The 130,811-nt window shown below is 40.4% G+C and overlaps 4 protein-coding genes and 3 long non-coding RNA genes across 9 annotated transcripts in view; 5 read left to right on the forward strand and 2 right to left on the reverse strand.

The window, feature by feature from the left end:
* vps52 (VPS52 subunit of GARP complex) overlaps positions 1–1,605 on the forward strand; it is a 20,849-nt gene extending 19,244 nt beyond the window's left edge. For both annotated transcript variants that reach the window (XM_055017668.1, XM_055017669.1), the window contains exon 20: positions 457–1,605. In XM_055017668.1, the coding sequence (XP_054873643.1) occupies positions 457–603 (147 nt within the window). In that variant the 3' untranslated portion in view covers positions 604–1,605. The remainder of the gene's footprint in view (positions 1–456) is intronic.
* Positions 1,606–4,620: 3,015 nt separating this feature from the next.
* Positions 4,621–13,805, reverse strand: lgals17 (galectin 17). The gene is made up of 7 exons (XM_023270238.3): positions 13,687–13,805; positions 12,296–12,339; positions 10,928–11,287; positions 10,049–10,139; positions 7,931–8,109; positions 7,226–7,276; positions 4,621–6,863 (listed from the first exon to the last, which is right to left on the reverse strand). Exons 1-7 carry the CDS (start codon positions 13,773–13,775, stop codon positions 6,781–6,783), a joined length of 897 nt encoding a protein of 298 aa, XP_023126006.2. The 5' UTR covers positions 13,776–13,805; the 3' UTR covers positions 4,621–6,780.
* Positions 13,806–22,614: 8,809 nt separating this feature from the next.
* LOC111568547 (uncharacterized) lies at positions 22,615–25,664 on the reverse strand. The gene is made up of 2 exons (XM_023270240.3): positions 25,176–25,664; positions 22,615–24,512 (listed from the first exon to the last, which is right to left on the reverse strand). The coding sequence occupies exons 1-2, from the start codon at positions 25,503–25,505 to the stop codon at positions 24,003–24,005; spliced, it is 840 nt and encodes a 279-aa protein (XP_023126008.2). The 5' UTR covers positions 25,506–25,664; the 3' UTR covers positions 22,615–24,002.
* A 990-nt stretch (positions 25,665–26,654) lies between these two features.
* On the forward strand, positions 26,655–30,255 carry LOC118470299 (uncharacterized). Its single transcript, XR_008604078.1, has 3 exons — positions 26,655–26,739; positions 27,866–27,927; positions 28,795–30,255. It is a non-coding gene; the product is annotated as an uncharacterized LOC118470299 (long non-coding RNA).
* A 16,719-nt stretch (positions 30,256–46,974) lies between these two features.
* On the forward strand, positions 46,975–78,268 carry atf6b (activating transcription factor 6 beta). Of its 2 annotated transcripts, XM_023270247.3 has the most exons (17): positions 46,975–47,268; positions 56,333–56,406; positions 56,881–56,962; positions 57,448–57,507; positions 57,593–57,672; positions 57,874–58,087; positions 59,718–59,882; positions 60,295–60,458; positions 60,911–61,090; positions 62,366–62,448; positions 63,300–63,506; positions 65,061–65,168; positions 67,057–67,156; positions 67,441–67,508; positions 67,938–68,037; positions 68,504–68,588; positions 76,369–78,268. In XM_023270247.3, the coding sequence occupies exons 1-17, from the start codon at positions 47,190–47,192 to the stop codon at positions 76,656–76,658; spliced, it is 2,139 nt and encodes a 712-aa protein (XP_023126015.2). In that variant the 5' UTR covers positions 46,975–47,189; the 3' UTR covers positions 76,659–78,268. The 2 variants fall into 2 exon arrangements, with proteins under 2 accessions (XP_023126015.2, XP_054873922.1); XM_055017947.1 differs by lacking the exon at positions 76,369–78,268 and having other exon boundaries at positions 56,881–56,968; positions 68,504–68,672.
* LOC129350681 (uncharacterized) lies at positions 47,411–54,655 on the forward strand. The gene is made up of 2 exons (XR_008604162.1): positions 47,411–53,309; positions 54,002–54,655. It is a non-coding gene; the product is annotated as an uncharacterized LOC129350681 (long non-coding RNA).
* Positions 78,269–85,984: 7,716 nt separating the features above from the next.
* Positions 85,985–91,534, forward strand: LOC129350710 (uncharacterized). The gene is made up of 4 exons (XR_008604193.1): positions 85,985–86,250; positions 86,323–86,400; positions 88,463–90,502; positions 90,557–91,534. It is a non-coding gene; the product is annotated as an uncharacterized LOC129350710 (long non-coding RNA).
* The last annotated feature ends 39,277 nt before the right edge of the window (positions 91,535–130,811 follow it).

Genomic DNA, 130,811 nt, shown 5'->3' on the forward strand with positions numbered 1-130,811 from the left:
CCTGAGAAAGGATTTTATTAAACGGATCATCTGAATAAATAAATAAACCCTCAGGTCTGAGAAACTGAAAAGGTGAATAAACAAGTTTTAGAATTTTAAAAAGTCTAATTTTGTTTTTTTGAGCTGCAGTTTTCTATAAATGTGATAATCTGAGCATCAGTCATAAAACATGGAATAATTTATAGATTTATGAACTCAGTCTCTGCAGGCAGAGTTTATGTCCAGCAGGTTGAACTTTTGTAAAACAAATAATGAGATATATGAAATGTATTAAATTCTTTCTGATATATGATTTTGTACCTGCTCCCTTCTGTCCAGCAGGTATTTCTGATCTCTCTCCTTCTAGTCGTGGTTGTTCTGTTTCCATAGAGGTTTAGGAGTTCTTGCTGCAGTAAAAATGAACCAGCAGTGAGTAGAAATGAGTCATATAAAGCCATAAACTTGTTCCTCCTGCAGGGCGCCCTCACCCAGCTCATCCAGTACTACCACGGCTTCCACAAAGTCCTCAACCAGCCCACCTTCCGCAGCCTGGCCGTCCGCTCAGAGCTCATCAACCTGCACCACCTCATGGTGGAGGTCAAGAAACACAAACCCAACTTCTAGCAGGAGATGGTGACTCCTGGATCCTCCTCATCTCCTCCTGGATCCTCCTCATCTCCTCCTGGATCCTCCTCATCTCCTGCTTTAGTCCTTCTGGCTCAGCTGGAGAACATTAACTCAGATGTTAAGAAGAAGACATGGTTGTTGAAGATCAGAGGTAAAGCTGAGGATTCCACACATCTCCATCTGTCTAAATGACGGTTAGAAACAGGTTCCAGAGATGTTCAGGGTGTGTGGGATTCTTTAGTTTCCTTACAGCGACCAACAGAACTGAACCGAGGCCATGAAGAAAGACGTCCAACGTCCTGCTGATTCAGCCTGGTCCTGTTAGTGAAATAATCAGAAATAAGAATTAAACAGATTCAACCTGTCAGTTAAATAATCAGAAATAATAAACAGAAGAAGGATTTAAATGATTACTGTCCATAAAGTTATTAAAGCTGAACATGTTTCTCTTTTCTGTTTGTATTAAAGCTCGACCGCAGCTTTTGTTCAGCAGCGTTTAGTGTTTGTGGCTCAAGAAAAGGAAAGGAAAGGTTCAGTCGTGTTTTTACTTCCAGATTTATTCCAACCTGTTTTTACTTGCAGATTTATTCCAACCTGTTTTTACTTCCAGATTTATTCCAACCTGTTTTTACTTCCAGATTTATTTCAACCTGTTTTTACTTCCAGATTTATTTAGACCTGTTGGGTTTTAACCCTCAGAGAGCAGCTTTGAACACTCAGTTGAACTGAACAGATGGTTCTTCTTCAGGTCATCAAATCCCAGCAGAGTTGGACTTTTCTGAGCTCATTAATTCTATCTGGAGACATAAATCTTTAAAAACATCTCATGTATGTAGTGTAACATTTAGAGCCCATGTTCTGCTCAGTTACTGGCTTTCATTGTTTTATTTTGGGCTTTAATGTTCATAAAACTGGTTCCATTTGTGTCTGAGCTGGAAGTGATTCATGTCTTTAAACAGTGTGGTGGAAAAATGTGATTATTAAAGAATAATCAGCAGATCTATGAGCAGAGAGCTGTTCATCTGTTAACTCCTCCAACATCCAGAGTTCTTCAGTTCCTTCTGCTGGATTCAGGCGCTGGTCTGAGGTCGACTCTGGATCTAAACCAGGATGAACTCTGAGGCATTGTTCGGGTTTTCTGAGGTTAGTTTAATGACATGTTCAGATCTGAGCAGCTCAGAGTTTATTATTCTGGTCTGAGATCAGTTTTTATTCCCAGAATGCTGAATCCTGCTGTCCTGTTAAACTGCTGCTGTCTTTTTATTCTCCATGTTGGACCAGAATCTCCACGTACTTTTGTTCTGTTCTGACTTAGAGCTCATATTCTGCTCATTTCCAGGTCTGTAGTTTTATTCAGGGGTTCTACTGGAACAGGTTTACATGCTTTAATGTTCAGACTGGTTATTTCCTCATGCTCTAAATCCTCTCATTAACCTCCGTGTGAAACTCCATTTTAGCTTCTGTCTGTTTAAAGCTGTCCTCTGATTGGTCAGAACCAGCTAAAGTCAGGAAATGTTTATTATAAAGCATCTTATCAGACGATCTAACAGCACCATGAAGAAGAATGACCATGATTCTGAGGTAGAGATGAACTCCCTCCAGTGTTTACTTTGTAAGTTCAGAGAGCTTTTACTGAAAGAAAGGAAGGAACGTAAAGCAGAACTCTGGTTCTTTAAATGAGACCAACAGACGTCTGATCAGAAGCTCAGAGGATTCTTCTTCTTCATTAGTGTTTCATAGAACATGGATGTGTTTCTGGGAGGATGTTAAAGTAAAAATATCAGAGGCTCTTTAAACGTTAACATCTCATAAATGTGTGGTTTCATTCTCTGAACAGCTGCGAAAACGAGTTTCAGTAGTAGTAATTATAATAGTAGTAGTAATTATAATAGTAGTAGTAATTATAGTAGTAGTAGTAGTAGCAGTAATTATAATAGTAGTAGTAATTATAATAGTAGTAGTAATTATAATAGTAGTAGTAATTATAGTAGTAGTAGTAGTAGCAGTAATTATAATAGTAGTAGTAATTATAATAGTAGTAGTAATTATAGTAGTAGTTTCAGCTGCAGGTATCAGTGAAGTTCTGTTAGAAGCAAACCTTAGCGTTGGTGTCTGACCGGGTTTGTTGTCAAGAAGAAATCTGATCCTGTTCAGGAGTCTGAGGTTCCAGAGGGTTAGTTGGGTTAGTTGTTGTTTCTTGATGTCTGTCCAGAATCCATGGCTGCATTTCTTTGTGTGAATCTGAAATCTTTCTTCTGTAATCCGACGGTCAGATGAAGGTTCCACAGGGTTAGTTGTTGTGATGAAGGTTCCAGAGGGAGTGTTTCTCCAGGTTTTTGTTGGTTGATCTCTATACAGAATTTCTTTGTGTGAATCTAAAGTCTTTCCTCTGTGAACCAATGGTCTGAATAACAGAAACATAGCACCCTCTGCTGCCGGTTCTTCACCTCTTTATTCCATTTAGAAATGATGAGTACTACAGAGTAATACACTTCATAATAATACTTTTATTTTTAGTTAAATAGTTGGTAAAGACCAGGTGAGTTTAATAATGATTTTATTAACAGAACATTTTCACACTAAACAAATCACAGCAATAAAACAGAACTACATTCCAGTTAGTGATAATAAAGATAAAATCTTTACAGTTACATTCAGGATTAGTTACTGATTATTATTATTTTATGTTGAGGAGTTTTCATTAATTCTGTAAATTATCAAAAACTTTAATAACATAAATATACCTGGTAATTATTTATTATAAATGTGGTTTAATCAGTTCAGACCCAAAGATAATAGACATATTGAGGTTATAGTAAAAATGAGAACTCAGTTACATTTTCAGCTCTGGTTCATTGTTTCACTTCATTTCTAGATTCATTTTTGTTTTTTGTCCTGTTAGCTGCTTCATGCTGATTCTAAAACTCTTTAATAGATTTGCTCTTATTTAGTGATTTAGCTTCTGGAACTTCTTTCCTTCCGGTTTAAAGACAAACGTTTTCTAAATTATCCATTAAATGGTTTTAAAATGTCGTGTGACGGCACACGGTGAATCTTAGAGCGTCTGAAACCTGAACTCACATCAAAACTGACTGAAAACTCACTGAAGACTTTATACACACGATTTACAATTCTGTAAAACACCATTTTAATAGGTAAACATGATCTCAGATTAAACATAGAACTGCTTTTATCTGCAGCTGCTGACAACCAGCTGACTGAGATACCCACGCTGAAATAATAAAATAAACCTCTAAACTAATAAACCTCTAAACTATTAACCATAAACTGGTTCATAACCACCAACCAGACTCTTGAACTCCATTCTTCAAACCTGTGTTTACATAAGTTTAATGGTGATTATTAGCTCTTTTCTTCTCAAATGTTGGATTTAACAAACATAAAAATTAGTTTTAAATCTTTCAGACTCTAAACTCTCCCAATCTAAGACATCTCAGAATTTATCTCCGGTTTCTGTGGAGTTTTCCAAGAAAAAGTTAAGAACCTAGCATTAATTCAATCATTTTCTAACGTTTCACAGATCATTTTAAAACCATATCTCGGTTGCCAGTTTGTGGAAAATCCTCCTTTATTCATCCAGGTTTTTGTTTCAGGTTCTTTAGGATTTTCCCTCTGATGAACTTCTGATCTTAAAATGAGATCCGACACGACTCCAAGGATTTTATTATTAACACCTTTAGGACCCAGATTACATTAGATGTCACTATGAGTCTTTTCTAGTCTTTTCTGCCCCGTTTTAAGTCGTTTATCATCTTTTTTAATGGCTGTCTTTTTCTTCAACTTTATTGTTGCTGTTTTGAGTAAAGCACCTTCTAGTTCTAAATATTCAGAGGTGTTCTGGAAATTAAGTTTATTATAATTTAAACCCAGTTATCAATGTCTACAGTTTATTATAATTTAAACCCAGTTATTATCGTCTACAGCTGCAGATCATTTCTAACCTGTTAGCTGGTAAATGTTGGTAAACCATGAATAAATAAACCCGGCATCATGTTGGTGGATAAAACTTTTATCACTCATCTTTATTAAGAATCTAAATCAACAAATCATTCCTGATTTTCATTCATCAGTTATTTTTTCATAGAAATCCAGCTGATTTTTTTAAAATCCTTGAATCTGAGATAAACTAAATTTATTCCATATGCAGAAGGATGAGCAGAAAATTCATCCCAGAACTGTTTAAATGTTCAACACATTTCACTTATTGTCACTGAAATAATCGACTAATCTCATAAAAACTCCTAAATGACTGAGAGAAGGTTCAGATTTCCATCAGACATGCAGCTGCAGATGTTCATCAGCAGCTTCTACAGACATCCTGCAGCTCTTTTCCAGAAGGTCAAACTGTCCATCTGATGGACTTCATGATGAATTAAAGACAGAAAGGAGGATTTTTCACAGTCTGATAAACTAATCTGACATTGGCTCATTACTGACCTGTAAAGCAGAATATTTCGTAAACATTCATAGATTTGTGTCCCATCAGGAAGATGAAGGAGGTCATCTGTGATCTTTGGAGATGTTTGTGGATTCATCAAAGCTTCGCTGTTTCTCCATCTCAGATCACCACCAAAGATCTGATACATAAAATCTGGATATTTATAAAAACATCTGTCAGATTTTACCCTCATAGATCGAATGCTTTAAAAGAAAAAGAGTTTTTGTTAAACTGGCTGTCGACTCACTTTCAGGATGTTTTTTTGAAATTAAATCTAATAAAACATCTCAGGAAGTGATAAAAATGAAAACATTAAGTTTTCACTGTAATTTCTCATCATGACATCGATTCAGAATAAATAGAAACAGATCAAAAGATGAAAAGTCTCTAAATTTAAGCTGATAATACAGAAACTAACTGTAGTTTCATGTTAAATAACACAGAACTAAATACACAGAATACTTCTTAATATGAAGTATTTGTTCAGGAAAAACCAGAATAAAGTTATTCCTGCTGAACTTTTATAACTGAGCAGGAATGAAGAGTTTTACCACAGAAACAGATATTACTGCTGGATAGAGCAGATTTCTGGTTCTCCAAATAGAACTAAGTTGTTTTATTTATGAGCAAATTCATTATTCATTTATTTTCAGATTCCACTTAGAGGACATAAAGCTTTGGTTTGAAGTAGATTTATGTGGTTTAATGTCATTTCTCTGAATTATCTCCACATCCAGTCATCAGGATCATTACAATGAGACTAAATGAATCCGTCTGTTGGAACAAAAGGATGTTTAATTACATATATTTCATGTTAATATGATGAACTGGTGTCAGCAGACTTTATGGTAAATGTATTAAATTCTTTACTTATTGAGTATAAATTTACTACTGAGGTTTTGCTGACACAAGTTCATCAGATTACCAATAAATATATATTCATCTACCCCAACAGGTGATTGTGTTTGGTTTTATTATGTCATTCTAATGATCTAATTAGAGATAACTAATAAGTTATTAATGATATTTGGAGAACCACCATGAAATCCAGAACGGTTAGACTTGGATTACTTTATCCAGTAAGATCTGGGTTATTATTATTATTATTATTATTATTATTATTATTATTATGCCCAATAGGTCCTAAAAGCTGAATGAAAAATAACTTTATTCTCATTTTAGTGATTAATATTTAATGATAAAAAGAATTCTGTTTTGTTCTATTGTGACATGAAATACATATTTATCAGAAGGTTCCACTCTGTGACGTCTGCATTTTATTCAAGACTTCTAACATTTTTCAGTCCAAACTGTCTGATCTATTTGTCCATTACTGCATTTTCTGAATGACAGGATGAAGGAACAGCTTTTATCTTCAATAGTTCCTGAGATATTTTTGTTCAAACATAGACTGAATATGAGCTAAAATCTCACAAATATCTTATAAATATCTTATAAATATCCAGATTTCAACAATATTTGGCCAATCAGAGACAGTTGAGCAGAAATTATTTGAAAAATGATTTGAGATGTTTTTCAGCGTTTATGCTAAGCTAAGCTAACCTGAGATTCATATTTAACGGAGAGATTTGTAATTGGTATTAAACTTAAGATCCATCAGTATTCTGCTGTTTAGACTCAAATCCATCAGTATTCTTCTACTATCTGTCGTGTCGAGCTTCACGTTCCTGCAGCTGCTTTTCAGACAGATGTTCTTAGAAAACATGAAGGATGTGGAAACTCCAGACGAGGAGAGAGACGAGGAGAAGATGTGAGCAGCTGCTGTGGACAGCAGCATCTGGAAGACATCAGAGGGCAGACGGGTTATTCCAGGTCGGGTTTAATCACATTTCTTTTCATCCTTTAGCTCTTTAGCTGCCAGAAAGTTTAGCTTCAGAAGTCTGTTAGCAGCAGACTGAAGAGGTTTTTGCTGCTTTATGTTTCAGTTTGACTCAAAACAAAACAATTAGACAGAGGTAGATCATTTCACACTATTTACATCCAAGTATCACATAAATAGAAATGTTTTTAACGGTTATACCCAGAAGTATGTTAGCATTAGTTTGAAATGTCACTGTAGTCTTAACATGCTTTAGAAGTAAACAGAATAAATGTATGGATCTAAAAACCCTCCATCCTCTGGAGATGTTTGATTCTCACCTGTTGGTCTGTTTTCCAGCATCAGATTGACTCTGGCAGCCGTGGAGTTTTCTGGAGACAGAAGAGATGCAAATTCTAATCAGATAAAAACAGCTTCCAGACAAACCATATTTAAAACTACTCATCTTAATAGAGAAAACTGCTGATATCACAGGACGATACGTCGTCATTTAAAGCTTTCAAACCTCCAACAGTCAAAATTTAATATGTTCTAAATGAAAAATGGAAAATTGGTTCCAGGTGTCAGAATCCAGAAATGAAACCCATCAAACATTCATCCTTCTTCAGTGAAACCATTTTTCATAAAAAGCAAAAAAAAAAGAAGAAATATTTGGTTTGCATGACTGTTTTTGATTTTTTTTTCATTTTTGATTCTGACACCTGAAACTTTTTGATCTAAGAAAGTTTTTTAAAGATTTGCCAGATTTCAGAGGTAGACCTTCATCAGGCTAAACAGCAGAGAGTTCTTTGTCTTCAGAGTTTTAGGGTTTGATTTAAACTGAGTTCCAGATCAGAGCTCCTTCCTACTGATTTGAATCTAAATTAAATCTCTGAACTAAAGTGTTTAGTTCCTGTTGAACTCAGCAGCATCTCAGTAGTGAGGTGGTGTTTCTAAATCCTCCATGTCTGAGCCACACTTCCATCAAAAACATGCTTCTGTTTGTTAACCATGATATGATTTAATGAACAACCAGCAGATCTCACCTTCCACTGAGAGCTGCACGGTGCTGACGGCCAGGCCTTGTCCGTCCAGAACTTTGTACGTTCCTTCATCGGACCTCTTTAGATTTCTGATGGTCAGCTGCTCCAGGAGAGGATGTTTCTCCAGGCGCCAAGTGTTTTTATCCCCCCTCATCCACATGTCCGACCACACCGAGCTGTTCCTGTGGAGCACAGAGAAGAACTGATCAGAGATAACCATGTTGATCCTGAAGGAAACACTGAACATGAAAATGAGATGCTGCCTGATCCTGGAACTGACAGACTGTGGAGAGAAGGAATACTGCACACGATGCTGATGTTACTGCTCAGATTTAGGTGTTTTAGCTGTCGTTCGTGTAGAAGAGGAAACAGTTCAACAGTTAGATGGTGGAGATGTTCTCCTTTGGTGTTAGAGCCCTGATCCTTAGATGGTCCAGAGAGTCCTGATCCTTAGATGGTCCAGAGTCCTAACCCTTAGATGGTCCCAGTGAGTCCTAACCCTTAGATGGTCCCAGTCTGAAGCTGCTCTGATGTGACACCAGTTTGGTGTTCAGGAGATGAGAAGCTTCATCTTTAATACTGAGCAGTTTCCTCAGCATCCTCCACCAAAGACTCCAGCTCCACCCAGAGGACAACAGCAGCTTTCTTGATAAGCTTGTTGTGTTGATAGCATCAATTGCCTTCACTCTGTAGCTCCAACAGATTGCAGCAGATGCAGAAGATAAATCTGGCCACCACCGAGTGGGAGAACATCTGGAGCATGGCCTGAGAAAAAGCATTCAGCTTTCAACTTTCTTAGACATAGAGCAGGTCTGGTGGTAAAAGCACTGCTGCCTACCTCTGATGATGTCTTCCACTCCAATGTGAGGCTGGTGCTCAAACTGCAGAGTCCAGTAATGGCTGAAGTACTGACCAGCATCTCCAGTGACTCCATGACCTGAAGTCAAACCCAGTGGTCTGTGGTCACTGATGGTGTTTGAGTGTTTTTTGGGCACAGGAAGCAGGAACGATGTCTTTCACAGAGCAAGGACAATAATCAAGCTCCGGCTCTGGTTGAAAATGTGCTGAAAAGCCAGAGAAAGATTACCCTTTATCCTTATCCACATCCTTTCAGCCGTCTGGGACGAGACGAAGTCAACTGAACTCTCTACTCCATCAGGAGTGACAATAAATGGAGAACTAAGACCAACTCATGGTTTTCACATTCTTGTGTGCAACTCTATTCATACTTCAGTAGAGCTGTGACAGTTTTCTATGCAGTCGTCTGCACAAACTGGAAGCCGGCTGAACTCAGGACAGAGTTCAGGATGTCGTTGTGAAGTCATGTCTCTGTCAAGGAGGACAGAACCCTTAAACCACACCGTTGCTCTCCTGACCGATGCTAGTTCGTCCATCCTGTTCTCCAGAGACCTTACGATAGAGGGAAGATGCAGTTGGTTTCTCCTTCTCACCTCTCTGAGGATTTCATGTCTCATGATGGCAGCATTCTGTCGGAGGCTCATCAGCTGGTCCATGGAGTCAGCAGTAGGACGCTGGGTTTCCATCGCTAGGACGGGAATCACGGAAACATCAGACATGAGAAAGTACCAAGAACAGCGAGTGAAAGCGAGAAGCTCGTCTGTCCGGCTGTCATCCAGGACGGCCTGAAGTCAGCTTCAATAGACTTCAGACGGGCAGATCCTCAGCAGCTGCAGCTAAAACTGTAAGGGTTGGTGACTTCCATCGTGGGTTTATGTCCTAAAAACATCCACCTACTCTGGAAAGTTCTGCCATATACAAGTATTTTTTCCCTGAAAACTCCACATGCTTTCTCTGTTCCATCTATTTAGCGCCTAGTTCGTAAGAACACTTTATTCTGAGTCATAACATTTCCAGCAGTTTAATGTACTGCAGCTCCATGCAGGCAGTCATTTACAGACGAGGCGTCTTTGTTTAGATGTCTTCTGGAGGGAAAAGCACGAGCGTGGGAGCAGAGACGAGGAAAACAAAGAAATAATGGGTTGGAATGGACACAAAAAAACATCAGAAACCCACCAATCCATCAGCAAACTGTCCATCTGTGAGCAGAATCTGTAGGATATGGTGTTGGTTTGTGTTTTACTTTATGAATCAGCAGCTCACCTGCCCTGGAACACCAATCTAACGGAACGAGGAGTGTGGAGGTCCACCACCAGGTCACCACCAGGACGACCAGACTGATGGGATTTATGGTCTGAAAGGGAAAACAAAACTAAATTAATCAATATTATTCAATAAAAAATATCCAGAGGAAAGAGATCAGGATCCGATTAGATATGAAAGTAAAAAAAGATGAGAAAGAATTAGAAAGTTCAAGATCTGAAAGGATTTGAAAGAGTTCGACGTGATAAGAGGATGAACACGACGATGACTGATGGTGAGAAAACAGGAAGTAAAGACATGAAAAGCAAATGAAAGAAATGTTAAATGCCACAGAGAAGAAATGAAATTAGAAAATACAGGTCATGAGAAACAGATTTAATTTAGTCATGAGTGGTTAGAGGTTTAAAATACTGAGAAAGCATAAATATAGGGGAAATGGGACTAAAAGATAATCTACAAATCAGCAAGATTCAAAAGGAAAAAAAGATCAGAGGAACAAATGAATGAATAGCCAATGTAGAATACACATTAAATGAGATAAAAACATGAGAAACTAAAAATGAATGGTTGATTTAATTGTGGTCATGGTTAATATTCCATTAGTGTTCAGTCTTACAACTGACATTGTGTTTGTTTTTCTTTTTTGTTAATAAACCTTTTCAGTGTTTTAAATAAAGTTTAAAAAATCATCCAATTGTCCAAGAACCAGAGTAAATAATGTTCTATCAGATTTTTCTTATCCATCAGTCACAGAAAATGAGCAGCAAAAACAGCCTGAAGCGTTTGGGTTGATTTGCTTTACTTCTTCTAACAGTATTGGTGTTTAAAGATCTATCATGCAGCCCAAGATGACAACAATACAACCTCCTCCAAACTCACCGAACACGGACAGCTTGACGCTCTGGATGAAGACCCGGGTTCCTCTGGACCTCTGTCCGTCCACCACCATGAAGCTCTCGTATCTCCCGGTGTCTCCGATCTGGACGTCGCTGATGATCAGGGAACAATCCCCGGATCCCAGCTGCTCCTCCGGCACCTTCACCCGACCCCTGAACTCGGCCGCCTGATACCGATCGTCCCCCCGCTGTTCGAACACTGTGTCGGACAGCGTGGCCCACTGGACGTGGCAGAAGGCCGGAGCTTCACCCAGACGGTCCTTCCAGCTGCAGGGAAGAACCGCCTGGCTGCCCACCATGGAGGTGATGGACAGGGACCGGGTGGAGGGCAGAGAGGAGGAGTCTGGGAGGAGAAGGTAATACAGGAACATACGCTGTTAAAATATACTGGACAGGAAAAATGTTTAAAGTAGGTCAGTGTGCTGAAAGAAACCTAAGTTAGTTTGGAAGAAAGACCAGAGAAAGACCTGAGAAAGACCTGAGAAAAACCAGAGAAAGACCTGAGAAAGACCTGAGAAAAACCAGAGAAAGACCTGAGAAAGACCGAAGACCAGAGAAAGATCTGAGAAAGACCGAAGACCAGAGAAAGATCTGAGAAAGACCAAAGACCACCAAGTTCTGCTTTCAGAATCTAACTGATAATAAATATCCTGACAATGTTTAAGGTGAAAGAACTGAAAGCAGAAAGATGTTAATATACAGTATTATAGTATTATAATATACAGTATTATAATACTATAATACTGTATATTATAATATACAGTATTATTGTATTATAATACTGTATATTATAATATACATTATTGTGGTATTATAATATACAGTATTATAATACTATAATACTGTATATTATAATATATAGTATTATACTATACAGTATTATAGTATTATAATATATAGTATTATAATATTGGTAAGGAAGGGGATTCATTCACAAATGGAAAAAATCCCACTAAAACCATTTCTAAACCAAATCTCTCCATTACAAAAAAAGCAGAAATCCAGATGTGCACATTTGTCTGAGAATAATGTTTTTTTGTTTGTTTGTTTGTTTTTATTTTTACATTTTACAAGTAATTAATCTTAATCTTAGTGTGTGAACTTGTTGGTAAATCTGAATTATTAATCTTATTTCTCAGCAGTCCAGATGATGATGAGAATAATCAGGTTTTAACATCTCAAACATAAAAGCAATACATAAATATAACATCATCGGGTGTTTTTATGATTCATTAAGGCAATAAACGTGCCTTTTTAGGAAAATCTGTGTTGTTAATCTTATTTCTCTGTAAGGAAACTTTATAAATCCAGTGACTTTTAGAGGAACAACAGCTGATCTCTAGATACTCACCGACTAAATCTACAATCAGGAGACACTGTAGATGTAAGAAAAACCTGAAAGACACCAGAGAAAACACCACATTAGACAATAATCTGATTATCAGAATATAGAAAATGTCATTTCTGTGTCTTTATTAAACATAAAAGACACAAAACTAGAATATTATAGAATTATAATCCTCAGAATATAAATCACACACATGTAGGAAAAACTTGTGTTTTTATTTGATTAAGACCAATAATCTAATTCTATTCACATAGAAAAAACTGCTGATACCATGAATTTGGTTTTGTATAAAGTCAATAAATATGAAGTTCATGTGTCCCAGTTTGAGTCTAAAGACAGGATTAGGTGAGATTCTGTTCATGTGTAGTTTGAACTGCTTTAACGTCCTATTGGCCTGTTTTAGTTATTATCTGTAATATGAGAGCAGACCAGCAGCACGGAGCGTTTCAGGAGAAATGAAACTAACTGGACCAATACAGAGAGAGAGGCAGCCTTATCATTAACTCTTTATTAGGCCAGATAGGACAGAGACCACTGGTTTAGCTCAACGGGGAGCTTTTTAGCCCACAGACATGAAGGAAAAGGACTCTGTCCAGTTATGGGTGGAATAAACCTTTAAAACTACAATTTGTTTATCAGAAAGTACTATCTGGGTGGAGTAAAGCTATAAATCTATGAATACGTATACAAAAAGTAGTATTTTAGGTGGAAGAAATCTTTAAAACTATAACGTGTTAGAAAACACTATTTGTGTGGAATACAGCTTTAAAACTATATATACATTTATAAAAGAAAAAAGTAGTATGTTTGGTGGAATAAACCTTTTAAACTATAAATACTGAAAACTCCATGTGGGATAAATCTTTAAAACTATAACTTGATTATTAGAAAGTACTGTTTGGGTGGAGTAAAGCTTTAAATCCATAAATTTTTAGATAGAATACTACTAAGGTGGAGTAAAACTTTAAATCCAGCAGTCTGGTTCTCTCTGGCAGTGATCCAATGAGCTGGATGTTGTAATTCCAGAGGTGAAGCTGCTGAGCCTTTTGTCAGAAATGAAACTAGCACACCGATAGAAATGAAACTAACCCTACCACATCGATAGAAATGAAACTCTACCACACCGATAGAAATGAAACTCTAACAGTCTGATTTACGGTGTTTTCTAAGAATGACTTCCGCGGAAATGAAACTGATCCTGCAGCTCTAAAACTAAATTAAAATACTGATTTAAATATTTAATCCTGAATATTTAACTCATTTACTGCCACGTCTCATCATAAAACTCACATACATGACTTTTAAAGGACAATGCACATGGAAATCATAATGACAATTAAATAAATAGTCATAAATCATTGGTGTTTTTCAGAATAAAGTGCAGCGTTTCTCACCACAGTTTTATTTTTCCTGTTTTCATGATGTCCTCTTGGAGATCCAGTCCAGTCTTCTTCTCTGCCCTCCTCCCTGGTTGGTTTCTCATCAGACTGTTTCCCTTCTCAGCTCACCGCAGTTTAATCTCTCACAGCTCTAGGTTTCGATTTCCTGTCGGCACCAAAATAAAAGCACCAAAACTGTAAAAGTCTCAAGATTTAAAAAATAAAATAGAATACTGGAAATACACACTGCCTACTCCAGCTGTTAGGTCTTATTGTGTTTTTTCATTATTATTTAGTGTTACAGTTTTAGTTTTATCCTTTATTTTTATATATTCCAGTGAAGTCATCATTATTTAAATCTCACATTTAAAACAGACAGTAAAGCTTTCCAACAGAGACTAATGTTACAGATTTATATTATATATCATAGAGAACTTCTATCATTTAGACATCATGCTAAAACTGCTGGCCACTGTTGGGCCCTTGAGCAAGGCACTTAACCCTTCCTGCTCCAGGGGGCGCTGTACCGCGGCTGACCTGTCACTCTGATCCCCCTGATCAGAACGACAGGTCACAACAACATTTAACTAACAGCATGAACAGACCTATTAATGCTGCGTTGTGGAATTATTGTCCAGGTACAACGACTTCATCAGTTTCCTGCTATTAAATTAAAACTATTTCAACAATCGATTTCTGACTTTCTCTGAGTCCAGCTTCTTAAATGTGAATATTTTTGGATTTCTTTCCTCCTCTGTGACAATAAACTGAATATATTTGGGTCACAGATGAAACAGGAAACACCGATGAACATTTGTCACCATTTTATAGACCAAATAAATCAATTAATCATTAGTTGTATTCTTGCTGGTTACTTATTTAAGGCTCTGTTCTCCAGCTGCTCATTATTATTATTTCCAGTGAATTCTTTTTTGTTTCATGTAGAGATGCTAAATCCTCCCCAATGTTAAAAAGAACAAAAGGATATTTATTACATAATATTACATTCATATTTCTGTTCAGACCAATCATACCGTAGGATCACAGATAAATAATCACACTAATAAATAAAAAAAACAGGAAAATACCAAACAGGAAGTAGTAGTTTAACTTTGAAGGCAGAATCCTGCTGTCACTGAGTGTTGACAGCTCTGCAGAGAAACGAAACTTAGAGCTCTGAGGTTTCTGAGTTCAGGAGAAGAATTCAGAAGAAAAATCTTCACTGTTCTGTTTTCCTGCTGTTGGTCTGTGAATTAAAAAAAAAACACTTCCTCAAACTAAATCACATCTGTACAGTCAAAGCACTCCTCAGTCCTGCTGCTGCAGCCGGACGGTGGACACACCTGGACAACACCTGCACAACATCTGGACACACCTGGACTACACCTTTAGTCTCATTATGGCCGCTCTCACCTGGTTCCTCACCTTCATTTGTAAGTTCATGCTTTATGTTTAGATGCAGGAATCAACACCTCCCTCCCAGTCACAGTCTGACCTTCATCTAGCTCCAGTTTCTGAACTGATCTGGGGTCTGTTTGTTCTGGTTCTGATTACATCTCCTATGGTACTGGTTCTGATTACGTCTCCTGTGGTTGTGGTTCTGGTTCTGGTTCTGATTACATCTCCTGTGGTTGTGGTTCTGGTTCTGACTACGTCTCCTGTGGTTGAGGTTCTGGTTCTGATTCTGTTTCTAATTACATCTCCTGTGGTTCTGGTTCTGGTTCTGATTCTGGTCCTGGTTCTGATTACATCTCCTGTGGTTCTGGTTCAGGGTTCTGGTTCTGATTCTGATTCTGGTCCTGGTTCTGATACGTCTCCTGTGGTTCTGGTTCTGGTTCTGATTCTGATCCTGGTTCTGATTACGTCTCCTGTGGTTCTGGTTCTGGTCCTGGTTCTGATTTTGTCTCCTGTGGTTCTGGTTCTGGTCTTGGTTCTGATTATGTCTCCTGTGGTTCTGGTCCTGGTTCTGATTATGTCTCCTATGGTTCTGGTTCTGATTCTGGTCCTGGTTCTGATTATGTCTCCTGTGGGTCTGGTTCTGGTTCTGATTATGTCTCCTATTAAGCGTGGTGGTCGTTAGCATGAGCTAACTCAGAGCTAACTCAGGTGAGGTGGCTCATGCTAACGAGCACCATTAGCATACGAGGGCTCGGTGAAACTCACATTTCAACGACCCCCTTTGTCACTCCCTGGCTCCCAACGACCATCATTGAGGAGCCAGGTGGGCCTTGGCAATGGTCGTCAGAATGTGAGTAACACTGACCACACCTCACAGAGGTTATAAGCTGAGGCAACATCAACCACCACCAGAACTGAAGAAGCCTCTTGGATGAGAGGTGAAACGTCTTCAAGGAACCTTCTTAAAGTCCAGTTGGATTGATTTAAACAGTTTTTGGACTAAAACTTTCTAAAAGTTTCACATTTTACTCCAACAGCTGCAGCTCAGTTTATTAGTTCAGTTTAGAGACTTAATGTTAAAGGCTCATTTTAAACAGAACCAGTCTAGTTATCTTAGAGTTCCTGTTCTGTATCTCAGTTCCTTCAGGGATACTGACTCTCTGGTCTAAAGGTAGATCTAATAACCAGCAGGTGAACAGTAGGATGTCCGTCACGCTCGTCTTTCTTTGGTGTAAAACAGTCACTGTTTAACTTCTTTGATGAAATCCAAGCTGCTTCCAGAACTTCAACTTTGGACCAGCTGTGACCATCAGTGCTAAATGTCAGCAGAGAACAACACAAAGAAAATAAACACACAGAGACATCCACGTTCCTGTAAACCATCTCCTGGGATCCATCTACTGAACGCTCTGTATCTGACAGCTGATCTTCAGCCTCACCTGTTGGCTCTCCTCAGGTGCTGCAGGAAGTCACCTGTCTTCAGCCTCACCTGTTCTCCACTCAGCCCCTGATGTCCAGGCTGGACAGAACGTTTCTCTGAGCTGCAACCTGACGTCCACGCTGGAGATCACCTGGTTCCTGCTGCGTTCTGAGCAGCTGCTGCCTCTGCTAACAGTAACCCAGACTAAACTACGGGGGAACGTGGTCAGTTTCCACTCTGGAAACCCTCGTCTGACCTGGGAAAGAGACGACCAGATGGGTCTGAACCTTCAGGAGGTTGAAGAGGAGGATGCCGGGCTGTATTTCTGTACCTCTCGGTCAGACGGAGATGTTCTGGTAAATGGAGGAATTCTCCTGACTGTGAACGGTAAGAGTTTATTTCTGTTTTTACAGGAGCTGAAACAGTTATTAGATTATTAAATTAGATGGAAACTAATAAATCAGTTGCAACTATTTTGCTAATTGATGAATTGGATGAAGTGATTTTTTTTGTAAAAATGATCTGATTGCAGCTCCTTAAATGTTCATATTTTCTGGTTTCTTTAATGACAGTAAATTGAATATATGTGGACTGTGGACAACATAAAACATCTTAAGCTTTAGAAAACTCTGACATTTTCCAGAGCAAGCAACCAACTGAATCCTCCTGAAACTAATGGAGAAGTGATTCAACAGTAATCCTTAGATGCAGCTGCATTCAGACAGTTGGTTTCATCCACAGTCAGTTTTCAGAGCAGAAAATAGAAGCAAAGACATTTCATGATGTGTCCTAAACTCAGAAAGGCCAGTTTTATATTGTTTATGTGCTCGCTTCAGGTAAAAGATCAGCAGAAATCAGCATCAGAAGTCTCTTTATTTATAACTGTCAAGTGAATTCACAGCAAATTTATGAAGAGCCTCTAAAAATAGTGAATAAGCAAAATGTTTAAATTCATAGCTTTGGATCATTTAAATTAAGCTGCAAATTAGACTCAGTAGAAGATACCAGAAACAAAACAGTAGCCTCCAATCCACTAAAACCTCAATGAAGAAGATGAAAAAAACAACAAAACGTTGGTCATCTATGAGTAAAAATGGAGAGAAATGTTCAGGAATGGTTTCCAGTCAGGAAAGCTGTGATTCTTTGATATCAGCTGTTTATGTGATCTGAATGAACTCAGTCTGAAAAACTGTTTCCATTTCCTGTGAAGTTCAGGGACTTTATAGGAAAAGTTGAAGCACCTAAAGAGATCTTAAACAGTTTAACTTTGTCTCATTCAACACAAAGACCAGCATGAATTACTGAAGCCCTTTGAAAGAGGGAAAGCTCAGAATTACTCGATGAGGAGCCTCTACCCTGCAGGAATTAATCAGTGAAAATGTCCTTTATTAGACCTCCACATTCAAAGCATTGATCATAAATAACATAAAGTGATAATGGACACTGAATGCAGCACATGTTAACCAGATGAACCAGGCTGAGTCACTGCAGAGCAGAGAGTTTATAAAATAGATTTTCTATCCACTCTATAGTGTCGTGTCCTCGTTAGTGGTCCATGATTATACTCATGACATTATTAGCTACTGTCATACATGTCACACATCATACCTGTCACACATCATACATGTCACACATCATACATGTCACACATCATACATGTCACACATCATACATGTCACACGTCATACATGTCACACATCATACCTGTCACACATCATACCTGTCACACGTCATACATGTCACACATCATACATGTCACACGTCATACCTGTCACACGTCATACATGTCACACATCATACATGTCACACGTCATACCTGTCACACATCATACATGTCACACGTCATACATGTCACACATCATACCTGTCACACATCATACATGTCACACATCATACATGTCACACATCATACATGTCACACATCATACCTGTCACACGTCATACATGTCACACATCATACATGTCACACGTCATACCTGTCACACGTCATACATGTCACACATCATACATGTCACACGTCATACCTGTCACACATCATACATGTCACACGTCATACCTGTCACACATCATACATGTCACACATCATACATGTCACACATCATACATGTCACACATCATACCTGTCACACATCATACCTGTCACACATCATACATGTCACACATCATACATGTCACACATACATGTCACACGTCATACCTGTCACACATCATACATGTCACACATCATACATGTCACACATCATACCTGTCACACATCATACATGTCACACATCATACATGTCACACATCATACCTGTCACACGTCATACATGTCACACGTCATACATGTCACACATCATACATGTCACACATCATACATGTCACACGTCATACCTATCACACATCATACATGTCACATGTCATACCTGTCACACATCATACATGTCACACATCATACATGTCACACATCATACATGTCACACATCATACATGTCACACATCATACCTGTCACACATCATACATGTCACACATCATACCTGTCACACATCATACATGTCACACGTCATACCTATCACACATCATACATGTCACACGTCATACCTGTCACACATCATACATGTCACACATCATACATGTCACACGTCATACATGTCACACGTCATACATGTCACACATCATACATGTCACACATCATACATGTCACACATCATACCTGTCACACATCATACATGTCACACGTCATACCTATCACACATCATACATGTCACACGTCATACCTGTCACACATCATACATGTCACACATCATACATGTCACACATCATACCTGTCACACATCATACCTGTCACACATCATACCTGTCACACATCATACATGTCACACATCATACATGTCACACATCATACCTGTCACACATCATACCTGTCACACATCATACATGTCACACATCATACATGTCACACATCATACCTGTCACACATCATACCTGTCACACATCATACATGTCACACATCATACATGTCACACATCATACCTGTCATAACTTGTGTCTGTGTGGCAGCTTTTGTTTCTAATGCGCTGTTTTTTTAATAAAATGTTTTAAATTTTCACATATAAATTCATGTAAATTGAATGGCACTGATGCAGAAACTCAGCAGCAAAAATAAAAACTACCTTTTAGTGAGCAGTTCTTCACATATTACATTCAATCTATGATGTTTGTGGAAAATGTAGATGAAATCAGAACTAACTGTTGAGGTGTTTCCCCACTCAGATTTTCCATAAGCATTAAAACTTCTACTCTGAATTTGACATTATCCAGCCGTTACTGAAGCGAAATGCTGTCGATACTGAGATAAAGTCACACCCAGTTAGTCCGGGTTTCTGAACCCCAGCAGCTGAAATTAAATATAAAAATCTGAACATTTCCAGGTGTTTAGTGCAGCATGCTGAACATTTACCCAAAACTCATGAAAACACAAATATCTGGTATCTTTAGAAACGTCAGGATCTGAACAGGACAGAGAAGAATAAGGTCTATGTTGTTTGAATAAAGCAGTAATTTTTACAAAGATATACACAGGGATGTGTGCATTATAGTTTATGAGGTTAAAGTGAACTAGTTTCATGTCTAGCTTTTAAAAAAACAGTCATGGTGACATTTGGTGGAACAATGAGGTTTTAGTCGTGGTTTTATTCTAAACTGAAACCAAACATGTCAGGTTGGGAGGAAATATAGTTCTAGTTGTGTTTTTTTAGTTGGGTCCAGTTTCAATGAGTTTTTACTGAACTGACCACAAACTGAACACCTTTTTGCTCTAATTTTACAAACATGAATTTTAACATCTTCCAACAGGTATCAAAATGCAGACATTAAAATAATGATTTTATCTTGATAAAAACAGCAACCAGATCCTCACATGTTGGCTGCTGTGCAGGACATCAATAGATACTGATTTATCTTTATAATGGATAGAAAGCTAGGAGCTGGTTGTAGTTCTAATAAAAGACAAAAAGAAAACAACTGAAAAGAGACGTTACCTGAAAAACAGGAGGTCTTTTAAAGCTTCTTTATTTGGTTGAATCCTCATGAAGTAATTATTATTTTGTTAGAAAACTCCCATTAGCCAAAATTGTGTTTCTGAAACCTCTGAATCTGTTAAATGAAACTAAACATAAAATCTTACTCTTTTTAATACAGATAGCCGTTGGCTTCAGCATGTAAGTTTATCGGTTCATTGCTAATGCTACATGATGCTAATGATGTCATGTTTTACTGAAACCAAACAGAAGGTAATACAAGTTTATTCTAGGATACTAACAGAAAACAGAACATCTTCATTTATGTTTTTTTATTTAACTTTAATTAATTTTGGTTGTGACTGGGAGATAATTGGGGTTAGCCTGAAAATATTACCAAAGGGAAAATAATTTAATATCTTTACCTGCTATCTGTTCCAAGTCAGTAAATGAGGTTTTGAATCTAATTTTTATTGATAGCATCCAGGGAAGAAAGAGTTATTTTCTTATCTGGGCGTGTTATTTTAGCTGCTGTATTTTATTTCTACGTTTCACAGCTAGTTAAGGTTTCAGGTGCCTGAAAACATCCTGATGCTAAATGTTTAACTTTAGTTTTAGTCGTCTGTAACTCACAGGAAAATCCAAATGAAAGATTTAATAAAGTCTGTTTGTTAGCAGCAGACCACATCTGGGTAGAGATGGGTTCTATACACCTTAAAAACAAACATGGAGACTTCAACAGGAGTGTAAAATGTGAAAATATCAACTGATTAGTAATGAAGTGCTGTTATTTCTGTTTTCAGGAGCCGATGGGTCCAGCAGAGTAAAGCTGCCATGCTGGAGTCCGGGGATCTGCCTTCTTCCAGGTTTATTCACCTTCTGCTTCATCAGCATGGTTGGATTCTACCTGTGCTCAGGTGTGTAGCTGGATTCATCTTTGTTCACTGTGATGTGCTTTAGTCCAGAACAGCAGCTCAGGACTGACATCAGTCAAACTCAATGCTGGTGGAGAAATATTATATTCTGTATTTATTATTAGTTGAACGTCTGTCTGTAAAACTTCAGCTTTTAATCAAGTATTCAGAAGATTTAAGAGTTCCTCTTCTACCACCATAGACTGTAATATCTGTATAATATCTTTGTTCCACAATCGGTTCACCACTGATCAGTATCACATCTATTTCTGTGTCTGTACTGCCCCCTATTGGTGAACTACTGGATCTGTCACATTCACCTCTGAACTAATCAGAACCTCAAGTTCAGCATTAATTAAGCTTGTATTGCAATAAGTTTTTAACGGACATAATTTCATAATCCTATTTTATCATTTTTAAACACTAACTTTGAGTCAACACTCTTATAAGTTACCTGATCTTCCTAAATTTATTTAGTTATTTGTTTTGTCAGGAGTTGCAGTTTTCTAATGCAGATTCTAATTATTAATGCAAATAAAATCAGATTATAACTCATGCTGCCATTTCATAAAGTAAGCGACCAACATTAAGCTCCATCATTGAAGATTTTCTTGTTAACTGGACATTTTGCCTGAAAAAAATTTTAATTTTAGTATTTTGGGTCTATTTAATGCTAATATGTGCATCCTTCTACTAAAGTAAAATAATGAATGCGTGACTTTTACTGTTGTTTTTGCACTATGGTAATTATACTCTACTATAAATCCTACATAAATAACCAAATGAAATTTACAACATTAACAGGAATATTAAGTTTCTGTAGTTGTGGGTTTGTAAACCTGCTCGTATAGTTTAATACTGACTCGTACGAAAACTGTTTTTTCTGGCTCTGGAATTCTGGTCTTTAAAGAAAGTGAAAATAAAATGAAATAATCATCAGTGACCTCCGAAAGGATGTTTGCTTTCAGGATAGTAAATGCATTAAAAGGACGAGTTAACCAACAGAAATAGATTTAAAACTTCCTTGATTTGTAAAGAGTTTAGAATTTATATTGCTAATAATTCCCAGTATGAAACTGTACTAACAGTACAATCTGCCATGTTTTATGTTTTATAGTGTTAACATGCAGCTTGGAATCAAGATGCTTATTTCTGTAACAATTAAGAAGTTATGAGGAATATTTACTATCAGATTATAGATTACCAATAAACCAGGATCTGTTCTCCATTTAATTCCATACAGATGTTGGACACACATTCAAACAGAAAACAGGAGAAACTGATTATCTGTAGTCCTGTTAGCTGGATGGACTGCAGAAGATAAATCATAGAGTATATTAGAGAATGATTTAATATTACGGACAATTAAAATGAATTCTGAGCAGTGAGGCTGAACGGCATCATGACTCAGCAGAATTTTAATCCAGATCACCATTATCTCAAATATGAACTGTTAGAATAATAAAACCACCAGAGTTCAATCAGTGTTCATCAGGACAGTTCAGTTATGAGCAGTAAGGAATAAAAGTTAGGTAGTATCAGTAAATATCAGTAGACATGAATCAACCTGTCCTGTTTAGTTTCATCCTAACTTTGTTTTTCCATCATCACATCCATAAATCACCAACCTCTGAGTCCTTCAGGTACATTAATCTGTGCAGAGCTTCTTAACACTGAACTTAACATATAGCAGCAGAAATTCCCTGAAAATGCTGCTTTTCAAGCAACCTGGAAATCAAAAATTTCTCTTGAATTCAGAGCTCCCACTGGGAAATCTGACAACCTTTTATCCAGTGGTGGAAAGTAACTAAGTACATTTACTCAAGTACTGTACGAAAGTCCAGCTGTTGACGTACTCGTACATTTCCATTTTCTGCCCTTTCTGCTTCGACTGCACCACATTGTAAATTAACTATCAGACTTTCTGCTCCATTTATTTTATTTGTTGTTTTTTTCTCTTTCCTATGAATGTGTTTGGAGCCCTCAGATTTATCTGTTGCTCTTGTCTTTAAAACTGGATTTAAAGTGGTTCAAACCAGGAATTTCCCTCTGGATTAACTATCTATCTATCTATAGTCTATCTATCTATAGTCTATCTATAGTCTATCTATCTCTCTGGAACAAAAGCAATGTGCAGCTGACAGATGGATACTTCACTATTAATGAACTACATTTTGCTGCTCTGTACTTTAACTTGTAACAGAGATGGTTTTTCTTTGCTGTATTTGTACTTTTACTGAAGTAAAGACTCTGAATACTTCATCCACCACTGCTTACATCCATATCTTGTCCTCCACTGTTTCTATAACGTTGAGTGTTTACGTTTACGTTTACGGAGTCGTGGAACTCTTTGGGCTCAGAATTCAAATTCAGATTGAGAAATTTCCAACCTCCGAGTTAAATCAAGGCCATTATACATCAGTAGAGTGTGATGAGGTCACTAGGAAAGCACCATTAAACCATGAAAGCTGTAAATTCACTACATCATTTTTGAAAAGGTCTTTACAGAACCGTGAATTAATTTTCGTGATTTTTTTTTATGTTAATAAGAAGACGTCAGGCTGAATTTGCTGAATCTGTGGGTTCATACGTGTCCTGGTTCACGCCTCCTTCAGCAGCAGGCCGTACGGACGGATGGACTCCTGGACGATGGCCCTCGTCTGGATGTCGTTGTGTCCTTCGGGGACATACACCAACCACACGTCTTCTCTCTGACACTTCACCCTTTTGTCCGGGTTGATGCGGTTCTGAAGAACCACTTTGTATGTCTTCCCGTCCACTTTGGACTTGAACTTCTTGCAGTGCTTCTCTGCCATCTGGATGTCTGGTGTGGAGTAGACGCCCCGGCCCCGGGTGTCCTCGGCGACCACAGAGGCGGCCGCTGCATCCAGAAAATCCGGTTCATCTTTGGGGTTCCCTTCATGAGTCAGGATGATGCCCAGGGAGCCATCCATGCTGTTTCCGTGGTAGGAGACGGGCCAGGCGTCCTTCCCCGTCCTCAGCCAGCTGTCTCCGTCGTCGTACTTCTGGACAACGCGCAGGGCGACCCGGTTCCACCCGCAGGGACGAACGTACTGCTCATTACCTCGCAGGAACTTCCTGTCGCCATCCTGGAGGTCAACAGAGGAGGTTTAAAGTTAGAGATGGAGTCATCTGAAGGAGAGTCTTGCTTTCTGATGGAGACCGAGATGTGTCTGTGATCTAGAAACTAACAAGAACTACATCAAACCCTGATTAGTCCTATTCAACTGTAGGAACTTGGCTAGGTGTGACGTCATAAGAACTTTTATAGAACCGGCTTCCCAATTGGTCTTTTCAGCCTTTGTTTGACAGATAGTTCCTGAACATAACTCCGTTCTGTGTAGGAAATGGAACAATGGAGATTTGTTAATTTAGCCTGTAGAATGAAGTTTACTTTGTTTTTGGGGATGTTTGTGAAGACAAGACTTCTACTGGACAAGGACATTAAGATGGCAGAAAAGTGGTGTTCGTTGTGTCCCCAAATGTAATCAGTCAGCATTTGACTTTGAGTTTAACCAGTTTTTCACCGGAGGAAATCAGTTTTTCTGCACCAAAAAGGACCCTGAAAGAGGTTTTACATGGGTGTAGAAAATGACTTGTTCATATTCATTCTTGGTCTGAAACCTTCTTCTCTGATGAGATAGTTCCTTTTTAAAATCATTAGATCATAATTATACTCATATTTAACAGTTCAGTGTAGAAGCAGAACAAAATACAAGATCCCCCAAAGCATGGATCAGGTAAACCCTCACCTTTATCTTGGTGAAGTCATAGTCGAACTGTGGATGGAAGAAGTCCTGGAGGTTTATCTTCACTGTGGTTTTGAGGCTCTCTTCGGGGGCCGGTGTCAGCGCTAGGGGGGAACTGTACATGTCCATGTCGTCCACGTCCTGCAGGGATAAAGTCCCTAAGCTCTCCACATGGTATTCCAGCTCTCTGAAGCCCTTCTGCCTGTAAAACTCCTTCAGGGCCACGATGTTGACCACGTCCTGAGGGCTGAGCTGGGAGGCTCCGGTAGTCGCCTCGACATTACAGCCAGAGAGAGCTGAGAGAGCTTCCAGACAGCGCTTAGGGTCTGGCATGACGCTGACAGGAAGTTAAAGAAGCCAGGAAACAAGGAACTTTACTTCCTGTAGGCTTTTTATTGCTTCTGAGTTACAGAACAGGGTTTTCCTTGAAGAATATGTGGAAAAGAAAGAACTCCCTTTTTGTCTGCTGCTCGGCACAAACACCTCGCCCTAGTTTCTCTCTCATACTTTCACTTTCATTTATGCTTCCTGTAAATCAGAGCCTGGGCAGGAACCCTAACCCATCTCCTCCTCCTCTGATTGTGAAAGACCTGAATAATGTTTAAAATTATTCCAAGATTCAGGATTAGTAAACAGTTTAAGCAAGTTGTTAAAATTTATTTAGATAGCACATTTTAAAACAGGAAAGGATTTACAGCAGAATAACTGATGACATGTCCTTTTCTAAAGAATGTTAATGGTCTGTTCTGTGATTCTTGGTTGTGATCCATCGTAGTTTTCACACAAACTGCATAAAAGTTGAATTGTTTTGGCTTGCTCTGGGGGTCAGGCATATGGGTTCTGTAAAGCATCTTGAGACAATCTGACTGTAATTGACGCTATATAAATAAAATTGAATTGAATTTTGTCCCCCATAGGAAATGATGGACAAAAGACATGTCCAGGCAAGGTTTTTAGTATTTCTATTTATTATATATTTAGTTGTTTTTTTTTAATATGTCAAAACCAGAGATCAGATTAGGAACAATTCTTCCCAGACTGTAAAACAAATACAACAATAATACTTGAATTTTCCTCAGGATTAATAAAGGGTCTGTCTGTCTGTCTGTCTGTCTGTCTGTCTGTCTGTCTGTCTGTCTGTCTGGGCTAGGGTTACAGTTTCTCCATGTTGGTTCGTAAACAGGAACTATAATTATATTTCTAATTAAAGTCCCTGTTCAGGTGGTTGTATTTTCAGGAACTTTGCAGCTCAAGGTGTGTAGAGAGGTGAAAATAATTGACTTCAGAAATAAAGTAGGAAGTAAAATGAAGTGTTCAAACTGATGAAGTGAAAACAGGCACCCCTATTGTTATTTTTTGTGTGTGTTTGCATCGTTTCTATTGATTTGATCACTCCTGTGGTTTCAGTGCAGTTTCACTTACTTAGAGCGCTATTCCACATCCAGCCGATAGAGGGCGCTTATCGCGCGGGTAAAGAGTAGTGTTTTGGCACACTGAGGAAGAATAAACCTTCCTGATGTGAAGCTAACATCAGCTCAGCTTGTGCCTCCTCTATTCTTTATCACAGGTCAGTAAACATGCTTAAAATGAGTATACATTGCAGACTTTAAGAGTAGAAGATGTCGTTTATTAAAGAGTTTGCACATGGCCGTAAAGGAAACGGTTTATTAAGAGAATTGTGTGTAAGAAGGGATTTATTAGTCCTTCGCTAATCGCGCTAATGCTAACGGACTTGACTAATGCGGAAGTGCGTGTGGGAAAAGCTAATCCATTACAGTAAATTGTGTAGCTAAATGCACATTTATGAGGTTTAATGGCAACACCAGAAATGATATGTTGTAAAGTTACATGCTGAATTATTGCCAGTTGTTTATATGTTTAGCTAGTGTCATTACAAATGTCATTAAAGGAGCATTGCCCTCTTTATTTAGTTGGTTATGAGATAAATATGTTGTTTTATAGAAAAGATGCAATTGTTTTGTAAGGAATGAAACAAGAGTAAGAGAGGGTATATTGCTGCTATGTTAAAAATACATTTCATATGGTTAGAATAACACTATAAAAACTGTTATGTTAAAAAATGGTTAAAACTAATTTATTTACTAGTTTTCATGGACAATGTTAACAATCAGTGGATTTAAGAACAAGAGAGCCCATGGTTGTTTCATATTTCAAGAAAATGAGTTGAATTAAACTACTGTCATTGTATTATTGGTTATTCAAAGAATAAACCTTCCTGTTGTGAAGCTAATGCCAGCTCAACGTGTGGGCCTCCTCTATTCTTTATCACAGCATCACACGTAGAGAGGACAGAAAACCAGCTGCCCCCTGTCTGCGAAGTCAGGGAGGCAACAGGTGGAACAAAAAATCTGAATTATTTTGTCAAATTTACCGGTCAGTTGGTTCTCTTGGTGCTGATTTCATGTTTTTAAAACACAGTCGACTCACTTATTCTGAATCATTGCACTCACGTTTTAGCCCGACTCGGAGGATCCTCCATCCTTAGAGGCCCTCCATCCCCAGAGACCCTGTATGCCTAGAGACCCTGTATGCCTAGAGACCCTGTATACCTAGAGACCCTGTATCCCTAGAGACCCTCCATCCCCAGAGACCCTCTATCCCCAGAGACCCTGTATCCCTAGAGACCCTTTATCCCCAGAGACCCTCTAACCTTCTCCTCCTTCTGTCTTCAGGTAAACCAGCTGGTTACTGCTGTAATCCAGAAGGACGGGACGCCAGCCTGAGGACCACCGAGGTCAGAACATGTTCACCACCTGAACTTCCTCTTGTAAAAGCTCAGATTTGTTTCCATTAAATAGAAAAAGGCCCTCTACTTCTCTATTTATATCACCATCACCAGTTTTTCTTGAATTGTCAACAACCAGAGGATGTTGGGTCTTCAGACCACCCTCATTATATCTCTTTCTGATTGTTTGGTCAGAGACATTCACACCAGTGTTCTGCTGGAGGTCATTTTCTAGAGTTATTGCAGTGCTCATCCTGTTCTTCCTTGCATAAAGGAGCAGATACCTGTCCTGCTGATGGGTTGAGGACCTTCTATGGTCCTGTCCAGCTCTCCTAGAGTAACTGCCTGTCTCCTGGAACCTCCTCCATGCTCTTGAGACTGTGCTGGGAGACACAGCAAACCTTCTGGCAATGGCATGCATTGATGTACTATCCTAGAAGAGTTGGACTGTCTATGCAAACTCTGTAGGGTCCAGGTATCTCCTCATCCTACCAGCAGTGACACTGAACCTAGCCAAATGCAAAACTAGTGAAAAACGGTCAGACATTAGGAGGGACAAGAAGTCAGTGGCCTTCACCTGTAAACTCATTCCTGTTTTGAGGTGTGTCTCATTGTTACCCCTCTAGTGCACCTGTTGTTAATTTCATGAACACCAAAGCAGCTGAAACTGACTAAAAACCACCTCTGTTACTTACTTGACCAGATCAGTATCCCTCATGTTTGACTGACTTGATGCAATACTTAGATTAAAAAGTGTTCCTTTAATTTTTTTGAGCAGTGTATTTATCTTTTAAGAACATGAAGACATACATTAATTTAAATATCTTTGTGTTGGTGTTGCAGGAAGCTGCAGTAATCCTGGTTGTGTTTTTGCAGGAAGAGTCGCTGCATTACTCCAGTCTGAAGCTTCCAGACAAGCCCCGCCCCTCTGGCAGGCGAGAGCCTCGATTGGTTGAAGAGAATGTGACGTACTCAGCAGTGATGAGTCGCAAGAACCCGAACCAATCACACGGCCACAAATAGAAAGCCTTTTATTCACTGTTACTTTATTTTATTTAGTATTTGGATGTGTTGTAAACGATGAAGAGTTTGTTCTCCACCAGTGCTTAAAAATAATAATAATAATGATGAAGATGGTGATGATAAGAATAATGATAATGGCAATAATAATAATAATAACAGTAGTAATAATACTACTACTAATAATAGTAATAATAATGACAATAATAATAATTATTATTGTTATATAAACATTAATGGGTAATTGTGATTAATGGATTCAGTTGAAGTAGACGGTCCTCTCACTGACTGTATGAGCATAAATTATCTACATGTGAATGGACATATGATACAAAATTTATTATAAAAACTATTTACTAACATCTTAGTGGCAAATTCATTTTTGGAGTTGCTATAAAGTAAATGGAAAAAAATCACTTTTGCACAGATACCTTTAAGTGGCTTTTAATCATCAAATGATGCACTCAGGTGTTAAAAAAAGAAGGTATAATTATTATATAATTTTTATTAATTATAAAACAACAGCAGCTCATAAACTTCTAATTTCACGTGTGTTGGTTAGAAGTAGCTGATAACTTCTAGACTGTTATATACGTGGCAATAAATCCATATAGTTTTTGTCAATAAGCAGCTTTAGCTTCCATGTAAACATTGTTGATGTTGGCGTTCAGACACCAGGGGGCGTTGCAGGATGGAGATAGATAATTAAAGACTGGTCACCTTCATGAGAAAAAGATCTCACCTGAAATCACTAATACACTCATATCTATAGTAAATTAGATTTATGTTCATTTTATTTCCTAAATAAATTTATAACATCACCATAATGACTGATTTATTGATGATTTTCAAATATAAAGTCAAATATTTGCTGATTTTAGCTACAAAATAAAGATTTGCTGCTTTCTTTGGATCATACGTCACAGAAAATGCTCCATCTTTGAGTTAAAAACTAGCAGGTAAAGAACTATTTGACTTTTCTAAACAAACTGACAACATTTTAATATCTTCTTATTTAAATAAACTAATTATCATGTTTTATATGACTGAAGCTGCAGATTCGCTGCCGACTTGCTGAAGAGAAAAAACTGACTGTACTTTATGTAAATAAAGTTTTCTGTTCCTGATATTTTGGAGCTTTGCTCTTTTGCACATTGAAACCAATAATCATGTCCATAAACAGAAACTGAATGTTAAATGTCTCTTACCATCTGCACAACAGCAGAAAGTTTATTTTTCTGTCTATAATGTTTATCTGGAGCCTCTACTGTCTTTATATTGCTGCTAAATGTTCCTTTTCCAATAAAATCTTCTCATATCACACGCTGTGTTTCTACTGTCATGGGTTCATGGCTCAAACCTAAACCTGCTTTGACTGAGTTTATGTTTTTTGTCATGTGGACATTTAAATTTGTGTTATTTTTACATTTTTCCAGGTGTTTCCTGTGTGAAGCGACACCATCCGGCTTCCTCAGACAAAGGTATGTTTTCTGACTTTATTATTTCTCTGCACATTTACACAAGTTAACTTATTGGATCTGATCATTTTCAGGGTGTGACCTGGTCAGAATGATCAGCTTTGTCATTTTCTTTCACTTTTACTTCCTCAGATATTAATTTGCTAAAGCTCTTTGGCACATGAGGGAAAAGGAGACTCAACATTACAATCCCTAAAAGTCTGTACAGATAAAGGGAAATAAAGACGTGTAGATAAATAATAGGAAATAAAGACTTTAGTGCAGATAAATAATGGGAAATAAAGACTTTAGTGCAGATAAAGGGAAATAAAGACGTGTAGATAAATAATGGGAAATAAGGACTTTAGTGCAGATAAAGGGAAATAAAGACGTGTAGATAAATAATGGGAAATAAGGACTTTAGTGCAGATAAAGGGAAATAAAGACTAGTGCAGATAAATAAAGGGAAATAAAGACTTAAGTTGATTTCATTCAAATGTCAAAAGTAGCAAAAACCTGAAAGTTCACTCTGCTGTTGACGGACATTTAGAGGAAACTGGATGACATTTTCTAGCTGTGAACGAAACAATCTGCAGAATGAAAGGATAAAAACATGTTCCATGAAATCATTTATACAGAAACCAATAGTCAGAAAATGGAGTTTGGAAATTATGCTTTAGATTTTTTAAATCACTCATCTGTGTATACACCAAATTCATGTTTATTTATATTAATATTGAAATGTGGAGCTTTGAAAACTTTCAAATTCATAAAAAGACAAAAACTAGAGATGAAGCCGTTTTACATGTATAGACTATTACAGTCTGAGTTTCATAGTTTTAGGGCTGAAACTATATTTAACTTTACAACTTTGAAGTGTTTTGTGAAAATATATTGATTTATAATCACTAAAAATGTGTTCATCTCTGGAAACCTGTCGTTTTACATGTGTTTGGGGCTCCTGGCAGGTTTACACGTTCATTAAACTAGAACAATAAAAATTCACACTTTAATAGTAAATCCATCTGAAACCAACACTCTTTTCTTGACCATCTCTGATTTTTCTCATTTTCTTATATCATGAAATATGGATATTAATAAAAACAACAAATTTTAGCTCAAGATATCAAACATGTCAAGGTAAAAGTTTTTTGAAAATGTGTTAAAATTGTTTTAGCACATTTTTTGGGACTATTTTTTTTAATCGTCTTGCAAAGTATTTTATATATTTTATGATTTAAAAAGTTTAATGGATATGAGATGACAAGCAGAAAGCCTGTGATGATTTCAGACATAGTTTTGGAACATTTTTGGGGTCAACGGGCAATTTTTCTAAACATATGTTGATATATAAGATAGACTTGTGGGTAAATCAGAGATGAATCTCCCTCGGGATTAATAAAATATCTATATATGGTCCAGCAGAAGACCCCTGATGATCTAAGATGGTTTGTTCTGAGACAAAGAGACAATGCATATGGGGTAAAAACAGTTTAAAGACATGGATTTTTGAGTTTCTATCTGGCAGCAGGTCTGGTGATGACGGACGAGTAGATCACACTCTGATCTGCTGGAGTCCTGCCGGGTCTTTCCCTCCAGTTCTGTCGGCCCAGAGAGGCGTAATGGATTGTCTCCTCAATGGCCTCACAGTCTGCAGACAGATGGAGTTATATCCTGTGAACAGATCTGAGATTATGGCGGCATTCAGAGGTCAGAGACGTTACCGGTTTGTCCGCTGGACGTCTTCCACGGCTGCAGCTCTGTGTCTTCATGCCTCAGTGCTGCTGCAGAGGAAACAGCATTAAGGTGATGATAGAAATATACACTACAGAATCATCTGCAAACAGGCAGACTTCTACTGAACGTTAGTTCCTGTTCCTGTAGAAATATCTGTGAAAATCCCTTAATTACATGTACTGCTTCAGATCTTTAAAATAAGCACATAACCAATATTTTTAATAAGAATCCTTTGCATTTGTTTATCTAGGAAGAGGAAATAAGATTTATTTCTTTTTGCAAACTGCTTAACAATCATACCGAAACAAGGTATAAGATATAGAAGAAAGTAAGAAAATGCTTCTAAATGTTAAAAAAGAAAAACACTGATTTTGTGCAGTTTTTGTTGAATGCGGTGATATATTTACATTTTTTTATAAAAGGTTTTTCATGGCAACAGAAGTTTTTGTATCTACAAAGTGTAAATATCCATAAATTTCTTCTTAAAAAGCTAAGAAATGCCGATGTGAAAAATAGTTTATGCAACAAAAAACAAAACAACAAAAAAACTACAGAACATCGTGAAAAGTATTTATTAATTATCAATTATTTTAATGTTTGTTGATTTTATATGTAAAGTGTATTTGAGTGTTTCGAAAATTTGTTATTCTTCTTCTTATTATTATTATTATTATTATTAAGGGTTTATTTCATCAATAAATTCTTCATGAACTTTGAAAATGCTTTGTAACTTTTAATCAGTTTTATTTTTCTGGATCAGACGGAGGTTTCACTTTAAGTCCCTCCTCAATTTTTTTTTTTTAATTGTGAGGGGTGCAAGAAAATAAAGAATTTCAAGGAAAAAAAAGATAATTTAACAAATTCTATGTGATGATCTAGTGCAGTGGTTTCCAACCTGTTTGGCTTGGAGCCCCCGATAAGATGCACCCCAGCCCCCCATAAGTACACTACAGTACTAACAGGGAAGTTATTAAATTGTATTACAAATAAAAATTCCCTAAAATTATGAAAAAAAATATTTGTGCTATGACTAACAGGAGCCAGTTTATGGCTGCAGTAAATGTGATGACACTGCAGTGCATCAGAGTTATTGAATTTTTATTTATTTTATGTTTTACTATAAAAACTCCTTAAAATTATGCAAACATATTGAAAATCAAACCAAGAGTTGTAGTATGACCAGCATGAGCCAATTAATGCCTGCATTGAATTTGGTGACACTGCAGTGTATCAGAGTGGAATTATTGAATATGTGTCTCTTTGCTGTTGCAACAGTTTAATTTGCAGACGGTCCCTGTTCACTCTTCATAGACACCAATGTTATTCCTGCAGCTTGAAAGACAGCTACTTTTGATTAAACTGGGCTTGTAGCACATTGTCTACCTCACAACGATGTCAGGCCTGCCCCAAACAGGCATTAGACAGGGCTCTCCATTTTCCCCTCCCTTTCTGTGCTCTACAGGTGTGCTGGGCATGAAGGCTGCGGTGGCAGGTATGAATGATTGTAATCAGCAGCAGCAGCGGAGCGGGAGCAGGTGGAGCCGGGCCAATCAGAAGCCATCTTCTCTACAATAAAGCCTGACTCTACTCATCATTCTGTGCGGGACCGTGAAGGATCGACATCTGGATCCCACCAGTTCGTGCCCACCTGTTCTCGCTGCATTTGGATCAAGAAACTCTGGCTGCAACTATTCCTCCCACTCAAGTTCGGAGCTCACCTGGTCAGTCTCCGCCGCCTTCAGACGCCACATCAACACGTGGCAGCTTCCGGTACACCTGTCTCCCTCCGGGACCCTCCTCCGTGTGCAGCTCCCCCTACCAGCTGGACACCAGCCCTCACCTCCCTTTCCCCGTCCATTCATGCTGTTCCTGGGCACGAGCCTTCCAGACTAGTGAGTTAGTGTTTGGTAAATGATAGTTCTTGTGTCTGAGTATAGTACAACTCTAGTTTGCTTAAAGTAGCCTTTGGATTCTTATTGAGTTTGGAATTATTCTTGTATCCGCTGTTAGTTCCAGCGTAGATAATATGTTGCCAGTTATAGTCTGCTTCTTGTTTCATTAGAATTTTGCTCATTTGATCTTCGCTCTAGAATTCTGTTATTTGCTTTCCTACCTAAGTGATGCCAAACGTGGGTCAGTCCATTATTTTGTAGTTTGAACTCCGCCAGTCCACTAGGGGAACCCTCGTAGCGGTAGTCTTCTTGTCGCGCTCTATTAAGCGTCATTTCCGGTTCTCGTCTACCGGACATATTTGTAGTTTTTTGTGTTTCCGGAATCTGTGAATAAATCCTTGTTTTGAAGACTCATCTGGTCTCTTTCCTCATTCCTGCACCTGAGCCTCACTGAACCTGTAACAAACGATGGGAAACGGGCATCATTTTTGTTTAGACAATGTATATCTAATGAGTTATTGATGCCGGAAGTCCGAATCTGTGAATATCTTTCCGACTGTGTTTTGTTTCCTGATGTCACTGTAATTTGCTTGGCTTCATGCATAGACTGTATATAAAGTCTATGGCTTCATGCTGTCTTTTGCGAGCATTTCACCACAAATAACGCAATTCTGTCTTGTCCTTCAATAAAACCATATTTAGGGTAATTCTGGTTTCCATCAGTAATTTTCTAACTGCACAAAAAAATAATGAATCTGGATGAGCTGGGAGCCAGCCTGAAGAAAGCGTGGACAGGTTTAGAGGTGAAGGAGGTGTGGCATCAAAGCAGCAAATTATTTTTGAGGAAAGAGCAAATAAATGTGTTTTTAAAATGTTTTATAGGTAGACTTGTGATGACACAGTGAGTCTGTTACTCTCATTTTAGCCAGAATGTGAAAATCAAATTTTTACAACCTCACAGCCTCTGAGCAGACAAAGCTTCACGCCCCCTCTGATCTAGAGGGTCACTCTTAACACTGTTTTCTTTCTTTAGAAAATTAAGAGGAACAAAATCTAGACGTAAAAGATCAGAGATTGGTGAAACAGGTAAAAAAAAAAAAAAAAACATTTTATAAGAGAAGAGAAAATCTTGCTGTGGTTGGTTCCACTTTAATAGTTCTCATCCTCAGGTGGGTGACTGATGTGACCAACATCTGTGAGAAAATTTTAGATTTTCTACTTGATTTTTTCTGCTCTGCCTCCAACATCCTCTTTTTACACCAAAAAAAAAAAAGAATAAATGTAGAATTTAACCACATTTTATGAAACAGGTTCAGTTCCTGGTTTCTGTTTAGATCAGAGATTTCCTGTCTGTAGTCTGTTCATTACATCATTATCATCTAACTTCCATTTTTTATAGGAAAACACTGTTAAAATATGGAAAAAATGTTTGTTAGTAATAAATTCTTGTCTCATTTTTTTTAATATCAGATGTTTTATACTCTTTAGGGACCTCAAATCCGTATTTTCTTTTAACATTTTCAAATGTGAAGAACTCAAAATGATGGTTAAGTTAATTTTCTTTTTTTTTAAAGTTATTTTTTTGGCCTTTTATCAGCTGTATTGGATAGGTGCAGTGAGAGAAAGAGACATGAAATGGGAGAAGAATCGGGGGAAGACATGCAGCGAAGGGCCGCGAGTGGGAATCGAACTCGGGCCAGCTGCATCGGGGACTAGCCCTGTACATGGGTCACCCGCTTAACGCATTGAGCTATACGGGCGGCCGGTTAAGTTAATTTTCTTGTCATTTGTTTTCATTAAACCATCTCAGTCTACTGTCTGAATAAAATATATACTATACAGCATCATAAAAATAACAACACCACTGGTTTTCTGTCTCTAATTTACCTGCATATCTGAATTTCTTCATCCTCCTGCACTTCATGCTGGTCAGTAAAACGCAGACGGACGCCATGAAGACGATCATCAACCCCAAACCCACGACTACGACCAGCAGCAGAGCTGAGAGCCAAACAGACACAACATCTGGTCACCAAACATCTGGAAACCAAATATCTGCTCCACCAAACATCTGCTCAACCAAACATCTGGAAACCCAACATCTGGTCCATTAAACATCTGCTCAACCAAACATCTGGAAACCCAACATCTGGTCCACCAAACATCTGGTCCACCAAACATCTGGTCAGCCAAACATCTGGTCACCAAACATCTGGTCCACCAAACATCTGGTCAGCCAAACATCTGGTCACCAAACATCTGGTCCACCAAACATCTGGTCAGCCAAACATCTGGAAACCAAACATCTGGCCCACCCAACATCTGATCAGCCCAACATCTGGTCAACCCAACATCTGGTCATCCATGCATCTGGAAGCCAACTAGAAATGTGAGTTGTGGGGGAAGCAGCTGACCAACCATTCTCTGGCCTCTTCTTCTCTTTCTTCTTTGTTTCAACCACATCTGATGAACAGAAAACACACATTCTATAAATACTGTTTGATTTTTTACTATTTGGGATTTTTGGCATTTCTGATGAAATAAATGTGAAATGACTGCATAAAAATAACAGTTTTATAGAATAAAATTAAATTTTATTTGGTAAAGTTTAAAGCTTACTATTCCCAGTGAAACTTTCTAACTTGCAGGTATTTTGAACATTTCTACGTGTCTCATCGTCTCATGTTTCCATTTGCAGCAATGATTTAAGATGTTGGTTTACTTTAAAATTTCAGCTCATCTCATCCTGACATGTGGTTTTTAATGTCAACAGCTTCTTTAAGCACAAACATAAGTGTTCTAAAAATCTACAAGCTGGCATTAATGAGAAATAAATCCTACCTGTCTTCATCACTGCAGATGTTTGAGCTGTACTGGTGGATGTTGGGATGCTGGTTGGCTCATGGGCCACTGAGAGGTCAAAGAAATTAGTTAGAATTTAAATTAATCGATCAAGAACAACAGAATAATGTTCAAATATACAACACCTGCTCAACACGTCTCAGAAGACTCATTTTAAGATACTAAGTCATTCTAAAACCACAGTTAAATATCAATGTTCACAAGGAAACTGAGTTTTTTTTAAGTGATTAGTTATAAGTTATAAGTAGAAGTGCTCAGTTATATGGTAGTATATATATATATATATATATATATATATATATATATATATATATATATATATATATATATATATATATATATACACACACACACACACACTATATTGCCAAAAGTATTGGCTCACCCATCCAAATAATCAGAATCAGGTGTTCCAATCACTTCCATGTCCACAGGTGTATAAAATCCAGCACCTAGGCTGCAGACTGCTTTTACAAACATTTGTGAAAGAATGTGTCGCTCTCAGGAGCTCAGTGAATTCCAGCGTGGAACTGTGATAGGATGCCACCTGTGCAACAAATCCAGTCGTGACATTTCCTGGCTCCTAAATATTCCACAGTCAACTGTCAGCTGTATTATAAGAAAGTGGAAGTGTGTAGGAACGACAGCAACTTAGCCACCAAGTGGTAGGACACGTAAACTGACGGATGCTGAGGCGCATAGTGCCAAGAGGTGGCCAACTTTCTGCAGTCAATCGCTACAGACCTTCAACCTTCATGTGGCCTTCAGATTAGCTCCAGAACAGTGCTTCAGCAGAGAGCTTCATGGAATGGGTTTCCATGGCCGAGCAGCTGCATCCAAGCCATACATCACCAAGTGCAATGCAAAGCATGGGATGCAGTGGTGTAAAGCAGCCTCCACTGGACTCTAGAGCAGTGGAGACACCTTCTCTGGAGTGACCAATCATGCTTCTCCATCTGGTAATATGATGGACCAGTCTGGGTTTGGAGGTTGCCAGGAGAACGATACTTGTGGGACTGCATTGTGCCAAGTGTAAAGTTTGGTGGAGGGGGGATTATGGTGTGGGCTTGTTTTTCAGGAGCTGGGCTTGGACCCTTAGTTCCAGTGAAAGGAACTCTGAATGCTTCAGCACACCAAGACATTTTGGACAATTCCATGCTCCCAACTTTGTGGGAACAGTTTGGAGCTGGTCCTTCCTCTTCCAACATGACTGTGCACCAGTGCACAAAGCAAGGTCCATAAAGACATGGATGACAGAGTCTGGTGTGGATGAACTTGACTGGCCTGCACTGAGTCCTGACCTCAACCTCATAGAACACCTTTGGGATGAATTAGAGCGGAGACTGAGAACCAGACCTTCTGGTCCAACATCAGTGTGTGACCTCACAAATGTGCTTCTGGAAGAATGGTCAAAAATTCCCATAAACACACTCCTAAACCTTGTGGACAGCCTTGCCAGAAGAGTTGAAGCTGTTCTAGCTGTAAAGGGTGGACCAATGTCATAATGAACCCTATGGATTAGGAATGGGATGTCACTTACCTTCATATATGTATATATATATATATATACACGCACACACACACACACACACACACACACACACACACACACACATGCGTGGACAAAATTGTTGGTACCCCTCGGTTAATGAAAGACAAACCTCAATGGTTACAGAAATAATTTGAATCTGACAAAAACAATAATAAATAACAATTCTATGAAAATGAACCAATGAAAATCAGACATTGCTTTTGAACCGTGGTTCAACAGAATTATTTTAAAAAATAAACTCATGAAACAGGCCTGGACAACAATGATGGTTCCCCTAGAAAAGACTGAAAATAATGTGACCATAGGGACATGTTGAATCAAGGTGTGTCCTCTAATTAGCATCACAGGTGTCTACAAACTTGTAATCAGTCAGTTGGCCTATTTATAGGGTTACAGTAGTCACTGTGCTGTTTGGTGACATGGTGTGTACCACACTAAACATGGACCAGAGGAAGCCAAGGAGAGAGTTGTCTCAGGAGATTAGAAAGAAAATTATAGACCAGCATGTTAAAGGTAAAGGCTAGAAGACCATCTCCAAGCAGCTTGATGTTCCTGTGACTACAGCTGCACATATTATTCAGAAATTAAATTTTTTATTAAAGATTTCATCCGTCGGAAACGATACGTCAACTGAACAGCCTTGGCGGAGTACTGCGCTCTCTGAGTGCTTTTCTGGTTACTTTTGTCAGATTCAAATTGTTTCTGTGAACATTGTGGGTTTTTCTTTCATTAACCGAGGGGTACCAACAATTTTGTCCACGTGTGTGTGTATATATATATACACATGATTAATAACCAGCCTGTCAACACGCCCACTCTGGCCTGCAGGACTCCGTTGCACAGATACTCTCCGGTGTCGTCCAGCTGCAGATCCTGGATCTGCAGGGCGTCGTTGGTGAAGCTCAGCCGGCTGCCATCCGTCTCCGACTTCACCGTCCCGTCTTTGAAGCGGGTGAAGATGACCTCCCGCCTCCCTCCCTCCTTCTGACGGCTCCACCTCAGTCTGGGTCTGGAGGATCTGCAGGGCAGCAGCAGCGTCCGGCCTTCAGACACGCTGAAGTCCTGACCTGAGGACGGACCACGGAGGTTAGTTTCAGAATGTACACCACCCTTCTAAAGTCTGGGGTTTTCTAATCATCAATGAGCCTTTCAACACCATCAGCTAACACAATGTAGCATTAGAACACAGGAGTGATGGTTGCTGGAAATGTTCCTCTGTACCCCAATGGAGATATTCCATTAAAAATCAGCTGTTTCCAGCTACAATAGTCTTTTACCACATTAAGAATGTCTACACTGGATTTATCATTCATTTCATGCTATCTGCATTGGGAAAAAAAAATGCTTTTCTTTCAACAAAGAGGACATTTCAGAGTTGCAGTAACTGAGTCTAGTGGAATTGATATTATTTCCTGCAGTTAAATCTATAGTTTTATGGCTGTTTAAACATTAATTGTGAAGCTAGCTGATTAAATTAAACCACCTAGAAATTTAAAACATGGAGCAAAATTACCTCTACTGCAGCCAGTAAACACATTAAAATACTGTTTACATGTTATTCAATGGTAGGGACATAAAAATATAACACACAACTATGTAATAAAATTACTTTTATGGCACATTTTCTTAAAATTGTGTTCACTCAAGTAACATTTAAGTCCTTTTTTTTAAAGTTGTGACTTTTACTTAAGATAAAGCTCTTAATACTTTCCCATCACTGACATGGAGGTCTCAGGTTTAATCAGTAGACTGCTGACATTCTGTCCTAAATCTGAGTTTCCAGTTTCCCAGAACTCTGCCGTCATTTCCACTTTGAATATTTCATCATCCTTCAGTGGGCGGCTGATCTGACCAACATCATCTGTGAGAATTTTTATATATATATAATACATATATATATATATATATATATATATATATTATTTATTATCTATCCGTCTTTCTGCTCCGCCTTCAACATCCTCTTCCACACCGAAAACAGAAGAATAAATGGAGAATTTAACCACATCTTATGAAACAGGTTCACTTCCTGTTACACAGTCTGTGGTTTCTGCTGGTTTCTGTTCAGATTAATTAACCTGATTATTCAGTCATTTTTATCTGTTTCCCACAGCAGTGTTTTATAATGTTTAACATTCTGACCATTACAACCAGTGTTTTCTGACCCACCACCTCTATGGTTAAGTTCTGCGTAGTTCTAGACAGATGAGGGGAAACAGTCACACATTTTAGGACTTCAGACCTGCTTGTCAAACACTGACCTGACTTGGACTTCATATTTGTGACTTGTGACTAGACTTAGACTATAGTTAGATAATACAGACTTAGACTTAGACAAGTGACTTGAGACTTGATTTTTTTACTACATATTTGAATGTTTTTTTTATTTGGACACCTTTTTCGCAAACCTGGAAACCTACTTGAACACCGCAGACCAGCAGAGGCCAAATCATGGAGTTTTTCTGAGGTGGCTCCCGAAGGTGTTCAGGGATTCTGTTGTGATGGTAGCTCTAAGAAGAAGCTAGAACTCAATGAGACGGCTGCCGCAACATCCAGCTCCCTCTGACAATATGAAATCTACAGGAAAAGCTGTGCAAAAGTTGTGTTTAATCCAAAGAAAGTGAACGTAAATGTCCTTTTATCTTATTTACTGGCTGTTCAAATGTTAGCTAGAAAGCTAAAGTCAAGCTTAACCTGTATTAGACTTGACTTTAAATAATCATTTCACTGCAAAGAGATACCGTGCATGTAGAAGAACATTTGTGGGACAGATCCGGGGACATTTGCCCAGTTAACAAGCTAACAACCATGATAATACCCAACCTCCATAAACTGTAAATCTGTAAAATAATGTCATGTCATGTATTCTACATGTTTAGATGACCAGGCCTTACAGGTGAATTATCACAGCAGGCATCAGACACAAAGAAGAAAGCCAAGGTGCTGATTTTCTAATGGCAGGCAGCCGTATTCCTTCATTTTGATGCTTCTCTTTCTTCTGGAGACTAAACTAGATGATGTGAGAGCTCCACTCTCCAGTCTGGTTCGTTCTGATGGCTTGTTACTGAATGCCTCCATAGGAAGACAACTGCTGTTTTAAAAAGACATCACCTGTTCAGGAGTTCCTGCAGTCTGCATACAACTAGGACTTTAAATTCTGACCATCACAGTCTGTAGTGTGAAATGTAGTCACCTGTTTGTGTGTTTTAGTGGCTTTAGCTTGTTTACACTGTTGTGAGACAACTTGATCTATGTGACGCAACTTCGTAGAGGATTGTGGGTCAGAATCCACTAAAACATTACAACTTGAAAACTGCAAAATCCATTGGGAAGCAGTACTACATGCTGATATTTTTCCCTACTACATTTGACATACTGTGTATTGGGACATACTAAATCTTTTTCTGGCATAGCATATAGTATTATAGCATGGTATTATAGATATTGGCACTGCCCTTACGCTTCCTGTGTTTTTAAATTGGCTGCCATTCCAAGAATCACATTTAAACACAATTAGGACAGGTCTGAAATGTTAAGATAAGACCAACTTCATTAATCCCTCACCGAGGACATTCAGAGTGTTGGCCATGATGCTGCTCTGTGTGAATCTTCTCATTGGATGTTGGTCCAGCTAAACATTTGAACGGTGTTAGAAGTGATGGCACTGCTGTGGCGGATTAAAGACTGTTAGAAAATTCAGTAAAACTGAAGGAACTCGAGAAACCGGGTGTGGACCAGGGGAAACCTTCAAACCTGCTGTTTCAGAGGTGATTGGACCTCATTGTCTTGATATAACCATTCAGTCCAAGAAGATGACCAGAGGGTGTTCATGGACTATCCCAGATCAGCTCTGGATTGTTACAAGATATTCAAAATGACTTGCTTCAGCTGTGAGGGAACATAAAACGAGACTTTCCACCGTAGGAACAAACATTTACAGAAAGTCTGCCATGTCAGCCTTTCTGTTTCCGTTGTGGTGTCGGATCTACAGCTTTGGTCAGGTGTTGAACTCAGAGGGCAATAAAACAGCAGTAGGTGTTGGACTCAACTCCAGCACAATGGAGATAAATTACGATGATGTTAGAGATATGAGGATGCTACTGGACAAAGACAAACATCATTTATCCAAGTTTAACTAATCAGCATTGAAACCCAAACTCTCTTTCCAAAACAGGTTCTACATGTTCAAAGGTTCGGGACACCAAAACCGCCTGACAGTTTGGCTCATGGGTGAAGGTCCATCCTTTCCATAAAGCACTACTCATAGCTCCACCTCCTGCTTACCTGAGAGCACCTGCAGCTCGGCTACCAGCAGCTGGTTACAGCGGTATCCTCCGTCGTCTGAGTCGTCGAGCTGCTGGAGGCAGAGTCCACCGTCAGACTGCAGACGGTAGCGCCGGCTGTCCTCGTTGGTCTCGTAGCTGCCCTGTCGGGTCACCAGAACCTTCCTGTCCTGGAAAGTCCAGACCACATCGGAGCTGTCGGAGAGGTCGCATGGCAGACAGATGTGGTGATCCTCCGGGACCGAAAACCGGATCACTGCTTGAGGAGATGGACTGTCCATGGACCTGACACTTCCTGGCTGAGGAGAAGGACTGTCCATGGACCTGACACTTCCTGTCTGAGGACCTGGGTTAGAAACATGTTTTTTTAATCTCAAACTTTACTTAATTTGATTTAATTTCGTTGTAATCATAAAAAGTTTTACTTGTCTGTTCTTCCATGTAATGTAATATAAAGGTACTGTTACTTTTTTCAACACAGTAGATGCACTTTAAGCACAGTTTAAATGTTCATATATGATTAGAACTACATATATAGACCACTAACTACTGCTTTTGTGTTTGCTGTATGTTTTTTTCATATCAGCCTGATATGTATATTTCTTTATTTTAGTCTGACATTTCCAAGGTAGACACTTCCACATTGACTGAAACTGTGCAGATATATGAACTTCTACTTTAAACATTACACTTTAGTGTTTTTATGGGTGTTCCATTCCATCACGCAGATAAAATCAGATGTGAACTGTGCACAGTTTTACACATATCAGCCCAGGATTCAGCCTCACATATCTGGTGGCACATCTTCTGTATTTACACGATGCTGTATTCGCGGTGCCACTTCATCACTCATATCCTGCTGACAGTCAGCTTTTTGCCGTTTCCTGTTTTAGCCGCCATTCCTCTTTTATCACATGGAAAATAGCCTCACTGTCGCCCAGTTTGCCTCCAATAACAACCGCAGTGGAAAATACTGTCAGGCACAATTACAGTTGATTCTGACGTGTTAAACACAGGATTACCAGCTTTTTAACATTATGACTCAATGTACTTAAAGACTGAAGAGATGCAGATGGATGATAACCATAATAAAGTACCTGTCTCTCTGTCTATCTATCTATCTATCTATCTATCTATCTATCTATCTATCTATCTATCTGTCTATCTGTCTATCTGTCTATCTATCTGTCTATCTGTCTATCTGTCTATCTGTCTATCTGTCTATCTATCTATCTATCTATCTATCTATCTATCTATCTATCTATCTATCTATCTATCTATCTATCTATCTATCTATCTATCTAGCCCACTGGATTGCTGTTGTTACTTCATGACTGGTGTTTAGAATAGAATATCCTTCATTATTATTATTCATTTTACTTTACCTTTAGATATTTGCATTTTTAATTTGTTGGGGTGAAAATTAAAGTTTTAAAAACCTGAATTCAAGAAATAAATGTCTGTATTTATACATATATAAATACATTTGTAAAATATTTTTCATATACATTTTATAGAAATTAGTATCAAGGTTATTTTTTTCATGAATAAATATAACAGTTATAACATATTATCTAAATCATAGTATTTTCTTTTAACTAACAAGTATTTTCATTAAACATAAAACTTAAGACATAAGAATTGTGCATCATGTTTGAAGACATTTAGCCTAATGAAAAACAAACATTTATTTATGGTGCAAAAACAGCACAAATTAAGTCGATCTTACAGATTTTAACAAATAATAACTGAACAATAATAGCTGCTGCAGTCTGTACACAATATACCCTGGACATAAAACTCAGTACTAGTCATTAAAGTACCACCAGAAAGGAATTACATTTAATCTGTACCTGTGGAGTTTTCTGTGCAGTGGATCAGGAACGAAACATGACAGAAGATCACAAAACTGAGCATCTTTAGAGGAAACATGGAACTGCAGCTCTGCCTAAAATATGAAACTACAGTCACATATTTACATCCCAACTGCTCTTCCTCTTCCTGCAGTGACCAAGAGAAGAACTGAGCGTCATCATTACGGAAAATCTAGATTTGTATTCACACTTCACACAACATTAAGACAACCCAACCATGTCCAGAGCTTCAGCAGCTCAGGATCATCATCCACAGCTCTGCAACCAGGAAGCTTCGAGTCGACTCTCAGTCATCTTCAAAATGTTTAAAAACCTTCAAAAAGAACCAATATTCAAATAATGAGTCTCAGGTAAAATCCTCACAGCACAACAACAGAAGAAAAAATACTAATGATCTCTGTTTAGTAATTACAATGCTTCATGTGAAAGTTCTGAAATGTTTATTAATGGAAAATGGGAAACTTTGGGGGAAACAGTAAAAGAACAACAAACGTGTTTATGTCCTGAAGAATTCATTCAGTCAGCAGGAAAACATGAAGAGAATCAGGAAGCTTCTTGCATGATTTTTTTCTGAAAGGTTCCATTTAAACCATTTTACCCCCAACTTCACAAACAGACGTTTATGACATTATACATTACATTTATGTATTATACATTTTCTCTCGGTGATTTCTACAACAGCAACATGCAGGTAAAGCTCTGGGTTTCTCCAGCCATCTGTCAGCTGTCAACAACCTGCCGATAAATAATAATTACAGTTACAAGATTTTTTTGTAGTTTGATCTGAGTGAAAATTAAAACCATCGTTAATAATGTGATAATAGACATTTTTTAATGTAGTATTTTAAAATATATATTTAAAATGACTGTAAAAATGACAGGATTCCAAAGTACAAAACAATGTATGAGAAACATACAAAAAACTCTCAGAACTATACAAGTGAATATATATGTGTGTGTGTGTATATATTTATATATACACACACACACACACACACACACACACACACACACACACACACACACACACACACACACACACACACACACACACACACACACACACACATATATATATATATAGAGAGAGAGAGAGCCACAGTTTAAGGCTGTGGACTGTGGTAGTGCTTCCTGTTCTCTCTCTCCTAGGTGTGTTCTAGGTGAAGCTGGCAGCAGGTGTGCTACATTGTAATCAGCAGACGAGCTGCAGGTGGATCTGAGTGACTGGTCTCTGAGCGTCTCTATAAAAGCAGATGGCACCAGTCATTCAAAGCTGGACTGTCGTCTAATCTCCAGTTAGTGCTGGGAGTAGAACTGTCTTTGCCACCAGCCTAGAATTGCCAGTAATTCTATTTTCTGTGTTCAGAAAGCTGATTCCTGCACAGACATTCTTGCACTGCTACATCTTTGCACTTTTTAAACTTATTTTTTTAAGCCACTTTATATTGTGTTGTTTACAGTGTGCCAATACTGTACTATTTCATTCTCATCCCTGTACATATTGTAAATATTATTACTACTATTCTATTATTATTTTATTACTATTACTATGTTTATTGCTACATAAGCTGCTGTAACAATGTAAATTTCCCCTGGCGTGGGGAGAAATAAAGGACTATCTTATCTATCTTATCTTATCTTAGCACAGGTTCACCTGGACAGGTAACAGTCTATCACAGTGCTACACAGAGACAAACAATCACACTCACATTCACACCTATGGAAAATTTAGAATCACCAGTTAACCTCAGCATGTTTCTGGACTAACCTGCAGCTATCTCACCATCCTGTTAAACATTCACTCTGCAGCACCTGCTCCATCCTCTGGAAGCTTTAATAGATGTAGAAACTATCTCTTTCTAGGTTCAGGCTACTGCAGGTTTCATTTCATCCTCCTCCACCCCTCTGCTGTTATGTAATGACTCCCACTCTCCATCCTACAAAAATGACCTTAAAAATAACAACCCCAGCAGCAGGAGAGGCTATTTACCAACTCATAGCGTTGGTTTGCTTATTTGTATGAAACAGCTTCTTTTAAATTCGCCTACAGATCGAAATAACGCGACGTTAATAAATTCAATGCTTGAATCAACGTGTTTCACATTTTTTTTGCTCAGCTAACGCAGGAGTGGCTTGGGTATCTGTTGATTTTAAAAACTGCTCGCGTTCATTGGCTAATTGTGCCTGCCAATCAAAATACAGGCATTCGATTGGTCCAAATCACCTTTAAAACCTTGTCACCTCGACAATATACTCCCTACTTCCCCAATGGCACTTACTGAGCCATCCTAATGGGCGTGTGTGTCGTCAATCACACCTTTCTTTGCGGTTATTGGCTCCTCTGCCCGGAGTGGGCGGGGACTTTATAGAAAGAGCGTTTCCTCGTCTGTCATGTGAAAGGAAAGGGAAGGACCGACTGGAAACACGAACTGGACCTAAAAACCAACTCCCCGAAGGAAACCCCGTTTAGTCTGAAGATATTTAATCATTTAAATGATTACTGAGCCTGCCAGAGGTCAGCTAGCTGGATGCTGAAGCTGGTTTTCCTGTGTTTGCTAAGCTAAGCTAGCTGATATCAAACACCGCCTTAGGAGATGAGCTCCGATCTTGACCTGGACCTAGACCTGAACAAGAGGTTCTTCGCTGATAACCTGCTGACCAGCGAGGACTGGGGTAGGTCCACATTAAAATACAGAATATAGTTCACATTGAAAGCTTTAAAATATAGAAAACAGTTCACTAAAAGCTTTAAAATACAGAAAATACAGGCGGTTCTTCGCTGATAACCTGCTGACCTGCGAGGACTGGGGTAGGTTCACATTAAAATACAGAAAATAATTCATTAAAGGCTTTAAAATAAAGAAATTAGTTCACATTAAAGGTTTCAAAATAAAGGAATAAAGCGGTTTCTAGGGTGAGTTCACATTTCAGGCGTTTAGGAGCTAAAATAAATCGGTTTCTATCCGGTGGTGATAACCGTCTTTAACGAGTATTTTCCTCCTATAACAGCTCAATATTGAACCTAAAATCGTTTATTTGGTGTTTTATGTGTCAGTCTGTGAGAGGTGTGGTCTGGGTTAATTTAGGGTTAGTTAGTGTTAAAGTGCTTCCTGACATGTCAGGTTTATCTTTAACACGGAGGCAGATTACACATTAATACAACCACATGGATCCTTTATCCTGTTGGAGCTACAGTTCAGGGTTTCTGTTGTTAAATCTATAGTTCAGGGTTTCTGTTGTTAAATCTATAGTTCAGGGTTTCTATTGTTAAATCAATAGTTCAGGGTTTCTGTGGTTAAATCTATAGTTCAGGGTTTCTGTTGTTAAATCTATAGTTCAGGGTTTCTGTGGTTAAATCTATAGTTTAAGGGTTTCTGTTGTTAAATCTATAGTTCAGGGTTTCTATGGTTAAATCTATAGTTTAAGGGTTTCTGTTGTTAAATCTATAGTTCAGGGTTTCTGTGGTTAAATCTATAGTTCAGGGTTTCTGTTGTTAAATCTATAGTTCAGGGTTTCTGTTGTTAAATCTATAGTTCAGGGTTTCTGTGATTAAATCTATAGTTAAAGGGTTTCTGTTGTTAAATCTATAGTTCAGGGTTTCTGTTGTTAAATCTATAGTTCAGGGTTTCTGTTGTTAAATCTATAGTCCAGGGTTTCTGTTGTTAAATCTATAGTTCAGGGTTTCTGTTGTTAAATCTATAGTTCAGGGTTTCTGTTGTTAAATCTATAGTTCAGGGTTTCTGTGGTTAAATCTATAGTTTAAGGGTTTCTGTTGTTAAGGGTCATGAGTTGAGGACTTGGACCACCCTGGGTACAAAGGTAGACCTTCTCCTCTGTATCCTGCATGCAGGGCAGCGAAGCCGTCGACCAGAAGGAAGCCACTCAGATGCAGAGAAGAGATCATATGAGGGTCATGGATGATCCGGTTTGCCAGTCTACATGTTAACTGTTCATACACTGCAGACAGAGTTCTGAGAGGCAGTTCTATGATTTTTGAGCAGACAGTGACGGTCCTCTGCAGGCAGTTTCTTTTCTGGAGGCTGGTGGAGTAGAACCAGCAGGTGATGGAGAAGGTGATGGTGCTCTCTATGAAGGAGTAATAGAATGTCTGGAGAATGTTCTTATTTACTCCAAAAGAGTTGAGCTTCCTTAGGAGATACTGCCTCTGGTGACATTGCCTGATAATCTCTTCTGTGTTAGAGGAGAATTTCAGCTGGCTGTCAAAGATGGTACCCGGATATTTGTACTCCTCCACAAGCTCAACAGGCATTCCATGGATGGTGGGGTGACAGCTGTAGCCAGCACTATCTGCTGGTTGGAAAAGGTCACCACCATCTCCTTGTTTTTTTTTTTTTTTAACATTCAGCTCCAGGCAAGAGTCATCACACCAGTCCACAACCTCCCTGAGGACTGACAGCAGAGACAGGAGAACTGTGTTGTCTGCATATTTGACCAGGTGGGAATTGGGCTGTGTGGATCTGCAGTCATCCGTGTAGAGGATGAAGAGTAGTGGAGAGAGGACATAGCCCTGAGGAGAACCAGTGGAGGTGTGTTGTAGATCAGAGAAGGTGTTATTGACCCACACTTTCTGTGATCTGTGGGTTAAAAAGTGCAATAACCACAGGATGAGCTGATCATCCAGGTGGAAGCAGGAGGAGAGTTTGTGAGCCAGGATGTGAGGCTGGAGGGTGTTAAATGCCGAGGAGAAGTCGGCAAACAGGAGTCTTGCTGAGGTGTTTGGGTGTTCCAGGTGACAGTGTAAAGTGTCCAGAATGAATATTTTGGCATCATCAATACCTCTGCTCGAACGATATGCAAATTGGCGAGGGTCAATCTGTGAGTTAGTTACTCCAATGATGTGATGTTTCACGATTCTCTCCATTGCCTTCATCACGAGGGAGGTGAGAGCCACAGGTCTGAAGTCATTGAGTACTTTGGTTGCACTCTTCTTGGGGATGACTGTGGAGTGTTTTCACAACTGAGGAACTGTACGGCTGTCCAGGGAGTTTTGGAAGAGGGTCTGAAACACACCTCCCAGCTGTTCTGCACAGTGCCTGAGCACACGACCACTGATGATGTCCGGGCCGGGGAACTGGTTGTTGGTGGAGTCAGACTGGAACCAGCTGAATGGGTTAACTGGTGGATGGTTAACTGGTAGAGGATTAGGGGTTAACTGGTAGATGGTTCACTGGTAGAGGGACAGGGGTTAACTTGTTCATCATCAGTCACTAATAATCCTAATAATGATCAGTCCAGTTATCAGGGTCAGTCTTTAGTTCATGTTGAGGCTGAAGCTTGAAATAACTGAAGTGTTTTAATTATTATCATGTGAGAAACGGTTCAATCCTGCTGAGTTCAGCTCTCCTGTAGGATTGTAAGTACGTTTGAGTGTCGGATTAAATAGATTCATCATTTCCACCTCCCTGCTGCTGGTCTCCACAGCCAGGTAATAAACTGGATTAGATAAGATGAAATCTTAATGGTCTGAACCAGAGAATTGGGTCAGTGCTGATACTGGAGTTTACAACACGATGAAGGCATAAAGATGGTTCATCTAAACCGTTAAACCAGTTTTACTTTTCTAGAACTTTTAATTGAAAGGCTGCTGTTCTGTCTTTTCCTTCAGTCATCAAAATCTGAATGTTATCTGGGAGCCAACAGCAGTAGAATGAAATTATTAGAATATAAACATATAAAACAGCTTTTAACCCTGTTTCAGTCATTATTCTATCTCTGGAGGATTAGTTTAATGTTTTATCAGCTGAAAGGTGTGTTTATTAATCCATTCATAGGTTGGATTATGGTTATTATTTGTGCTTATTATTTCATTATTTAATCAAATTATTTGGCTCATAAAATGTTGGAAAACTGAAAACCATTAATAACATTATCTCAGAACATATTTTTGTCCACATAACGCAAAACTAAGGATTTTCAATTGATTGGAACTTGAAACCAAAAATACCCCCAAAACTCTTATTTCAGAACCTCAGACAATCAAATCTTTGCTTGTTTTTGTTTAAAAAGGTAAAAAAAAAATGCTAATTAATATCTTTCTTATCATCTATTCTACTGTTGAAGGTCCAGTTATGCCTTTATTCCATAAAACCTCGCATTTGTTTATGTCAGAATAAAGTGTTCCCTGGTGGTTCGGCTGTAGAACAGATGAAATATGATGGTGTGTAGAGTGAATTTTGTAGGATTAAAAGAACATTAAAAGCTGACTCTCTGACCTCCGGTACAAAGCTGCCGTGTTTGTTTCAGTTTCAAAGTCCGGAGTCATTTTGCATGAAAACACGCCGTGCATCATGGGAGAAATGACATCAGAAACTGCCCTGTTCACTTCCTGGAATGAATAAATAAGGTCAGACCGCTAGCAGGCTGAGTTTAGGGTAATAATAGTAGTCTGGACATCTTCTTCGGGCTTTATAGAATAGATGAGGTTTGAATAGATAACTGTTTTCAGGTTTGTTGTTTGGCTGCAGAAGATAAACAATCAATAGTATTAATTTATCAGTTAAGTTGATCTCTGATGTTTTGTCACCTGAACATGTTGACTGGATGAATATATTAAAAATAACTGCTGCAGATGTTTTATTTAGTTGTTCTTTAACAGACTTCTTCCTTCATACTTGTTAAAAGCAGCGTCACTGAGTTTGTTTCATTGCTGCTTATTGTTCTTCAGTTAGTTCACAGACCACATATTTTCTATTTTATGAAGCTGGAGCTGTCAGAACTCATCACTTCCTCCATATCAGAGGATGTTTTAAAAAGATAGATAGATAGATAGATAGATAGATAGATAGATAGATAGATAGATAGATAGATAGATAGACTGTAGATAGATAGATCTGTAGATAGATAGATCGATCTATAGATGGATAGACTATAGATAGATAGATAGATAGATAGATAGATGGATAGATGCTTTATTTATCCTGAGGGTTTTACTGTCAGAGCAGAACCAATCACTGATCAATCATTTATCTACAGAAAGCTGACAAAAATACCAAACATTGTGGGTCCAGCTTCTCAAAGAACTTTCCCTCATTTTCTGATATTTTCGGTTTTCAGTATTTCACTGATTCTTTGTGAAGCTGAACAGAAACTGAGTTGTATTTAGACAGAATATCGTCTGTTCAGGTCTCTAATCTTTGAGAAACCTGAAAATATCCAAACCTGTTTAATTTCCTGATTACACACAATTATGGTGCTCAGTACCGTTTGTTCATTTATTATTGAATCTCTTTTTCTTTTGTGTTGGTTTGGTTTTCTTTTCTTTTTTCAAATTTTTATTTATTTTTTTTCTATTGATGGACAGTTAGTAGTTGGGCATAACACACCACCTTACAATCTTTAATTGCAATAGCAACGCCTGTTATTTTCTATCCCTGTTCATCCTGTTCGTCCTGTTCGTCCTGTCCAGTCTTTGTTTCCCCCACACATCACTGAGGTGTAGCACTGCCCTCCCTGGCTCATAATAGGGAATTCTAATAAAGAAGGTCTGCTTAGCTTTCAGGGAGGGCCGGTGATGGTCACACACATGCACTAAATATTAAAATATTTGGTTGCAAGACTAAAATATGCATCAATCTCATATAATGTTGACTCCCCTTTTGTGGAGTTAAACAATGAGAACAAATGCAGACAAAAAAAAAGAAAAAAAAAAATTTCCTGATTAATGTTTGATCCCTGAAGCCTTCAATGACTGGAAATCCATCACAGCTGGAGCTGACGTTTATTCATAGTTCTGTCGGACTAAAACTCCAGAATACTAAAAGATGTTCAGTTTATGTCTGTCAGATCAGGAAATGCTGGAACTCTCCTCAGGTAGAACCTGGACCCTTAAAGGTTTGGTTATTTATACTTGATAATTACAAAAATGAATAAGTAGTTATTAAAATGATTAATTATTGAAATAATTAGTCATTAAAATGATTCGTTTTTACAATAATTAGTTATTAAAATAACTGCTGAATAGTTTCATTGTGTTCCCATAAACATTAGTTTCCATCAGTTCTCAGCTTGAACACTGAAGACGTTCTGGTCATAGTTTCATATATCAGGGTTTGCTGGTGTCTGACCTGCAGCTCAACAGGAATGTTAGAAACTCAGTTCAGCTGCAGCCTTGGATTTATTTTATTTATTTTTTATTCGTTTTTTTTTTTTTAACTGATGTTTGATGTGGAGTGTTCATCTGTATTTCAGTTTAAAGTTGGTCTGTAGGGCTAGGGTTGTGTGTCTGTATTCAGGGTTAGGGTTGTGTGTATTCAGGGTTAGGATTGTGTGTATTCAGGGTTAGGATTGTGTGTATTCGGGGTTAGGGTTGTGTGTCTGTATTCAGGGTTAGGGTTGTGTGTATTCAGGGTTAGGGTTGTGTGTCTGTATTCAGGGTTAGGGTTGTGTGTATTCAGGGTTAGGGTTGTGTGTATTCAGGGTTAGGGTTGTGTGTATTCAGGGTTAGGGTTGTGTGTCTGTATTCAGGGTGACATCACCCGTTGGTTTCTGCACTGAGAAAATGAAGCCTCTTCCTGGTTGACATCTTGGATTTTTGGAGCCAGAGATGACAACAAGGGCGGAGCCGGAGAGCAGTGATTGGTCAGACTGACTGAGAGCCGAGGACTCTCTGTCCCGCCCTCATTTACTGGCTGCCGCTGTTTAGCGATGCTGCTGCTGACAACATTAGCCTCCAAAAGTGAAGCTAAACTCTGCAGGTAAGTCATTTTTGTAACTAGTTGTACTCTTCTCCACATCTGGAAAACATCACATATAAAGCAGTGAAGTTACTGTAAGTTAACACCAGACTGTAACCTCTGATATAAACATGTTCTAACATCGTGTTTTAAAGTTGTTCTGTAAATCTGAGATTACGTTTCCTCATTTAGTGTTAACGCTGATGCTAAATCAGGTTAGTCAGTGTCATAAACTAGTTAACTGTAAGCTGGAGCTAAGTTTCCTGCAGATCACAGCTGATCAGTCATAACGGATGGATAACTGCTGTTTTAATGATCAGCAGATATAAATCTATGTTAATGTTCCTCCACAGAACTGTTACTGATGAATGTTAATCTCTCAGTTCAGTTCTGAGTTAATATCTCTGTTCTTTGCTTCAGTTTTTTTTTTTACTCTACAACAGTGTATGGTCAGATAACTGTGGAGCTCATGTTAATGCTAATGATATATTAGAATAAATAGAATAAACTTTATTGTCCATCTAAGGCAGTAAAATGGTCTTTAGCCTCAACCAGGAAAACAAACATTTCCATGATTAAAAAATAGGACAAAATACACTCTGTTGTGTTCCATTCATATCCTGCTGTGTTCACTCTGATATTTAATCTTCCAGCAGTTGGAATGAAAGAACCTTGTAGGTCGTTTCCTCACTGTTAGTGTCTTTTCCTTCCAGCCTTGGTCTGGATCATTGGGAACATCTAGTCTGATGGACTGAGAGTTACAGAGAACATGAACATCCAGCTGTGGTTGTCTGAAGAGTCTTTTCTCCTCCATCACTGTGAGAAAGAGCAGCACTGATGTCCTCATCCTTCCAGTAATAACAATAATGCTGCAGATTCAGCTCCTCTCTTCTCCCATCCCTCCCCCTCTACCCCTCTACCTCCACCTCTATCCCTCTACCTCCACCTCTACCCCTCTACCTCTATCCCTCTATCTCTACCTCTTTACCTCTTCTGTCCCTCTCAACCCGTCCGGCCAGCAGCAGATGGATCCCCCCACATAAAGAGCCGGGTTCTGCTCAAGGTTTTTTTTCCCTGTTAAAAGGGTGTTTTCCTGCCACTGTTGCCTTAGGGCTGCTCTGGGGGTTCAGGCATATGGGTTCTGTAAAGCGTCTTGAGACAGTGTGACTTGTAGTTGGCGCTATATAAATAAAATTGAATTGAATAATACAACTTGTGACTGTTCAGTTTTTACACTTCACTGTTAGCAACACATTATTTATTCCATCCATTTATTTCATGTGTTTACACATCTTTACAGTTCACAATTGTTAAATAGTGCAGTTTTTAAATGTGCAATAAAGTAATAATGAAGCTTCTGCTCTGAATGTGTTGATGTTTTAATGCTGCATATCTTCTATAAATAATGACAACATGTACTCTGTATTATCATTATGCTACAACAGCAGAGATGAAGTTAAAGGTGATAAATGGAACATGTGAATACTAAGAACAGAGAATAATAAACAGCTGAGAGTTGCTCTGTCCTTCTGTAAGTGAAAGCTAAACAGGAAGTGGTTTACTGAGGATGTCGTCCATTCAGTCTCTTTCTTCACATCCAGATGAGGTTTTCCTTCTGTTGGCTTCACTCAGAAGATCCTCACAGTGAATATGCGACACCTGAGATGAAGACAGACGTCTCAGTATCAGTATCAACAGCAGAGGTTCATTTTAAAGTGACCCTGGAAAGATTTCCTCTGTCATATGTAGCTTTCCAAGCACTGAAAAACAGAAAGGCCTGTAGTCACTTTAGCTTTAGGGGAGAGGATTTTATTATCCAGCTTATCTGTGCTGTAATTTAAATGTAATAACTGTAGTGTTCATCATTACTTTGATCATATTCTGGGAGTTTATTTTTCCAGTCTACACTGCAGGAATAAGTACTAAAACATGTGAATCAGTCATTAAACAATGTTAACCATTATGAAGTAGATTTACTGTTTTCTCCAGTTTAACTTCAGAGACTCAGCAGATATTCAGGACTACTGACAACACAGAACCTTAACCTTACTGTTTTAATCACATTTAGGTTTTCTAAACGTTACATTAATGTGAACCAGCGTTTCCACTGACAATTTTATTAACTAAATGTACCACATTACAGTAACACAACATACTTCAGCTGTTTACATGAAACGCAAACATCGTTAGCTTAATGCTACGTTAACTTTAACCAGGCTATGACTGAGCAGTTAGCTCGGTTAGCATCGCTAACATTAAAGCTAATATTTACCGGATGCTAACTCTCTTCTCTGGTCAACACACACAGAAATAAACTCCACCAACATCTGGAGTGCATGGCACACATTATATCTGGCACTAAAGCTGCATATAAAGTGCAATAAAAGCGGCACCGATACGAAAATAAATATTAACTTACCAAACTATCAGAGTCCTTTCAGTGTCTGCTGGTAGAATCAGCTGAAGGTAGAAAACTGGTTAAAACAAGCCAACAGGCAGGAAAACTGTCTGTGGAGAAGGTTCTGCTGCTCCACCGATAAATAAACTAACAGTTATTATATCAGAATTAATCCAAACGAGGAGAGCAGAGTCTCTGCTGTCTCCTCCATAGGACCTGTCAATCATTCCAGACCAGACTGTCAATCAAGTAGCCCCGCCCCCTGACCTCGCAAAACTTTAACGCTCTATAAAAAAATTCAATATTGATTTATTTTAAGATCGGGACCTGATCTCTCATTTTCACCATAAAAACTAAAGAAAAAAAATCCTGAGCCGTAGAAAAGCAGTCTATCAAATTTTAGTTTTTCCCGTGATGAATTGGGGTCTATGGAGCTTTTTGGAGCCAGCCCCTGGTGGACGGTGTGATATTGCAAGTTTTTGACACTTCCGTGTTGGCTTCATATTTGGAGCTACATCCATCTTTATATACAGTCTATGATCAGGCTGTGTTGTGTTGTCAGACCTGTTACAATGTGTCAGACCTGTTGTGTCAGACTGTGTTGTGTTGCCAGACCTGCTATCTTGTGTCTAACCCTCTGCTGCAGATGCCTGCCTGTACCAGTGTGAAAGCATGGAGGATGACGGAGACTTCAGCCGTGGGCTGAAATACGACGCATCGGTATGAACACAAAGACAGAGTCTCTGGTTTCTGAAACCAACACTCAGCGTTCAAACATTTTCACACAGGAAAGTGCACCGATTCAGACCGTTACTGACACTACCAATATTCATTACACTAATTAATCAGTCTTGTTCAGCTGCAGTTTCTCAACAAAAACACAGAATGAACTGAAATCTTAGAAATGTTTTTGCTTCAAGCCTCTGTCAGGTAAAGTCAGGAGATGGTTCCATCTGGTTTCCATTTTATGAAAAGTCTCAACCAGTAATAGAAAAAACTGCAGTGAAATTCAGACAGTTTATTAAAGACTGGTGATCCTCTAATTGTTTTCCTGCTGACACCAGCAGCAGATTAAGGGATACAGTAAACATTCTCTCAGCTCACAGTAAGATGTAAACTGATTTGCTGCTGGTGGTTTCCCTCCTACCTTCTTCTTTCCTCTAATTACATCTGTCTCTCTTCAACCCCTCACAGTTTGACAACGACCTCGTGCTCACACTCGATCCCGACAACCCCACGTCGCCATGGCAACACCTTCACGACAACCTTCTCACAGGTACAGGTAACCGTGGAGCTGACCGGCGGCAGCTCGGAGCCCTTCGGTCAGCGTTTTGTTTTCACTCACCTCTGAAACACGAGGCGCTTCGTCCTCAGCAGCTGGAAAACCTGCTGGTTCCAAATGTTTTATGGAGTTTAATAGTTCTAATACTTATGTTTCATGCATTTTATTTTATATTGTATATGTCCTCAGATTGAGCATGTATGGTAGGAAACTGTAGATAATGAGGAAAGAAAGAGTGTTTCATATTCCCTTAGTTTCACATTTAATCGGAGAAAAACTGCAGAAAAATATCAATAAGCATCACTGTAGTAATGCTGTTCTGGGGTTTGGTGGCCTCTTCTATCCAGAAAGCAGTGAAATTCTTTAAGTTTTTTCAGTTTTGTGGATGTTTATAGTTGAACTAACATTAAATCCTTAGAAAGGAAACATTTTAAGTCGAGATTTAACATCAAATAATTTATAATTCTGTTTCATTGAAGGAGAAGCTCCAGTGATAAAGAATGAAATGACAATAACACAGCCTTTACCGGTGGAAATGCGTGAGTTCACGTTTAGTTTCTTCAGATATGCCTTCTGTTTAGTACCTCTTCAGCAGGTGTTTACTGGTTGTTATTCTGTGTCCAGTGTTCCAGGTGAAAGCAGAGCCTCCCTCTCCAGCGTCCTCACTGGGATCCGACTGTTCTCCATCATCTCCAGACCCACAGGTGAGTTTCAGGTTATATTGATGGGCCTGCTGATACCAGTGTGCATTTTACACCACGTCCTAAAGTTGCTTTACTTTTCCTGCCAGAAGAATGTGTCAATTTAATTCATAATTTATATCACTAAAAGATTTAAGGAGCCTGACGGCAACAACAGAAAACAGAAGAACCCTAACCTCCGCTGTTCTGACTGTCCTTCCTCAGATCACAGTTAAAGGTGAAAACCCTCCGACTCCTCCGTACATGTACGGTGACGTGCTGTCGCCTCCGCTGGGATCCATGGAGGTAACTGTGGCAACGACTGCAGCGCCCCCGCCACAGGTTCCTGCAGCGACGCAGATTCCTGCAACAACGCAGCTCCAGGCAGCGATAACAGCGATCCCAGCGGTCATCAGTGGAATACAGACGCAGGCAGCAGGTACAAAGACCAATCAGGAAGAGTTTATAGTATATACATTCATGATGAAACCTGCTGCAGCTGTTTTCTTTAATGTGTAGGATGTTGATTCCTGTTATCTGTAGCTAGAGGGCGCTGTGTACAGAGTCAGAAAGTCTACCTGAAAACAGTGAATGACTTCTTTAGTCCAGAGAGACCAGGAATCTCTCTGCTCCCTCTTGAGATCAGCAAGAGAGTGAAGCTTCAGCTGTGATATTAGATCTCTCTATTTACCTGTTGATCTGCAGCAGAGACCCTTCAGCAGCCCCTAAACAACACAGGGCTTATTGTCACCGTCCCATGTAGCATGGAAACTCCTCTGGAGGAAACGATGGGAATGATGTACAGCAGGTTTAACTAAATGGACAGAAGTGTTTAGGCAGCAGCTCCTCATCACTGGGCTTTAGGCTTTAGCTTCTCTTCAGCTCTTCATGTTCCTGCTGCAGGACAGCAGCTGATTCACAGCTCAGTGAGAAATGAATGCAGTCATAGGAAGTTTTAGATCAGGGCTCCAGACTAACCTTTACGGTGGTTCCATGTAGGTGCTCCATGCATAATAATACTCATCTTGCTGCTGTCGCTCATCAGGACGAGTTTGTTTTTCAGTTTAGAGGAAAGACCCAGATGGTTTTCAGAAGCTGCATTTTCCAGAAGCTTCTGAAGTCGTTAACATCATGTGTAGATGGTAGTAACACAGAGAAGCTTCAAGTCTCCACTCAAACAGCTGGACCAGAATCTACTGTTAAAGGAGGGAAAGTGTTCTGATGTCAGATTTAACTAAAAAAAAAAAAGGCACACAGACAGAGTGGCAGAGTTCTGGTCCACAGTGGTTCTGAGCTGCTGTCCTGGTTGAGATAATTATCCTGCAGCTGATTCATTTCTCCTAAACACCAGCATCAGAGCATCCCAGTAAAAGGAAAGTTTCATCCTCAGCATTTATAATGTTAGATTAGTTCATCTGTTTGTAAATGCTGGCTGCTGCTAGCAGTTGTTGAAGCTGCTGCTTGTCTAATTCTCAGTGGATTTCAGATGAGTTACATCTGTAGACGTGTTTCTTCAAAGAATGCGTAACGATGGAAAAAATTACTAACAGACAGGAAATAAAACTCTAAATCAGCCTCTGAAAAGTGGATTACTGGTAGGTAGAGGAAACTGATCAGGAGCTTCCCTAGATTTTACATGAAAACATGAGTTCATTTAGTTTTTATTTTGTGAGAAATGCACTGCAGATTTTGTTTTCAGTTATTGGGTTTTAAATGACTTCAGGACCCTCCTTGTTGCAAATAAGATCATCAGTGTTTTTATTGATTAAATCAGCCCAACATCTCCTCCAAAGTCTGGTTTATGCTGATCTCTCCACTGAAATACTTGTTTGTGCAAATTGAAATAACCAGGGTGTGCACGTAATGAGCAGCTCCACCTAGTTTGCATTCCAAATCACTGCCTTAGTTTTCCTCTGACTGTGTTGTTAACAGCTGAGAATTTCTGTGCTGCAAACCAGTTAAAGTGTCTTTGTTTAGTCTAAATTACACAGTAACTGTCCTGAAGATATCTGCTATCTAGAAGGAATGTTCAGCTCAACTCTAAACTAACTCTGCTGTCTCTCCTCCAGTGCTGCCGGGCTCGGCCACATTAAAAGCCAGCTCCATCCTGAGCACCAAACCTCCCATCCAGCCCAGACCGGTGTGTGTCGCCACTCTCCCCGTCCCCCAGACCCCCACACCAGCCAAGACCCTGATCCTGCAGGGGCTCCCCTCCATGGACCAGAGCCGGCCTGGTAGGACGTCCTGCTGCAGAGCTTCAGTTTAGCTCTGGATGGGAGTTAATCTTTTAGTTTAGACCTACTGAGAACAGCAGAGGTGGAAGAAGAACTCTTTACCAAACAGTAAAAATACCCAAGAACAAGAAAACATCCTGCTGTTAAATTTATTTAGACTCTGCTCTGTTGGTGTAATCAGGAGTATTCAGACTAACAGGAATATTTAGTTTAGAGCAGCTACTGGTTGTTTTATAGACTCAGTATAATCACCAGTATTATACCGAACATGAATATTTAGTTTACAGCCGCTAGTGATTGTTTTATAGTTTCAGTATAATCAGGAGTATTATAACTAACACTAATATTTAGCTTAGAGCAGCAGCTACTGGTTGTTTTATGGACTCAGCAGCTTGAATCTTGTCTCCTCCAGTCGTCCTTTCTCCGTCCGTCTGCCTCGGTTCAGCTCCGGCCATCGTAAAGATGGAGCCCGTCTCTCCCAGCATGCCTTGCTCCAGCCCCACGGCCCCGCCCACCAGCAAACCCATCGTTCCGGCAACCACCACGTTACCTGGGAACAACTCCAGCGACATCGATGTGAGCATTCAGTGACTTGGCGCTGTTTATCATGTCAGGTTTATTTTTAAGGTTCTCTGATTTAATAAGGAGGAGGAAGAAATGAAGAGATGTTTGATAGTTAAGAGGATAACAGAAGGAAAAGGTTTGGAGAGTCAGAGAAGAGGAAGAACAGAGGAGGACTGGTGAGGAGGATGATGTTTGAAGAAGAGCACAAGGTTGGCGGACAATAGGAGGAGAGATAATAGAGTGAGAGCTTGGGAGTTAAACCGGTTTCATGATATAATCCAGCAGCCTGAGGCCACTGAGTGTTCAGATATCTGATCTTATATAAGAGGAGTCTGACGTAATAATAACCTGATAAACAGCTTTTCACACCAGAAAAATAGTTAAAGAACTGTGGGTTGAACTCCAAATTCTTTCTTCCCTTCTTTTCGCCTTCCTTTGTCTCGTTTCCCTACATCCCGGTGCAGATGAAGGTCCTGAAGCGGCAGCAGAGGATGATCAAGAACCGGGAGTCGGCCTGCCAGTCCAGGAAGAAGAAGAAGGAGTACCTGCAGAACCTGGAAGCTCAGCTGAGGGAGGCCCAGCAGGAGAACGAACGCCTCCGCAGGGAGAACCAGGCGCTGAGGGAGAGACTGGCTGGGAAGGAGGTGAAGACCTTAGAAGAACTATAAATATAATACTGATCCAGCTCTTTAACACAGGATGTGTCAGAAATGGAAAAACACAAAGAATGTTAGAAATAATTAATAGAAGAAGAAAAACATCAAGCTGGACGCTCCCATTAGTTTGAACCCTTCAGCCTCTAAAGGCATTTTATCTTAGAAATCACCCAAATGACTGCATTCATCAGAGCCAGAAACTGTAAAAACATCAAGACTCTCTGGGTTAGGAGCTTCCTGACTGTCCCTTTTCTAATCCTGTTTGACGACGAGATCCAGATCTGAGCCAGAAACTGATGTTTCATTCACCAGGAGGGATTCTTTAGCACAAACAGATTCCGTTATAAAAATAAATAAAATGATCATTCCACGGTGCAGCCGTCAGGTTATGCTGAGAATTTAAGGACTTTAGGCTGAACTGCAGGCAGTGTTCCATAGAGCAGAGAGGAGACAAGGATGGAAACTCATTTATAATGTAAATAGTATGAGATCCACTAAAGTATCTCCAGTATTAATAACACCTGTGGACATTTAAAAAGCCTCTGATCTACATCTACAACATTTTTCCATTTTTGTAAAAAAAGTTTTTTAAACAGCTCTTTCTACATCTGTTGGTGGTTTGCTGTTTCCACAGAGCTGCAAAACTTTATTTTGCTGAACAAAAATGAGCCCACAGTAAGTAAAATATGACCCAAACCTTTTGAGGTACAGAGGGTTAAAGTTGTGTTTTAGCTGATGTTTGAAATTAAATGCTGATTTAGTTGTAAAATGATGACTTATTCCCAGTATTTGGAGGAAAAGTGGCAAGAGAGTGGAAGTCACAGACATCCTGAAGCAGCACAGAAATCAATGCTTCTATACTTCTAGATACGTGGTGAAATTTAATGTTGTTCTAGAAGAGGGTGGTTTAGTTTTTATATTAGAAACCTGAGAGGAGCTGTGACTAAAGGAGCAGTCCAGCTGATTTCCCTGCAGACAGACGCTGACTGTACTGAAGGATATAATTAACAACCAATGAAACCAGAGGAAATAATTCAGAGGGACGAGGAAGATCAGACTGAGCTGCAGAAACCACAGAAGAGACAAACCTGTCAAACCTTTTGCTAAAATCTGTGTGGAAATGTCCAACAAACGTTACTGCGCTAGAAGATATTCCTGATGCAGACGCAGTGGAAAACGCTCTCATAAACATTATTAATATTATTAAAATTTCCCTGTAGGTACTCTGTTTACAAATAATAATGTTTGTTTGTTTTGTCTCAGGGCAGCGACTCGGCGAGCAACAAGAGAGCCGTGTGTGTGATGGCCGTTCTGCTCTTCATGACCTTCAGCTTTGGACCCGTCAGGTCTCTGTTCATGGAGATGCTTCTGATAAAGCTCAACCTGAAACGCAGATTCATTTTTATCCATGTCCAAACTACATCTGAAAACTCTTCCTCTGATTAAACACAACCTGAAACGCCAAGTCATCTTTACAGATGTCCAAGCTACGTCTGAAAACTGTCACAGAACCCTCTGAACCCAAGCAGTTTCTGTTCTGTTTCTCTTCACTGGGGGATAATATAGTTTTTAAAATAATAATAATAATAATAATAATAATAATAATAATAATAATTATTATTATTATTATTATTATTAATTGTAATTTAATTTTTCCGTAATATCAAACTTTGCTGCTCAATAGGAACAGTACAGCTGTGGTTAGACGTGTCTTGTGTGTGGTAGTTATAATGCCATTTATCTGTGAAAACTAAAAAACAAATTGAATTTCTTCCATACTTTCCAAAACTAAAAGAACTTGGAACATTTCCTAAATGCCCACAGCTGTTTGAATTTTACAAGAACCTGTGGTGATTTTTCATACTGTGGATATTCATTCTACATTTTAAATGTTTATCTTTGATGTGGTTCTTTTTCCCCATTTAACCAAAAGTCACATGATAATATGAAGGAAAGTAGAAAATCTGGCCAATCTTGCTGGGTCTTATAAAATAGACTTTGGTGATTTTAAAAGCCTTTTTAAACCTGGTAGCAGGTTTCATGGGTTCAGAGGGTTAAGTTGTGTTTTTTTTTAAACATTACCTTGTTCTCTTGTTGTGAAGTAATACTAACCCTAACCCTGAACAGTCAGATTTAGGGAACCCAGAGCTCAACATTAACCCATCAGACTGACTCTAACTGCTTTTATTCTCTGCAGCATCACAGACAGGAAGCTGTCCACGGTTCTGCAGGACGACGTGGTGTCATTTTCAGGACGACGGCTGCTGGAGATCCAACAACAACAACAACAACAACAACAGCAGCAGGTGGCAGCTCCACCTCCCAGCAGCGTCGAGGACAAGACGGAGGCAGAGGAGGAAGGAGGAGAAGAAGAAAGATACGCTGCAGAGTCTTATCAGTTCAGGTGAGAGGAGTCTGACCTGAGAGAGAAAACAGAGACTTTATTAATCCTCAGAGGGAGATCTGTTAAACAGAGACTGAAATCTGTTAACAGAGACTGAAATCTGTAAACAGGGACTTAAATCTGTAAAATAGAGACTTAAATCTGTAAAACAGAGACTTAAATCTGTAAAACAAAGACGTAAATCTGTAAAACTGAGACTTAAATCTGTAAAACAGACTTAAATCTGTAAAACAGACTTAAATCTGTAAAACAGAGACTGCGTCGAGCTGAGAGTGTTTTTAAATGCCAGCTGGAAGATTAAAACACCAAAATCATTGCTCGTTTAATTCAGACTTCTTGCTGTTTCTTTGCAGAAGATGAGACTTCTCTGAACTCGAAGCAGTTTCTGGACGGTTTTTATTCCTGTCACATTTTTAATGTCATGTTTTGCTGCAGAATAAAATCTTCCACCTCCATGGAAACCATACAGAGAACTCAAACAAGTCTTCAGTGATATGATAAAGCTGTAATGCCATGAAACATTAAAAATTAAACTGAAATGCTTTGATTTGGTTTACAAAAATGAAATATACTCAAAGCAACATGTCCAACATTTATCCAGATCCCCACAGGTGTTAGCAGCACTGGACAACAAATGGCAGTACAGACCATAAATCTGTACACGTTTTTAGTTTGTTCACATCCTTATCTCCTCTCTGCTCTGTGGAAACACTGCCTGCAGTTCAGCTGAAAGTCTCTGAATGACTGTCGGTTCACTGATGACTTCAAGGCTGCAACCAGACGCTCAGAATATATCAGGATCTGACCAGATCAGACTCTTTATTCTTAATTAATTTTTAAAGTAGAAAAATGTGATTTTGATGAAAAATCTAAACTTTAAACTTAGATTTAATTTAGTTTCCTGATGAACCTGTGGGGACTCTAACCTCCTGTTCAACAGTGAACAGCTTCTCAGATCCACCGGAGGTTTTGGGTTCAGATATCTCAGCGTGTTTCATTCTGGGCTGCTCCGTGTGACATGTATGTAGAAGGAACCTGTAGACATGTTTTAGACCTCTGAGCGTTAACCAGGGCTGCCTGCTCAGACATAAATTTAACTAATTAAAGGTCAGATTAAATGAGCTGTCAAATGTAGTCATCTCTCCTGTCTCATGTTTATCTGCTCTGAGAATCTCAACGTTGGCAGATTCTCTTCCTGCTTTTAATCACCTGAAATGATTCTGACTGAACTGGTTCTTCAGCACAGAACTGGTTCTTCAGCTCACCTCCAACCAGTTTCTGGAAATGCTGACGTGTCACAGAAAGAAACGTGTCACGGTGTTTCTGTCTTCAGTTTAATCAGGGTTCTACTGTTCTAATGTGTTTCTGTCTTCAGTTTAATCAGGGTTCTACTGTTCTAATGTGTTTCTGTCTTCAGTTTAATCAGGGTTCTACTGTTCTAATGTGTTTCTGTCTTCAGTTTAATCAGGGTTCTACCGTTCTAATGTGTTTCTGTCTTTAGTTTAATCAGGGTTCTACCGTCCTAATGTGTGTGTTTGTGTTGTTCTTGTGCAGAAACCTGAGCGACATGTTCAGTGATGTGAAAGACCTGGTTCTGCAGGACATCGACCGTTATTTCAGCTCCTCAGACTGCCGGCAGTTCAACCGCTCCGAGTCCCTCAGGTCAGTCCAACCCCTCTGAGTCTCTCAGGTCTCTCAGGTCATTCCAACCCCTTCAAGTCTCTCAGATCAGTCCAACCCCTCTGAGTCTCTCAGGTCTCTCAGGTTTGTCCAACCCCTCCAAGTCTCTCAGGTCTCTCAGGTCAGTCCAACCTCTCCGAGTCTCTCAGGTCAGTCCAACCTCTCCGAGTCTCTCACGTCTCTCAGGTCAGTCCAACCCCTTCAAGTCAGGTCAGACTCAGACCATCTCAGCCTCCTCCAGCTCCTTTTTCTACACGTTAAGGAAACATACGTGTTTGAAGCCCTTCAAACGTGGAAACCTTTGCAGGGTAGAAGTGCTCAGGAAATGAATGAACTGAAGTTTGTTTTTTGTATTCAAGTCCAGGTCATTTTAATTATTAATACATTAGCAGGAATTATTAACAAGTCATTCTCATTGATATTGATCGTTTATTTTAACACTTGGACAAAGAAAATTGAGACTAAAGATGTTCTTAGTGACTAATTTCTCTGTCAGTTAAACAGAAATGTAAATTTAAACTAGTTGACAAGTCTGTCAGTGTAAATAAACACCTGCTGGGATCATCTGGCACCAATATCTGTTTATTCAATTAACATTTCTCTGAGTGGAAACTATCGACGAGAGACAGAAAAATACAACCAACTGGATCAATTAAATAAATGCAGCATGGCTTAAAAACAGTGAACAGAGGAGCAGGTAGAGATCCATTCAGCATGGTGAAACATCTTTCTAGACTTCGGCTGCATGAAAAACAGTCTGTAGAAGTTGTAAAATAGTAAATGGTTAAATATCTATAGCATGTCAGCAGCGGTTTCTTCCAGTATTTCTAACACAGTTTTATTCAGATTTTGTAAAAGATATTCAATTTTTTTTTTTCCTTTTTTAAACGGTTTACAGCATTTAATTTTTTATTTTATTTTAATGTTTATTTGGCAGGGACAATACATACAACATTGCCACAAAAAAGGGAAAATGCGATGCATATAAGACATCTAGCTTCAGCTAATTTGCAATCTTTGTCCCTGGTCAGGCGTTTAAAATACAATGAAATATACACAATGCAATTAAAAAATGTAATGACACAAATACAGTGAATAATACAATAAATAAATAAACACAGTTGCAGTTGTCAATTACTGATAAAGAAAACTGAGTTGAATTTAACATTGAACATTAGTAAAGTACTGTTATAACTGTGTCACGCTGCACAGACGTTAGATTACAGTAAAAATGAGTTACAGGAAGTAAAATGTGAGCAGAGTAGACAATCTCCAGAACCTGTTGGAGTTCAGAGGGTTAAAGCGGGAAGTTTTTATCAGCTGACGGTTTCTTCTGAACTCAACCTTCACCAGAAAGCTCATCCTTGTTAGTTTTCCTCCACTTTGGTTTGTCTTCGTCTGTGTTTGTAAAACCTAAATCAGAACGATAATGCAGCTGCTACATCTACATTTACAGATTTTCCCTCTGGGATTAATAAAGTTTAAGTCTACAACATACAGTCCTCAGTGCAGCTCCACTGCTCATCCAGTAGGTGGCAGCAGAGGCCATCAACAGGAGATGTACCCACTCTGAGCTTCCTCTGATCAACCACTAGGCTTCTGGATGTTCAAAAATACTGTTAAGCGCCACATTACCCAAATATCATTCAGCCTTTTTTCTGTATGTTTTAGCTAAACGACTAAATATCTGCCACTGATTTAAAGAAGAGCTCAGTCATGTCGCTTTGTTACTGAATCTAACGTGTAACGTACAAAACCAGACCTGACCATCAGCCTAGAAGAAGCTAAAAGTTGTTGACATGTTCAGTTTAATGTTCCCTACTTTCTCTATGTTTCTGTGTGTTCTAAGCTGAAGTGTTTTCTGCTTCAGGCTGGCAGACGAGCTCAGAGGTTGGGTTCATCGACATCAGATCGACCGGAAGAAGTCTGGAGGAAAACCCAAGATCGCCAAGAAGGCCAGGATCGCACAGGTGATGAGTTATCTTCATCTTTAAAGGCCTGATTTAAGTATTTAACACAAATAAACAAAATCCTCACAGCTGGAGCTCTGACTGTTCTCTGTTTTAGCAATGAAACATTTAAACTGTGTTTTAAAGACACTTTTAATGCTTTGGACACAAAATGGACAAAATTAGATTGCTGTTTATTTGATATCCCGCACAACTGTCACATTGTCTTGCCTTACCTGTTTTTTTAAAAGTTTTTTTAAAAGTTTATGTCGACTGTGTTTCCATCTTTGTTTGTTTGGGAGCAGAAAGCTCAGCAGAGGAAGACGAATATCTCCAGATATCTGCCGATCCAGGCTCACCGCTCCATAGAAAGGTACAGCAGACTGAAGGAGCAGAAAGGAAAAGTCCTGATGGCTTTCCTCTCTGTTCCTGAACACTGACCTGCTCTGATGGTGAAGAAAAATGCCAACATTTTAAAAAACGTAACGTCCCGAGGAGGAAATGGGAGGAATCATAAGTTGTCCTGTAAGTTAACATGTCATAGATGAACTGTGCAGGGCTCTACATCTTCTGTGTAGATCAGCTGCATTTATCATGGAGGTTCATCCCACGTTCTCCACCGTACCTGTTGACACCTCTACTCTATTATAACTGATGGCTTTTAGGTCTTACTGAGGAGAACTGAACTCCAGATAAACATACTAATGTCTGAGCCGTCTTCCAGTCAGTGAACATGTTGATCCAGTCTGACCTCAGGAACATCCTGAACTTTCTTTCTCCTGTCTGGTTCTTGTTGTCTCAGTCAGCTACAGGTTCTTCCTGGTCCAGAAGTCACCTACAGCGATTTCCTGGATGCCATCGACCGTAGAGAGGATACCTTCTACGTAGTTTCTTTCAGACGGGTACGACAGCATTAAACCATCTGAATCCATCCATCCATCCATTATCTATACACCGCTTATTCCTCACCAGGGTCGCGGGGGGTGCTGGAGCCTATCCCAGCTGACTCGGGCGAAGGCAGGGGACACCCTAGACAGGTCGCCAGTCTGTCGCAGGGCCACATATATAGACAAACAATCACTCACACATTCACACCTACGGGCAATTTAGAGTAATCAATTAACCTCAGCATATTTTTGGACTGTGGGAGGAAGCCGGAGTACCCGGAGAGAACCCACGCATGCACAGGGAGAACATGCAAACTCCATGCAGAAAGATCCCGGGAAAGCCGGGACGCGAACCAGGGATCTTCTCGCTGCAAGGCGAAAGTGCTAACCACTACGCCACTGTGCAGCCCCCATCTGAATCCTTCACACCTTTTTAAAAATAGATAATAAACACAGAACGCTTCTTCTGGTTCCCCTGCAGGACCACCTGCTGCTTCCTGCCATCAGCCACAACAAAACCAGCCGGCCCAAAATGTCTCTGGTGATGCCGGCCATGTCGGTGAATGGTGAGTCAGTCTAACCCTTAACCATAACCCCTAAATCTTAACCCGTAACCCATAACCTTAACCCCAAACCTTAACCCTAACCCATGTAGGTGAACGGTGAGTCAGTGTAACCTTACCCTTAACCCCGTAGCCCTTAACCCTAACACATGTCTGTTAACGGTGAGTCAGTTACCGATCTCTGTTCATGGAGATGCTTCTGATAAAGCTCAACCTGAAACGCAGATTCATTTTTATCCATGTCCAAACTACATCTGAAAACTCTTCCTCTGATTAAACACAACCTGAAACGTCAAGTCATCTTTACAGATGTCCAAGCTACGTCTGAAAACTGTCACAGAACCCTCTGAACCCAAGCAGTTTCTGTTCTGTTTCTCTTCACTGGGGGATAATATAGTTTTTAAAATAATAATAATAATAATTATTATTATTATTATTAATTGTAATTTAATTTTTCCGTAATATCAAACTTTGCTGCTCAATAGGAACAGTACAGCCGTGGTTAGACGTGTCTTGTGTGTGGTAGTTATAATGCCATTTATCTGTGAAAACTAAAAAACAAATTGAATTTCTTCCATACTTTCCAAAACTAAAAGAACTTGGAACATTTCCTAAATGCCCACAGCTGTTTGAATTTTACAAGAACCTGTGGTGATTTTTCATACTGTGGATATTCATTCTACATTTTAAATGTTTATCTTTGATGTGGTTCTTTTTCCCCATTTAACCAAAAGTCACATGATAATATGAAGGAAAGTAGAAAATCTGGCCAATCTTGCTGGGTCTTATAAAATAGACTTTGGTGATTTTAAAAGCCTTTTTAAACCTGGTAGCAGGTTTCATGGGTTCAGAGGGTTAAGTTGTGTTTTTTTTTAAACATTACCTTGTTCTCTTGTTGTGAAGTAATACTAACCCTAACCCTGAACAGTCAGATTTAGGGAACCCAGAGCTCAACATTAACCCATCAGACTGACTCTAACTGCTTTTATTCTCTGCAGCATCACAGACAGGAAGCTGTCCACGGTTCTGCAGGACGACGTGGTGTCATTTTCAGGACGACGGCTGCTGGAGATCCAACAACAACAACAACAACAACAACAGCAGCAGGTGGCAGCTCCACCTCCCAGCAGCGTCGAGGACAAGACGGAGGCAGAGGAGGAAGGAGGAGAAGAAGAAAGATACGCTGCAGAGTCTTATCAGTTCAGGTGAGAGGAGTCTGACCTGAGAGAGAAAACAGAGACTTTATTAATCCTCAGAGGGAGATCTGTTAAACAGAGACTGAAATCTGTTAACAGAGACTGAAATCTGTAAACAGGGACTTAAATCTGTAAAATAGAGACTTAAATCTGTAAAACAGAGACTTAAATCTGTAAAACAAAGACGTAAATCTGTAAAACTGAGACTTAAATCTGTAAAACAGACTTAAATCTGTAAAACAGACTTAAATCTGTAAAACAGAGACTGCGTCGAGCTGAGAGTGTTTTTAAATGCCAGCTGGAAGATTAAAACACCAAAATCATTGCTCGTTTAATTCAGACTTCTTGCTGTTTCTTTGCAGAAGATGAGACTTCTCTGAACTCGAAGCAGTTTCTGGACGGTTTTTATTCCTGTCACATTTTTAATGTCATGTTTTGCTGCAGAATAAAATCTTCCACCTCCATGGAAACCATACAGAGAACTCAAACAAGTCTTCAGTGATATGATAAAGCTGTAATGCCATGAAACATTAAAAATTAAACTGAAATGCTTTGATTTGGTTTACAAAAATGAAATATACTCAAAGCAACATGTCCAACATTTATCCAGATCCCCACAGGTGTTAGCAGCACTGGACAACAAATGGCAGTACAGACCATAAATCTGTACATGTTTTTAGTTTGTTCACATCCTTATCTCCTCTCTGCTCTGTGGAAACACTGCCTGCAGTTCAGCTGAAAGTCTCTGAATGACTGTCGGTTCACTGATGACTTCAAGGCTGCAACCAGACGCTCAGAATATATCAGGATCTGACCAGATCAGACTCTTTATTCTTAATTAATTTTTAAAGTAGAAAAATGTGATTTTGATGAAAAATCTAAACTTTAAACTTAGATTTAATTTAGTTTCCTGATGAACCTGTGGGGACTCTAACCTCCTGTTCAACAGTGAACAGCTTCTCAGATCCACCGGAGGTTTTGGGTTCAGATATCTCAGCATGTTTCATTCTGGGCTGCTCCGTGTGACATGTATGTAGAAGGAACCTGTAGACATGTTTTAGACCTCTGAGCGTTAACCAGGGCTGCCTGCTCAGACATAAATTTAACTAATTAAAGGTCAGATTAAATGAGCTGTCAAATGTAGTCATCTCTCCTGTCTCATGTTTATCTGCTCTGAGAATCTCAACGTTGGCAGATTCTCTTCCTGCTTTTAATCACCTGAAATGATTCTGACTGAACTGGTTCTTCAGCACAGAACTGGTTCTTCAGCTCACCTCCAACCAGTTTCTGGAAATGCTGACGTGTCACAGAAAGAAACGTGTCACGGTGTTTCTGTCTTCAGTTTAATCAGGGTTCTACTGTTCTAATGTGTTTCTGTCTTCAGTTTAATCAGGGTTCTACTGTTCTAATGTGTTTCTGTCTTCAGTTTAATCAGGGTTCTACTGTTCTAATGTGTTTCTGTCTTCAGTTTAATCAGGGTTCTACTGTTCTAATGTGTTTCTGTCTTCAGTTTAATCAGGGTTCTACCGTTCTAATGTGTTTCTGTCTTTAGTTTAATCAGGGTTCTACCGTCCTAATGTGTGTGTTTGTGTTGTTCTTGTGCAGAAACCTGAGCGACATGTTCAGTGATGTGAAAGACCTGGTTCTGCAGGACATCGACCGTTATTTCAGCTCCTCAGACTGCCGGCAGTTCAACCGCTCCGAGTCCCTCAGGTCAGTCCAACCCCTCTGAGTCTCTCAGGTCTCTCAGGTCATTCCAACCCCTTCAAGTCTCTCAGATCAGTCCAACCCCTCTGAGTCTCTCAGGTCTCTCAGGTTTGTCCAACCCCTCCAAGTCTCTCAGGTCTCTCAGGTCAGTCCAACCTCTCCGAGTCTCTCAGGTCAGTCCAACCTCTCCGAGTCTCTCACGTCTCTCAGGTCAGTCCAACCCCTTCAAGTCAGGTCAGACTCAGACCATCTCAGCCTCCTCCAGCTCCTTTTTCTACACGTTAAGGAAACATACGTGTTTGAAGCCCTTCAAACGTGGAAACCTTTGCAGGGTAGAAGTGCTCAGGAAATGAATGAACTGAAGTTTGTTTTTTGTATTCAAGTCCAGGTCATTTTAATTATTAATACATTAGCAGGAATTATTAACAAGTCATTCTCATTGATATTGATCGTTTATTTTAACACTTGGACAAAGAAAATTGAGACTAAAGATGTTCTTAGTGACTAATTTCTCTGTCAGTTAAACAGAAATGTAAATTTAAACTAGTTGACAAGTCTGTCAGTGTAAATAAACACCTGCTGGGATCATCTGGCACCAATATCTGTTTATTCAATTAACATTTCTCTGAGTGGAAACTATCGACGAGAGACAGAAAAATACAACCAACTGGATCAATTAAATAAATGCAGCATGGCTTAAAAACAGTGAACAGAGGAGCAGGTAGAGATCCATTCAGCATGGTGAAACATCTTTCTAGACTTCGGCTGCATGAAAAACAGTCTGTAGAAGTTGTAAAATAGTAAATGGTTAAATATCTATAGCATGTCAGCAGCGGTTTCTTCCAGTATTTCTAACACAGTTTTATTCAGATTTTGTAAAAGATATTCAATTTTTTTTTTTCCTTTTTTAAACGGTTTACAGCATTTAATTTTTTATTTTATTTTAATGTTTATTTGGCAGGGACAATACATACAACATTGCCACAAAAAAGGGAAAATGCGATGCATATAAGACATCTAGCTTCAGCTAATTTGCAGTCTTTGTCCCTGGTCAGGCGTTTAAAATACAATGAAATATACACAATGCAATTAAAAAATGTAATGACACAAATACAGTGAATAATACAATAAATAAATAAACACAGTTGCAGTTGTCAATTACTGATAAAGAAAACTGAGTTGAATTTAACATTGAACATTAGTAAAGTACTGTTATAACTGTGTCACGCTGCACAGACGTTAGATTACAGTAAAAATGAGTTACAGGAAGTAAAATGTGAGCAGAGTAGACAATCTCCAGAACCTGTTGGAGTTCAGAGGGTTAAAGCGGGAAGTTTTTATCAGCTGACGGTTTCTTCTGAACTCAACCTTCACCAGAAAGCTCATCCTTGTTAGTTTTCCTCCACTTTGGTTTGTCTTCGTCTGTGTTTGTAAAACCTAAATCAGAACGATAATGCAGCTGCTACATCTACATTTACAGATTTTCCCTCTGGGATTAATAAAGTTTAAGTCTACAACATACAGTCCTCAGTGCAGCTCCACTGCTCATCCAGTAGGTGGCAGCAGAGGCCATCAACAGGAGATGTACCCACTCTGAGCTTCCTCTGATCAACCACTAGGCTTCTGGATGTTCAAAAATACTGTTAAGCGCCACATTACCCAAATATCATTCAGCCTTTTTTCTGTATGTTTTAGCTAAACGACTAAATATCTGCCACTGATTTAAAGAAGAGCTCAGTCATGTCGCTTTGTTACTGAATCTAACGTGTAACGTACAAAACCAGACCTGACCATCAGCCTAGAAGAAGCTGAAAGTTGTTGACATGTTCAGTTTAATGTTCCCTACTTTCTCTATGTTTCTGTGTGTTCTAAGCTGAAGTGTTTTCTGCTTCAGGCTGGCAGACGAGCTCAGAGGTTGGGTTCATCGACATCAGATCGACCGGAAGAAGTCTGGAGGAAAACCCAAGATCGCCAAGAAGGCCAGGATCGCACAGGTGATGAGTTATCTTCATCTTTAAAGGCCTGATTTAAGTATTTAACACAAATAAACAAAATCCTCACAGCTGGAGCTCTGACTGTTCTCTGTTTTAGCAATGAAACATTTAAACTGTGTTTTAAAGACACTTTTAATGCTTTGGACACAAAATGGACAAAATTAGATTGCTGTTTATTTGATATCCCGCACAACTGTCACATTGTCTTGCCTTACCTGTTTTTTTAAAAGTTTTTTTAAAAGTTTATGTCGACTGTGTTTCCATCTTTGTTTGTTTGGGAGCAGAAAGCTCAGCAGAGGAAGACGAATATCTCCAGATATCTGCCGATCCAGGCTCACCGCTCCATAGAAAGGTACAGCAGACTGAAGGAGCAGAAAGGAAAAGTCCTGATGGCTTTCCTCTCTGTTCCTGAACACTGACCTGCTCTGATGGTGAAGAAAAATGCCAACATTTTAAAAAACGTAACGTCCCGAGGAGGAAATGGGAGGAATCATAAGTTGTCCTGTAAGTTAACATGTCATAGATGAACTGTGCAGGGCTCTACATCTTCTGTGTAGATCAGCTGCATTTATCATGGAGGTTCATCCCACGTTCTCCACCGTACCTGTTGACACCTCTACTCTATTATAACTGATGGCTTTTAGGTCTTACTGAGGAGAACTGAACTCCAGATAAACATACTAATGTCTGAGCCGTCTTCCAGTCAGTGAACATGTTGATCCAGTCTGACCTCAGGAACATCCTGAACTTTCTTTCTCCTGTCTGGTTCTTGTTGTCTCAGTCAGCTACAGGTTCTTCCTGGTCCAGAAGTCACCTACAGCGATTTCCTGGATGCCATCGACCGTAGAGAGGATACCTTCTACGTAGTTTCTTTCAGACGGGTACGACAGCATTAAACCATCTGAATCCATCCATCCATCCATTATCTATACACCGCTTATTCCTCACCAGGGTCGCGGGGGGTGCTGGAGCCTATCCCAGCTGACTCGGGCGAAGGCAGGGGACACCCTAGACAGGTCGCCAGTCTGTCGCAGGGCCACATATATAGACAAACAATCACTCACACATTCACACCTACGGGCAATTTAGAGTAATCAATTAACCTCAGCATATTTTTGGACTGTGGGAGGAAGCCGGAGTACCCGGAGAAAACCCACGCATGCACAGGGAGAACATGCAAACTCCATGCAGAAAGATCCCGGGAAAGCCGGGACGCGAACCAGGGATCTTCTCGCTGCAAGGCGAAAGTGCTAACCACTACGCCACTGTGCAGCCCCCATCTGAATCCTTCACACCTTTTTAAAAATAGATAATAAACACAGAACGCTTCTTCTGGTTCCCCTGCAGGACCACCTGCTGCTTCCTGCCATCAGCCACAACAAAACCAGCCGGCCCAAAATGTCTCTGGTGATGCCGGCCATGTCGGTGAATGGTGAGTCAGTCTAACCCTTAACCATAACCCCTAAATCTTAACCCGTAACCCATAACCTTAACCCCAAACCTTAACCCTAACCCATGTAGGTGAACGGTGAGTCAGTGTAACCTTACCCTTAACCCTGTAGCCCTTAACCCTAACACATGTCTGTTAACGGTGAGTCAGTTACCGAGATAAAGATCCCTGGATAAAGATCCTTTGATAAAGATCCATAGATATAGATACCTAGATAATAAAGATCCCTGGATAAAGATGCCTAGATAGTAAAGATCACTAGATAGTAAAGATCCCTGGATAAAGATCTCTAGATAGTAAAGATCCCTGGATAAAGATGCCTAGATAGTAAAGATCCCTAGATAGTAAAGATCCCTGGATAAAGATGCCTAGATAGTAAAGATCCCTGGATAAAGATGCCTAGATAGTAAAGATCTCTAGATAGTAAAGATCCCTGGATAAAGATGCCTAGATAGTAAAGATCTCTAGATAGTAAAGATCCCTGGATAAAGATGCCTAGATAGTAAAGATCACTAGATAGTAAAGATCCCTGGATAAAGATCTCTAGATAGTAAAGATCCCTGGATAAAGATGCCTAGATAGTAAAGATCTCTAGATAGTAAAGATCCCTGGATAAAGATGCCTAGATAGTAAAGATCCCTAGATAGTAAAGATCCCTGGATAAAGATCTCTAGATAGTAAAGATCCCTGGATAAAGATGCCTAGATAGTAAAGATCACTAGATAGTAAAGATCCCTGGATAAAGATCTCTAGATGGTAAAGATCACTAGATAGTAAAGATCCCTGGATAAAGATCTCTAGATAAAGATCTCTAGATAACAAAGATCCCTGGTTAAAGATCCCTGGATAAAGATCCCTAGATAGTAAAGATGCCTGGATAAAGATCTCTAGATAATCAAGATCCCTAGATAAAGTTACTCAGATAATAAAGACCTCAGTCACCTCTGAGCTGTTTATTAGAAGGTACAGGCTGGCTGGACCACAACATGTGTTGGAGTTGGAGAGACTTCAGAGTTGGTTGGATGGATTCATGTGGACATTTTTATTTTTTAAACTCTGGAATAGCAAAATATATGAGAGCTTTTTATTTTATCAGCTCCACCCAACCTTTCATGTAAAATATTTCGAAAGGAAAAAGTGACTTAAGCTGCCAGATGTAGTTGAAAATAGCTTTAAATAAGAGAACAGCAGCAGAGAAACTGGACTTTCTATCGTTAACTGAAACACAGCAGTAGTCTGGCCTGTATTATATTATATAATATTATTGTTGTGTTCAAACCATCACATGAATCCACTAAATGTTCTCTTTGCTGTGATTTTAGACCCAGAAGAGCAGAAAGGTTGTTGATGTTTCCTTGTTTAAACCATGGATCCACTAAATGTTCACTAAGGTGGATCATGATGATGATGATGATGATGTTTCTCCTCTTCCTCAGAGAGCCTCTATAACTCCTCCCAGGGCTATGAGATGATGATGCAGGTGGACTGTGAGGTCATGGACACTCGGATTGTCCCCATCAAGTCGTCCGCCGTCCCCCCGTCCCTTCGAGACCCGCCCCCGCCTCCCCCGTCCTCCCACAGCCCCCACCATCACCACGGCAACCACACCTCCCTCCGAGGACGCCACCACTCCTCCTCTTCCTCCCCGTCGTCGTCTCCAAGGCAGCGTTTACCCACCCGCCGACGGACAGGCGAATATTTAATCAGCCAATCAGAAGGAGTCTGAGGAGGAGATGATGTCCTATTAAAACACGACATTATCTCCTCAGCAGGGAACAGTTTGTCCTCCGGCCAATCACATCTCAACACTGCATTTCCTGCCCTGAAAGGATTTCAATCTAAAGTAAAATCCTCTGAAGAAGATCACGCCCTAAAATAAAATATCTGTCAGACTGAGGTGAGACGGCAGCTCCTGCACTTAGTGCTGCGTTTTAATATTTAATTCTGAAACTGTGTGAATGAAATGAAGAGTGGAAGCTGTCTGTGTTCATGTTTTACAAAGGTTAGCTTCTGATTTAGCTCCTGAAGAACCTCCTCTGGTTCATTCAGGAGCTTTAATCAAACCCGTTTATGGTCTGTTCAGCTGTGGAGTCTCCTGATGGGGGCGCTGTGTGGTGGTCTCTGTATATTTTTTGTGTTTTAACCTCCAGAGGCTCATCACATTTACTGAAGAGGAAACGCGTATCAGGACAGTAAATACAAGGACAGTGAATAATGGATAGTAAATAATGGACAGTAAATAAAGGATAGCAGGAGGTCAGAAATGGTTCATAACCACTCTTTTTGTCAGAACTATGAGATCTTTTCTGTCTTTATGGACTAATAATGGGGTACAGAAGGTAAATGGTGTTTCTCTCAGGTAAATGTTTTGTGTCTCAGCAGTAACCGGACTTCATTGCAGTCTGGATGTTTGACGGCATCTCAGTAAAGCAGGATCTTCAAGTTAATGAAAGTTCCACTGTAAATACATCAGCTGGTCATGTGTGATGAGGCATTTATTAGCTGATATATTGATCGATCAGATGCTGTAATGACCCAAACACTTGCTGATCAACATGTTAGCTTCTGTAACAACAATAACTAACCCAGGAACTATTAGATGAACAGTTCTGGTGATTAATGAGGAGTTCTGGTCCCTAATTAATGTCGAAACTGTTTTTTTTCACTGAAATTACTGCAGAAAAGATTGGAAAAATTAATTCTGCACACGGATTCATAGAAAGATGAGACATGGATGTACAGCTGCATTAGTAAAGTACTGGCTCTGGTGTGTTTCATGAGGAAACCAGCTGCAATTCCAGCTGTTTCATGTTTTATTTAGCATCACAGAATCTTTGTGTAAATCTGTTTCTGTAAATCACATGTTGGGTTCTGCGTCGCTGGAATGACTTTTTTTCTGAGGGTTCAAAAGTTTGTAAACTCAACACAAAAGTATAAATCAGAGAAAACAAACAGTTCAAGGTTTTGTAGTTTGGCTCCTTTCTAAACTAAAATTGTCATTTTAGTAGTTTTCAGGCAGATTATTATTGAAATACAAGAAGAAGAAAAACATCCAATGAGCTAAAAGTTCCAGCTGTCAGATGAACCTGCTGGTGGTTTCTAGTCAGAAATGTGACTTTCTGTCGTTTTCATGGACTTCATCATAGATCCTGCTTCACTTATCCATGTTTCTGTTTGTTTGATGGGATTTATTATTTAATAGTTGTAAATATTCATGTAGATATTTTGTTTGTATTTGTCACATTTTTAAAGAAAAAAATTTTTTTTATTCCTTTGTTTTTTCACACAAAGTTTAAAAAGTGTAGAAAAAGAATAAAGTGGTTTCTGTGATAATGATGTCATGTTTCATATTTCAGTAGAATCCTGATCAAATGCATTTATAATTTTTTTTATTATTCTACAGATTTATCTCTTCTGAAGCTCTAACTGAAGTCTATCATTTACTGTTTAGAAACTTGCCTGAAAAAGATGAATTAGACTCCATAACTGAACCTGTTTGTAAAAAAAAAAAAAAAAAAACATTTCTACTCCTGAACTTCTTTATTTCACACAGAAAGCTGTTTATCGTCAGCGTGCAGGGTTTTTTTCCATGTCTGGAGGTGGTGTTTTAGCGTTTTCATCTGTTTTCTAGCTGCTTGTCTTCATTGTTTTCCTTCCATGGGAGGAGAACGACGTAACCGGAGCCCTAATCCTCCTGCAGGCTAAACTGAACGAACTGAACATCATTTCTAGTGTTAATTAATTCATTCAATGTTATTTATATAGTGCCAATTAGAGTCAAATTGTCTCGAGACGCTTTACAGAACCCATATGCCTGAACCCCAGAGCAAGCCAAAAGGCGACAGTGGCAGGAAAACACCCTTTTAACAGGGAAAAAAACCTCGAGCAGAACCCGGCTCTTTATGTGGGGGGACCCATCTGCTGCTGGCCGGGCGGGTTGAGAGGGACAGAAGAGGTAGAAAGGTAGAGATAGAGGGATAGAGGTAGAGATAGAGGGGTAGAGGTAGAGGGAGAGAGATAGAGGGGTAGAGGTGGAGGTAGAGGGTTACAGTTGGTGGGAGAACCACCACAGATCTGAAGCATCCAGCTCTGGGATCAGGGACACTGGGAGAAAGGACACAGGGAGAAACAGAGTGAGTGTAATGCAATAATGGTATATATATATTAAATATAATGGTAGATACAGAAGGGCTCAGTGCATCCAGAGAGGTCCTCCAGCAGCCTAGGCCTGTAGCAGCAGAACTAGGGGCAGAACTAAGGGACGTCCAAGAGGAAGACTCCAGCTGACCCCCTCAGGGTCCCCCAGTCAGTCCTAACTATAAGATTTGTCAAAAAGGAAGGTTTTAAGCCTGGTCTTAAAATTAGAGAGGGTGTCCGCCTCCAGAACCCAAACTGGGAGCTGGTTCCACAGGAGAGGTGCCTGATAACTGAAGGCTCTGCCTCCCATTCTACTTTTAGAGAGAAGTTACAGGTCACTTCTCCAAGTAAGCCTGCAGTTTGAGAGCGAAGAGTTCTGCTAGGATAATATGGTACTATCAGGTCTTTAAGGTATGATGGAGATTGGTTGTTAAGAGCTTTATATGTCAGAAGAAGGATTTTGAATTCTATTCTAGATTTAACAGGAAAGGCTGTGAAAGACTCTCTGGACTGGAAACACATGCTGGCCTCCAGGTTTCTGACAAGCTACTGTTCAGTTTGTGGTTTTACAGTCAGAATGAAATCATTTAACTGATTTCTATATTGTTTGAGCTACATCTGTGTCTTCCTCTTGGGTACCACACCACCTCTTAGAAAGATGAAGATGGTGAAAGAAACACTCGTGCTGCTCAGTTTTATCTCTTCAATCTGAAATCGTGTTAAACTGAACCGGATCCAACAGAACCAACAACCTGTAAAGTGTCACACTGACTGCCTTTTTATGATAAAACACTCTTGCCAACTCTTTTAAAGTGGCAGCAGACACATTGTTAGCCTCAACGTCTCTCAGGAAAGTAATTAAACGTCTACTTTCTGCCTGCTAGCAGCAGCGCTATCAGCTGTCAGAAGAGCAGTTTGAAATAAACTCTGATCTGAATGCCTGTTTGAACCCTCTCTGGTCCAGAAGCTCTTTCCACCTGAGGTTTATTCTTGTTTTACCTCCTTCTTTTCCTCCAACAACAGGATTTTTATTTCCGTAGTGCTCTGGTTATTCTTTAACTTTCCTAGATTTCATCACTGAAACAGAAAAAAGAAAAGTTAAATTTCTTGATTTATTTTGACATGTGATCAACATATATCCATACAGATTATAGATATTTTACTAAAACAATAATTTGCTTCTTTTTTACAGTTTATCCAAACGGGGGATTTTTGACATCTAAAATATCGTGATTTTGATCAAATACGATTTTAAGCTTTGATTTGGTGAATTTTTTCAACCAAATGAGTCGATGAAGCTTTTTGAACCAAAAGACATTTAGAAATGAGAAAACTATCAAATATTCCCATCTGAGAAGCAGAAATAAAAAGAAAAACTTTTCTGATTTTTTTTCTATTAATCGTAAAATATACAGATGTGCTCAGAAGTTTACAGACCCTGGAAAATAGGAGACATATGGTCTATTTTATTAGAAAATATGTTTGTTCATGGAAAAGTTTTCCTTCATTCAGTGTTAGTGGTCAGTTATTTATCAGCTAAATAAGTTATTTATTGTCACCTCGTTCATGTTTTCATTCAACAGCGGTTCATATTTTAATAATTCTGGGTTTGTAAACTCATGAAATGATTTCATGAATCTGAGTTTTCTGCATTTAAATCCTTGTAAATAAACTATTTTAGTTTTAATTGAGACAAAAATCAAATCATTGTTCACTGTTAGTAGAAATGTGGTTCTGAGGTTAAAAACATCAGATCTGAAGGAGTTTCAGAAGCACAACTTCAGCCAGAGACACCAGATTTAAATATTTCTATTTCAGCCACCGTCTGAAAGTAAAGATATAAATATCAAATATAAAGTCTGCTTTTTTGTTTTTTATTGAAATAGAATAAAATCATGAACATGTAAAGATTGTTTTTATGTGTTGAGTTTTTTGTTTGTGGGAGCTGAAGTTTTGGATTTGATCAAAAATAAAATAAACTCTTGTTTGTTTGACAGAAAATCTAAAAAAAAAAAAATCACATCAAACTTACAAACATCTTATTTGAATTAAATCCTGTTTCTACCTGAAAAAGAAAAACTAAACATTTGACATGATTAAATATTAATTTAAATTAATTTGATGATCAAATAATATATATTTGAGGACTTTTATCTCATTATTGTGACTTCAGGATTATAACTTTAAATCTTAATTTTATTTTTAATTTTTGGTTTTTATTTCATTGTCAGTTTTGAATTTTGAGTTTAAAACGAAGTTTTTGCCTTTTTTCAGTCTTTGCAAAAAATCTGAAGATTTTAAAATGAAAATTTTAGACTTTTTGAATTTAGTTTTTGCCATTTTCCTCAGCTTATCCACTAAAAAACATCATAGTTTCTTTCATAATTTTAGTTTTTTTTCATCACAGACTAAAGTGGGCTGTCAGAATTTTAACTATTTTATCTCTTTTAAATGGACTCTTAATGGACAATTTGCATTTTGGAAACAATAGCGATTTTTTTTCTCTTATTTCTGACTAAATATTATAATTATTATTATGTACTATATTTATTATATTTTCTTTATGGAATATTGACTTTTTGCTTTTAAATATTAGGCTTTTTACATTGACTTTAAGTTATTTTCTGCTTTTTGTCTTCACATTTAAGAGTTTTTATCACATCATTTGAACATAACCGACTGAATAATGATGGACTTTTTTCCTTCAGATTTTTCCTAATAATTCTGACTTAGAATTTACTTATTTTTTGTCCCATATTTTGTATTAACTGATATTTTTATCTTCATGTTTTTTAAATGATCTTATAGACCAAAATATGACATAAAACTACCAGAAATATATATAAAATGACCAAAATATGAGATAAAACTACCAGAAATATATATAAAATGACCAAAATATGAGATAAAAGTACCAGACAGAGGTCACAGCATGTTGGCAGTGAATTTATCTGAAACTAGGAAACAAAGCAACAAAGAAAAACTCAACTCAGACTTGGATCATCATTAGAGCACATTTCAGCACTTCAGTGTGTTTTCTGACACATAAATGTTTTCTTTACAGCATGGAGGAAAAAATACGGAACCAGGAGCTACACTGGAAAAAAAACATGGACTGGTCTGGTAGAAAAACCTGAGCTATTAAAACAGAGGACACACAATTAGACACAAAGATCACAGAGACACAAAATGACCACAAAGAGACACAAAATTATCACAAAGAGACACAAAATGACCACAAAGAGACACAAAAACGACCACGAGGGAATGCAAAATGATCACATCACCAAAAATAAAACAGAAAAATGAATAAATTTGAAGGGACTGAAAAGGAAAACAGTGTGACTTTTGACTTCTTTAAAAGCTGTTTCACTGCAATCATGCCTTAATATGACTCATTTTAAATACAGACACGTGAAATGAAAGAAAATACTCATTAAATCAGTACTGAGAGTGTAACGTTGAATGAACTGATCCATCATCTCGTGTTTTATCTGAATAATAATTCCCAATAATATAAAACACAACTGTATTCATGAAATCCAGACATTTAAAATGGAAAAAAAACACTTTTTTAATCAATTAAACCTTTAATTCATTTAACTGAGAAAACCATCCTTTAATGTCTAACCTTAAAATGAGCAACATTTTTTTAAAATATAGCTGCAAAGTAAAAGTTTCACACTAAAGATGAATCACTGATGAACATTTCATGGCATTAACTCAATTATCATGAGGAAACAGAAATCCACTTCTAATATTTCTATCAAATATGTTTATGGCTATAAAATATACTGGACATGAATAAAAATGTCTGCATAGTGAAATTAATGAAGTCCATCTGCATTTATACATCACATTGATGTTTAAATAACAGGAACTGCAGCCCACGTTCAGTCACGTTAGCGGAATTACAGATAAAAATAGTCTCTTTTGACCTTTTAAAAATGAATAAATCAACTGCAGGAAATGCAGGAAACTTTGCAACAGAAAGAAAATGGACAGAATAGACTTTTATTTCTACCTGGCAGGAAGTGCAGGGAGGAAGTGATGTCATGAAGCAGATACACCTGTGAGCTGCTGCTAATGAAAGAAGCCTGGAGAACAAAGGAGATGAGTGAGAGCACTGGGAGGAACCAGGAGATTTCAGGAGGAACTTCCCAGATTGTGGTCAGTTCTCTTCTAAAATGTGATATATTAAAGTAAAGTGAGCAGTCTGGAATAAACGGAGTAGATTTAGAATCCAGAAGCAGCTTTTTCCTGCTCTTGAACCACCTGCTGGATATGAACTGATCCCAGGACAGGAGATTCCACCTCTTCAGCTGTTGGGATGTCTGCACCTTCTGTTGGACCCTGGTGGAGGTAAGTTCAGTGTTTTTTTCTGTCCAAATCTCCAGACTTTAGGCTGCATAATCCTCACATTAGCCTCTCCTGCCCTCCTCAGCTCCTCACCTACACTAATTTACACTCCTTTATACTCCAACTCCTCACATTAACTCACCCAAACCTTCAAACTGAACTGAAATGAACCCATCATTTCTTGAACTGTCATTATTTGGATTTTTTCCTTCTTTAATTAAGAAGCTTTTAGTGTCACCATGAGGACACTGAAATAGAATCTGTCTTTTCTGCTTCTGTTGACTAAATGGACTTGTGTGTTTGAGATGTTTTTGTGTTTGATGTGTTCTGATTTGGTTTGTGTCTAACCAGGTGTAGATAATGACGTTTAACTGATGGCTACAGTTCTTTCCTGTCTAGTGTGGTTCTCTAGAAACAAACATGAAACCATCTAGTCCATTTAGTGGGAGTTTAAAGTAGTTTCTGTCTGGTGATGAACTCAGTTTGAACCTTTTAAATGATCTATAGAATAGCTTTACTTTTAATCCGACAACTCGGTAAGGAAAGGATGGTTTTATCTTGCTGACATGTTTCTGCTGCATCTGCAGTCTTCAGAGCGTAAGACGACGTGTTGATGGCGTGTTGATGGCGTGTTGATGGCGTGTTAATGATGTGTTGATGGTGTGTTGATGATATTGTCTGGTTTTTGTGTATGTTCTGTTTTTGTTTGTTTTAGTTTTTTCTCTTTGTTTTTGGCTTGTTGTTTTCCTTTGTTTATGGCCCAGAAACGCATAAAATCACATTTTTTAACCAAATAATACATGCTTCCTGATTTAGTTTTTAAGCATAATTGCAGCTATATGAATGTCAATAATGAGCAGTGTCAATGATTTTTATGCATCATAATTTTTTTGTGCAGTGACCAAAAAACAAAAAAACTCCCTCTCAGCGTGTTCGTGGCCAAAAATGGCCACCCCCTGTTTGCAGTCTCAAAATGCTTTAAAATTAATATATATGAAAATATTTTTCCACTTTCACCAACTTGATTTTTATAACTTTCATCAGTTCTGTCCATGAACACCAAAAACCAGAATTTTGACCCTTTAAATGCCTGTTAGATAACATAATGCACAAAATCACTTTTTTAACTAAAAATCATACATGCTGCCTGATTAATTTTTCTAAATGTTTGTCAATAACTAGCAGTATCAATGATTTTTATGCATCATTAATTTTTTTGTGCAGTGACAAAAAAAGAAGAAAATTACCACCTACTGTTTTTACAAAATGCTGTAAAAAAACCCAAAACATTATTTTCTACTTTCAACAGTCAAGTTTTTAAAATTAGAATCAGTCCTGACCATGAAATCCAAAATTTCTTTCAGCTTCAGAATTTTAAATCTTTAAATTTGATTTGAGAAAAAAAATGCACAATACTTGTTTACTTTGAAAAACAACAACATTTATTTTTATAGAGGGGTGGTACTGGATTGAAATGCAGGGTCTCTTTATTAGTGGGAAACCAAAGAATTTTCCCATTATGAGATATCCATTCAGCCGCCAGCTCCTCTGTATCTGCCATTACCTGTGGCTGTGTTTTTTTGTTTAACCGCTGTGTCTGTATTGTCCTCACCCCCTGAGGAGGAAGAATCAGGTACTGGCTGGTACTCCTCATCATCAGTAGAGTGGTGCTGTCATCCTCTGAGGAGGATGTGTCCTCATCTTCACGAGAGGATGTGTCCTCATCTTTGGTAGATGTCGTCTCTTCAAGTGCAGTGGATTTCTCCCCATCTTCGCTCTCTGATCGCATCACAAACTCAAGTGCTTGAAGCAGTGAATATGACCTTCTCGCCATCTTGCCAGAGTAAAAATGATCTGGGAGCTGTTGGGCTGCTGATAGCATTAGTACTGACTGCACCTGCATAAAGTCCAGGACACATTTCTAAACAGTGTCGTAGGTTGTTTTTGTTTGCCCTGCAGCTGCATCTTTGCAAGATGTCCTGTGATTTTTTTTGGAGACTAGATATTTGGGTGTCTGAGGTCTATTCTGTAGTTGTGTGTGGCACTTTTTATGAAAACAACAAAGCTACAGTTGCTTTCAACATGTGCATCAAAGTCAAGTTTTCCTGGGACACTCAAAGCTCAACAGCCTGCATCAGCAGAAATTCACTGCAAGCTGGATCTAAGATGCAATAATTTATTTCTCTCTACATTTTTTTGTGCTGCAATTTCATGTACAGACACACTTTTCATTATCTGACATCCTTAAGATCACACCTGTGTCAGAATTGTGTCATTCATTTACTCCATTGGAGGGCAGTAAGTCATCATACGCCCCTATTGGAAACTAAGAATATTACATGAAATTGCTCCTTTGGCCTAAAATAGACAAATGACATAATCTGGTAGAAAACATTAAAAACTACAATTTTGAAGTGTTGAGTTAGGAATGAAAGCAATTTTACCCAACTTGTATGCTTTAGTACTGTGAATAACAAGGAATGAAAAAATGTAGTTTACATGGGTTTCAATTGGCCAAAAATGGCCACAATGGAGCCAAGAGGTACAATTGTATGTATACAGTATATGAGCTGAAGATGAGCTAAGAGCTGAAGTTGAAAATTGAAAGATCTGAAAAGAATCCAGACCCCAAGGAAATTTCATTCCATTTGCATTAACACAGCTGAAATGGTCAAAAAAAGAAAGCAAAATTGATTCACATTATCCTTTTTCAAAACATGCAGCTCATTTTGGGTTTTTTTCTCTTGCAGTTGTATAAAGCAGCCATTTCATCAAGCAGGAGGTTGACCCTTCAAAGTGTTATGCAGTGCCTTGATAAAGAGGTATGTATAGCGTGAATTTGTCAGTGTGAACTGTAGTATTGCATGAGCTCACTTTTGTCTAACTTTATGTAGGACACAAATCAGAACAGGAGGACAGCTGCCCTTCTTGGTGGTCGGAGGATAACAAATGAGGAAGACCAACGTCAGGATGTAAGAAAATTAACATGTTTATATTAATCATTGACTAGATTTACTGATATTCATTTTAAACAAAAGTAAACATTCTTTTTTCCCCACAACATTGCAGAACCTTTTTCATTACCACTTTCAGTTTTCAGTCAAGTCAAGGACCTAAATTAATTACAAATTCCAAAGATCTCAGGCTGTCCAGAACCCTATCCAGATATGGTAGAATCCAATACACTTTGTGGATGGAAGGGTCCAGGCCCCAGGGTTTCACATTTGGCAAAGTTTATCTCCCTTATCTATAGTAATCGTAACCTTGATGCCCTAGAAATTAAGGTCTTGATAAGTTTGTGAAGTTTGCATTCAATCCTCAAGTAATGAAGCCGCTAAAGTGGTGACAAAACCCACACCCACTCCACACACACATCTCTGAATTAAAAACATTGGCTTAATCTATGATGGAGCTGAAAAAATCCGACCCACCAGCATTAGGTGTTTGCTTCTTACATGACTGTAGCAGCATAAATCCTAAAATCACGCACTTTGTTGAATATAAATTGATTTAGTTATGTGGTATACCATTCAAAACGTGCATTCGTATTTTTTTTTCCATAAACAACAAAACTGACTACATCAAAAATTCAGGTGACCGTCAAGTGCCACGGGCCTCTTGTTTTTGTTTTGTTTAAGCTTTGCTCTCCACGCTTGTTGCCGGCTCCTCAGTACCTTCAAGGTAGGTAGTCCAGCGCTGCAACTCAATGACAGGAACTAAAATGGGGTCGTGTGGGGATCTTTCTTGCACTCATCTCATCTGTCGTCGTCTCTGAGCCCAGCCAGCCTCCAGTTGTGGGCCAATATTAATCTTTTACTGTAATATTTTCTCTAATATTCATCTTTTACTGCAAAATTTTAGCTCTAACATTCACATTTTACTGCAGTATTTTTGCTCTAATATTCATCTTTTACTGCAGTATTTTAGCTCTAACATTCACATTTTTCTGTAGTATTTTCACTCTAATCATCTTTTTTGCAGTATTTTAGCTCTAATGTTCACATTTTTCTGCAGTATTTTTGCTCTAATATTTATCATTTACTGCAGTGTTTTAGCTTTAATCACCGTTTACTATAATATTTTAGCTCTAATATTCATTATTTACTACAGTATTTAGCTCTAATATTAATTTTTTACTGAAGTATTTTAGCGCTAATCATCTTTTACTGCAGTATTTTTGCTCTAATATTCATCTTTTTCTGCAGTGTTTTAGCTCTAATATTCATCTTTTACTGCTGTATTTTAGCTCTAATATTCATCTTTTTCTGCAGTGTTTTAGCTCTAATATTCATCTTTTTCTGCAGTGTTTTAGCTCTAATATTCATCTTTTACTGCTGTATTTTCCTCTAATATTCATCATTTACTGCAGTATTCTAGGTGTAATCATCTTTTTCTGCAGTATTTTAGGTCTTATCAACTTTTCTGCACTATTGTAGCTCTAATATTCATATTTTACTGCAGTATATTAGCTCTAATCATCTTTTACTGCAGTATTTTAGCTCTAATATTCATGTTTTACTGCAGTTTTTAGATCTATTATTCATCTTTTACTGCAGTATTTTAGCTCTAATATTCATTTTTTACTGCAGTTTTTTTTGGCTCTAATATTAATCTTTTACTGCAGTATTTTAGCTCTATTATTCATCTTTTATTGTAGTATTGTATCTCTGATATCCATCTTTTACTGCAGTATTTTAAATCTAATATTCGTCTTTTCCTGGAGTATTTCAGCTCTAAAGTTCATCTTTTACTGCAGTATTTTAGCTCTATTAATCTTTTTCTGCATTATTTTAGCCCTAATATTCATCATTTCCTGCAGTATTTTAGCTCTAATCACAGTTTCCTGCAGTATTTAACTATAATATTCATCTTTTATTGCAGTATTTTAGCTCTAATATTCAAGTTTTACTGTAGTTTTCTAGGTGTAATCATCTTTCACTGCAGTATTTTAGCTCTAATCATCTTTTATTGCAGTATTTTAGCTCTAATCATCTTTTATTGCAGTATTTTAGCTCTAATCATTTTTTACTGCAGTATTTCAGCTCTGATATACTCTGTGACGTAACGAGGCCTCGCTAGAGGTAGAGGACCTGGATCCCCCGGCAGAGGACCTGGATCCCCCGGTAGAGGACCTGGATCCCCCCAGTAGAGGACCTGGATCCCCCGGCAGAGGACCTGGATCCCCCGGCAGAGGACCTGGATCCCCCGGCAGAGGACCTGGATCCCCCCAGCAGAGGACTTGGATCCCCCGGCAGAGGACCTGGATCCCCCGGCAGAGGACCTGGATCCCCCGGCAGAGGACCTGGATCCCCCCAGCAGAGGACTTGGATCCCCCGGCAGAGGGCCTGGATCCCCCGGCAGAGGACCTGGATCCCCCGGCAGAGGACCTGGATCCCCCCAGCAAACCTCCGGTTGAGGTTCTTGCTAGCCGTCCTTCAGAAGAGGACAGGACCCACCCCGCCTCGTCCTCGGACCAGCTCCGTTCCCGGCCCTCCCCAGGAGCCGCCGACGCACGCAGCCGCACGGCTCGAGGACGCGCCCTCCGGACCTCCGGACTGCCGGACTTCCAGGAGCCCGACTGCCCCCCTGTTCCGGTCTACCTGCCCCTTGAAGAGGACGCGGTGTCGTTCCTGGCTGCAGCTGCCGTGATCCCCCAGGTGCAGAGTGCCGGCGTGCGCCTCCCCCGTTAGTGAGTTCTGGTCTAAGTTGACATATTCGTTAGTTTGTAGACTCTGACAATAAAGCCTTGCTTGGTTTAAATCTGCCAGCTGTCTGCTCTGTCGATCTCACTTTGGGTTCACGTTTTCCCTGCCACGTAACACTCAGTCAGAAGAAATCTTTTTTTTTATTATTTATTTTTTAAAATGTGATTTAGTGTCAGAAGCACAGCCAGGAGCCAGTAGTGATGAGGGGATTACTGCTGTCGGTATGGAAATAACAGGTGAGCTGCTGTAACAGAATGTGTGAACAAGCAAGCATTAGTTCCAATATAACCATTTTCTATGCTCAAAAGTAGCAGTGACCCATTTTATTTTTCTAATCATTAAAACTAAGTAAATACACAAAGCCCACAATTGAATGCGAATAGAATGAAAGTAATATAAAATAAGCCTGCATATTTAGCTACTGAAAATATCTTAATTTCCTTAAGTCTAAATGTGTGTACAGATTATTATTTTTTATTGCATACAGATGCAGGTGAGTCTAGAGAAACTGGAGGAAGTGTGAAAGGAGAGCAGAGTCTCTCAGGGACTGATTCCAGCAGCAGAACCTGAACCACAAGTTAGGAAGGAGACGGATGAAGATGAGTCGGTTGATATTTTGATTTCTTTGCTCACCCTCAGTCACAGGATGTACATTCATACATTCTGATGTTGTAAAGAATAGTGTTGGAGATTTGCTCTTTAACTCATGTTCTCATCATGTTTATGAAATCTAAGTTGTGACTGAACAGTTTCCTTGCAGAGGAAAAAGAGATGATAGTGTTATTTTTTAAATTGAAAATGAAATATTTTTATTTATTTTTTAATTCATTTTTAAGATATGGATGTCTGTGAACACTTATTTGAACAGAATATAGAGTCTGATATTATTGAAAAGGATGTGTTGTAAAGAATAATGTTGGAGATGTGCACTTATGTTGAAATAAATCCACATTATGAAGCAACACTTACTGGACTGAATTGGAACTTTTTTAGAAAAATGCACTGAATTACAAGGCTTTACAGAACAATGCGCTATTGTAGACTTAATATGTGAGGTTATAATTACATGATTTTAATAATAATAGGTCATGATCTAAAGTGGGCCGGTCTGAGACATGAAACTCCAGGGCTGAAAATGAGTCCCACTCCGTCCCTGCACCATATTATGATGTTTTTACAATGATGGTTCTACTGTGGAACCAGTTTGACATGTTCAGGTGTTCTTTGTGTGAAAACTCAGAGATTTCAGGGATCAGAAGGTGGTTTTCAACTTTCTTTGTTAACTTTCTGCTTCAACTTTAAACTAAATTTCCTTGACTAAGCCAGCCCTCTGGACTTCCAGGAAGCTGTGTTCCTATTGGCTGTCCAGGTGGCTGTGTTCCTATTGGCTGTCCAGGTGGCTGTGTTCCTATTGGCATTCCAGGTGGCTGCTTGGTGTTATCAGGAACACCTGAGCAGCTCAGTGTCTTCCTGCTTTATTTAGCTACATTCAAACATTTCCTCTGTTTCTCCTCACCACTGAACTGGGTTTGGTTCCGTTGCTTTAGTTTGTTCTTTAGGCGTTGGCTTGCAGCTTCCAGCAGTAAAATTGTCTTTAATGTGTTTCTTGGTGTGTTTTAGGGCTTTGTACTGGATAGTTGTCTTGGTAAATGTGGTTCTTTAGCCACAGTTAGCACATGGTGCTAATGTGTGCAGTGATTAGTGGATTTGGTGCAGCTGTGTCTTTATCTTGGCTGTAGTGAGTCTTTAGAGGTTTTTGGTCAGACATATTCTGTATTCTTGTTTGAGAACCAGCGTTGGTTGTCCAGAAGGTAAGAGTTCCTGTCCTGATTCTCTGTTCTCAGAGGTTCTCTGGTAGGCTGCAGGAGACTTTAGCGTTTGGGTTGTGCTAGTTTGGTTTTTGTACGGTTTCATTTGGACGACTATCTTGAGGCCCCTCCATGTGGTTTAGTGAGGTTTTCTGGAACAGTTCTACAAAGCAGCCTGCAGCAGAAGAGACTTTGAGAGTTTTTAGGAAGTTCTGGAGACCAGACTTTAGAGCAGCAGAAACATTTGTCAGCAGTTTGAGCAGGAGAAGGTGAGCTTCAGAGTAGAAATGAGGAGAAGGAAACGTTCTTGACCCGTGTGGTGAGGTCCTGTACCAAGAGTTTGAGCAGGTTGTGAAGAGTCTGTAGTTCTTTGGTCTGAAAGCACAAGAAGAGTCGACTCATTAAAGGAGAAAACAGGAGATATTGTTGGTTCTTCTGTCGCTCTGCAGTTTCCTTAGACTGAATATCAATTTTATATTTTAAATGATTTACCATGTGAGCCCAAGAAGACTTCAATAAACTCCCTCCATCCCCTGAACACAACATATTTTATTACCATGTTAATTTTTTTTAAATGTTTTTGAGTTTTAATCATAGTTTTAGCAGTTTTTTCTCTTTGCTTGTTTAGTTTTGTCATCTGTGTGAAAAGTGCTAAATAAATAAAGTTGAATTGATAAATTGAATAATTGACTAACTCATGATTGTGACAACAGAAGTATTTTCATTGTGATTTAAGGGTTTGTTTAATTGTTAAGGTTGGGGTTAAAGTCTTGACAGAAAAAGATTAAAAAAATAAACTACATTAAAAAAGCAATTAAATGTAATAAAACAAAGACAAAGCATTTAATACAATAAAACTAATTAAACACTAAATAAATAAACATGAAAAGATCCAGTTAATTAAGAATACTAACATTAAAGATAAAATAATTAATTAGATAATTAAACATTAAAAAATACACAGCATTTAATTACAAAAATAAACAAATTAAAAATAACAATTAGAATATTGACCATTAAAGACAAAAGATTTTAGGTAATTGAACCTTTAAAAAATACAATTAAACAGAATATTAAACATTAAAAAGGCAAAACATTTAATTCAAAAATTAAATGTTGAATTTGAAAATTAAATCTTAGAAAAGACATTAAAGCATTAAATAGGAAATTAAACAAAAATACAATGAAGCATTTAATAAGAAAATTAAACATTAAAAGATGATAAAACCTTTAAATAGTAAAATCTTAAATATTCAATCCAAAAAATAAACAGTGGGAAACAACAGGAAAATTTTTAAACATAAAACTTAGAAAAGTCGATGAAACGTTTGAAAATGCAACAATTAAACATTAAAAAGACAAAACATTTAAAAATCAAATCAGAGAGAAAAGAGCAAAACTAAACATTTAAGAAGAATCAAACTAAAGACAAAACATTTGAAAAGACACCAGTTAAACTTTAGAAGGTCAAATTAAACAGAAGAGACAACAAAACAACGAAGAAAAACAAGAACAGATAAAAGTCTTAAAGCGTTTTCTAGTCTGAAATGAAAACATCAAGTTGTTTCTTCAAATATTTCCTCTTTCTATGTTCTTGGTTTGATTGTGGGCAGATTTACTAAGACCTCATTTCAGAAAACTGCTTTCCAGATAAAGTCTACTAGTAGTTGAAGGCATCGATCAAACTAATGTTACCTTCTGATCTCCACAACTTTACTGTTCAGTGAAGAGAATCAAAGTTTGTTGAGGATTTCTAAAAAACCCACAGGTGAAGGTCTGAGAAGAACTCAGATGGATGGTCGAAATGTGAAATCAAGACTCATGGTCACAAGTTTTAAGGCTTCTGTTAACCAGAAAGTTCAAACTAACAGAGAAGTACTGAGAAACTTTTAAAACTTCAGTCCTCAGACTGTCTGAAGGTTCAAACTAACAGAGAAGTACTGAGAAACTTTTCAAACTTCAGCCCTCAGACTGTCTAAAGGTTCAAACTAACAGAGAACTACTCAGGAACTTGGAAGATATCAGTCCTTGGACTGTCTGAAGGTTCAAACTAACAGAGATCTACTGTGGGACTTAGAAAATTTCAGCCCTCAGACTGTGTGAAAGCTCAGGTCCTGAGGACTCGGGAGGTGTGGAGGCTTTGGAAAGTCTTAGAACTGAGGGTTCCACCCTCCAGCACAAAGGCTGAAGTCCAACCTCCTGAGAAAAACGGTCGAGTCAAGACCCGAGTTAAAAAAAAACTCGAACACGACAAAAAATAGATGATAAATGCGCAAAAAAAAGAAGAATTAGTATCTGAGTGAGTAGCTCAGGGGGATAAGAAGAGGACTCCCAAGCGGAGGGTCGCAGGTTCAAGACCCACCACCGGCATTTTCTTTCTTTGTCTTTGTCAGGATTTTGATAAAACTTTAGGAAGTATCTGGTCTTGAACCAGCGACCTGCTGCTCCATAGGCAAATCCTTAACTCACTGAGCTACAGATCAGATACAAAGAAATGATTTCGTCGTCCCTTTGACATCGTAGTTCCTGAAGTGACCACATGGGTGGAGCCAAGGCGGAGTCTGGGTGGAGTCAGGGCGGAGAGTAGGCGGGGAGGTGGGGGGAGTAGAGGGGGGGGAGGTCGCCACCCACCTCTCCGCCTACTCTCCGCCCTGACTCCACCCAGACTCCCCCACCGCCCACCACACTTCCCCCGCCCGACGAGTTTTTCGAGTCTCCACGAGTTCCTCGAGTCTCCACAGGTTTTCCCGAGTTTCTGGAGTTACCAAGTCAGAGGCAGAACAAGTTATCATGAAGAGGTGTTGAAGTCGGCCAGGATGGACTGACTTTTTACGGCGACTAGAAGGAAGACCACTAGAAGAGCAGGTCTTTAACCACCATCCAGAAAATCCATGGAGTCGCTCCAGAGAAATGAAGGAAGGTCAACTTTTATTAACCTCCATCCAGATGTTCAACTTGATATCTTTGACATTTTTAGCACCACAAACCTTTAGTATCACACTTTATTATCATTTATTAGGACTTTCATGGAATCCACCAGCAGATTTAGTTTTTCTTGACAAACTTTATTCTTGTCGTTGTGGGACTGCAGTATTTAAAACTCTTCCTTCTATTTGACCTCATGCTTATTAGTTTTAGTGGAGAAACTTATTTTAATTGTCGATTATTCTCTTAAAACCAAATAATAAATTGGATTAGTCAAGAGCTTTAAATTTCTTACTTTGTCATATTTTAAATATGACAAAAAAATATAAAAAATAAAGCGTCTTGAGACAATTTGACCTGTAATTGGCATTATATAAATAAAGTTGAATTATAATTGTATGTATCTTGTAATGTTGGAGTAATTCAGCCACATATGTTGGAAAATATATTTTCTTTGTCCATTAATCTGTTGACTGTTTTTTCCAGTAATTCATTTCTTGTTTTGGTTTATAAAATGTCAAACCCAAATATATTCAGTTTACTGTCATAAAAACCAGAAAGATTTACATTCATGATGCAGGAATCAGGCAGTTTTTCACTTTTTATCTTAGTTTAGTCAGAAAGATAGTTGATAATGTGTGAATTGTTGCAGATTGTGAGCCGTAGAAGGTTTTAATCTTTGGGGCCGAGTGTCAAAAAACATTTAGAAACCAACATCAACAAAACATTCAACAAAGGTTTGAACATCATTAAAGGGAAATCCAACTTTTGCATGACAATGTCTAATTAAAGGACATTTATTTCCAACGTAAATGTGTGATATTCATCCTCTGGAGCTTTCTCTTCACATCGTCTTCCACCTGGACTGGTTTGGTCGGGAGCATGTGCAACAAACATTTGAAAAACTGCACTTTAACATCAATGAATGACACTGATGTTTACTCTCTACATAAATGAGACTGAGTCTGGATGTGCTGCTGTCATTAACTCCTAAGTTCAGGGAAAGTTCAAACAAAAGAGGACAGTTCAGATCAGACTTGAGAATGAGCTTATTTTGAACAAACATCTCAGACTTTCTGAGCTTCAGCACCTCTAGCAAGATATTTTAACAACAAGCAACTCAAGAGATCCACAAGTTGGAGAGAGTTAGCTTTAGCTGAGCCAAAGAACATGTGGGACGCTAACCTAGCAAACATTTCAGACTTTTCTCTGTGAATTCTGAGAAATAATTTCCTATTTAAAGACAGAGCTACACATCTTAACTCAGTGTCATTAAAACAGACTCTAATTCAGTGTCATCCATCCATATTAAAGTGCAGTTACCCAAAATGTTTGTTGCATGAGCTCCAACAAAACCTGTCCAGGTAGAAGGCCACTTTGACAAACAGGAAGTGGAAGATTCCAAGCAGATTTATAGAAGGGGGAACCGGACTGTACTAAGTGTGCTCGAGTATAGAGGGGTGTTTTGTGGGTTTTTAAGGCTGATAATGATTATTAGTGAGACATTTGGAGTAGATATTCATTTGCAGTAAATGAAAGTATTTAAAATCTTGGAGTTAAACTTAGAAGAACACAAACTCTAACAGAAAACTTTGTTGATACGTTTTTGTTTTGTTTACAGATGTTAAGTTGAAGGAGTTTTATTCGTGACGTATAACCAATCAAATCACTCCAGAAGACAGAGCGACCACAGGTAGATAAAGGTTCAGAGCCAAAGTAGCACCATTTTTAAATGTATTTATTACTGTAAATCAGTAAAAAATAAAATACTGATAATCAGTAAATCAGTCAGCCCACAATTACTACAATTCTACAATGTATGTCTCATTCCTTTGACTTGTTATTTGTACAATCTACGATGTATATGATGGCGTTTTTTCATACCAAAGGCTCTACTATGATGTTTTCTAAGAGACATACGATGCTACTCTGGTTGTTCTGGCCCTGCACTCCTCCTCTGTTGTTTTCTGGATTATACTCAGCTGCATGTCTTCGTCCATCCGGCCTCCATTGACTCGTCCCGCCTGCCGTCTCTGGAGCTGAAGCTGGATTGGAACAGACCAAAGTACAGTCCAATCACGATGCCAGCTGCCTCTCAAAAGGCTCCTTCATCTAGCAGGTGGCAGCACTTCTTCTGAGGGGAAGCTGAGCTGGTCCAGCAGAACTTTGGAGATGTGTTCCAGTGGTTGGTGGATGTGTGGGGAGATAGAATAGAATTGTTCAGAAAGGAAAACAGGGAACACATTGGTAGTTTTAGTTTAGGGTGCTACTGCGGTGTGTTTTGGGGTTTTAAGAGGTGAACAGGAAGAGTTTTTTTCGTATTGATTATCTTTTACTTTGTTCCTGGTTGGAATGCCCATCAATGCCAACATGAAGTTCACTTTTAGTTCTGTTGATTTATTTTTATTTTACTAACACCCATTTGTTTTTAACCCCCTCACATGTTGTGTTGTTGTAAACTTACTCTTTCAAATAAATACTCATCTAACCCTCTGGAAACCAGCGTTTGGACTGTTTTTGTGTTGCTCCTCACCTACTTCAGACAGCCGGGTTTACTGTACAATGACGTTTGTTAGGCGACATGCTATAAAATAATTTCAGGGAAAGAGTGGGAACCCTGACATGTTTTCTCCGTTAATCTGCAGAACGTTAGAACAACGTTTCACCATGCTGAATGCATCTTCTAAAAAGCTGCTCCTCTGTTCACTATTTTCATTATTTTATTGATCCATAATGTTTTATTTTCCTCTGTTCTGAATAAACAGCCTGTAGTTCAATCCAAAATCTGTGAAAGGCCGTGAAAAACACTCCAGAAAGGTTTCCTGTGAAAAAAAAATCATCATGAATTTTGGTGCAAAAAAACGCCTTACTATACTATGTCGAAAAAAAATGCGATTTTTCAAACGTTGTAAAAACGTGTCATATGATGAAATAATGTAAAGCAGGCAGTGAAAAACACTCCAGAAAGGTTTTCCTTGAAAAAAAAATCATCATGAATTTTGGCGCAAAGAAAACGCCTTACTATACTATGTCGAAAAAAAATGCGACTTTTCAAACATGTTGTAAAAACGTGCCATATGATGAAATAATGTAAAAGAGGCCGTGAAAAACACTCCAGAAAGGTTTTCTTTGAAAAAAAAAAAACATCATGAATTTTGGCGCTTTTGTCACATTTTGGACGACATACTAAACTATGACTTTTCTTTCCATATTTTGGACAACAAACTAAACTATGAGGTTTTAACAATATTTTCAATGACAAAGGATATTTTTTTACTCTTTTTGTTCCCAAAACTGGAATCAAACCTGCGTCTCCAATGTAGTTCTGGTTAGGAATCACCCTCTTAACCAGTTGAGCTACCTGGACAGCTTGTTTTCAGCTCTTGGACGACATCCTAAACTATGACGTTTTTTTTCCACATTTTGGACGACATACTAAACGTGATAAACGTGCATTTCCCTTTTTTTCAGTTTTTTTGTCTGAATGTTCTTCCTGATGATATAAAATCTGTTTATTGTGTTAAATGTGTGTTTTAGTTTAAGTATTCTGGAGATTGAGATCTATTCTCTAACATTTAGCGTCAGATGTTCCTGCAGAAACCCTCAGAGCCCAGAGGGATTTTTACCGATGCTCAGGAGATGGACGAGGAGAGGAAACATTGTCCATCCTCCAGACGGATCTGAAGACCCGACCGGCCTCTGGGGCGGTGTTTGGTGAAGTTATCTCTGGAGGCTGCTGGAGGATAAATGTGGAGATCTGCAGATAGAAGCCAAGAAGATGAACGGAGCTGGAGAGGAAGAAGATCTACAGTTGTGTTCAAAACAATAGCAGTCCCACATCACTAGCGAGATAAATCACTGTTTTTGTTAGAATTTCAACTTCTACACTGCAAGTAAGTCTCTACAAGGTTTAGTAAAGGTATGGAAAACCAACAGACCCAACAGGCATGACGTGCATCTGCTGATTCTGTGAAACTGGATCAGCTGAAACTGGAACTAATCAGGGGCGTGTTCAAAAAAATAGCAGTGCTGAGTTCAATTAGTGAGGTCATTGATGATGTGAAAAAAATAGGTGTTAAACAGGTGACCCTTATTTAAGGATCAAGGCAACTGACTGAATTATCTTGACTTTTGTAAGCTTTATCAGTACCGTCAGTGTTGATTTAACTTATTTCTGTAAGTTATACCTTGAAAAAAGAAACGGGGTGCTGGGGGGAGGAGGGGAGCAGGGCCATGCAGAGACCTTTGGAGGGGCAGGTGCTCAAAGTTAAAAGGGGGCACATGGAGCAAGAATTTGAAACATCATACAGAAACATACCTCATAATACAAGGTGCAGCAGTGGCGAAGTCTCAGGACTGCTGATCAGAAGGTCATTGGTTCAAACTCTGACCTGTGATGTAATGTATTTGAGAAAAATTATTATTTTGAAGCTGAATTTACATCACCATTAGACACTGGACTGTTTAAGTGTGGCTACTCTTCCTGGAGTCCTTGCTTTTAAATTTCATACCTTTTCCAGACATGTACTGTAGAGTCACGGATTTGCTCCATGGTGCTGATTCATAATCTGCCCTTTATTATTCGTAGTGCTAATAATAAGTTTTAAAAAACAATTAAATGATATAGAAATCATGTATTTAAATGTATTTGTGCTTTTATTCAGCTTGACTATCCACTTTGCGCAAGACAGCAAGGTTCTAAAAGTTTTATATTTTATATTTATGCATATTATATTTAATTTGTCTATATATACAAATGTTATAAACAAGTACTGATATCTTTAAATGAGAGGTTGAGAAAATCACAATTCAAATTCTTCTAATTATTATTGTTATTGTATTTGTACTGCAATAGTCCAAAATTATGTGAAAATGCATGTACATAGTTTCAGTGAAATAACATAACCTCTGTCTCATTGCCTCTAAAAACAGGAAACACACTGCAACTCACTGACAGTAAAATAATACATCTCTCTGATGCACTTTGCCCATGACAACAGAAACATACAGAAACAAAAAGAAGCCTGGCAGACTTTATCCTCTCAGCAGCTGTGTGGTTAACTAGCGGCTAGAACTGATGACAGGTGTGTGTTAGAGTCAGACACACACACACAGGATGCTCACTTCATCAGTCATCTTGCAAAAATACACCGTACATAAACGAATCCCGCTGCAGAACCTCCTCTCCATCAGGACCATCAGTTGTTGATGTCCTCCCTCGGGTCTCCGGTTTCTAGACTAGCGGCGCTAGCGCAGAGCTACAGGGAACATCTGGACCCCTCAGAGCAGTGGGGGACGTCTACGTAGATCACGTGACCGACCGACGGTAGATCTGAATTATTTTTAGTTTTATTTATTATTTTGGGCCTCAGAGACTTTTACACACACACACACACACACACACACACTTACAAATAAAAACAAAATTAAATAGAATTTAAAAAAGCAACTTTGACAACAGGGCACTTTGGGCATCAAGGAGCAAAGAGGCAGGTGCTTCGGCCCCCTCCGCCTCCCCCCACCCCCCTCCGCCTCCACCTCCCCTGCTGAAGAAATATGATATAATGATTAATCTTGGGATTAATCAAAAATAAAACCCTAACTCTATGATATACAAGAGCTATCGACCTCACCTGTTGTCTAAACTGGACAAACCACAATATTTCAACCCCAACTTAATTATTGACAAAACAATATAGAAAACAGCGGCGGACTACTTCCAGCTGCGGAGGGACACCCTTTTCCAGCTAGCTGCAATCTGACGCAGTGACGCAGCAGAGTGCAACTGACCAGGGCAGAGGGATACGTCATTCTGCTGGGAGAAGAGACACTGAGAGGAGGTAAGTTATCTTCTGAAAGTGCTTTTGAGTTTTTGTTGGTAAAATTTAATAACAATGGCAGTTTCTTCTGTGATAAAATGGAATAAAATCAGCACATTGACAGAGCTTTGCGAATATGACTACATTTCCGTGTTTTTCTCTATGCTAATCCATCGTGTTAATCATAGTTTGAAATGGCGCATTAGTAAACTACACCACTGTTGTCCATGGCGGACATTTTAGTTGAGGGGCGTTCATTTAGGTTAGAAATGCTTCCGACGTGACAGGAGCAATAAAAAAAACTTTGGAATTCAACATTTGCCTGCAAGCAACTTCTGGCTAACGTTACCCTTTTGTTAGCTAGCTAGTTTGCACACAGTTAAAGTTGTGCCGGTATGCCCGCGAAACTGAGCCCCCCCTCCCCTCCCCCCCGGATCAAAGGGGCCGCTACTTGTCCATCTGCGGTAAGTTTTAACTTGTGAAATAACACGTTAATGAAGTCTAAAGACTTGGACGCTTATATTTACTGCATATAGTCAACGTATTTGTCGATGGTCCGAGTGTTTGAGGGGAGGCATTTGTGTTTGTACAGCGTATAGTAATGAAACGAGCTGAAATACTGTGAATTTCTTGCATTCACGCGCTGCTGTTTATCTACCGCCGCGCGCTCTCTATTCATCCTCTTGCTCGCTCTATCACAACAGAGCTCCTCTACCGCAGCTGCTCTGGGGATGAAGATCTCTGTCAGGGTGCAGCACTGTCTGAACTGTGTGGCTTGTCTAGTTTATCTTTTTCTACTTTTACTAATTACCCTACAGTCTACAGTTAATCTGGTGGTTATTACATTGATTATTCCATAAAAGGTCAGAAAAATCCGGTTTGATGTAATTCTTATTCCTAATGACAGCTTCATTAAGCTCATGGTGACATCCTCAAATTTGTCCCAAATAGATTATTTTCACTGTCACATTAAACAAAACAATGGAGCAATTTTTTTTTTCAATTTGGGAGCTTGTAAAAGGCAAATTTGGGGAAATTAATTTATTTTTATTGATTGAAATCCTGGAATTTATTTTCTATACAACTTTATTTTCTATACAACTAATTTATTTTCTATACAACTTACAATATCAAATATTTGTTAGATCCAATCCCTGTGTCTTTTTTTAAATGTTGTATTAGATTTTTTGGTTCTTTGTAGAAATACTTGATAACGTAAATGCAGTTTCATGTAGAAGGACCCAGAATATCTCTTTCTCTCACTCTTACTCACTCATGCGATATAAGATGATGCAGATAGGTTAAAAATTGATTCACATTATCTTTTTCAAAACATGCAGCTCATTTTGTTTTTTTTTTCTCTTGCAGTTGTATAAAGCAGCCATTTCTTCAAGCAGGAGGTTGACCCTTCAAAGTGTTGTGCAGTACCTTGATAAAGAGGTATGTTTAGTGTGAATTTGTCAATGTGAACTTCCATAAGAACTGTAGTATTGCATGAGCTCACTTTTGTCTAACTTTGTGTAGGACACAAATCAGAACAGGAGGACAGCTGCCCTTCTTGGTTTTCCACGTTTCTTCTCGGAGGATAAGAAACGTGGAAGACCAATGTCAGGATGTGTGATGTAAGAAAATTAACGTGTTTATATTAATCATTGACTAGATTTACTGGTATTCATTTAAACAAAAGTAGACATTTCTTTTTTCCACAACATTGCAGTTGTACGTTTAGTACACCATTCAAAACTAACTGGCAATTCAAACATTGTCTGATTGTATGAACATTTAAAACTGGTAGGCAGTTTTAAAAAGAGACTGTGTGATATGATGATGATATAGACTGCTGAACTGACAAGTTAATCCCAATAAATGCATAGCCGAGTCTGGGGTGTATTTTAATGCAACCACAATTTTTTACCACTTTCAGTTCTTATTAGGTCACCTGAAACAAAGTCAAGGACCTAAATTAATTACAAATTCCAAAGATCTCAGGCTGTCCAGAACCCTATCCAGATATGGTAGAATCCAATACACTTTGTGGATGGAAGGGTCCAGGCCCCAGGGTTTCACATTTGGCAAAGTTTATCTCCCTTATCTATAGTAATCGTAACCTTGATGACCTAGAAATTAAGATCTGGATTAAAAAAATTATAAACACTATTTTTATTGAAATTTTAACATTATACAAACATTCAGACAATATGGTGTCAAAAGGCAAAACAGAAAGACAAGTAAACTAGAATGAATACATTTGAAAAAAAATAAAAAAAAATAGTACAACAGACACAACGCTCAACATTCAGCAGTTCATGCCACAGCACCTTGTTGTTCAAGATATTCCAACAGCTGTTTCCATACATTTTCAGACTCCTCCGTTCTACCTCTGATCATGTGAGTGAGTTTCTCCAATACAGTACAGTATGCCATCTCCTTCACCCATACGCTTATCAGAGGAATGTCCATTTTCTTCCTAGATAAAGATATCGTCCTCCTGGCCGGTAGGAGTCCAAAATCAGAGTCGATTGTTTTAAAGTTTTCTGGATATATACCTAAAGTACACAGTTTGGCTTGGAGAGGTACTTTCACTATTTATGAAATTGTTTGAACAACTGTTTCCCAAAACCTTTGTATTTTTGGACATTCCCAAGCACAGTGAATCAGAGTTCCTTTTTCTTCTGAGCACTTAATGCAGGTATCTAGAACGTCAGGGGACCAACGGTTCAATTTCACTGGTGTGATACAGGTTCTCATTAACCACTTGTGTGGTAATAACTTCATTCTGGTATTAATAATTTGTTTCTGGGCTTTGATACATGCTGCCTCCCATTCAGAGGCAATCAGATACACAATTCTTGCATATCTGATTGCCATGCTTCCAGCCTATCAGTGGCAGACTCTTTATCATGACACTTCAAGGCCTCGTAAAACAAAGAAACCTGCTTCTGTCCTTTTAAATAATGACATTTTCAATATGATAGTGGTGGTTCAGTCATTACATTTTTATATTTTGATCATGTGAGTGAGTTTCTCCAGTAGCTGTAAATATTTGAAGAAATGTTTTTTGGAATATCGTGCACCTGGCGCAGTTGTTCAAATGTAAGGAGGCTGCCCTTAGAGAATATTATCAACACATCTTCTATTTTCTGCACGCCTTTATTTTTCCAGATTTTAAAGCCACCATCTGCCCTTCCTGCACTGAATTGTATATTACCCCATATCGGGGCAAAGCGGGAAGTAGATGGAGTGTCTCCAATATGTTTGTGCACTTTATACCAATTATCAATGGAGTTTTTCAGGAAAGGATTCTTGGTCATTCTTTTCAGGTTCTTTGGGTCAGCCGAATGTAAATACATCATTAATGGAAGGCTTAAAGCAGAATATTGCTCTAGGGTTGTCCTCTATCCCCGATATTATTCATCGAGGATAGAGGACAATACGGTGGCCGAGAGGTGCAAACCAAATTTACATAGTGCAAAACACTTTTACAAAGCTTGAGACAAATTTACATTTAGGAAGACATTTTTACATATCATAAAACAAAATTACAAGTTCTGTAACAAATTTACATTTTAGAAAAACAATTTCACAAGATGCTAAACACTTTTACAACCTCCAAGACAAATTTACAAGTGACAAAACACTTTTACAAATCCAAAAACAAATTTACAAATTAAATTTAACCGGAAAGGGAATGTCCCAACTCCGGGATTGAACCGGAAGTGACAACGAGGAGCAGCTAATGCAAATTTTGGTTGTTATTGATGGTGAACCAAGATGGACAGCGAGCGGGTGATGTTTTGCCCGTTTTGTGGGGAACATATGAACCGATTGACGCGGTTTTGTTTTTCGTGTGGTCGGTCTTTAGAGTGTTTAAATGGCGCAGATCAGACCGACAGAGTGCATTAGCCGCTCCTCGTTGTCACTTCCGGTTCAACCCCGGAGTTGGGACATTCCCTTTCCGGTTAAATTTAATTTGTAAATTTGTTTTTGGATTTGTAAAAGTGTTTTGTCACTTGTAAATTTGTCTTGGAGGTTGTAAAAGTGTTTAGCATCTTGTGAAATTGTTTTTCTAAAATGTAAATTTGTTACAGAACTTGTAGTTTTGTTTTATCATATGTAAAAATGTTTTCCTAAATGTAAATTTGTCTCAAGCTTTGTAAAAGTGTTTTGCATTATGTAAATTTGGTTTGCACCTCTCAGCCACCGTAGGACAGCCCTGGCGTGTACATCTTTCCAATATAAACGGCTTGGAGATTATTTGTTAGAACACTTGCAGTTGGGTCTGTGCATAGTATCTGGAGCCACTTTAAGAAACTATTTCCAAAACCAAATTTAGGTAGTATGTTAAATAGATAAGGCCACTCTATTCTATCAGAGGCTTGTCGGGCGTCCAGTGATAATACTGCAGTATCCTTGGCATTGGCTTTTTCATGGATTATATTGAGCACTCTCCTGATGTTGTGGAACCCTTGTCGTTTTTGCACAAAGCCATTCTGATCACTATGAATTAGACTTGGAATTTATGTATCTAGTCTTTTTGCAAGAACTTTACAGAGGATTTTAGTGTCTGAATTAAGCAGACTTATCGGTCTATACGAAGCACAGTCTGTATCAGGTTTGCCTGGTTTTAAAATCAAAGTATAACAAGGGAAAGGATGCCATTCTCATAAGATTCACTGTACATTTTTAATAGTGGGACAAGTAACTTCAAATGTTTTATAAAATTAAATTGGTAGGCCATCAGGTCCAGGTGTTTTACCACTACTAATATTTTGGATGGTCTTTGACAATTCTTCAGTTGTTAAACGATTATCTAGCTCTTTTTTTGCATCGTCTGAGATTTGGGGAAATTGAAGCTGGTTAAGAAAGGAGTTCCTTTCCTCTATGTTTTCAGGACATTCTGATTTGTAAAGGTGATGATAATATTCTCTAAAACTATCATTAATTTCCACGGGGTCCACTGTCACTCTGCCGGAAGACATCTGTATACTGTTAATGGCCTCATCAGATTGTATCTTTTTGGTTGTCCATGCTAAAAGTTTCCCGGCCTTCTCTCCTAGTAAGACTGTTTGAGCCACAATATGCTCTCTGCTGCCTTATCAGCAGATAGTTTGTTATATTTGGTTCTTAAAGACAGGGCATCTCTTTGCTTCACGGGGTCGTCTCCTTGGTTTAGTTCTGTTTCCAAAGCTTTGATTTCTAAGGTTTCCATCTCTACTTTTTGTTGTTTGGTTTTAGAGCTTGTGAAACTAATTATTTTTCCTCTGATGTAGGCCTTGAATGCCTCCCATCTTATGCAGGCATTGGTTTGGTCAGTGTTTAACTCAAAGTAGTCATCTATTTTTTTCTTCAATAAATTTTAGGAATTTTGGGTTATGCAACCATCTTACTTGAAATCGTCAATCAAGTGGGTTATTAAAAAAATTATTTACAATGATATTGAAAGATATGGTGGCATGGTCACTTATTGCAATACTACTGTGTTGGCAGTCTCTAACTTTTGATACAATTTCCCTTGAAATGAGTAAATAATCGATGCGTGAACGAGACCTGCTTATACCTGAGTTACATGAATATTCAACTTTATTTGGGTTTTGGTCCCTCCATATTTTAACCAGATTCAAATCTGTCTTTCCTTCATCAAAAGTATGTCAGTAAAAGTGTTTATTTTGTTACTAACCAGCTCAGATTGCTATGATAAGTATCTGACAACATTATGGAGACAAATAATGTCCACGATGTTGTGTCTACCTGAAGTCGCTTCTTGCCCTCATTTACATCCCGTTATGTAGTCTGTCATTTGAAGCAGGGGAGTGTGTGTGTGTGTGTGGAGCTACAGACACAGAAACTTGTAATTTTTTTCTGAAGTGATGGCTGAATATTAGAAGATTTTGAACAGTTGGATGAAGCATTTGAATTTGATGGCCTACAGTGGGTACAGAAAGTATTCAGACCCCTTTAAAGTCTTCACTCTTTGTTTCATTGCAGCCATTTGCTAAAATCAAAAAAGTTCATTTTATTTCTCATTAATGTACACTCAGCACCCTATCATGACAGAAAAAAACAGAAATGTAGAAATTTTTGCAAGTTTATTAAAAAAGAAAAACTGAAACGTCACATGGTCATAAGTATTCAGACCCTTTACTGTGACACTCATATTTAACTCACCTGCGGTCCATTTCTTCTGATCCTCCTTGAGATGGTTCTACTTCTTCATTGGAGTCCAGCTGTGTTTAATTAAACTGATTGGACTTGATTAGGAAAGGGCCACTCTGCCATAAAGGCCCGACTGGTGGAGGGCTGCAGTGATAGTTGACTTTGTGGAACTTTCTCCCATCTCCCTGCTGCATCTCTGGAGCTCAGCCACAGTGATCTTAGGGCTCTTCTTTACCTCTCTCACCAAGGCTCTTCTCACACAATTGCTCAGTTTGGCTGGACAGCCAGGTCTAGGAAGAGTTCTGGTCGTCCCAAACTTCTTCCATTTAAGGATTATGGAGGCCACTGTGCTCTTAGGAACCTTGAGTGCTGCAGAAATTCTTTTGTAACCTTGGCCAGATCTGTGCCTTGCCACAATTCTGTCTCTGAGCTCCTTGGGCAGTTCCTTCGACCTCATGATTCTCATTTGCTCTGACATGCACTGTGAGCTGTAAGGTCTTATATAGACAGGTGTGTGCCTTTCCTAATCAAGTCCAATCAGTTTAATTAAACACAGCTGGACTCCAATGAAGAAGTAGAACCATCTCAAGGAGGATCAGAAGAAATGGACCGCAGGTGAGTTAAATATGAGTGTCACAGTAAAGGGTCTGAATACTTATGACTGTGTGATATTTCACTTTTTCTTTTTTAATAAATTTGCAAAAATTTCTACGTTTCAGTTTTTTTCTGTCAAGATAGGGTGCTGAGTGTACATTAATGAGAAATAAAATGAACTTTTTTGATTTTAGCAAATGGCTGCAATGAAACAAAGAGTGAAAAATTTAAAGGGGTCTGAATACTTTCCGTACCCACTGTACATTATGTATTTGAACTGATGAGAAGCTGCAACAGAAGAAGAGAGGGACAGGGAGGGGGGCAACAGGCTGCAGAGTTTCAGCCAGCCATGCTGTTGTGATACTCGGGAGTTTGTTTTGTTGCTCATATTAGTTCAAGTATTTGACAACATGATGGAGAGAATCCACAAGTCAAATACAAATTCAGAATTTGATCAGAATCTATTTGGAATCGTCTAAATATTCGGCCGTGTCCTCAGAAATAAACTATGAATTCCATGTTCAAACTTACTTTTGGCTTCAAGCAAAATGAAACTCGGTGAATACAGCATGAATCAGCCTGATTTTGGTTCCTATCATTCAGTTTCACCCCAGGACAACCCTAAATACAGCTCAGGTTCAAAAATCCCAAAGTTTTCCTTTCAGGATAGACAAAAGTTCCATGTGTTCGGCTATTGTCGGAATCGAGATCATGTGAAAAGAGGGCGATGGGAACTCTGAAATTTTTAAAGGCAGCAGGGTCATTGGTCTATCTCAAGGGGACTGACATTTAAAAAAAAAATACAGTTATTAAATTGCAATAATCTATAATAATGTGCACTTTTATTAGTTGAAGAGGTACGTGTTTTTTTTCTTCTTGCATAATCAGTCATAAATAAGTTTTGCCCATTTAGAGTGAACTTACTACTGAGATTATTAAATTTCTGAATTACATCCAAGAAAATAATGATTTATTTATCCAATTGTTTCAGGTTCATGGTGAAACCCTGGACATCTTAATGAAGGGAATGTGTGTCGGACTTCTCATTGGACATGAAGGCGTTCTGGACGATGCATTCCCAATGTGGCTGTGGTGGCAGAGGAGACGATCGTTCTTGCTGACATAAGAGGTGTGGTCACTGGTTAGGCCACTGCAGCATTAAATTATCTGCTGCAAAGAGAAAGGGAATAAAAGGAGACAGAAAGTATGCCAAATGTGTTCAAAACAAGCTAAAACATCATGCAAAATGCCTCAAAACCTCCTCAAAAACAGTAAAAACTGACTCTGAAATGACTCAAAAGCTCGAAATTTGTCCAAAACATGTTACAATGTTGTGCAAAATACCTCAAAACAAGATAAAAACTGACTTGAAATTCTTTGAAAAGACTAAAAAAAATCAAAATTTGTCCAGAACAACTTAAAATATTGTACAAAATTCCTCAAAACAAGATAAAAACTGACTTTAATATGTCTGAAATGACTTTAAAGCTCAAAGTTTGTCCAAAATGACTCTAAATTTTTCCAAAATGAGTTACAATATTGTAAAAATTAAGAATACCTCAAAAACCTGCTCAAAACAATAAAAACTGACTTTAATATGTCTGAAACGACTAAAAAGCTTAAAATTCAACCAAAATGACTTAAAATTTTCCCCAAACTACTTAAAATTCTGCACAAAATCACTGAAAACTTCAGTCTTGACTCATGATGTGTCCAAATGCATAAAGTTCCTGCTTTTGGGCCTGAATTTTAATACAGGTGTAACCAGGTGGGAAACAGAGGCAAGTAAATATCCTGAAAACCACTGAAATCCCTGTTTGTGACTCTTCTGCTGATTGTCGTTTTGGACAGCAGGGGGCGTATTGTTATTGTTGTATTGGGGGTAGTTTTGAGGTCAAAGGGCAAGATACTGGAAGTGGTGGGAACAGAACAAAGGGTTACTGGTTACTGTGGGACAGTAAGAAAATGTAAATAATACCGTGCTATGAAAGACTGAATTATGAAATACAGTGACTGGGTGGTAAATAGTTTGTTATTTGCATTAAAAATCCACTTTATGTCCGTGTACTGTGCTGAGGAGTAGCGACAGTTAGAGCAGTGGTTCCCAACCTGTTTGGCTTGGAGCCCCCCCTATAAGCTGCACTCCAGCCCCCAGCGGGCGTAACTCCATCTTTAGCAGAGAAACGAAGCTCCAGCAGTGTTTGTCCATCATACATGAGCAGCGACTTGATTTGTTGAGTGCCGAGGGTGAACTACAATAAAATCATCAACAAAACTGACAGTGAGAGACAAGCTGCCACACACACTGGCACCATCTTGACCCAAGCTGATCAATCATGATGTTCTTAGTTCCATGAAATATGAATGTATTATTATATGCATTGTGTTTTTGTGTTGGTTAATGATGAGATATTTCTAACTGCTTTTGTGTTACTGCAGTATGTGTTTAGAACAGAGGCTTATAGAGGGCAGTGTGGTAACTGTGGGTTTTATTTGCCCACTAGGTGCCACAGCCGTATGTTTCTGTTTTTAGTACTATTTCTGGTGCTGTTTCTCATATTTCTACTAATGTGTTGCGCCATAGGTTTTTGTAAAACACAATTCATTGTATAAATTCTATTAGATGTAAATAACTTGGGAAACAAAGAACCCCCACAAATTTAATTTGAAGTACTGGTTTCTGATTTAACCCGGCTTCAAATCTAATGTTAGATTCAGTGTTAAATCCACGAACAGAGAGACTTTTTCAGAGCGTATTTTAACATGAACTCAGAGTTTTGATGACTTTTCTGTTTGTATTTTAACATAAACAGACTTTTGGTGACTTTTCTGTTTGTATTTTAACATAAACTCAGACTTTTGATGACTTTTCTGTTTGTATTTTAACAAACAGACTTTTGGTGACTTTTCAGAGCATATTTTAACATAAACTCAGACTTTTATTGACTTTTCAGAGCATATTTTAACATAAACTCAGACTTTTATTGACTTTTCAGAGATGTCCGTGTAGTTTCTCATTCATCCAGGTCATGGTTATCCAAAGTTGTTTAAATCAATCCAACTGGACTTTAAGAAGGTTCCTTGAAGACGTTTCACCTCTCATCCAAGAGGCTTCTTCAGTTCTGGTGGTGGTTGATGTTGCCTCAGCTTATAACCTCTGTGAGGTGTGGTCAGTGTTATTCACATTCCGACGACCATTGCCAAGGCCCACCTGGCTCCTCAATGATGGTCGTTGGGAGCCAGGGAGTGAGAAAGGGGGTCGTTGAAATGTGAGTTTCACCGAGCCCTCGTATGCTAATGGTGCTCGTTAGCATGAGCCACCTCACCTGAGTCATTCTGCTGAGTAGTTCTTTTGGGGAGTTTTGAAAGGACCTGATTGTAAAATGGCGAAAGATGATGTCGCAGACCACCCCCCCTGTTCAGAGATGGCTTCTCCACTTTGACATGGATGGCTTCTTTCACGCCTCTCTCAAACCATCTGTCCTCCCTGTCCAAAATCTGAACATTGGTGTCCTGAAATGAGTGTCCCTCTTCCTTGAGGTGAAGGAAGACCGCCGAATCCTGTCCTGAGGAACTGGCTCTTCTGTGTTGAGCCATACGCTTGTTAAGTGGCTGTTTGGTTTCCCCTATGTAGAGATCTGAGCATTCCTCGCTGCATTTAACTGCATACACCAGGTTGCTCTTCTGACTGTGTGGTGTGGGGTCTTTTGGGTGGACCAGTCTTTGGCTGAGTGTGTTATTTGGCTTAAAAAAGACCGGGATCTGGTGTTTGTTGAAGATCCTCCTCAGTTTTTCAGACAGTCCAGACACATACGGAATCAGTATGTTGTTTCGCCTGTTCTCCTTCTCTTCAGTCAGAGCATATTTTAACATAAACTCAGACTTTTGATGACTTTTCTGTTTGTATTTTAACATAAACAGACTTTTGGTGACTTTTCAGAGCATATTTTAACATAAACTCAAACTTTTATTGGCTTTTCAGAGCGTATTTTAACATTCGGAGCTCTAACTCAGACTTTCCTCTCTTCTCCAGCATTAAAACTTTGTCTGCAGAGAGAAAAGAACGACTCCATTTTTTTGCCAGACTGGAGGATGTTGGAGGGAGTCTGTTAATCTCTCTGGACCTGACATTTGAAAACCTCCACCTCTCCTCACCCTCCCAGCCCACTGATGTGAGGAAATCCAGCTCTGAACAGACTGAACTCCTAAATCCCTCCTGGAAGCTTCACCCTGAACAGACAACTGCAACGCCGTGGTAACGGGCAGATTACAGGTAACAGGTGTAAACTGTTAGTAACACTCAGAGTCACGTGATGCTGCTCCGTTTATGTAGCGAGGCAGAAAATAAGGACGGGAAGCCGCCACATTTAACAGATCAGAGTTTCCACAGACCAACAGTTCACTCTATTTTTGCACTCTGAGAGGAAATTTATCGCTTATTTCTGTCAACCAAACTGGGTCAACATCATAATGTAGCATCAACTTCACATCACGTGGAATTTACACTGGAATTTATAAAGAAGCTGAGAGAAAACTGAATTCAAGTTGAGCTAATTTAACCTTCCTGTTGTCTTCATTTACAGGCACCAAAAAATATTGTTACCTTGTCTGAAAAAAAAAAACAGCAAAAAAAATCCCCAAATTTCTGAAAATTTTGCAAAACCTTCTGGAAGAAAATTGCAATAACTCCTTAAAAGTTTCCTTTAAAAGCTTTATTTTCAAAAAATTTCCTAAATTTGGCAAGAAAATTCTTGTAAATATTTTCAAAACACGAGTAAAAATCTCCCAAAAACATCCTAAAAATATCTAAAGTGATTGTGTATATATATATATATATATATATATATATATATATATATATATATATATATATATATATGTCAATAAAACTTGTAATATTTTCTTGAAGAGCATTCATAAAAAAATCTGCGAAATTTGCTGGATTTTAGTTGATTTTGTTGTGAATGTTCTTCAACATTTTAACATTTCTTTTAACTGTAAACTGTCTGAAAATGACAAAAAAAAAAGATGAAACTTGGTGCAGAATTACTCAAAAATTTCTCCTAATGAGATAAAACATTTCCAGATTGACTCGAAATTATATGAAATTACTCAAAATTTGTCCAAACAGATTCAAAATGTATGCAATAAGTTGATAGAAAACCTAATTAAAGTTGAGGTAACTTAACTAAAATGAACATAATTTCACCAACATTACTCAAAATTTGACAAAAGTTCAACTAAAACAAGTGAAAACTGTCTGAAAATGACTCAAAATGTTGCTCCAAAAAGATTAACTTTGAGAATTGAAATAAAGTCTGAATCTGAAAGGAACCCTAACCCTAAAATGGATTAAATGTTTACAGATAGATGCATAGAATTAATTTTTTTCTAATTTATGCCAGTTTGAACACTGCATATATGCAAGTATTGTTGCTCTATATTAATTCTACATTACAGGTTTTCTCCATTTCTGCACACTGGATCTTTTCTCTAACATCTTTAACACATTTAGTGCTTCTTCAGTGAAAAGTTTTAATGTCTGATCTTCTTGTTAAATTAAAAACATTTAACTTCTAGAATTGCAGCAATTTAAAAAAATCTAACGTTCCTAAAACTGATTTAATGGTTAAAGATAGATGCATACAAATACATTTTCTAATATACGCAAGTTTGCACACTGCATACATGCAAGTATTTTTTCTCTATATTAATTCTACATTACAAGTTGTTTAATTTTTTAAAACATTTTTACATCTTTTCTCTAACGTCTTTAACACGTTTTTGTTCTTCAGTGAACAGTTTTTATGTCTGATCTTCTTGTTAAATCGGTTTTCGACATGTTTAACTTCTAGAATTGAAAAGAGCCTAAAGACAGAAGAAACTTTCCTTAAACTGATTTAATGGTTAAAGATAGATGGATATAATAATTTTTTTGTCTAATTTATGCCAGTTCGCTCACTCTGTATTAGTTCTAGATTACAGGTTTTCTACATTTTTGCACACTGAATCTTCTCTGTAACGTCTTTAACACATTTTAGTTCTTCTGTGAACAGTTTTTATGCCTGATCTTCTTGTTAGATCAGTTTTAGACACGTTTAACTTCTAGCATTTAAAAAAAAAAGTGTCTAAAGATAAAACCAACTGTCCTGAAACTTGTAAAATGAAAAAACAGTGATGGGCTGCAGTTTGTTTTATATTCTGTTCTGCTGAATTTCAGTTGAATCCTGATTTCTGTGCATCATGAAGAGAAACAGTTTTAGAGCTTTAACAGTTTTACTAACCCAGTTTTTTCAGTTTTTTGTCTAAATGTTTTTTCTGATGATATAAAATGTGTTTATTGTATTAAATGTGTGTTTTAGTTTGTGTTCTGGAGATTGAGATCTATTCTCTAACATTTAGCGTCAGACGTTCCTGCAGAAACCCTCAGAGCCCAGAGGGATTCTTACCGATGCTCAGGAGATGGACGAGGAGAGGAAACGTTGTCCATCCTCCAGACGGATCTGAAGACCCGACCGGCCTCTGGGGCGGCGTTTGGTGAAGTTATCTCTGGAGGCTGCTGGAGGATAAATGTGGAGATCTGCAGATAGAAGCCAAGAAGATGAACGGAGCTGGAGAGGAAGAAGATCTACGTCTGCTCCCAGTGGTGGATCTGAAGTTAACCAAACTGGTTCCGACTCTGACTGGAATAACTGTGAGGTTAGGTGTTTATGCACGGTTTGTTTTCCTCCTGATTCATCTAACTTTTTCAAGAGATTTCTCAGTTGTCTCTCCTCCTTCATGTTGTTCTGTTTCCACAAAGGTGCAGGATTTTAGATCTTTCACTGTCTTTATGCATCTTATAGTTGAGATTTGGTGTCTCTGTGTGGCCATTTAGTGTCTATTTTGTTGGTCCCATCTGTTTTTGGAGTTATTGTTTGTAGTTACTGGTAGTTTTTACATGTATGAATGTTCAATTTGCATCTATTTATTGTTGATGTTCGTCTGTTTTAGGTCATTTTGTGTCTCTTTGCTGTGCTGTTGCATCATATCGTTCTTTTATGTCACTTTGTTGTAGTTTTACAGAGAAATTCTATGTTTTTGTTTTTTTCTATGATTTCTGTCATTGTAACTGCACAGAAGTGTCAGGCCTGCAGCAGCAGAAGACTCTGTGTAGGACTTTTTTTCCCTCCCTTCTGTTTTCCTTATTAGGTGTATTAGGTGTGTGCATGAAGGCTGTGGCGGCAGGTGATGGCACTCTGCAATCAGCAGACCGGGAGACGGTCGCAGAGCCAGGAGACGGGCACAGGACCGGGAGATAGACCCGGTCCTGCGTCCGTCTCCAGGTTCTGCTCTCGTCCCCAGGTTCTGCTCTCGTCTCCATTTTCTGCTCCCGTTTCCATTTTCTGCTCCCGTCGCCAGGTTCTGCACCCGTCTCCATTTTCTGCACCCGTCTCCAGGTTCTCCTTCCGTCTCCAGGTTCTGCTCCCGTCTCCATTTTCTCTCCACCTGTCCCCCAGGACAGGTGTCTTTCTCTCTCTCATTCTGTCCCCCATGACAGGTCTCTGTCTCTCTCTCTCATACTCTCTCTCTCTCCTCATGTCCCCCAGGACAGGTCTCTCTCTCTCTCTCTCTCTCCTCATGTCCACCAGGACAGGTGTCTCTCGCTCCTCTGGATCTGCTTGACAGGTGTCCTTCTCTCATCCTGTTCCCCATGACAGGTGTCTGTCTCTCTTGCTCTCCTCCTGTCCCCCAGGACAGATGTCTGTCTCTCTCTCTCTCATTCTCTCTCACTCTCCTCTTGTCCCCCAGGACAGGTGTCTCTCTCTCTCTCTCTCCTCATGTCCCCCAGGACAGGTGTCTGTTTCTCTCCTCCTGTCCCTCAGTACAGGTGTCTGTCTCTCTTCCTGTCCCCCAGGATAGGTATCTGTCTCTCTCTCCTCATGTCCCCCAGGACAGGTGTCTGTCTCTCTCTCTCATCCTGTCCCCCATGACAGGTGTCTGTCTCTCTCTGTCTTTCCTCCTGTTAGTTCCAGCCCCAGCCCGAGTGTTCCAGCCCCAGCCTGTGTGTTCCAGCCCCAGCCCGAGTGTTCCAGCCCCAGCCCGAGTGTTCATTTGTTTGCATCTATTGCACTACAGCTAATGTATAACAGCTCAATTTTTAGTGATGTATATGAGCTAATGTATTATACCTATCGTGGGGCGGCTGTGGCTCAGGTGGTAGAGCGGGTCGTCCAATGACCGAAGGGTCGGCGTTTCGATTCCCGCTCTGTCCTAGTCATGTGCTGTTGTGTCCTTGGGCAAGACACTTTACCCACCTGGCCTCCAGTGCTGCTACTCACACTGGAGTATGAATGCGTGTGAATGTTGGTGGTGGTCGGAGGGGCCGTAGGCGCAGATTGTCAGCCACGCTTCCGTCAGTCTGCCCCAGGGCAGCTGTGGCTACAAATGTAGTTTACCACCGCCGAGTGAGAATGTGTGAGTGAATGAATAATGGATTCATTGTGAAGCGCTTTGAGTGCCTTGAAAAGCGCTATATAAATCTTATCCATGATCATTATTATTGTTGTACCACAGCAATTGTATACCAGCTAATGTATTAAAATAACGTATGAGAGCTAATGCCTGTCATTTATTGAACTACAGCTATTAGATGTAATGTGTTACAGCTAATGACTGCCCAGGTGTTCGAGCCCAAGTGTTCCCCAGGACAGGTGTCTCTCTCTCTCTCCCTTCCTGTCCCTCAGGACAGGTGTCGGGTCTCTCTCTCCCTTCCTCTCCCCCAAGGACTAGTGTCTGTCTGTCTGTCTCTCTCCTCTTGTCCCTCAGGACAGGTGTCGGGTCTCTCTCCTGCTGTCCCCCATGACAGATGTCTGTCTCTCTCTCTCATTCTCTCTCTCTCCTCTTGTCACCCAAGACATGTGTCTCTCTCTCTCTCCTCATGTTCCCCAGGACAGGTGTCTCTCTCTCTCATCCTTTACCCGGGACAGGTGTCTCTCTCTCTCTCCCTTCCTGTCCCTCAGGACAGGTGTCTCTCTCTCTCTCCTCTTGTCCCTCAGGACAGGTGTCGGGTCTCTCTCTCCTCCTGTCCCCCAGGACAGGTGTCTCTCTCCTCATGTCCCCCAGGACAAGTCTCTCTCATGTCCCCCAGGACAAGTCTCTCTCTCCTCATGTCCCCCAGGACAGGTCTCTCTCCTCATGTCCCCCAGGACAGGTGTCTGTCTCTCTCCCTTCCTGTCCCCCAAGGACTGGTGTCTGTCTGTCTGTCTCTCTCCTCTTGTCCCTCAGGACAGGTGTTTCTCTCTCTCTCATTCTCTCTCTCTCTCCTCTTATCCCCCAGGACATGTGTCTCTCTCTCTCTCCTCATGTTCCCCAGGACAGGTGTCTTTCTGTCTCTCTCCTCTTGTCCCTCAGGACAGGTGTCGGGTCTCTCTCTCCTCCTGTCCCCCAGGACAAGTCTCTCTCTCCTCATGTCCCCCAGGACAAGTCTCTCTCTCTCTCTCCTCCTGTCCCCCAGGACAGGTGTCTCTCTGTCTCGTCATGTCCCCCCGGACAAGTTTCTCTCTCCTCATGTCCCCCAGGACAGATGTCTTTCTCTCTCCTCTTGTCCCTCAGGACAGGGGTCTCTCTCTCCACCTGTGCCCCAGGACAGGTGTCTGTCTCTCTCTCTGTCATCCTGTCTCCCATGTCAGGTGTCTCTCTCTCTCGCTCATCCCGTGCCCCAAGACAGGTGTCTGTCTCTCTCTCTCTCTTTCCTCCTGTGTGTTCCAGCCCCAGCCCGAGTGTTCCAGCCCCAGCCCGAGTGTTCCAGCCCCAGCCTGTGTGTTCCAGCCCCAGCCCGACTGTTCCAGCCCCAGCCCGAGTGTTCATTTGTTTGCATCTATTGCACTACAGCTAATTTATAACAGCTCAATTTTTAGTGATGTATTTGAGCTAATGTATTATACCTATCGTGGGGCGGCTGTGGCTCAGGTGGTAGAGCGGGTCGTCCAATGACCGAAGGGTCGGCGTTTAGATTCCCTCTCTGTCCTAGTCATGTGCTGTTGTGTCCTTGGGCAAGACACTTTACCCACCTGGCCTCCAGTGCTGCTACTCACACTGGGGTATGAATGCGTGTGAATGCTGGTGGTGGTCGGAGGGGCCGTTGGCGCAGATTGTAAGCCACGCTTCCGTCAGTCTGCCCCAGGGCAGCTGTGGCTACAAATGTAGTTTACCACCGCCGAGTGAGAATGTGTGAGTGAATGAATAATGGATTCATTGTGAAGCGCTTTGAGTGCCTTGAAAAGCGCTATATAAATCTCATCCATGATCATTATTATTGTTGTACCACAGCAATTGTCTACCAGCTAATGTATTAAAGTAACGTATGAGAGCTAATGCCTGTCATTTATTGAACTACAGCTATTAGATGTAATGTGTTACAGCTAATGACTGCCCAGGTGTTCGAGCCCAAGTGTTCCCCAGGACAGGTGTCTCTCTCTCTCTCCCTTCCTGTCCCCCAGGACAGGTGTCTGTCTCTCTCTCTCCCTTCCTCTCCCCCAAGGACTAGTGTCTGTCTGTCTGTCTCTCTCCTCTTGTCCCTCAGGACAGGTGTCGGGTCTCTCTCCTGCTGTCCCCCATGACAGGTGTCTGTCTCTCTCTCTTCCTGTCCGCCAGGACAAATCTCTCTCTCCCCCTTTCCCCCAGGACAGATGTCTGTCTCTCTCTCTCATTCTCTCTCTCTCCTCTTGTCACCCAGGACATGTGTCTCTCTCTCTCTCTCTCATGTCCCCCAGGACAGGTGTCTCTCTCTCCTCTGGATCTGCTTGACAGGTGTGCCTCTCTCATCCTGTCCCCCATGACAGGTGTCTGTCTCTCTTGCTCTCCTCCTGTCCCCCAGGACAGATGTCTGTCTCTCTCTCTCAATCTCTCTCACTCTCCTCATGTCCCCCAGGACAGGTTTCTGTTTCCCTCCTCCTGTCCCCCATTACAGTTGTCTCTTTCTCTCTCCTGTCCCCTAGGACAGATGTCTGTCTCTCTCCTCTTGTCCCTCAGGACAGGTGTCGGGTCTCTCTCTCCTCATGTCCCCCCGGACAAGTTTCTCTCTCCTCATGTCCCCAAGGACAAGTCTCTCTCTCCTCATGTCCCCCAGGACAAGTCGCTCTCTCCTCATGTCCCCCAGGACAAGTCTCTCTCTCCTCATGTCCCCCAGGACAGGTCTCTCTCCTCATGTCCCCCAGGACAGGTGTCTGTCTCTCTCCCTTCCTGTCCCCCAAGGACTGGTGTCTGTCTGTCTGTCTCTCTCCTCTTGTCCCTCAGGACAAGTCTCTCTCTCCTCATGTCCCCCAGGACAAGTCTCTCTTTCTCTCTCCTCCTGTCCCCCAGGACAGGTGTCTCTCTGTCTCGTCATTTCCCCCCGGACAAGTTTCTCTCTCCTCATGTCCCCCAGGACAGATGTCTGTCTCTCTCCTCTTGTCCCTCAGGACAGGTGTCTCTCTCTCTTCCTGTCCCCCAGGATAGGTGTCTGTCTCTCTCTCCACCTGTGCCCCAGGACAGGTGTCTGTCTCTCTCTCTCTCATCCTGTCTCCCATGTCAGGTGTCTCTCTCTCTCGCTCATCCCGTGCCCCAAGACAGGTGTCTGTCTCTCTCTCTCTCTTTCCTCCTGTGTGTTCCAGCCCCAGCCCGAGTGTTCCAGCCCCAGCCCGACTGTTCCAGCCCCAGCCCGACTGTTCCAGCCCCAGCCCGAGTGTTCCAGCCCCAGCCCGAGTGTTCATTTGTTTGCATCTATTGTACTACAGCTAATGTATAACAGCTCAATTTTTAGTGATGTATTTGAGCTAATGCATTATACCTATCGTGGGGCGGCTGTGGCTCAGGTGGTAGAGCGGGTCGTCCAATGACCGAAGGGTCGGCGTTTCGATTCCCGCTCTGTCCTAGTCACGTGCTGTTGTGTCCTTGGGCAAGACACTTTACCCACCTGGCCTCCAGTGCTGCTACTCACACTGGGGTATGAATGCGTGTGAATGTTGGTGGTGGTCGGAGGGGCCGTAGGCGCAGATTGTGAGCCACGCTTCCGTCAGTCTGCCCCAGGGCAGCTGTGGCTACAAATGTAGTTTACCACCGCTGAGTGAGAATGTGTGAGTGAATGAATAATGGATTCATTGTGAAGCGCTTTGAGTGCCTTGAAAAGCGCTATATAAATCTTATCCATGATCATTATTATGATTGTACCACAACTATTGTATAACAGCTAATGTATTAAAGTAACGTATGAGAGCTAATGCCTGTCATTTATTGGACTACAGCTATTGTATTAGATCTAATGTGTTACAGCTAATCACTGCCCAGGTGTTCGAGCCCAAGTGTTCCCCAGGACAGGTGTCTCTCTCTCTCATCCTTTACCCAGGACAGGTGTCTCTCTCTCTCTCCCTTCCTGTCCCCCAGGACAGGTGTCTGTCTCTCTCTCTCCTCTTTTCCCTCAGGACAGGTGTCGGGTCTCTCTCTCCTCATGTCCCCCAGGACAAGTCTCTCTCTCCTCCTGTCCCCCAGGACAGATGTCTGTCTCTCTCTCTCAATCTCTCTCACTCTCCTCATGTCCCTCAGGACAGGTTTCTGTTTCCCTCCTCCTGTCCCCCATTACAGTTGTCTCGTTCTCTCTCCTGTCCCCTAGGACAGATGTCTGTCTCTCTCCTCTTGTCCCTCAGGACAGGTGTCTCTCTCTCTTCCTGTCCCCCAGGATAGGCATCTGTCTCTCTCTCTCCCTTCCTGTTCCCCAGGACAGGTGTCTTTCTGTCTCTCTCCCTTCCTCTCCCCCAAGGACTGGTGTCTCTCTGTCTGTCTGTCTCTCTCTCTCCTCTTGTCCCTCAGGACAGGTGTCTCTCTCTCTTCCTGTCCCCCAGGATAGGCATCTGTCTCTCTCTCCACCTGTGCCCCAGGACAGGTGTGTGTCTCTCTCTCTCTCATCCTGTCTCCCATGTCAGGTGTCTCTCTCTCTCGCTCATCCCGTGCCCCAAGACAGGTGTCTGTCTCTCTCTCTCTCTTTCCTCCTGTGTGTTCCAGCCCCAGCCCGAGTGTTCCAGCCCCAGCCCGAGTGTTCAGTTGTTTGCATCTATTGCACTACAGCTAATGTATAACAGCTCAATTTTTAGTGATGTATTTGAGCTAATGTATTATACCTATTGTGGGGCGGCTGTGGCTCAGGTGGTAGAGCGGGTCGTCCAATGACCGAAGGGTCGGCGTTTCGATTCCCTCACTGTCCTAGTCATGTGCTGTTGTGTCCTTGGGCAAGACACTTTACCCACCTGGCCTCCAGTGCTGCTACTCACACTGGGGTATGAATGCGTGTGAATGTTGGTGGTGGTCGGAGGGGCCGTAGGCGCAGATTGTAAGCCACGCTTCCGTCAGTCTGCCCCAGGGCAGCTGTGGCTACAAATGTAGTTTACCACCGCTGAGTGAGAATGTGTGAGTGAATGAATAATGGATTCATTGTGAAGCGCTTTGAGTGCCTTGAAAAGCGCTATATAAATCTCATCCATGATCATTATTATTGTTGTACCACAGCAATTGTATACCAGCTAATGTATTAAAATAACGTATGAGAGCTAATGCCTGTCATTTATTGGACTACAGCTATTATATTAGATCTAATGTGTTACAGCTAATCACTGCCCAGGTGTTCGAGCCCAAGTGTTCCCCAGGACAGGTGTCTCTCTCTCTCATCCTTTACCCAGGACAGGTGTCTCTCTCTCTCTCCCTTCCTGTCCCCCAGGACAGGTGTCTGTCTCTCTCTCTCCTCTTGTCCCTCAGGACAGGTGTCTGTGTCTCTCTCTCCTCTTGTCCCTCAGGACAGGTGTCGGGTCTCTCCCTCCTCCTTTCCCCCATGACAGGTGTCTGTCTCTCTCCCTTCCTGTCCCCCAGAACAGGTGTCTTTCTCTCTCTCTCCCTTCCTCTCCCCCAAGGACTGGTGTCTCTCTGTCTGTCTGTCTCTCTCCTCTTGTCCCTCAGGACAGGTTTTTGTCTCTCTCTTCCTGTCCGCCAGGACAGATCTGTCTCTCTCTCTCATTCTCTCTCTCTCCTCTTGTCCCCCATGACAGGTGTCTGTCTCTCTCTCTCTCCTCATGTCCCCCAGGACAAGTCTCTCTCTCTCTCTCCTCATGTCCCCCAGGACAAGTCTCTCTCGCTCTCTCTCCTCATGTCCCCCAGGACAAGTTTCTCTCTCCTCATGTGCCCCAGGACAGATGTCTGTCTCTCTCCTCATGTCCCCCAGGACAGGTTTCTGTTTCCCTCCTCCTGTCCCCCATTACAGTTGTCTCGTTCTCTCTCCTGTCCCCTAGGACAGATGTCTGTCTCTCTCCTCTTGTCCCTCAGGACAGGTGTCTCTCTCTCTTCCTGTCCCCCAGGATAGGCATCTGTCTCTCTCTCTCCCTTCCTGTTCCCCAGGACAGGTGTCTTTCTGTCTCTCTCCTCTTGTCCCTCAGGACAGGTGTCGGGTCTCTCTCTCCTCCTGTCCCCCATGACAGGTGTCTCTCTCTCTCTCCTCATGTCCCCCAGGACAAGTCTCTCTCTCCTCATGTCCCCCAGGACAGGTGTCTCTCTGTCTCATCATGTCCCCCAGGACAGGTGTCTGTCTCTCTCTCTCTCTCTTTCCTCCTGTGTGTTCCAGCCCCAGCCCGAGTGTTCATTTGTTTGCATCTATTGTACTACAGTTAATTTATAACAGCTCAATTTTTAGTGATGTATATGAGCTAATGTATTATACCTATCGTGGGGCGGCTGTGGCTCAGGTGGTAGAGCGGGTCGTCCAATGACCGAAGGGTCGGCGTTTCGATTCCCGCTCTGTCCTAGTCATGTGCTGTTGTGTCCTTGGGCAAGACACTTTACCCACCTGGCCTCCAGTGCTGCTACTCACACTGGAGTATGAATGCGTGTGAATGTTGGTGGTGGTCGGAGGGGCCGTAGGCGCAGATTGTCAGCCACGCTTCCGTCAGTCTGCCCCAGGGCAGCTGTGGCTACAAATGTAGTTTACCACCGCTGAGTGAGAATGTGTGAGTGAATGAATAATGGATTCATTGTGAAGCGCTTTGAGTGCCTTGAAAAGCGCTATATAAATCTTATCCATGATCATTATTATTGTTGTACCACAGCAATTGTATACCAGCTAATGTATTAAAATAACGTATGAGAGCTAATGCCTGTCATTTATTGGACTACAGCTATTGTATTAGATCTAATGTGTTACAGCTAATCACTGCCCAGGTGTTCGAGCCCAAGTGTTCCCCAGGACAGGTGTCTCTCTCTCTCATCCTTTACCCAGGACAGGTGTCTCTCTCTCTCTCCCTTCCTGTCCCCCAGGACAGGTGTCTGTCTCTCTCTCTCCTCTTTTCCCTCAGGACAGATGTCTGTCTCTCTCTCTCATTCTCTCTCTCTCCTCTTGTCACCCAGGACAGGTGTCTGTCTCTCTTGCTCTCCTCCTGTCCCCCATTACAGTTGTCTCGTTCTCTCTCCTGTCCCCTAGGACAGATGTCTGTCTCTCTCCTCTTGTCCCTCAGGACAGGTGTCTCTCTCTCTTCCTGTACCCCAGGATAGGCATCTGTCTCTCTCTCTCCCTTCCTGTTCCCCAGGACAGGTGTCTTTCTGTCTCTCTCCTCTTGTCCCTCAGGACAGGTGTCGGGTCTCTCTCTCCTCCTTTCTCTCATGACAGGTGTCTCTCTCTCTCTCCTCATGTCCCCGAGGACAAGTCTCTCTCTCTCTCTCCTCCTGTCCCCCAGGACAGGTGTCTCTCTCTCTTCCTGTCCCCCAGGATAGGTATCTGTCTCTCTCTCCACCTGTGCCCCAGGACAGGTGTCTCTCTCTCTCTCCCTTCCTGTCCCCCAGGACAGGTGTCTGTCTCTCTCTCTCCTCTTGTCCCTCAGGACAGGTGTCGGGTCTCTCTCTCCTCCTGTCCCCCAGGACAAGTCTCTCTCTCCTCATGTCCCCGAGGACAGGTGTCTGTCTCTCTCCCTTCCTGTCCCCAGGACAGGTGTCTGTCTCTCTCCTCTTGTCACTCAGGACAGGTGTCTCTCTCTCTTCCTGTCCCCCAGGATAGGCATCTGTCTCTCTCTCCACCTGTGCCCCAGGACAGGTGTGTGTCTCTCTCTCTCTCATCCTGTCTCCCATGTCAGGTGTCTCTCTCTCTCGCTCATCCCGTGCCCCAAGACAGGTGTCTGTCTCTCCCTCTCTCTTTCCTCCTGTGTGTTCCAGCCCCAGCCCGAGTGTTCATTTGTTTGCATCTATTGCACTACAGCTAATGTATAACAGCTCAATTTTTAGTGATGTATATGAGCTAATGTATTATACCTATTGTGGGGCGGCTGTGGCTCAGGTGGTAGAGCGGGTCGTCCAATGACCGAAGGGTCGGCGTTTCGATTCCCTCACTGTCCTAGTCATGTGCTGTTGTGTCCTTGGGCAAGACACTTTACCCACCTGGCCTCCAGTGCTGCTACTCACACTGGGGTATGAATGCGTGTGAATGTTGGTGGTGGTCGGAGGGGCCGTAGGCGCAGATTGTAAGCTACGCTTCCGTCAGTCTGCCCCAGGGCAGCTGTGGCTACAAACGTAGTTTACCACCGCCGAGTGAGAATGTGTGAGTGAATGAGTAATGGATTCATTGTGAAGCGCTTTGAGTGCCTTGAAAAGCGCTATATAAATCTCATCCATGATCATTATTATTGTTGTACCACAGCAATTGTATACCAGCTAATGTATTAAAATAACGTATGAGAGCTAATGCCTGTCATTTATTGGACTACAGCTATTATATTAGATCTAATGTGTTACAGCTAATCACTGCCCAGGTGTTCGAGCCCAAGTGTTCCCCAGGACAGGTGTCTCTCTCTCTCATCCTTTACCCAGGACAGGTGTCTCTCTCTCTCTCCCTTCCTGTCCCCCAGGACAGGTGTCTGTCTCTCTCTCTCCTCTTGTCCCTCAGGACAGGTGTCTGTGTCTCTCTCTCCTCTTGTCCCTCAGGACAGGTGTCGGGTCTCTCCCTCCTCCTTTCCCCCATGACAGGTGTCTGTCTCTCTCCCTTCCTGTCCCCCAGAACAGGTGTCTTTCTCTCTCTCTCCCTTCCTCTCCCCCAAGGACTGGTGTCTCTCTGTCTGTCTGTCTCTCTCCTCTTGTCCCTCAGGACAGGTTTTTGTCTCTCTCTTCCTGTCCGCCAGGACAGATCTGTCTCTCTCTCTCATTCTCTCTCTCTCCTCTTGTCCCCCATGACAGGTGTCTGTCTCTCTCTCTCTCCTCATGTCCCCCAGGACAAGTCTCTCTCTCTCTCTCCTCATGTCCCCCAGGACAAGTCTCTCTCGCTCTCTCTCCTCATGTCCCCCAGGACAAGTTTCTCTCTCCTCATGTGCCCCAGGACAGATGTCTGTCTCTCTCCTCATGTCCCCCAGGACAGGTTTCTGTTTCCCTCCTCCTGTCCCCCATTACAGTTGTCTCGTTCTCTCTCCTGTCCCCTAGGACAGATGTCTGTCTCTCTCCTCTTGTCCCTCAGGACAGGTGTCTCTCTCTCTTCCTGTCCCCCAGGATAGGCATCTGTCTCTCTCTCTCCCTTCCTGTTCCCCAGGACAGGTGTCTTTCTGTCTCTCTCCTCTTGTCCCTCAGGACAGGTGTCGGGTCTCTCTCTCCTCCTGTCCCCCATGACAGGTGTCTCTCTCTCTCTCCTCATGTCCCCCAGGACAAGTCTCTCTCTCCTCATGTCCCCCAGGACAGGTGTCTCTCTGTCTCATCATGTCCCCCAGGACAGGTGTCTGTCTCTCTCTCTCTCTCTTTCCTCCTGTGTGTTCCAGCCCCAGCCCGAGTGTTCATTTGTTTGCATCTATTGTACTACAGTTAATTTATAACAGCTCAATTTTTAGTGATGTATATGAGCTAATGTATTATACCTATCGTGGGGCGGCTGTGGCTCAGGTGGTAGAGCGGGTCGTCCAATGACCGAAGGGTCGGCGTTTCGATTCCCGCTCTGTCCTAGTCATGTGCTGTTGTGTCCTTGGGCAAGACACTTTACCCACCTGGCCTCCAGTGCTGCTACTCACACTGGAGTATGAATGCGTGTGAATGTTGGTGGTGGTCGGAGGGGCCGTAGGCGCAGATTGTCAGCCACGCTTCCGTCAGTCTGCCCCAGGGCAGCTGTGGCTACAAATGTAGTTTACCACCGCTGAGTGAGAATGTGTGAGTGAATGAATAATGGATTCATTGTGAAGCGCTTTGAGTGCCTTGAAAAGCGCTATATAAATCTTATCCATGATCATTATTATTGTTGTACCACAGCAATTGTATACCAGCTAATGTATTAAAATAACGTATGAGAGCTAATGCCTGTCATTTATTGGACTACAGCTATTGTATTAGATCTAATGTGTTACAGCTAATCACTGCCCAGGTGTTCGAGCCCAAGTGTTCCCCAGGACAGGTGTCTCTCTCTCTCATCCTTTACCCAGGACAGGTGTCTCTCTCTCTCTCCCTTCCTGTCCCCCAGGACAGGTGTCTGTCTCTCTCTCTCCTCTTTTCCCTCAGGACAGATGTCTGTCTCTCTCTCTCATTCTCTCTCTCTCCTCTTGTCACCCAGGACAGGTGTCTGTCTCTCTTGCTCTCCTCCTGTCCCCCATTACAGTTGTCTCGTTCTCTCTCCTGTCCCCTAGGACAGATGTCTGTCTCTCTCCTCTTGTCCCTCAGGACAGGTGTCTCTCTCTCTTCCTGTACCCCAGGATAGGCATCTGTCTCTCTCTCTCCCTTCCTGTTCCCCAGGACAGGTGTCTTTCTGTCTCTCTCCTCTTGTCCCTCAGGACAGGTGTCGGGTCTCTCTCTCCTCCTTTCTCTCATGACAGGTGTCTCTCTCTCTCTCCTCATGTCCCCGAGGACAAGTCTCTCTCTCTCTCTCCTCCTGTCCCCCAGGACAGGTGTCTCTCTCTCTTCCTGTCCCCCAGGATAGGTATCTGTCTCTCTCTCCACCTGTGCCCCAGGACAGGTGTCTCTCTCTCTCTCCCTTCCTGTCCCCCAGGACAGGTGTCTGTCTCTCTCTCTCCTCTTGTCCCTCAGGACAGGTGTCGGGTCTCTCTCTCCTCCTGTCCCCCAGGACAAGTCTCTCTCTCCTCATGTCCCCGAGGACAGGTGTCTGTCTCTCTCCCTTCCTGTCCCCAGGACAGGTGTCTGTCTCTCTCCTCTTGTCACTCAGGACAGGTGTCTCTCTCTCTTCCTGTCCCCCAGGATAGGCATCTGTCTCTCTCTCCACCTGTGCCCCAGGACAGGTGTGTGTCTCTCTCTCTCTCATCCTGTCTCCCATGTCAGGTGTCTCTCTCTCTCGCTCATCCCGTGCCCCAAGACAGGTGTCTGTCTCTCCCTCTCTCTTTCCTCCTGTGTGTTCCAGCCCCAGCCCGAGTGTTCATTTGTTTGCATCTATTGCACTACAGCTAATGTATAACAGCTCAATTTTTAGTGATGTATATGAGCTAATGTATTATACCTATTGTGGGGCGGCTGTGGCTCAGGTGGTAGAGCGGGTCGTCCAATGACCGAAGGGTCGGCGTTTCGATTCCCTCACTGTCCTAGTCATGTGCTGTTGTGTCCTTGGGCAAGACACTTTACCCACCTGGCCTCCAGTGCTGCTACTCACACTGGGGTATGAATGCGTGTGAATGTTGGTGGTGGTCGGAGGGGCCGTAGGCGCAGATTGTAAGCCACGCTTCCGTCAGTCTGCCCCAGGGCAGCTGTGGCTACAAATGTAGTTTACCACCGCCGAGTGAGAATGTGTGAGTGAATGAGTAATGGATTCATTGTGAAGCGCTTTGAGTGCCTTGAAAAGCGCTATATAAATCTCATCCATGATCATTATTATTGTTGTACCACAGCAATTGTATACCAGCTAATGTATTAAAATAACGTATGAGAGCTAATGCCTGTCATTTATTGGACTACAGCTATTATATTAGATCTAATGTGTTACAGCTAATCACTGCCCAGGTGTTCGAGCCCAAGTGTTCCCCAGGACAGGTGTCTCTCTCTCTCATCCTTTACCCAGGACAGGTGTCTCTCTCTCTCTCCCTTCCTGTCCCCCAGGACAGGTGTCTGTCTCTCTCTCTCCTCTTGTCCCTCAGGACAGGTGTCTGTGTCTCTCTCTCCTCTTGTCCCTCAGGACAGGTGTCGGGTCTCTCCCTCCTCCTTTCCCCCATGACAGGTGTCTGTCTCTCTCCCTTCCTGTCCCCCAGGACAGGTGTCTTTCTCTCTCTCTCCCTTCCTCTCCCCCAAGGACTGGTGTCTCTCTGTCTGTCTGTCTCTCTCCTCTTGTCCCTCAGGACAGGTGTTTGTCTCTCTCTTCCTGTCCGCCAGGACAGATCTGTCTCTCTCTCTCATTCTCTCTCTCTCCTCTTGTCCCCCATGACAGGTGTCTGTCTCTCTCTCTCTCCTCATGTCCCCCAGGACAAGTCTCTCTCTCTCTCTCCTCATGTCCCCCAGGACAAGTCTCTCTCTCCTCATGTCCCACAGGACAAGTCTCTCTCGCTCTCTCTCCTCATGTCCCCCAGGACAAGTTTCTCTCTCCTCATGTGCCCCAGGACAGATGTCTGTCTCTCTCCTCATGTCCCCCAGGACAGGTTTCTGTTTCCCTCCTCCTGTCCCCCATTAGAGTTGTCTCGTTCTCTCTCCTGTCCCCTAGGACAGATGTCTGTCTCTCTCCTCTTGTCCCTCAGGACAGGTGTCTCTCTCTCTTCCTGTCCCCCAGGATAGGCATCTGTCTCTCTCTCTCCCTTCCTGTTCCCCAGGACAGGTGTCTTTCTGTCTCTCTCCTCTTGTCCCTCAGGACAGGTGTCGGGTCTCTCTCTCCTCCTGTCCCCCATGACAGGTGTCTCTCTCTCTCTCCTCATGTCCCCCAGGACAAGTCTCTCTCTCCTCATGTCCCCCAGGACAGGTGTCTCTCTGTCTCATCCTGTCCCCCATGACAGGTGTCTGTCTCTCTCTCTCTTTCCTCCTGTGTGTTCCAGCCCCAGCCCGAGTGTTCCAGCCCCAGCCCGAGTGTTCATTTGTTTGCATCTATTGTACTACAGCTAATTTATAACAGCTCAATTTTTAGTGATGTATTTGAGCTAATGTATTATACCTATCGTGGGGCGGCTGTGGCTCAGGTGGTAGAGCGGGTCGTCCAATGACCGAAGGGTCGGCGTTTCGATTCCCGCTCTGTCCTAGTCATGTGCTGTTGTGTCCTTGGGCAAGACACTTTACCCACCTGGCCTCCAGTGCTGCTACTCACACTGGAGTATGAATGCGTGTGAATGTTGGTGGCGGTCGGAGGGGCCGTAGGCGCAGATTGTCAGCCACGCTTCCATCAGTCTGCCCCAGGGCAGCTGTGGCTACAAATGTAGTTTACCACCGCCGAGTGAGAATGTGTGAGTGAATGAATAATGGATTCATTGTGAAGCGCTTTGAGTGCCTTGAAAAGCGCTATATAAATCTTTTCCATGATCATTATTATTGTTGTACCACAGCAATTGTATACCAGCTAATGTATTAAAATAACGTATGAGAGCTAATGCCTGTCATTTATTGGACTACAGCTATTATATTAGATCTAATGTGTTACAGCTAATCACTGCCCAGGTGTTCGAGCCCAAGTGTTCCCCAGGACAGGTGTCTCTCTCTCTCATCCTTTACCCAGGACAGGTGTCTCTCTCTCTCTCCCTTCCTGTCGCCCAGGACAGGTGTCTGTCTCTCTCTCTCCTCCTGTCCCCCAGGACAAGTCTCTCTCTCCTCATGTCCCCCAGGACAGGTGTCTGTCTCTCTCCCTTCCTGTCCCCAGGACAGGTGTCTTTCTCTCTCTCTCCCTTCCTCTCCCCCAAGGACTGGTGTCTCTCTGTCTGTCTGTCTCTCTCCTCTTGTCCCTCAGGACAGGTGTCTGTCTCTCTCTCTCTCCTCATGTCCCCTAGGACAGATGTCTGTCTCTCCTCCTGTCCCCCAGGATAGGCATCTGTCTCTCTCTCCACCTGTGCCCCAGGACAGGTGTGTGTCTCTCTCTCTCTCATCCTGTCTCCCATGTCAGGTGTCTCTCTCTCTCGCTCATCCCGTGCCCCAAGACAGGTGTCTGTCTCTCTCTCTCTCTTTCCTCCTGTGTGTTCCAGCCCCAGCCCGAGTGTTCATTTGTTTGCATCTATTGTACTACAGCTAATTTATAACAGCTCAATTTTTAGTGATGTATTTGAGCTAATGTATTATACCTATCGTGGGGCGGCTGTGGCTCAGGTGGTAGAGCGGGTCGTCCAATGACCGAAGGGTCGGCGTTTCGATTCCCGCTCTGTCCTAGTCATGTGCTGTTGTGTCCTTGGGCAAGACACTTTACCCACCTGGCCTCCAGTGCTGCTACTCACACTGGGGTATGAATGCGTGTGAATGTTGGTGGTGGTCGGAGGGGCCGTAGGCGCAGATTGTAAGCTACGCTTCCGTCAGTCTGCCCCAGGGCAGCTGTGGCTACAAATGTAGTTTACCACCGCCGAGTGAGAATGTGTGAGTGAATGAATAATGGATTCATTGTGAAGCGCTTTGAGTGCCTTGAAAAGCGCTATATAAATCTTATCCATGATCATTATTATTGTTGTACCACAGCTATTGTATTACAGCTAATGTATTAAAGTAACGTATGAGAGCTAATGCCTGTCATTTATTGAACTACAGCTATTAGATGTAATGTGTTACAGCTAATCACTGCCCAGGTGTTCGAGCCCAAGTGTTCCCCAGGACAGGTGTCTCTCTCTCTCATCCTTTACCCAGGACAGGTGTCTCTCTCTCTCTCCCTTCCTGTCCCCCAGGACAGGTGTCTGTCTCTCTCTCTCCTCTTGTCCCTCAGGACAGGTGTCGGGTCTCTCTCTCCTCCTGTCCCCCAGGACGAGTCTCTCTCTCCTCCTGTCCCCCAGGACAGGTGTCTTTCTCTCTCTCTCCCTTCCTCTCCCCCAAGGACTGGTGTCTCTCTGTCTGTCTGTCTCTCTCCTCTTGTCCCTCAGGACAGGTGTTTGTCTCTCTCTTCCTGTCCGCCAGGACAGATGTCTGTCTCTCTCTCTCATTCTCTCTCTCTCCTCTTGTCCCCCATGACAGGTGTCTGTCTCTCTCTCTCTCCTCATGTCCCCCAGGACAAGTCTCTCTCTCTCTCTCCTCATGTCCCCCAGGACAGATGTCTGTCTCTCTCCTCATGTCCCCCAGGACAGGTTTTTGTTTCCTTCCTCCTGTCCCCCATTACAGTTGTCTCTCCTCATGTCCCCCAGGACAAGTCTCTCTCTCTCTCTCCTCATGTCCCCTAGGACAGATGTCTGTCTCTCTCCTCTTGTCCCTCAGGACAGGTGTCGGGTCTCTCTCTCCTCCTGTCCCCCATGACAGGTGTCTCTCTCTCTCCCCTCTTGTCCCTCAGGACAAGTCTCTCTCTCTCTCTCCCCCTGTCCCCCAGGACAGATGTCTGTCTCTCTCCTCTTGTCCCCCAGGACAGGTGTCTCTCTGTCTCATCATGTCCCCCAGGACAGGTGTCTGTCTCTCTCTCTCTCATCCCGTGCCCCAAGACAGGTGTCTGTCTCTCTCTCTCTCTTTCCTCCTGTGTGTTCCAGCCCCAGCCCGAGTGTTCCAGCCCCAGCCCGAGTGTTCCAGCCCCAGCCCGAGTGTTCATTTGTTTGCATCTATTGTACTACAGCTAATTTATAACAGCTCAATTTTTAGTGATGTATTTGAGCTAATGTATTATACCTATCGTGGGGCGGCTGTGGCTCAGGTGGTAGAGCGGGTCGTCCAATGACCGAAGGGTCGGCGTTTAGATTCCCGCTCTGTCCTAGTCATGTGCTGTTGTGTGCTTGGGCAAGACACTTTACCCACCTGGCCTCCAGTGCTGCTACTCACACTGGGGTATGAATGCGTGTGAATGTTGGTGGTGGTCGGAGGGGCCGTAGGCGCAGATTGTAAGCCACGCTTCCATCAGTCTGCCCCAGGGCAGCTGTGGCTACAAATGTAGTTTACCACCGCCGAGTGAGAATGTGTGAGTGAATGAATAATGGATTCATTGTGAAGCGCTTTGAGTGCCTTGAAAAGCGCTATATAAATCTTATCCATGATCATTATTATTGTTGTACCACAGCAATTGTATACCAGCTAATGTATTAAAATAACGTATGAGAGCTAATGCCTGTCATTTATTGGACTACAGCTGTTGTATTAGATCTAATGTGTTACAGCTAATGACTGCCCAGGTGTTCGAGCCCAAGTGTTCCCCAGGACAGGTGTCTCTCTCTCTCATCCTGTCCCCCAGGACAGGTGTCTGTCTCTCTCTCCTCATGTCCCCCAGGAAAGGTGTCTGTCTCTCTCCCTACCTGTCCCCCAGGACAGGTGTCTTTCTCTCTCTCTCCCTTCCTCTCCCCCAAGGACTGGTGTC

The sequence above is a fragment of the Amphiprion ocellaris genome, chromosome 15 (assembly GCF_022539595.1).
Source record: "Amphiprion ocellaris isolate individual 3 ecotype Okinawa chromosome 15, ASM2253959v1, whole genome shotgun sequence".
In the NCBI taxonomy this organism is placed as follows: Eukaryota; Metazoa; Chordata; class Actinopteri; family Pomacentridae; genus Amphiprion; species Amphiprion ocellaris.

Bases quoted from the DNA above. Each gene is read 5' to 3' on its own strand.
- atf6b (XM_023270247.3), top strand. From the start codon at position 47,190: ATGAGCTCCGATCTTGACCTGGACCTAGACCTGAACAAGAGGTTCTTC. The intron at 62,449-63,299 runs GTCTCTGTTCAT...TATTCTCTGCAG, and splicing joins TTCAGCTTTGGACCCGTCAG to CATCACAGACAGGAAGCTGT. The intron at 63,507-65,060 runs GTGAGAGGAGTC...GTTCTTGTGCAG, and splicing joins GCAGAGTCTTATCAGTTCAG to AAACCTGAGCGACATGTTCA.
- LOC111568547 (XM_023270240.3), bottom strand. From the start codon at position 25,505: ATGCCAGACCCTAAGCGCTGTCTGGAAGCTCTCTCAGCTCTCTCTGGC. The intron at 24,513-25,175 runs GTGAGGGTTTAC...GTTGACCTCCAG, and splicing joins ATGACTTCACCAAGATAAAG to GATGGCGACAGGAAGTTCCT.
- lgals17 (XM_023270238.3), bottom strand. From the start codon at position 13,775: ATGAGAAACCAACCAGGGAGGAGGGCAGAGAAGAAGACTGGACTGGAT. The intron at 12,340-13,686 runs GTGAGAAACGCT...GGTGTCTTTCAG, and splicing joins ACAGGAAAAATAAAACTGTG to GTTTTTCTTACATCTACAGT. The intron at 8,110-10,048 runs GTGAGCTGCTGA...TGTGCTCCACAG, and splicing joins AGATTGGTGTTCCAGGGCAG to GAACAGCTCGGTGTGGTCGG.